The 117,103-nt window shown below is 30.2% G+C and overlaps 18 protein-coding genes across 22 annotated transcripts; 5 read left to right on the top strand and 13 right to left on the bottom strand.

The window, feature by feature from the left end:
• The first annotated feature begins 295 nt into the window (after positions 1 to 295).
• LOC113369997 (peroxisomal membrane protein PEX13) lies at positions 296 to 1,868 on the top strand. The gene is made up of 4 exons (XM_026610632.1): positions 296 to 816; positions 905 to 1,135; positions 1,196 to 1,395; positions 1,466 to 1,868. Exons 1-4 carry the CDS (start codon positions 500 to 502, stop codon positions 1,732 to 1,734), a joined length of 1,017 nt encoding a protein of 338 aa, XP_026466417.1. The 5' UTR covers positions 296 to 499; the 3' UTR covers positions 1,735 to 1,868.
• A 3,441-nt stretch (positions 1,869 to 5,309) lies between these two features.
• On the bottom strand, positions 5,310 to 36,656 carry LOC113371610. The gene is given in 14 exon segments (XM_026612254.1): positions 5,310 to 6,448; positions 9,495 to 9,642; positions 9,744 to 10,138; positions 10,380 to 10,470; positions 10,678 to 10,801; positions 10,881 to 11,050; positions 11,144 to 13,169; positions 13,258 to 13,428; positions 13,820 to 13,936; positions 22,991 to 23,076; positions 23,874 to 25,247; positions 25,249 to 25,893; positions 31,210 to 31,905; positions 35,953 to 36,656. Coding segments are annotated over 13 exon segments (6,552 nt in total). The 5' UTR covers positions 31,512 to 31,905; positions 35,953 to 36,656; the 3' UTR covers positions 5,310 to 5,545.
• A 1,918-nt stretch (positions 36,657 to 38,574) lies between these two features.
• LOC113370111 (EKC/KEOPS complex subunit Tprkb-like) lies at positions 38,575 to 39,269 on the top strand. The gene has a single exon (XM_026610781.1). It carries the CDS (start codon positions 38,699 to 38,701, stop codon positions 39,236 to 39,238), a length of 540 nt encoding a protein of 179 aa, XP_026466566.1. The 5' UTR covers positions 38,575 to 38,698; the 3' UTR covers positions 39,239 to 39,269.
• A 289-nt stretch (positions 39,270 to 39,558) lies between these two features.
• LOC113370771 (nucleosome assembly protein 1-like 1) lies at positions 39,559 to 40,786 on the top strand. The gene is made up of 3 exons (XM_026611461.1): positions 39,559 to 39,959; positions 40,017 to 40,593; positions 40,656 to 40,786. Exons 1-3 carry the CDS (start codon positions 39,588 to 39,590, stop codon positions 40,784 to 40,786), a joined length of 1,080 nt encoding a protein of 359 aa, XP_026467246.1. The 5' UTR covers positions 39,559 to 39,587.
• An 80-nt stretch (positions 40,787 to 40,866) lies between these two features.
• Positions 40,867 to 43,543, bottom strand: LOC113370490 (BRCA1-associated RING domain protein 1-like). Its single transcript, XM_026611160.1, has 9 exons — positions 43,362 to 43,543; positions 43,089 to 43,286; positions 42,866 to 43,023; positions 42,730 to 42,792; positions 42,559 to 42,671; positions 42,301 to 42,497; positions 41,900 to 42,231; positions 41,665 to 41,768; positions 40,867 to 41,237 (listed from the first exon to the last, which is right to left on the bottom strand). Exons 1-9 carry the CDS (start codon positions 43,421 to 43,423, stop codon positions 40,890 to 40,892), a joined length of 1,575 nt encoding a protein of 524 aa, XP_026466945.1. The 5' UTR covers positions 43,424 to 43,543; the 3' UTR covers positions 40,867 to 40,889.
• Positions 43,544 to 44,351: 808 nt separating this feature from the next.
• Positions 44,352 to 46,125, bottom strand: LOC113369831 (40S ribosomal protein S7). Its single transcript, XM_026610430.1, has 5 exons — positions 46,045 to 46,125; positions 45,519 to 45,683; positions 45,100 to 45,284; positions 44,654 to 44,801; positions 44,352 to 44,459 (listed from the first exon to the last, which is right to left on the bottom strand). The coding sequence occupies exons 2-5, from the start codon at positions 45,681 to 45,683 to the stop codon at positions 44,382 to 44,384; spliced, it is 576 nt and encodes a 191-aa protein (XP_026466215.1). The 5' UTR covers positions 46,045 to 46,125; the 3' UTR covers positions 44,352 to 44,381.
• A 193-nt stretch (positions 46,126 to 46,318) lies between these two features.
• Positions 46,319 to 54,681, top strand: LOC113371643 (low molecular weight phosphotyrosine protein phosphatase 1-like). Its single transcript, XM_026612289.1, has 5 exons — positions 46,319 to 46,343; positions 53,765 to 53,773; positions 54,075 to 54,262; positions 54,332 to 54,493; positions 54,564 to 54,681. The coding sequence occupies exons 1-5, from the start codon at positions 46,319 to 46,321 to the stop codon at positions 54,648 to 54,650; spliced, it is 471 nt and encodes a 156-aa protein (XP_026468074.1). The 3' UTR covers positions 54,651 to 54,681.
• LOC113371641 (stromal membrane-associated protein 1) lies at positions 46,607 to 48,505 on the top strand. Its single transcript, XM_026612286.1, has 3 exons — positions 46,607 to 46,881; positions 47,076 to 47,206; positions 47,283 to 48,505. The coding sequence occupies exons 1-3, from the start codon at positions 46,764 to 46,766 to the stop codon at positions 48,342 to 48,344; spliced, it is 1,311 nt and encodes a 436-aa protein (XP_026468071.1). The 5' UTR covers positions 46,607 to 46,763; the 3' UTR covers positions 48,345 to 48,505.
• On the bottom strand, positions 48,934 to 49,624 carry LOC113371644 (putative odorant-binding protein A5). The gene is made up of 2 exons (XM_026612290.1): positions 49,453 to 49,624; positions 48,934 to 49,245 (listed from the first exon to the last, which is right to left on the bottom strand). The coding sequence occupies exons 1-2, from the start codon at positions 49,607 to 49,609 to the stop codon at positions 49,031 to 49,033; spliced, it is 372 nt and encodes a 123-aa protein (XP_026468075.1). The 5' UTR covers positions 49,610 to 49,624; the 3' UTR covers positions 48,934 to 49,030.
• Positions 54,656 to 56,285, bottom strand: LOC113371642 (protein D2-like). 2 transcript variants are annotated; one of them, XM_026612287.1, is made up of 4 exons: positions 56,173 to 56,285; positions 55,469 to 55,710; positions 55,274 to 55,411; positions 54,656 to 54,940 (listed from the first exon to the last, which is right to left on the bottom strand). In XM_026612287.1, the coding sequence occupies exons 2-4, from the start codon at positions 55,701 to 55,703 to the stop codon at positions 54,726 to 54,728; spliced, it is 588 nt and encodes a 195-aa protein (XP_026468072.1). In that variant the 5' UTR covers positions 55,704 to 55,710; positions 56,173 to 56,285; the 3' UTR covers positions 54,656 to 54,725. The 2 variants fall into 2 exon arrangements, with proteins under 2 accessions (XP_026468072.1, XP_026468073.1); XM_026612288.1 differs by lacking the exon at positions 56,173 to 56,285 and adding an exon at positions 55,848 to 56,109.
• A 486-nt stretch (positions 56,286 to 56,771) lies between these two features.
• On the bottom strand, positions 56,772 to 61,242 carry LOC113371640 (zinc transporter ZIP6-like). The gene is made up of 5 exons (XM_026612285.1): positions 60,866 to 61,242; positions 59,062 to 59,351; positions 58,265 to 58,424; positions 57,820 to 58,131; positions 56,772 to 57,744 (listed from the first exon to the last, which is right to left on the bottom strand). The coding sequence occupies exons 1-5, from the start codon at positions 60,909 to 60,911 to the stop codon at positions 56,843 to 56,845; spliced, it is 1,710 nt and encodes a 569-aa protein (XP_026468070.1). The 5' UTR covers positions 60,912 to 61,242; the 3' UTR covers positions 56,772 to 56,842.
• Positions 61,243 to 62,428: 1,186 nt separating this feature from the next.
• On the bottom strand, positions 62,429 to 66,427 carry LOC113369925 (ATP-dependent RNA helicase Ddx1). The gene is made up of 17 exons (XM_026610547.1): positions 66,223 to 66,427; positions 66,096 to 66,147; positions 65,716 to 65,798; positions 65,510 to 65,608; positions 65,247 to 65,446; positions 64,964 to 65,115; positions 64,783 to 64,873; positions 64,531 to 64,707; positions 64,279 to 64,468; positions 64,123 to 64,210; positions 63,948 to 64,047; positions 63,724 to 63,830; positions 63,496 to 63,651; positions 63,198 to 63,415; positions 63,009 to 63,124; positions 62,770 to 62,871; positions 62,429 to 62,695 (listed from the first exon to the last, which is right to left on the bottom strand). The coding sequence occupies exons 1-17, from the start codon at positions 66,236 to 66,238 to the stop codon at positions 62,453 to 62,455; spliced, it is 2,190 nt and encodes a 729-aa protein (XP_026466332.1). The 5' UTR covers positions 66,239 to 66,427; the 3' UTR covers positions 62,429 to 62,452.
• A 661-nt stretch (positions 66,428 to 67,088) lies between these two features.
• On the bottom strand, positions 67,089 to 69,828 carry LOC113370024 (rhomboid-related protein 2-like). Of its 2 annotated transcripts, none has more exons than XM_026610669.1 (6): positions 69,100 to 69,828; positions 68,736 to 69,036; positions 68,176 to 68,386; positions 67,622 to 67,835; positions 67,401 to 67,551; positions 67,089 to 67,328 (listed from the first exon to the last, which is right to left on the bottom strand). In XM_026610669.1, exons 1-6 carry the CDS (start codon positions 69,190 to 69,192, stop codon positions 67,177 to 67,179), a joined length of 1,122 nt encoding a protein of 373 aa, XP_026466454.1. In that variant the 5' UTR covers positions 69,193 to 69,828; the 3' UTR covers positions 67,089 to 67,176. The 2 variants fall into 2 exon arrangements, with proteins under 2 accessions (XP_026466454.1, XP_026466455.1); XM_026610670.1 differs by having other exon boundaries at positions 68,766 to 69,036.
• A 347-nt stretch (positions 69,829 to 70,175) lies between these two features.
• LOC113370770 (hydroxylysine kinase-like) lies at positions 70,176 to 73,374 on the bottom strand. Its single transcript, XM_026611460.1, has 6 exons — positions 73,050 to 73,374; positions 71,747 to 71,868; positions 71,599 to 71,679; positions 71,352 to 71,526; positions 70,515 to 70,759; positions 70,176 to 70,376 (listed from the first exon to the last, which is right to left on the bottom strand). Exons 1-6 carry the CDS (start codon positions 73,372 to 73,374, stop codon positions 70,176 to 70,178), a joined length of 1,149 nt encoding a protein of 382 aa, XP_026467245.1.
• Positions 73,375 to 80,560: 7,186 nt separating this feature from the next.
• Positions 80,561 to 104,928, bottom strand: LOC113370150 (sodium-dependent neutral amino acid transporter B(0)AT3-like). Of its 3 annotated transcripts, XM_026610816.1 has the most exons (14): positions 98,234 to 99,264; positions 91,130 to 91,256; positions 90,478 to 90,583; positions 88,807 to 89,028; positions 88,627 to 88,737; positions 88,019 to 88,260; positions 86,088 to 86,241; positions 85,743 to 85,944; positions 85,451 to 85,610; positions 85,072 to 85,234; positions 84,360 to 84,560; positions 83,696 to 83,761; positions 83,098 to 83,155; positions 81,714 to 81,849 (listed from the first exon to the last, which is right to left on the bottom strand). In XM_026610816.1, the coding sequence occupies exons 1-13, from the start codon at positions 98,541 to 98,543 to the stop codon at positions 83,117 to 83,119; spliced, it is 2,103 nt and encodes a 700-aa protein (XP_026466601.1). In that variant the 5' UTR covers positions 98,544 to 99,264; the 3' UTR covers positions 81,714 to 81,849; positions 83,098 to 83,116. The 3 variants fall into 3 exon arrangements, with proteins under 3 accessions (XP_026466602.1, XP_026466600.1, XP_026466601.1); XM_026610817.1 differs by lacking the exons at positions 83,098 to 83,155; positions 83,696 to 83,761; positions 98,234 to 99,264 and adding an exon at positions 104,588 to 104,928 and having other exon boundaries at positions 80,561 to 81,849; XM_026610815.1 differs by lacking the exons at positions 83,098 to 83,155; positions 83,696 to 83,761 and having other exon boundaries at positions 80,561 to 81,849.
• Positions 99,810 to 101,153, bottom strand: LOC113370769 (ADP-ribosylation factor-like protein 6). Its single transcript, XM_026611459.1, has 4 exons — positions 100,976 to 101,153; positions 100,704 to 100,832; positions 100,016 to 100,144; positions 99,810 to 99,940 (listed from the first exon to the last, which is right to left on the bottom strand). Exons 1-4 carry the CDS (start codon positions 101,151 to 101,153, stop codon positions 99,810 to 99,812), a joined length of 567 nt encoding a protein of 188 aa, XP_026467244.1.
• Positions 104,929 to 108,984: 4,056 nt separating the features above from the next.
• On the bottom strand, positions 108,985 to 112,109 carry LOC113370281 (probable Ufm1-specific protease 2). The gene is made up of 11 exons (XM_026610953.1): positions 111,975 to 112,109; positions 111,681 to 111,905; positions 111,223 to 111,447; positions 110,966 to 111,148; positions 110,652 to 110,748; positions 110,325 to 110,585; positions 110,055 to 110,195; positions 109,825 to 109,951; positions 109,643 to 109,763; positions 109,397 to 109,529; positions 108,985 to 109,196 (listed from the first exon to the last, which is right to left on the bottom strand). The coding sequence occupies exons 1-11, from the start codon at positions 112,011 to 112,013 to the stop codon at positions 108,985 to 108,987; spliced, it is 1,764 nt and encodes a 587-aa protein (XP_026466738.1). The 5' UTR covers positions 112,014 to 112,109.
• A 450-nt stretch (positions 112,110 to 112,559) lies between these two features.
• LOC113370768 (UDP-glucose 4-epimerase) lies at positions 112,560 to 114,813 on the bottom strand. Its single transcript, XM_026611458.1, has 7 exons — positions 114,678 to 114,813; positions 114,346 to 114,593; positions 114,160 to 114,273; positions 113,900 to 114,079; positions 113,682 to 113,795; positions 112,873 to 113,044; positions 112,560 to 112,798 (listed from the first exon to the last, which is right to left on the bottom strand). Exons 2-7 carry the CDS (start codon positions 114,589 to 114,591, stop codon positions 112,560 to 112,562), a joined length of 1,065 nt encoding a protein of 354 aa, XP_026467243.1. The 5' UTR covers positions 114,592 to 114,593; positions 114,678 to 114,813.
• Positions 114,814 to 117,103: the final 2,290 nt, after the last annotated feature.

Here is a 117,103-nt window from a genome sequence, read left to right as displayed (position 1 = left end):
TAATAAATTTTAAATGCTCCAATGGCGAATAATGTTCAGAAATGAAAGTTTGTTTTAAAATTAGTCTAGATATAAACCATATGAACTTGGTTTACATAGTCGTCCGACAGAAGTCTAAGAAAGATAAGATAGAACTATCTATAGATATTAATTTTTGACGTTTCTAAGTATATTTTAAACATGTTATTGTTTAATTTATTTTTGCCGTCTTCTTAAAATATGATACATATGAAATAATAAATTTATTTGATGGAACACTACATTTATCCGAACAAAACTGAAAAATAGCATTATCAACAAAAAATATTATGTAGACTTTGAACATCTACCTGAAGTCATAATCAGTGATCAAAACGATTAAACTATGTGATATTCATCTTTTCATTAATTAAACATATTAATTTTAAATGCAACTTTCATAAAGTTCAAAGTATAGGTAATGCAAATTATTTGTGAGATTAGCATATAGCTTATCCGAAAACGAAAAACATTGCGCAAAATGTCAAATTTTCAAATGTCTAATGTGGCAGAACCTTCAGTGTATAGTCCAAGCAATCAAAATGCTGCTAATTTAGGTATGGGAAGTACTGCAATAAATATGCCGCCAGCATTACCACCCAGGCCTTATCAAACCCAAAGGTACGGAGGTTGGCCTAGTGGAAGCACATACGGAAGTGGATTTGGAGGCTATGGATATTCTGGCTATAATGGTTTCGGAAGCTACAGCAATTTTGGGAGTTTTGGGCAAGGTATAGGTTATGGCGGAATGTACGGAGGATACAATAGAATGTATGGACCTAATGATATGGGAAATAGGTAAGATTTTGTCAAATAGAACATCAGATATTATGAAAATCTTATTTTAATTGTTTACTTGAGTCTAATTCTTATATTGTATGTTTAGATTCATACAATATGCCGAGGAGTCTTCGAGACCGGCTTTCCAGTCCATCGAGTCTGTAGTTTATGCCTTCAGTGGTATAGCTCAGATGCTTGATTCCACATATATGGCAATGACTACTACATTCCGCGCAATTTTAAGTGTAGCAGATAATTTTGGAAGACTACATTCATTATTTGCTCGATTTTGGTCTACATTTGCATTATTTAGATCTATTAATTGGTTCTATAGAAAGTAGGTGTATCACTATTTAAATACACTTTTAAATACTACATTATCATATTATCATTCTAGACTTTTATCAATGCTTGGATTATCAAAACACGACCCACAAAAAATCAAAGCCTGGGCAGAAGCTTTGAATGGCAATAAGCAAGATGGAGATAAAAATACTTCAAGTTGGCCTATTTTAGTATTTCTAGGTTTTATTACATCTGCGCCTTATATTATGTACAAAATATTTGAAGGATGGAATAAATCAGTTGTGGAGAAAAGTAATTACCATGAATTCCTTTTATCAAATTCAATATATACTTAAGCACTAAATAAAATTTTTGTTTGTAGCGTCAGATCCTTCTACTTGGGATAAGCCTTTACTCGCTTCGGCTTTGTATGACTTATCAAGTTCTAACCCTAACGAATTATCTTTACGTACTATGCAAAGTGTTAAAGTTGCACCACTTGAAATTCAAAATGAAATGAAATTAATGAATACGGGATGGCTTCTTGCCTCTACTGACAACAAAACATCTGGTTTAGTACCTGCTAATTATATACAAATTATCAAAGGCAATGTTAATGCTAATACAACTGATAAAGTTGAGACAAAATAAAGGAAGATTCAGATAAAAATGTAAATATTAATATTAGGCATTTATAACAAATCATGTGCTTTTCCTTGCTCACTAAGATCTTGCTATTATGTTATGGTTGATACTAGACAACTGTATATTAAGTAATTATAAGTACTGCTTTATAAGCAGAAGATATTACTTAAAAGCATTTGTAGCAAAACAAATTGGTTAATTATAAGGAAAGGGTATGGTGAATTTTACAATAATAATGACTGTACTTGTGAAACAAATTTGATAAAAATAAATTGAATAATATATGAAAGTTGCAAAGACGTTTTGATTTTGTTACCTATGAAGTGTTTTGAATTTTAAAGAATCAAATTTAAAACATTTTGCATTTATAAATTTACTATATGTATTTGATCAAAAGGCAGCAGTTTTTGTTTTTGCAAATGTTTTAACATATAATCTTATGTCATCTGCAGAGGTAATTACAATTTGACAGAAATGAAAACAAAATATATCTAAACTAAATATTGCAATAGAATGGCATGATGATTAAAACGAATATAAAATTCATATTAAAGTGTAAAAAAAACTTACCTTCAACTGTATTAAACCTGATTAATTTGTAACATATTCACAACTAGCACAACTTCACTAAATCCACTACGTTACGAAATCATAACAAACGACAAGTTAACAAGTGACAAAGAAACAAAAATTGCAAATACGGGAAGGATGCATTAGATCACATTGATACCAACAGTGAAGATAAAAAAAAATAATGAAAAGAAAAAACTTCGTTTGGCTTATCTTATAAAATAAATTTAAAGTCAGTTGCGCCAATTGTGACTATGTTACAAATTTATTAGATTTATGGTCGCTCCACTCGCGCCACTGGCTCCACTCTAAGATAAATAAGGGGGCGTCTATCAATCACGAGAGGTTTTAAGAGGGAGGGGGGCGGTTTTACAAAAAATCACGAAATATCACGTGGGGGAGCGAGGCGTAAAGCAAGATATTACGTGTATTTATTTTCTACCAGCTTTTTTATAAAAATACATTTGAAAATCTTTTTTATAAAAATTACAGTTCTTTTTCGTAACTAAAAATAAACGTGATGTTTGGTAGGGGAGCGGGAATAATTTTGAATATCACCACGTATCACCAAGAGGGGAGGAGAGATCCAAAAATCCTCAAAAAAACGATCAGAGATCGTCCATTATCACGTGATCTACTTTGAAAAGATTTTTCGACTGTTTATATTTAAAAAAAAAATCAGGTAGAAAATAAATACATATGATATCTTACTTTACCCCTCCCTTCCCCAAATGATATTTCGTGACTTTTTTGTTAAACTCCCCCTCCCAATACCAATAAATAGTACCAGAGATTTTTGCCAAAAATATGAGACAAAATCCTACACAATCAATAATAATTGACCACAAATAACTATTATGCAAATTAACAATTACTAATGAATTAATTGTTATTAACCAATCTTTAAAGATTCTACACCAACTTATTCTCCCATTTGCGAAAATATATTTAAATAGTTAATGTTATTAATTTCTTTTTTGAATTTATTTTTTTATTTCTTTTTGAATTTTATATGTTAATTTATATAAATATGCATATGTTAAAATCTTAGACATGTAGAATAATTCATGTAGTATAATCATAGACTGAAATCATATTTCAGAAAACTAACGATCATTGATCATTGATTGATCTTAACAAAATATATTTATTACAAAGAACACAATTATTTAACTATTGATCATAATCAAACCTTTGCAAACATCCATCCACACACAAATAACATTAAATTGTGATGTAAAATTCTAATGATGTACAATTTAATACAAGAGTTAACATTTATTGAGGTATGATTTTAAGCAGAAAAAATTTAATACCCACATGAAGTAAATAATGAACATTAAGTAGTATTTTGAATATATATATTCTATTACAACATAGCTTGAAATTACGAATAGTCATTAATTTCTTTCATTTAGTTATTACAAAAACAAATCAAATTCTGTAAAAAGCAATTATATGATGCATTTAGTTTGTAAAATCATCACAAGAGAATGAATATTGTTTTTAAAAATTTGTTAATTAATAAAGAATTGGATAAACTAATTATGAAACATGTTATTTTCATAATTTCATATATTATACATGGTTCATTATATAATTTTGAATCAATTTACATTTCAACTTTTTAAATATTGCCTCATAAATTAATACATTTTTTATGAAAATGTATTCACAATACTTCACAAAACCTAAAATTATTTATACATACATATATACTTATGTTATGAAAAATGCACTTACAGTATTATATAATTACTTACAATTAATACGATTTCATCACTTTTATTACTTTATAATATACATTAAACTACCCACAAATGAAAGAACATATTAAATCAAGAAACATGTTTTTGCATTGCATAATAACTTAGATTTTGTAAAAAAAAATCATTTGAATATATCATAGTATCTTTTTTGTTCAATACATTGTATATGATCAAACTAAATTTTAAATTATTTAATTTTTATCTAAAGCCATTCAATAGATTATCACGTTTTATTAAATTAACATATTAATCCTCTCATTTTTTTAATGTGAAATTTGGACATTTCAAAATGAGTTTGTTGAATGTGCTCATACGGAAGGCATTCACAACACAAGCATTTCAATTTTACTCTGTTTTAATTCTGCATAGTTATGATAAAGCTTTTAAAAGGCAAAACTTTGCCCTCTTCAATATATCTACATATATTACACAAATATTTGTTATATAACTGAAAAATATATAACTAATATTAATAATAGTTTATAATATATTATCTAATTATATATATAAATTTGTTAAGCGCTCAAGAAATCACAAATTATTTGTATCATTATATCAATTTACAGTTAGGAAATATGCCAGTCGAAGAAAAACTTATCCATGAATTTATATTATATATATATATATATATATATATATAAATATATATATATATATATATATATATACATATATATATATATAAATATATATATATATATATATATATATATATATTTAAATATCATGATCAATACCTTGTACTACATACATAATTAGCTGCTGCTTATAAGAAACTAGAGTTGTTTTCATAAGATTTTAACATGATTAAAGCAATCAATAACAAAATAAATGGAAACTGTTCATGGCTTAAACAACTAATAATTATTTTAATAAAACAACATATTTCTCTGATCACAAATGATATTTTTTATTTTTACTAATTTATTTTATATACACAAATAAATTAAAAATATGTAAAACATATGCTTCCGTCATAATTAAAATATGTTCGTACTATTACTGAGAATCATTAATAACCATTTCATATATGAGAGAAGAAAAAATAAATCAACCACATTTTCACTAGTAAGTATCAATTTAACTGGAGCTCCTATATTCAACATATCAATCACAATTTAATGCGTTTGATTAAAGTAACACTTTGTCAATAAAAAGTTTTCTCATATGAATGGTTAAATTATGGAACTTTATACAGTTAAGTTGTTTTTTATTATTTAATTATGGTTCGTATCTAAAATGTATTCATAATATAATAAGATCAAATTATCAATATGCAAATGAACACAAATAATCATACTTGATTTAAGTCAATTGAATGTCTACTGTTACTTAAATTGTATTATAATATAAATTTTAATATTATATACATACATGTGCATGTATATAATATAAATGCACATAAAAAATATATGCATAAAATATGTTTAAAGCATTCATAAAGCAGCAGCATTATTATTACAATATAGTTGGAATAATTAGTCTTCATCACTTAGGGGCTCATATTGAGCAGACATCAGAGGTTTTGGCTGTGCATTATCGACATTCACAGATATTGAAACTTGCTGAGTCACTTGATCGGACACATTAAGCGCACTATATGGATAATTATAGGCAGTGGATGGGTATGTTGTGATGACTTGAACTGACGCTTGACTGGTACTAATTGTATCCATCTTTGCTAATGAATCAGTAGTTTCATCAATTACCATTTCTCCAGGTGAACAACTGCGATCGTTCTCTTTCATTTCACTTTTGTCGCCCTCGTGGTGCTCAGCTGTGGATTCTTCAATATTAGACCTCTTGTTATCATCTTCCGTTCTCATCACTTCTACAATGCGATTTGTTACATAATCGAAAGCTGAAAGATGTTTGGCAGGTTGCTTAAATTTTGAAGAAGGAATAGGCGACCTATCAACATAAAATCTATCATTGCTATGCATATTTATTGGTTCGTGAAATCCAGGTCCAGATACATGTTGGTTTTGTTTAGTACTTCTAGGGCTTGGAGGTTTAGCAATTCGGATAATTTGCCGTTCATCGGAAACATTACTTCTTGAACCTCTATCGCGATCTGCAATATCCTTCGGATGAATCGACCTCCTATACTTCCATTGATCGGAACTGGCAACGGCGTCTTGATTGTGTGCTAAACCATAACTAGATCTCATTGAGATAGAATGACCGTATCCAGGATTGTTAAAATCACTCGTTATAATTGAATCGGTTAGATCACCCAAAGTCATATTTTTTTGTGATAAATTTGAGTTAGGCCTGTTTTGATGTTGTTGATGATCAATATTATCAATTTCAACATTTAAAACATTTGGTGAATGTGATTTTCCATTATTTTCAACTTGAGGATGCTCTCGATGAAAAGCCTAAAACAAAGTAATATGCATGCTTAACCTAACAAATATATTGCACCGCATAGTTTTATATACACAATGTATATCATACGTATATATATATATATATATATATATATATATACATATATATATATAATAAATATCTATATATATAAAGAGAGAGAGAGAGAGAGCTCTCAGTTTAGAAAGAATCCTTGGATGATTATAAAATAAAATAAACACTATATCAATTGAGTTTTCGAGATGCAGAAGTGTTTGGTTATATATTACGATAAATTAATTTAAAAATACATTTCAACGCATGATTAAAAATACATTTCAAATAAAATCATACCTAATAATTTTTGTAATATATTTTGATAGTATTTTACGTTTAAAATTTTAACTTTGTCAAGTATATTAGTTGAACTCAACAATTTTGATCACATTTACTAAATTTTGCTTTTTTTGTCCATATATATATAGATGGGCTTGATTCGAGTTGATTGGAATCCTGAATCAAGTAGGCACATCACTAGGCACATATATACACATATATACATATTCAATAGATAAGTCCTGGATTTTTTCAATATATTAATTGTTTCTTTTCCGAACAGTAAATCCAATAATAAAAAACCATTTGTTTTTTGAAGATGTTTAATAACGACGTTTCGGAACTAGATACGTTCCAACATCAGGTTTATTCTGTCAAAGACAATGTTTTTTTTTTAAAACTATTGACTAACATTAATTAATGATGGTTATTACAGATTATTTAGAAAAATTATAATGAAAAAAGGTTTAATATAAAATTGAGAAAAAAAAATTATTTACCTTTAATAACTTCCATATCACTAATATTTTTATTATAAACACTTTGACTTCACAAGACTTTGTAACACACTGTGATGAAGTTCTGTCGGCCAGATATAAGGAATATATACGGACTTAGGCAAAAATAACTTTTTATGTCTCTTGTATTGGTAATTTACGAAAAATGGGAATGTATTGCCTTAGCAAATGCTGAGATTATGTATAATATTATGTATGTATGTATGTATGTATGTATGTATGAATATTATTATGTATATATACATGCACATACATATACACACCTACATACAAATACATACATATGCATATATCCATATATTCATGTACATACAATTATATATACGAACATATACGCAAGTACATGTATATAGTGTATATACAAAAACATACATATAAGCACATATATGGATGTGCGTATATTACTACATATATATACACACAAAATTATTAAATCATTAATCGTTTTTAATTAGGTTTAAAAAATTTAGATATGAATCATGAATGATATTATGATCTGATCTTTTATTAACACAATTTGACGAATTCAAAAAGATTAAACTGCTTTCAGAAAAAAGTCTTTGAGATTGAATAAACTATGTTAGTATTAAATTTAGGAGGGGTGGTGGATTTAATTTTTGAAAACATTTCTTTAAAAGAATATAAAGCTGTTCCTGAAATAAAAATATTTTTTTCTTTGAGTAATTTGGCAAAATAATCAAATAAGCCTTCAATGTAAGGCATGCTGTGAAAAGTAGGTTTGCAGGACAGCAATATTAAACTTACTTTTCACAGCATGCCTTACATTGAAGGCTTATTTGGTTATTAAACATCTTCAAAAAAACAAAGTGTTTTTTATTATTGGATTTACTGTTCGGAAAAGAAACAATCAATATATATACATATATACAAATATAAACATATATATATATATATATATATATATATATATATAATTAGTGTCACAGCGGTCGTCCGCGATGAATGCCTAAAATACTAAACCGATTTAAAATTTGTTTTGCTCACCGTGTGCATATAGATCCCATTTAAGACATAGGGTATATTAAAAGTTTCAATTTATAGCCGAAATATTATATTTTTGGTAATTTGAATATTTGACCAGTGAATCGTAGAATCAGTTTGATCTTATCTAGACCACCATCGACTTACGAACAATTTGAGCGACCCTGTTCTGAGTCGTACGCCATAGATAAAAGAGTATATATATATATATATATATATATATATATATATATATATGCATATATAAGGCGTACGCAATAGAATTTGTTTATATTGTAAAATTTGAATGCATCGGTTTATACCGCGTTTCTATGTGAGTCCACTCGAAGATTATATATTATTATCTGCTAAATAAATTAATAAATATTATGTAACTTTATGTTGCCAATTTTGAATTGATGGAAAGTTATTGGTAGAGAGTTTAGAAAGCAATATATATTTGTGAGATTCTTACAATTAATTTTTATTAAATATTAATAGTATTGTTTATGAAATTAAATGTGTTTGACTGAATCTCAATTTAAAAAATATATGTTTCATAATCAGGGGCAGTAGCGATAATTAAAATATAAAATTAGTTGGATCTGTCAAAATGAAATGAAACAATATTTAAAATATATATTATTACTGATAAGAAATATAGGACGAAATAAAATATCAATGAATAAAAGTTATATTAATTGCATACTATAGGTATGTGTAAATATATATACATTATAAAAAATATACTATAAATAAGAATTTAAAGCATAAATATTAGTTAATTCGCTGGGCATGCCACATAACAACATAATTTAGAAATGAATTATCGAATTTTACTTCGTAAACCAAAATTTAATGAATTAATCAAAAGCGCGGTAATTATATATCAAAATCTTGAAACTATAAATGCGCTAATTGATATAAATAAAATCAGCTTCAGATTAAATTGGTTCTTGCAAAGACTATTAATATTATCCCCTTTCACTGCCCTTTTCACTTACATACCAATTTGAAATCAATTAGTTATTTTCATACTAGACATATTTTTCATGGCAAAACAACGTTTGCCGGGTCAGCTAGTATATATAGGCACATATATACATATATATATATATGAAGAGAGAGAGATAAAGGAATAATAAAAAGATGAACACCGCCGCATAAAACAATCAAATAATTTAAATTTATTATGTACATTGAACAAAAATGTTTTAAAGATAAAAATAAATAAACTCACATTGATGAAATTTGGCCTTCCATCCCTTGTTGGTGGTGCGGGGCTATCATCTGAGGTCTGATTAATTTGGTGAGTTATAATAGCATCAATTAATTTTGCAGCAGTCAATTGCTCTGGCGACGATGATCTCTGAGCGGGCAGTTGTCCTCTAGAAAGACAAAACAGAATTAGGTTCCAAATAAATACATATCATAAAACTCTTTAGTTCCTAAATTTATAAATTTACTATTGAAAATAGAGAATACTGACCTGTCAGCAGCAACTTGTCGCTCCTTACGATCATGTAACCTCGCATTTGGCGTATCTCTAGGTATACAGCCAACTAATAACCTGGTAGTTTCACGTTCTCTGCGCAATCGCTCCTCTCGATCTAAATCTCGACTTCGCTCGTTCTCCATAATCTTCTCAATGTTTCCACGCTCAATTTCCTTCTCGTTATGAATCTGCTGCTGCCTCAATCTTTCACTTTCAAGTTGCTGCTGTCGTTCCAAATTACTTCTGTGGATATAGTACTGCTCGCGCTCATGCTGCTGTTGCTGCTGCGGGCTACGATAATTGTGCTGTTGTGAAATAGATGTTTGTTGCTGCTGTTGTTGGTGTTGTTGGCGACGATGCATATCCAACTCTACTAATCGTACAGTGTGCTGAGAAAAAATAATCTTGTTAATTATTTTTGCTACTCATTTTTTATAATGAAACAAAATTTATCCAATAGGCAATATTTAGAATTTTTTCAAATAATGTTAAAGATTTACAAAACCAAACACTAGGTAGATAAAGTATTAAGTCAAAAATCTTTAATGCCATTCATCAGTATATAGATAAAATTTGATGGACAATAAAATGTTTATTTGTTATTGTATAATATGTGTATTTTAAATACACCTGTTGGCGTTGCAATTGCTGCTGCTGCTGAAACTGTTGCATATGAAGATGCTGCAAATCTCGATCCCTAGCAATTCTATCCTGCTGATATCTTTAAAAAAAGGAGAGGAATTAATAATAATCAACAAGGAGTAGTATTTTCACCTTAACTTAATAATATTATTTGTATAACTTGTAAATAGTTCAAGAGTCAAAATTTAACATATTTAAGGTTCATTATTATCGTAATATCATTAGATTCAAAAGAAATAATAGTTTATTAATGAAAATCAATGCATCAATATCAATATGAATATACCGAATATCATGATGACTTGAAGTAGGTGGTGTTAGAATTTCAGATCTTTTTTCATCTTTGTGTGGAACTGGTAATGAAGGTTGTTGAACAGCTACATCAACCAAGGATGAAAATGCTTCATGACCTAAGCATTTCACAATATATTAATTAATGGAGATATTGGTTTTATTTAGTACAACTAATTAACATAGATGAAGTGATACCTGGTGGCGGATACTGATGCATCGGTGTGGTCATGTGGTGTAATTTATTAGAAGCTGCAGGGCTGGTAGGTTTGCTGCTATTGTGAGGTTGGCCAGTGTGAGCGTTATGCCGCTGTATCACGCCCTGCCGTTGAGGTGGAGGCGGAGGAGTGTGGTGCGGACTCGGAGCACTATCATAAACAATATAATTAGCCATTCGAGATCATACTGTTATGCGATTCAATAATACAATATTATACTATCTTATCATAAAAACTTATTACCTATTGACTATTTCCGCAGGCGAGGCCCGACTGAGATATTCTTGCCTTGTATTACGATCTTTATCGCCGTAATACATTGAGGCCGGCGAGCTCATTATGGGACCGCGGCTCACGGGCTCTTTTTCTATTGTCCTTCGGCCTTGTCCATGCATTTGTTGCGAAGTAATATAATCCGTTATAATTATTTGTCGTGAACTCAATTGTTGTTCTATATTATACGTAGGCGGTCTAGTGAATGATGAGGTAAAACCTGATGGTACATTATTATTACTTTGAATGGCATAAGGAGGAAAATTACTTGGACTTTGACTTGAGATTTGTAAATTGCCTGGTATTGATAATTGTGCTGGACTTTGCCTTTTATTGTAATAATCGTACATACGCTTCTCTTGCAAATGATGTGGAGGAAGATGCACAGGAGTCCCTTGCGTGATGGAACCAACGCTCTTGGTACTATCAATTTGAGTCTGACGTTGCAAGTTATCATAACGCGGACTCGCCGGAGTATTCACAACGACGGATCCTTGCATTGGATTCATCGGCGTACCATGTGTTATGGAGCCTGGTTTCGTTTGACTATGCGGTACTTTCGTACAAGGCTTCATTGCATTATGCTTGATGGAAATTTTTGAACCAGATTGAGATGTCGATATACTCGGGCGCTGTACCACCAACCCATGCGGCTGTGGTGCCGCCGATACAAAAACTGAGGGTGATTTAGATATTCTACCGGATTCATGGTGATAACCAGCGTATGCCGATTCCCCACTGGGCCTATAGGTTATGCTCGCAGAACTTATCGAAAGTCCAGTCGAACTGTTATGTATGCTAGTTTTGCTATGAGCAGGCGGTGGCAGACTCTGATGTAAAAAATTCGAATTGTCACGACTTTTTTTAATGCTCAAATCTAATGTTTCTGGTTCAGGTTCACTTCTTAAAACAACAAGCACTTCCTTTGATAGTTCTGTTTTAGGCACGCTCGCAGATGCGGACTGAACTGGAGTAATGGTAGCAGCAATTTGGGGTGAAGACAAAATTTGCTGAGCTGGAAGCCTATGCAGAGTGCGCCCATGTGAGTTAACTACAGAAAGTGTTGCTAGCGAGTTTTGTGGTATATTATTATTGCAACTGACGGGTATATTAACGGTGGATTCTCCCATCCGATAATCTCGAATGCACGGATTATCGGTATTTGCTTTTGTTATGAGAGCGGCGCTGCCAGTTTTTTGAGTAGCCGATCCATTGTTTTTCACCATTTGCTCTATAACGTTTAACATAACGTCCCCCATCGAGTCCAGTCGCGATGGCTGATTTATAACAGGAGGGCCGTTCTGGTTTGTCACTACAGTTATTGTTGCTTGTTGTGCTGTCGGTTGACCAGTTTGATATGCCGGCTGAAGTAATGCTTTGGGACTATTTCTTGTAGTGGGCGATTCATTCTCTTCATCGGCTGTTTCCGTTGCCGAACTATCATATTCGTCCTTACTTGTGATTTTAGCAACAGGAACCGTCGGTGTCGGCATTCCAGAAGCAGTGGGAATCGAGGATATTAAAGACTTATCATCACTTTGACTTCTAGGCCTTGAAATCAATTCTTCGCCATCTCTAAGACCTATCAAAGACGTATTACAATGAGGACTGGCTGCTGATGCTGTGTCACTAGCTGCATTATCTTTTTCATCACAAGAAGATGTCGTGCTACCGCTTTCTTCTTCATCTGTGAGCACAGGTTTTATATCTATGCCATTTTTTCTATTGTACTCTGTTATTAGCTCCTCCAGACCATGTTTTTTTCGATAGTTGAAATAAAAATTCTTAATTTGATAGATTGTTTTCGATAACGCTTCTGCGATGGTTTGCCATTGACAGCCATGTTCGCTTAGTAATCTTTTGAAACAAGCTATTTCTTCGTCAGTCAGTCGTTGAGATGGATCTGAAATATCCTCTTGTAAATGCAGACCAAGAACACGCCTTGTTATCCGATTGTAGCACGCAGAACAGCATTTCGTATTCGCCGATGGAATTTCTATTGGAAATAAGGTATAATAGAAAGTTTATAAACCTTAATAATAATATTTAATTATATTATTATATTAGTATCATATTTAACATACTAAATTCTTTCATTATCGGTTCTCGCAAGTCTTGCGTCAGCTCCATCCATCGCTTCGGAAGGCTTCGTAAACGCTTGACGCGGTCCTTGCTGTTCGGACAAGTCGGCAAGGGGCACACAGTGGACCGCGATCTGACGTATTTACACCGGCAAGTATTGCACACACGCGCACCTGAAAATAATACGATAAAAACATATTGTATCTATAGGAAAAACATTCGAAATAGAATCATATCTAATTATTCTTACAAGACCAAGGGCGTAATAGACAGATTATCGGCAGGCAGAGGCAAACGGAAATGTTTTGAATTACTAGTCTAGTACAATATTTAATCAACAATAAACATAAAAAGCACAACTACTATTTTAAAATCAAATTATTTTCATAATTTGATAGCTATTTTTACATACAACAAACAAATTTTTGTAATTTAGATTTATTAAATTATGGCACATATTATGTGTCGAAACATATAAATAAAAAAGTGAAATTTATTTTACAATTTTCCTCAATTATAAATTAATACATATCAAAATCAAAATCAAACTAAACTAAATCGTACCCTGGGGCACCATATCTTCGGTGAGACCATACTGTTGCGCATGAGACTTGGCCAGTGTGCGCGCCTGATTTGAATCCATTTTGCAGATGAAACAAGTCTCTACATTACCTGTTCCCGCTGTAATTAGAAATTATTTCACAGTTAGTTTTATCATACTTAAACCGGATATAAGTAAATTAAAAGAAATTGGATGGTCGAATTTTCGTATAAAAATAACTGATCATTGAATAAATTAAAGGCTTATACAGTCGGTCAAGTAAGAGCGTGGCCGACTTTAACGACAGTTAATGAAAAATTTCGGTCGAATTCTTTCGTGAGCCGATAAAGTGAAGCTTTGTCCTTGATGCATCGTCAACAAAGGTTTAGTTGCCGATGATCTTATGAGAAAAAATCACGTTAAACGCCATGAGTGCTAAGTTACGCGTCGCGCTACGAGGCTGCGCCCTTTTGCATCCACCCAAAAGGTCTCCAATTGTCGCAATCAGCTGCTGCTAAACATATGAGAAAGTTGAAGGCATTTGTACAGAATAAGATACACCTATATAAAGTTGCTAAAAAATGTCGCTGATTCATCAGAACGTGGTTCAAATAAAAAAGAAGAAAAAAGAACAGTGAATGTGTTTTTGCGGAATCCTGCTTTAATACTGCAGCAAAGACGAGCAAAAGTAATGGCAAAATGTTCAGAAATATCTACAAAAATATCTACAAAACTATCTGAACCTTTCTTCGTATTCATAATCTGAAATGGCGCAACACAATGCGGAAACCCCTGGCGACTGAAAAACATGTGCTTCTTTTTCCGCTTGGGCATATGAAAATATTGATACAGATTTTAAAAACGTCATTTTTATTGATAAATGTTCTATATGAGTACGTACTGCCTACATCAAGCTATTAAATTAAAAGACGAGCCCTCAGAGTAAAATAATCCGTTAAATTAGTAAAAAGCAGGCGTCGGAGATGCCAGCCAATTGTCGACTCCGGTGGTGACTGGACACATATTGACCAAATTACATCATTGTTTGTAACGTATACAATGCATATATAAATATTAAAATTTCATAAAATAATTATTTTTATGAATTAACACGGCCACGCTCCTACTTGACCGACTGTAAATTAAAGAATCTTTTTATATCAAATTGTTAGTGCAAAAAAAAACAACTTTTTAATCCAATGATAGCCGAAATTCAATAGCAGAAAAAAACAAATCACATAAATAAAAGCACGTAAAAGATCTAACAGTTCATCCAATCAGATGATGGATATTCGCATCCATATTGAAATCAGCGTTGTCGTAATATAATGTGTATGGCTGTTGGCCTGCGTGACAAATCAATCCCGTAGAACGGTATCACAATTAAATATTAACAGATTTTAGTTACTCTGCCAAATGAAAACCGATCATAACAAAGCTTACTGTAATGCAATACGTACATTGTCACGGAAATCTACTGGCAATATTAATTAACAGACATGCAAAGCACCACTACATAAAATGTTTCAAGAGCAAAACTGCAGCCAGTCACTCAAAATATAATATTTTTGAACAGTTGCATGCGATAATTCGATTAAAATGGAAGGCTCTAAACATACTCGGGCAAAGGCTTTTTTTATAAAAAAAAGACATTCAGTTTTTTTATTCATATAATATGAAACAGAAATAAGTTAGTATTTATTCTCACAACATAATGTTAATTTTTTATCTTGTATTATAGTATCATATAGATGCCGTTTTAATGGATACACTATCCTTTATGTATATTGATGTTTAATAAATATTCTAATAATCTGAATAAATGTAATAATAAATCTACATAAACTGTAGTTCATATTAGTTTAATTAATATTTTGAATAAGTGTATATATATACATATATATTAATTTAGAAATATGAACAGACAACACTTTTTTGCACTAATTTATTAAATAATAATTTCACAAACGTTTCGATACTAGGTTTGTCTCATCATCAGTGTGTTATAAATTTAAAATTTAAAATATGGAAACCTATATAAGCCTTATGTGTTATCCGTTACACGTCATTCACAGTACTGTGAATTCATTTGTTCATATTTCAAATTATATTTTAATATTATAAATATATATATATATATATAAATAAAGTTAACAAAGTTTAATGAAATATGCTTAAACAATATGATGAATTTGCTCTCGCCGTGTTCCTATGTTATAGTCTATAGTGGTTATATTGCTCGGCGAATATCATCTCGTTTCGTTTCGATTGCTGGTGGTTTGGGGATAAAATGATTACTCGCTTCTAGCAGAGAGTTGTTTAATCGCGGGCTAATGAGCGAATTATTACGCTGACTCGGCTTAATTAAATGAACTGTTTGTATTGGTTTAATTAATATATATATATATATATATATATATATATATAGGAGTAAGTGTGGGTATATATTATAAACGCGAATGCATTCATAACACAGTGCTTTTGCTCAGTTTCTTGGCCGCAAATTTTATGTTTCATTTTTAATTATTCATGTATCATTAATTTCTCTTAACATATACCTATTAAATATATATATATATATATATATATATATATATGAACGGGTCGATTTAAAGAACACTTAGGCACATATGATTTTCGGATACTAGGGATCAAAATAGATACTTTGCTGAAGAAACCATACCTCTGAAATGAATTCTGGTGTCCCGTGCGTTGGCCCAAAAATAAGGGTTGAATGTTAAACAACCGCTCCGGGGATGAACCACGGGCATGGGTGAATCGGCTTTCCAAAGTTAGTGGAGCATCGGTCATACATTTGAACGCGGGGCACTCTAAATGGGTCAAAATGGAATTTTTCAAATTTATACCCTTATTTTTGGGTCATTGCACGGAACATCAGAATTCATTTTAAAGGTATAGTTTCTTCAGCAAAGTATCTTATTTTGATCCCTAGTATCCGAAAAAATCATGTGTGCCTAAGCGACTTTTTTTTTGACCCATACAAATCGACCGACCCGCTCCAATATATATATGGTTGTTTATAATACTGCAGATTTCTCAAGTACCAATTAGGCGAGACGTATTAGTCGACTAATTAGTATTGGTCTAATTATAATTGTGTGATTTCAAATAATCACTTAATTTGGTTTGGCAGAATGTTTTTGACTCATTAGTTATTTTCAACATAAATGAACTGTTACACTACGTCTGGAGATTACCTAGCAAAAGAAACTTCACTGTCGGTCACGGCATTCAGAATTGGCACCGGCCATCATAGTCAGTCGGTCCCAATCTACTTGCTTGACGATCATGACAAGTTTCTTTATTGAAACCATTGGATTTATCTGTCATGAATTTTAAAAATAAAGCATTGAAAATGTCGACCAAATCGTAATTTTGCAAAAACTTGTGACTGTTCCTACATTTTCAGCCACCGATTTGGCGTGTTTGAATAGTACCCGATGCCATTTCAAATTTTAAAATCAACTATCCAGCTATTAAAACTAGTGGCCTATAAAGTCTACATCAATTTCGAGCATTCTCGTATATTATAGGTACTTCAAGGCGGTTTTAGAGTTTGTTTGAAGTCGCCCAATATTTCAATTTCTTTAAATTCAAATCTATTCTTTGAAATAATACGTAACGTACAAGCTGGTAGGTGAAGCACAGCAGACCACTGAGCTTGTGATTTTTTTATCGAAAAACATCAATATCTCAATTTTTTAAGGGACAGTGCCTTTTTGCTCTGGAATATTAAACATGATGGCAAATCGTACCAAGTTTTAAAAATGTATAAAGATACGATTCTACGGTATATACCATATACATATATAAATAGCATACAAATTATATGGAAAGCAAGAATAACAAAATAAGCATTATTACATAACGCTGCGAATTTATTTAAATACACACACGGTCTCGGGTCTCGGGTCTCCGGTCTGTGGGGTGCATACATGTCATCCGCACAATCAGTTGTGCAAACAACGGTAGACAAGCGAGAGTGCGGATACATGGCGGATACGGTTTAATCATATTAGACTTGACAATTCTCAAAGGTATTGCACCAGTGTACACTCTTTACATTCGCATATCGTTATATTTTCATATTACTACCGGCCTCAATTACATATGGACGTGCACTTCATTATTTTCATTTCAAGATGCACGATTCTATAATATTAAAATGGAAATAGATTCAAACTAACCTAACACACACCTTGCACGATCAAAACTCTTGAAGAGCTAACACTGTAACTTCCCAAATAATCGGGTTTTTTCGATTTTTTTCGTGCGGAAGAAAAAGTGATAAAATCATAATATTGGGCGAAGTTTGTTTAGCGTATATCTGAACAACAATATATAAAATTATTATAAAAAACATTCACCATTGACACCATTGCCATTTTGGCGAAGCACGCAGAATTTGAAGCGCTCTGCGTGCAAAATTGGATAAAAAACGCTTATTGAACATGCTTATGCGGCCTAACTCTGGAGAAATTAGTAGATTTACAATTGTTTGAATTAATTCGTTTAATATAAAAAAACTATTAGTTTAACTAATAGTTAATAGGTAGTGATATTTAATAAATAAAAATGATAAATTGACATGTCGAAATTCCTTCATTTTAATCTTAAAAATCTCATTTTAAAGATATTGCAACAAATTGCAATTGAAATGAAAGAAAAAAAATAGAGTTATGCTGTGCACCTTTTGAAAAATCACTTTTCGAAATGCATCTAAAGTTTAGAAATGCAATATAAACAATGACAGTGTTTGGGGAAAGGATCAATATTACAAGAAAAACATATTTTGAAGTATGAAATATTTTTATAAAAGGATCAATTAATTTTTCAAACCAAAATGTACAATTCCTTGATAAAATTACAGTGGTTTATCACTGCTGAAGTGAGTATATATATTTGGTTCGAAATCGATATCAAAACATTGCTCAACAACGACGACGTCATCCATATTTCGATAATTTTGATAAGTATTGCCCATCTCTGATCCCCTCATATATACGAAACGAAGTCAAATAAGAGAAGCTTTTGCACATGGAACATGACTAAAATAAATATTTACTCTGCCGAAGCCTGCCATCAATTACTGCGTTTGTATATATACCCCGCACGAAGAAACTCAAAAATACACACACGCGCGCTGTGTCACATATTTCATGTTACGTACATGTATGTATACAACAAATTATAGATTTATGTATATGTACATAGAAATAATTTTATATTATTATAGCATATATTTTATTCGCATCGACGTTTCGACAGATCCGTTCGGTTGTTACAAATACAGTATGTGGTCAAAAAAAAAACACACACATTTATAGAAGAACAGATTTTCCATTAGTGAATGAGTGTGTATAATCAAAATTTTATCGTTTATATAGTAATGAGAATATAAGAATAATCATGAACAAGATACTGTGCGAAGAAATAACATTTCCATCTCTCATTTGGATAAGGAAAAATAAGGTTCTGCTAAAACAAATAGAATGATTTTAAAAGCACTCTGAATATTTAAAAGACAAACATATCCCGGCTTGATGCGGGGAATGTTTCATGATTTGAAAATATAGTATGCAGGATGAGAATTCTAATTTAGTAATGAACTGCAGATGAAATATAAAAGAGAGTACGTAGAGCATGCTAAATATTTTGTATAAATGAGTAATTGGAAAATATAGAAAAGGATATTTTTGAATTGAATTCTTTTTTTGGTAGGGTACAAAAATTTTAAGATTTTATTTTATTTAAATATCACATAATATTAGTACATAGTATTAAATAATTACTCTTTCTTTCTTTTTTTCGGTATAATATTTTCTACCGGTTTATATAAATATATAATGCGTCCTTAACTTTTGTTGTTTAAATATTAATTATGAATAACTAATTAATTTTTGCAATTTAATCGAAAACGATTTTATTTTTGTAAAATTGGTAAATGAACAACAATGAAGCATTTAATGATAAATGTTGATAAAGACTAGTTTTGTTATTACTTGTATTCAAAATGAACCAACACTTTCTAATGCAAAAATATTTAAATTATGGGAAATAAAAAAATAACCTTAATCATTCGTCATTTATCAAATGCTCTTCAAAATAGCCATCCTAGATTCTAAATCTTGCCTATTTTGCAAAGTGCATGGGTTTTCGGATACTGTTTATTAAAATACTGTTTTAGAAATCACTTTAAAATAAAACTTACGAAAAAACAAAGTTGATAATCATGAGGGTGATTTTCAGAAATAATTAGGTAATCTATCTATCAGATTTATCCTAATCTGTATAAGCAGAAAAAGATATATAGGACATCACAAGAAAGCGAGTTGATTCAGTGGAGATGCAATTAATATTGCAACCTTTACACGACACATTTATTTATTAATGAATTTATTCACTTGTTCATGAGTAGATAAATAAATAAATAACATGTTTGAAGGTGGTTGATGTGCATATGACCCTTTGCGTACTGTACTTTGATGGTATTGATATAATCTGATATAGTTATTATTTAACAAAAATTCAAATGGTCTACGATGAGAATTTCTGTTAAGTAGGTACTCGTAACTATTCCATAATATGCTCCAATAGTATTTTCTAAATTTGATGCAGCAATAGTTACGAATCATAACGTATCAGCAGCAAACTAAAATCAGGTAGTCGAGTGGCCAATAAACGGCAAGGTACGTTCGTGTAGAGATGGATACATAGATTCTGTAAAATCATCTAAGCCCCACCCCCAGTTTAAAACGGTTATAAAGCGGGTCGCGTGATAGCAACGGCCAGTCATAAATCATCCCCCATTCTGTTTTTAATAATTATTGATTTCTTTAACAAACGTGCGATTACATGTGATGAACATTTATAGTTTTAACTATTTTCGTGTGGGTCCAATTTCAGTAGTGGACATAATTGCTATAAAAGTGATAATTTTAATAATTGTTCAGAACGGTAATCATCAAAAACGTTTATATTATGTGAAAACTAACAATAAATTTAGGTTCAGCTAAATTTCAATATAACAAAGTTTGAAACACGTAGTGTATTGAATTCTATATTTAGTGTATTATTTATATGCAGTTTAAAGTCGGATTGCGAAAATTGTTATGATCAAGCCATCTGTTATGTATTCGCTGTACCAATCGTGGGGTATGCAGGTGCAGCCAGACGCGAACGTGCCACCTGATCTTCTATTAGATGTGGGAGAAACACGTTTTGCGGCGCACAGCATGCTTTTGGCCGCACACAGTGGTTACATAAGAGCGGCCCTGTACGCTCGTCAATCGATCGAAGCGATAAATCCTTCGATTACCACACCCCTTGTCATATCAAATATATCGCCTGAACAATTCGCACCTTTACTGGCATATATGTATTCCGGTCATTTGGAACTGACAATTGACAACGTATTCATAATTCTATTGGCTACGCACATACTGCAAATGCCCCGGGCATTAGAATTGTGCAGAGAGTTTTTAGCAGTGCATCAATTAGTACCAAAAATACCAAATTTTGGCAGCAATAATCAAGACCAAGGTGTGATAAAACCTATACCAAACCGACATACTTCAATGTGCGCAATGACATCGGCCATACCTCCAATCAATCAAGGAATATTCAATATATCACGGACTACACATTTTCGTCCTCCCGATCGAGTAAAAAATAAAGAAGTCACACCGCTGCCAGAAAAATCTCATTCAACCGGCGAGTGCACTATCGATCCTCTCAATGGCCCACAAACGACGCAAAAATTAAATACATGTAGAGGAAAATCAACCAGCACTTCAATTTTGAAATCAAATTCTCAATCCAATCAACAAGTTAACTCGCAGAAAGAAGCAATAACCGGCAAAATAGTAATAGATATTGCATCCTGCGACGGTCCGGTTCGTTTCTCGAGGGTTCTCAACCATGCCTACAACAGCGGAGCTGCGAACGAGGCCGGCGGTCCCGAGACTAATACATCAGCTATCAGAGAAACTTACCACGACATTGCCGATGCGAGTTTCAACACGCAAATGGCGAAAAATATACGAGAATGCAACCCCGGCAATGACAACCCGGAAACCGCGAACAGCAGCGACAGCGAAGAAATCAACATCGAGGATGTGAACCCATCGGAAAATTCAATCAACCTGCACGATAACAATTTTGCAAATGGTCAATCGATTTACATGTGCATGCACTGCAATCACACATTCAAATCGCAGTACTGCTATCAAAAACATGCCAGAAGACATTTGCATCCAGTGGAGTCGAATCATCTAATAGAAGTAAAAATCGGCCAAGGTGCGCCTGATAGCACGAAGCTCAAAATAACGCATTTGGATATGAACGTTCAATATTATCCTTGCAAAACTTGCGGATCGAAATTTCCCAGTTATTATTTTGTGCACAAACATCGAAAATCGTGCCATGCAGAAGAAAACAACTGAATTAATTTAAATGCTCACAATCTTTTAAATATATTGAAAAAATTATATAAAAACATAATATATTCATTTAAATTGAATACATAAAACATTGTATTATAAATTTAAAAACAATTATTCAATATGTATGACACAATATGTATATGCAATTAAATATTAAATAAATTACGCTGTTTAATTAGTTAATATTTGAGTATTCAAATTTTTTTCAATTTAAGCATGATCAGTTTCCGTTCCCATCGGATACTTGTTATAATATGAACGCAATTTTCATCATGACATTTAAAAGTAAAGTATGTTTATATATATCAACAAAGCGTTAGAAAGCGCTTGTAAATGTTAAAGCAGATGCCTAACAGTTTTAAGTTTAACAAATCACAGATTAAAAATCTATTCTAGGATAAAAACATCTGTATCAATATAACTTTTGCACAACCCAACAGTAAATGTAAAAACAATACATAATATTAAACAATATATAATATAACCTACGCCAACATGAAAAGTCCATATTATTTAATAGTACTTATTTTTGTACGCAATAAAGAATATAGTTTTAATATTCAAAAATAGTCAACACCGTCAATCTGTTATTATGGTAGACGAAAAATACTATATCATGTTTCCCTAGATTGAACTCGATTGAATGGTAAATAAAAAATTAACCAAAATATGGCGTATAATATATCACTTGACATGTATCATAATAAAATGTTTTAAAAATCAACTCACCCTTATCCTGGTGCTCATCATCTGAAGTTGCTGCTGCATCTTTTTGCTTTAGCTTCTTATCGTTTAACACCGACGTATCAGTTGTACTGAAATTGACACACAAATTCATTTATATATATATATATATATATATATATATACATATACATACACATACACACTTGTAAATGTATATGCATGTATGAATATATACACAAGTGGTGCGCAGGTCCGTGAGTTACAATGGTTAATTTTTATTTTTTTCATAAATTAAGTCAAATTCTCGAAAGCGTTACTCGACTAACACAAATTAAATAAATGATTTTAATAAATGTTTCAAAAATGACTTATTTACAATATCGTAAGAAGTAGAATTATTTCTGTAAATGAAATTATCCATGCATTACAGCCTCACAGTGCTGATGACTGAACATAATTAATTATATTGAATTAATTAAAACATGTGACTAAGAAGTGATATGCTTGTTCGGTATTAAAGTACAAAATAAAAAGATAAATTTATTTAAAAATCAAAATAATAATATCTTACTGCATTAACGCTTATAATAAACAAAACTATCATTGTTAAGTAATTAATGTGAATAATTTTGATTCATACTTATTCTAAAAAAAGAAAAGTATGAAAGTTTATGAATAATTACGAACAAGTAGTTTAATTGTAAAGAAGAATCGTTGAAAATTACACGCTTACATATAAGAGTTCATAGAAGATTAAAATTCATTAAAGAAGATAATAATGATGTTAATGTAAAATTTTGAATATAACTTTGAGCACATGAATATTGTGTCTCTAAAAACAGTAAGATCATTTAAAAATAGTGTTTGAAATGAGGCAATTGATATTATACCATAGCCTATGGAGTCCTATGGTAACTTCACTCACCAGTTTTGTTCATCGGTGCCAATAGGCAATATAGACTTCGCAGTAGTTTCTTTATCTGTGTCTGCTGTCGCAGCAGCAGAAGCAGCAGCAGCAGCAGCAGCAGCAGGAAGTGGTTCCGTTGGCGCCTCTGGAGTCGCTATCGGTACCGATTGTGTCACTGAATCCGTCACGACCGGCACGTCAGTCATTAATACAATGTTTTCTGATATCACTTCACTAGTCACTCCACCTGAAGCACCTGATGCACCACTATTATTCTCGCCAGTAGTATGTAACGTTGACGATTCCACAACCGGTGCACTATTATTAACCACATCATTGTTACTGTTACTGTTATTGTTGAAAATGTTATTGCTAGTGTCACTACAATTATTATATTCAACGGCAGGTGCTTCTTCTTTCGGTATTGAAGTGGCGGCCAATGCCGAACTAGAGCCAACATTATTGTCTTTCAGTCCTGTCTTCTGTTGTTCGCGTTGCAAACGCGTTGTTACGCCAGAGGTAAGAAGATCCGCAATGTTTGTCGCTACTTGACCCGCTGTTTGACCGCGATTAACGTTTGATCTAGAACTTCTCGTCCTTTGTCGCGATTTTCTTAAAAGCTGTTTATAATTTTCAGTCTTTTTATTTAAGTAATAATACCTAACACAGTCCTGTGCACTTTTACGTTCAAGACAAGCCGATATTGCTCCAAAATTTTTCGGATGCTGCAAATATTTCTCACGGAACATCTCGCGTTCTCCTGCTGTCCAAACATTCAAATTTTTCCTTTCCTTGTAATCGCGTTCCATGTCGTCGCAGGCGCCATTGTCATTAGTGTAGGTCAGTTTGCGTCGCCTAGCATCGTACGGCAATGGTGGAATGACGGCATATGAACGCATCTTCTTGTCCTCCATCGCTTGCTCCTGCAAACCATCCATTATTTCCTCCAAGTCCGCTTCCGACTTAATACGAGCGCCAACTCGGTTGAAGCGTTCTTTATCTTCGCGTTGTTTCCTAAGTTCTGGAAAGACTTTTTCGAAGAATTCACGATTTTTCGCATCCTTTGCACGTCTTTTCGCTGAACTTTCGGCTCGATCTACTCTCCTCTGCCACTCCTGCGCGAGTTGAGAATATCTCTCGGCTAATTGCGTTTCGCGTTCTAGCCGCTCCGCTTTTAATTTTCGGAAATGCAATAATAGCCGCGGCCTGAGCTCCGAATATTGTGCTTTAGTATCGCGCCATGCTGCCGCATCCCGTGGCTGCTGATATAAAGGTAATAACGATGAAGGACCTAGAACAGATAACACAGCATGAGCTTGTGTTGCCCGTTTTCGATTATCGGCGTAAATTTTTTGCGCTAAACTGCGATGCTTTGGCTCCTTTTTCTGATTCAGTTTCGGAGCCCGTGCTGGGTTTTATAGCAGCTTCTTGCAATCTATCTTCCTCCTTTTTCAATTGAAATATTTGAATTTCGGCTTTAGCTATCTCTCGATCAACTTTAGAAATCGAAGCTAATAATTCATCTTTAGTACTTTTCAGTTGATCTTCATAATGATCCGGAGGTAAAGTTGGAGAAATTGCTTCTACTTGAGGATGATAAGCGCCAGCAGGTGGCTCCCTCGTATCTATTTTTAATGGTGGCGGTATAGAGGCCGGTGCTGAAGGTTCACCGGTGTTCAAACGAACTTTTTTATACAATGGCTGACCACCTGCATCAGGAGGTGTGAGCAACGGTCTCAAGTATTCTGTACTGCATGTAGGTGCTAACAACGAAATTCTAGGTCGAGTGGAACTATCGGGCGTATGATTTCTCATATAATCCATATTAGGTATTCTTGCATATGGATTTTCGCGGTAAGGTACCGCGGCTCCGTATGGAGAAGGCTGCAAATATCGCATAGGCGCTTCTCTAGCCGATGCTACAGTGAACGTTGGATACGCTCCAGATCCTGGCCGCGGAGGTGACAATGGACTTGCAGCAGCACTACGTGATATCGCCTGCTGCTGTGGTTTGCCGTAGCCTTGTGGCTCACCAGCCCTTTAATTATAAATTATAAATTATAAATTCAAATATTATATCAGTATAAGTAGAAAAAAATACATTTTCAATATTCGATTGCAAAATAAACATGAAATATATTAATATTAGCGCACATTAATAAATTGAGCAAACTACTATTCGGTATTCAAATTTTAACATAACTTTTCATACAAAAAAATAAAACTTTATTAAATTAGTTTAAATATTTTTTACCAAAGCAAACTAGAGTCTTTCGTTCGGTGATGTCATTTCAATGCAGCAAAACATTGTAACTCGTTTAGATAGAAATAAAGGTCGACTTGTTGTCGTTATAGAACACTATTTTGAGCCAGAATATTTTTCTTCGTGCTATTTGGTTTTCCACAAAATCTATTCACGTTAATATACTACAATAATATGCAATACATTTTTTTTGAAAAGTCACTGCACTGCATTTTCCTAGTCAATTTGTATTTTATTAATTTTCCCGACTGACTGAATAGATGTAAATATGCAATACATAGCACACGGGGTATATAGTTTAATCAAAAATAAATGCGAATCTCCAAAGCTATTCCTTAGATAACGTCCATTTTTAAAAGATTTGTTCTACGATTTCTGTTTATACTGATATTATATGCTAGTAGTGCTTGTGCGAGTACGAATGTATAAATGCATACATTTTTGCTGATTTGTTAATTGATCATTATAGATATATACATACATACATGCATACTCTTATTCGAAAAATACTTTGACGCAGGTGCTTTAATGCAGTCGCAGTGCTCGACCCCTCAACAATACGTTAGCCATTTATTACTTATGAAAGTACAACTACTTGTCAACGATTGTAATCATATCGACACAGATTGTTTCTATTGCGTCCATTATAATTAAAAATCAATTTACTTGCTGAGTATTTTAAAAGAAGAGAAAAAAATGAGGTGTTGATTTATGAGGCTAATTAAAATGAAGTCAAAAAAGATTTCAGTCCGGAATGTCTGCGTAAATCATGAATTTATTCCCTACTCTTCGCCACAAATATTTGCATCCGCGCAAAGTAAAAGCGCCCGCGTAACTTGATTAAGTTCTTATGAATACTCGCAGGCGCATGCGCCGTCCCTTGTCATTCAATTCATCTGGCATGGACGACAATATCCGAAACGATGCAGAAGCACGCCCCCACATCTAATATTCAGATTTAAAATTATTAAACTAAAAATAGTTCATATTTCTCCGGCTTTTAAATAGTACAAAAGCAAACTAGACTATGTAGATCATAGAGACCGACACACCCGAAACTAAAACAAGGGATGATTCAGAAATACTAAAATGCTTTTTAACCAACAAATTAAAAAATGTTTATCTGTAACTTCTTTGTATTATTAAACTAATCCATTTAGAACTAGATTCTAAGCAAATAGTAGAAACACGACACACCCTAAACGCAATAGAGAATTATTCAGAAATACTATAATATTTCGTAGCCGACAAATTATGAAAAATCGATTTTCTCTAGCTTAAATGAAATTAATCCAAAAATGAAAATAAATCTATTCATTTAAGCCAGATTATGTGCAGATCAATTTTTTATTAATTTGCAAATAATTTAGGAACCATCCACAATGTGATAAATGAGGATTTAAATTTAAAAATATTGCAAAAATTCTGGCTTAATGATGATCTTTTGTAAACAGCTTTATTATTATAATATTTATTAATAAAGTTAAAGTTAAGGCAAGTCTACTCAAAATAGCATATTCAAACGTTGAAAAGTATAAAATTCAAATTTCAGCATGGTATTGAGTGAATACAAATAAATGGTATTAAATAACAATCAATGGAATCAAGTATGCAGTTCGGATTAAATAGAGCAACAGATTTAATTTTGGACTTAACTCGGTGATAGCCTGACTTTCTTATGCTAGTAGAAACACGAATTTAGCTATTTTTGGAAATAGATACTTCGAAAACTGTCTACTTTTATTTCGAAACAGCCATAATAGATTTTAACTTATAAATATTATATTCTCCACAAGAATATACATCTATAAAAAAATTTACTAAAATAAAACTAAAGAAAGTCGTTCTCACAAATTTTCGTAGAAAGTGACAATGATAGAAAAATACATTAAATAAAAATTAAATGAAGTTTGGAACATGAGTTTTTCTTTTTTATTATACTATGATTTTTAGAACTAACCTAGAAGAACAATAAATACAGTTTTAGGACTGAAATTAAGTTGTAAAAACACAAAATAATTTGACTATTGGCAGTGATTTTCAGAATGACAGAGATTGATGTAGAATAAACTTTCTTTTCAATCTGACCCTGGTATTGTTTTGGCCGAGTTTTCGGGTAAATTTCATTAAATACATTAAACAATGTTATTTTATTTATCCATTAATCATTACTAATTACTGGTGCACTATATCCCTACGAAAAGATCTACGAATGGTCTGAGATATTCGGATAATCGTCACAGTAGTCATGCGCAAAAACTTATGCGTCGGAAACGCAATCGATCTGTAATCGAAGATAAAACAAAATCATATATGAACAAGTAAAAAACTCAACATTTTGCAATTAATTTACTTAGAAATTCTCATTAACTATTGTATTCATTTTGAGGCGGTGACTCAAACCATCGGTTTGAATGACATTTTTCAGTATACCATACTTGAACTAATATACAACTAGCTGTAAGTGGAATTCTGTCTTGAGGCAATTATGGCATCGTGCTAGAACTTTCCGTACCGTAACAAAATGTTCGAATGTTTTCAAATAGATTATTATAAATATTGTAACATTGTCTAATATTTATAAGAATTATATAAACTGAATTGCAAAGTTGAAATTATTTGTAAAGTATATTAGAACTATAGTCAGAATTAAATATAAAATCTGAATTATTTTCGATATACAAAAAAAAAAAAAAAAAAAAAAAAAGGAAAATTTTTTTTTTCCAAAATCAATTATTTTGATAAGACAAGCTGAAAGTTCTTTGAATTATTTAAATCGGACGCTTAGTTCTCTCAAAAACTGCCATTTTTTACATATTTAGCTCCGTATCTTCGAAATGGCTGGGCCTGCCTTTGCCAAAAACTAATAAACACTTCTCCCAATCATTACTAATTGAATGTTTTTTAGATTATTCAAATCGGATACTCCGTTCTCTCAAAAAGTAGATTTCTATTTTCTGCATTCTTTGCTCCGTATTTCCGAAACGGCTGGACCTGCCTTTGCCAAAAACTAATCAGCTCTTTTCCCTATGAATAGGAATCGAATGTTTTTTAAACCATTCAAATCGGTTGATCCGTACGCCCGAAAACGTGGGCGAAAATTTGTATCCATACATACATACATACACACACACACATCCATTTTTTCTGAAGTATGCCAAAACGTTCATAAACCTTCAAAACGTCGAGAAATGTAAAAATTTTCAATTCCGATTTTCGGCCCATTACAATAACTTACCCTACGGGAAGTTAATAAAACCATATAATTTATACAAATCTTTAATGGGCCATTTATTGTAAACGATTCTAAAATAATTTATTGTGAACCCTATTCAGAACCCTAATTATTTGTCTTGTTTTGATTTTAGATAAAATTGTACGTGAATTAGTAGTAGTAGTATTTTTGTTCCATTTCTAATATTTTAATTATTATTTTTTAATATAATGCTTAGGTTTTTTACATAAAGCATTCCTTTACAATTGTACCTGCCAAATTATTCATCAATGTAGCGGCGAAGCTACAAATTTTGTTTATAACAGAATGATGTTGGAACGTATCTAATTCCAAAACATCGTAATTAAACATCCACAAACAATATATATATTATATATATATATATAATATATATATATATATATATATATATATATATAAATATATATATATTATTTGTGTATATACATTTGTAATATTTTTGCAGCCCAATCGTCGAATTAAAAAAAGATTAAATAACAAAATTATTTATTCCATTAAACGTTTCGACACTTGATGTGTGTCATCATTCAGTAATCAAACCAGGAAAAACAACAGAAAAAACTAATTATTATGTAAAATTGATTGAACACTAAATTTGACACTGATGAGTGTCCATAATGCACCGCTATCAATAACATAAAATATAGCAGGGCAATATGTGCTCCTTCAATTTCTCGTTTGTTAATATAATAGTATTTTATTATTTTTTACACAAATTTAGTGTTCAATCAATATTACATCATAATTAATTTTTTCTGTTGTTTTTTCTGGTATGATTACTGAATGATGACACACATCAAGTGTCGAAAAGTTTAATGGAATAAATAATTTTGTTATTTAATCTTTAATTCGACGATTGGCCTGCAAAAATATTACAAATAAGTATCAACGTCGACAAAACTATCATCATACATACATACATATATATATATATATATATATATATATATATATATATATTGTATGATTCTGAATTTGATGTTGACATATGTATTATCAAAGTCTAGTAATCGAGCATAACATCAATAAAACATGAATTTCTTTCAAAAATTTATTTTAAATCCATACGTTTCGGCTATAATCCTAGCCTTCATTCAGTGGAAAAATTAGTTGATCTTAGTGTTAAATTGGAAAATTTTAATAATTTGAAAGAAATTCATGTTTTTTATTGATGTTATGTCCGATTATTAGACTTTGTTAATATATATATATATAAATATATATATATATATAAATCAATTATTAACTAATTTTGAATGATTTAATGTATTCATTTTAAAGACAATTTCCGATAGATCAAAATTAGCTAATAATATGAACGTTCTCATGAATTTGAGAACCAGCTATCGTTCAACGATCCTAGATTCTCTTCACAAACTCAAATCATTTTAAGGTATCTTATTCCTGTTTAAATTCTTTTATAGTAACTGAATTAATAAAGATACATATATCCATAATACATCACTGCAACATAGTTAATGTACGAGTTAATTCTTATAATTTTTCAATTAGGTTTCATTTTTATTTTATTTAATTTAGTATTAGTTTTCACACAGAATTTTATATTATATATTATTATATATAATATAAAATATATTTAAGTCTATGTAGGATATGTAGCAAAATAGAATAAATAAATAAAAATTTAAATATCAAAAACCTAATAGAAGTATTTCGAAATTGATGAAAGAACTGCCTCGCATTTTTTGTAAAACTAAATTTGCGGCGATCCGTATTGATTTTCTCAAATTCATTTCCCAGAGGTTTTATATTCTTATTGTTAGTATAGACAGACAATGTTGTAAGATGATTACAGATTGTGAATAATGATATACCTGTGCATTACGATGGGCGCCATTGTCGAATGTCGCTGCTGTGATTGTATGTAGAGCTGTTGTTGTTGATTTTGGGCCTGGTGGTGATGCAGGTGTGCAACGGTGTTGTCGTTATTGTGCTGCTGCTGCTGGTGCTGCTGCTGCTGGTGTTGCTGGTGCTGCTGGTGCTGCTGGTGTTGCTGTTGCTGCGTTTGTTGATGTGTCGTCGCAATGATCGGTTGCTGTTGCGCAGTCGGTGGACCGGGCCCACCCGACGAGCCGACGACTACCGCGCGAATTGCTGGTGCTGCAGCTGCCTCCATTGGGATGACAGATTTGCTGCTGGGGCGACTCGTCTGCTGCGAACACTGTCATCACTACTGCACGATTTTAGACGTATGCCGGTCGCGTGAAGCGGGCACTGCGTAATGGCATACGTATTTCATTCGTACAACAAACAATACGCACTTTCAACCGTTCTAAAGCGATCAAATTGACTTTAGGCACAACACAGACGACATTTTTCAAGCAGTTCAAACTTCAAATCAGAACAAACGAATTAAATCGAACAGTATGAAAGTAAACATTCACCAATCCTTGAACATCACATGATTGTCCGAGCATATATCACATAACAATATTCGAATTCGTTAACACTTTAAATTATGGACTGCACGTTCAAAATGACAGGATTTTAATTCAAACATTTTTTCGAATCTAAAACAAAATCATATATATATATATATATATATATATATATATATATATATATATACAAGTAAAGAGAAAATAAACATGAGTGTATTTTATAGAAAATATTGATAGTAAAATCTACGATAATAATTTAATCACTTAGTCATTACTTAGTCATTGATATTTGACTTTAGTTAAAAAAATCAAGTAAAATAAATTCTCTAGTTCGAAACTTTCAAATTGATTCCGTTATTTATCTATTTAAGATAAAAGGTTCTGTACAAAACTCGGAAAATGTTTAATATTAATTTATAGAGAAGTTGGGGAAGGGGGGAGTAACGAATGTGGCATCATATTCAATTTATTTAAAAAAATAATCTAGTATTTGTATATATATAAGCTAACATATAAAATGTCCATATTCTTAACGCTCCCATATAAAATGCATAAATTCTGGAAAAACTAATTATAATTTACCACATAGACAACGATAAAATTGATTATATCTATTGAAAATAGACTTAAATTAGATAAATTACATACACACAATCAGTGTAAGAATTTGATATCAGTTTTAAATAGCAAATGATTATAGATTTCATATAAAAAATATTTGTATTTGTATTTGTAAATATTTGTAAAAAATTAAATTTAATGAGTGAAAAGAAGTCACTTAAATTTTGATCAGAATTAAAAAAACTGTTTGTTTAAAAGAGAAGAGATTTTAACCTATTCATAACATAACATCGCTGTAAATTTTTCAGTAATTAAATATTCGCTAATAAACGTTACATTTTTTGTTTCAAAAAAAATATTTGTAGCAGCTCAGGCTCAAATTACACGTGCCTCGCGAAAATGGTGTGGTGCCATCATTTTTTAATAATTTTGTATTTTGCTACTGAAATATGCGCTAAATAACTTCCTCTAATTTAATAGCTTGTCCTCTATCAAAAAAATAACAAGGAAGTATGTTTTTAGACAGTTACAGTGGTGTTAACCCAAGCATGACAAAATGGAACTTCCTTCTAAATTCCTCGTGAAATAACAATTTCGTATAGATAAAATCGTAGAAGAAGTTTTTAGTTAATGCCATAAGATTTTTGCTGCTTCACATAGAATATAATATATCTAAAATGGTTCTATCTCCGGCAAATTAGAAAAAGAGAAATTGTGCGGTTTTCTTCTTCACATACAGGCTGTCGACGCGCGCACCACGATATACTGTAGTGGTTTTGAAGAGTAGAAATAAAAAGATATCTATGCAGCTAAAATGTGAAACAATGAGATGAGATGTCAAGTTTATTTTCAGAATAACAACAATTTTTAGCAATTAATACAAATAATATATCTGACTCGTCATTCAATATATGTACAATCTATTTAAAACACTATCTTTAAATAATATGCATCTGATAAAAAAAAACACCTTCAACCGAAAAAATCAGTTTAGGACGCGGAAAATCATTTTAAACTAATTGACAATTGTTCTGAAACATTCAATTGCGGTGAAAAAATAATCAATATTGATTGAAGCTCAAATATAATACGGTACTTTTCGTTGTAGATTCGTAATTATTATTTTTCGTATTAATTATTAGAGGGCTCCCGCGGTTTAGTGGTAAGAGCTGTGGACTTGAATCAAATGTTCCACTAAAACGCACATAGAACATTGTTGTATTGGATTATCAAATAATTTCAGTTGAATTATTAACATAAAAATATATGTTCATAATCCATGTCTTTAAAAATGTGTAGTTTTTTATTGAAGAATTTTGAAACTAATTCATGTGCATGATCACATATCTGAATTGGTAAGTTTTTAATGAAAAATGCTGCAGTTTTTATATGTCCATGACCACATTTTTACAAAGCTTACAAATATTGTTAGAAAAGATAAACAATCGACGTATGCGATTAGCTTAAAATTACCGAATACTCTTTGAACGAATTGGAATTGATCATCTTCGAAGGAAAATTATAATAAAGAATCTTGTCTCATAATTATAAGAATTATATAAGCTAAATTGCAAAATTAAAATTATTTTGTATCCACACATACATACTGAGGTATTCCAAAATGTTCAATAATCTGTTAAATGTAAATATAACATGATATCGATATTTCTATGAAATTAATTCATCTTTAAGGCGAATCTGTCTTTAAGGCCTGTCTGAATGCCTGTATTCGTACGATGAAACTACGATAGGTTTGTACATCGAAATCTGACAACAACGATGGCAACTACATGTTCTCACACGATTACAATTGCGTTGTTGCCAGACTTCGCCTGACGAATTATTACCTGTGTTTTATGAACACATAAGTTAAAACGTTCTTGAGCCTGTAACACATTTGGCACAATGAAGAAATAACAAAATATAGGCAAAACAGTACTATCTGGTTAAACAATTCATTAAGCCATTAAAATACTGCAATTATAGGAATTGGAAAACATTTAATTTTTAAAATCGAAATTGTAATCATTCAAAAGGTCATGATACATTCAATGTCAAAGCCAAAATATTTCACATAACTAATTGTTCAAGTTTAGTGTTAAATATGACAAACTAATAACGCGTCAAAATATGTCTTTAATTCACAAGCTATATTACAATAGTAATTAATATTTATGTAATGTAAATAGTGGCATTTCAAAAATATATTAAATTTTTGCTTATTTTGAATATAGACTCCCGTTTCATGGAATCGTTTTTAAACACTATTGCAATTTCATGTCAGAGTTTCAACTAAATTTTCTACTTTTTTTGAATGTTTTTGAATGAATATTATATATTTTAAACTCTGTTGTAATTTTATATGATGATGATGTCAAACTTACAAATAAGAAATATAGAAAAAAGCAATGCAATTATTCGTGAAATTCTTTAGTAGTGTTGTTATTCTTAATCTTTATTTTTACATCACCGATTAGTTTTGATTCCATTAACACATTTCTAAACTTACTAATTTTGAAGCATTTGAAATAATGCGAAAGTAATTCATCAAACGATTCAAACGCCATTTTGTAGTCAATTAGTACGAATTAGTCTTTGTATTTGTGCGAAAAATTCCAATGGTACTTGAAAATAAGGCAATTTTGGTAAACAATCGAGATAAGAGAAATATCTTATTCAAAAGCAGGTTATTACGAGTTTTTAATATAGAGCAGTAAAACATTTTGTAACGGTACAAGCAAATATCATGCGAATATAAATTCAATTTAAAATACATTGATCGCACAGTCAATATTAATTTTTAATTTTCTGACAAAATTAATGAACTTATCCGAACATAATTATCAATATGCATCAAAGAAACTTGTTCAAAATTTTTAGACATTGCTTAGAGTTTTGGGCGTGGGTTACTGGTCTTACAGCATGGAAAAAGAACAAAATCTTGTACTTAGCAGAATGAAATGAAATTTTGTACAACATCAAATGAATTAAGTTATTCAAATTTACGAGTTGGTAATTAATGGGCAATTTTCATCAATTCTTTTAAATGTAATATGCAATGAGTTTTGTGCACTGAACGAGTAGGTATGAAAAACACTACCGAAAAAAACAATTTTTTTTAAGTCCAGATGTATTAATATCATCTTGAATGGCGTATTGAAAATAGTATAATTACTATAAAGATTTGAAATTGCATTTATTAATGAACTCTTTTTAACAATAAATTTTAGTGACCCAGTTCATTTGCAATAAAATCAACCAACTTAGGATAATGTAAAGAATATTATTAATGAAGATATTGCAATAAAAACAAGATGACACCTCTAAAGATCGACAACCTTATTATAATTAATTAAAATAGAATATTACAGAACTATTGAACTATTTAAATGTAAGCAAAATTTGTTTATTTCGACAAAAAAATCAAATCAAAATATGAATATATGAAGTTACGAATAAAAAAGTACGCGTGTCTGCACATAAAAAAATATTTGCAAGTATAAACTATATCGCCATTTGATGATTTGGCATTTGATGAAGTCACATTCCCAATTATACTGAGATTTGTCTGAATGCGATATTAAGATTGTAATATTATTATAGAACGCAATATACCCGATAAAATTTAAATCGTATATAATGCACAGTCTGACTTTTCTTTGATATTGGCGCCATTTTAACATAAATTCACATCAAATCACATTTGGTCTTGAGTCCATTTGCACAATATTATTTTAAATACTAAATTCATATCACAAATATTATGTACAGTCATGTAGAATTCACATTACACTCATTAAAACACGTAATACTTGTTAAAACACAAACATAACTTTGTAACACTTTACGGAAGAACTGTTTATCTCAATAACGCAATATGATATTCCCGAAATGCACTAAAGGGGACAAGCGCATAAACTTTATTATTGATAATAGCACATTTTTTATTATTATTGAATGTCATTGAACTACAGAACTTTGAAAATTTACGTGGAAAATACAACCCGGGCTCAAAAGTACGCACATATTCAACAATATACGGACCGCGCCAGGGACCGGGGGTCGGGTGGGCGATTCCACTTGACGAGGGGAAGCCGCTTCGAATGCCTCGCTCATGCATACACGACGATGCCTTCCAATTCAAATTTATGTCGATCGCTAATATGCGTTCATCAATTGATAATGAAGCATATCAGAACTAAAAACCGTTCACAATTAAACACAATAATAATTATTTTATTAACTCCAGATGTTAGGCCGATTCTCAACAGCCGGACGATAGTTTTATATTCTACAGACGGCGTGTATCTATAGTACCTTTTTAAAATGGCGGCCGCGTGAAACGAACGTAATCCAACATCATCAGCTTGTTCCACACAAAATTAATATACGACATACGTAGCAGCAAACGCTAACGGCAACCATCATTTTATATCGGTTGAACTTTGTAGATGACGTATGATATTTATAAAACTCTACAATGTTGATGAGATATGTAAAAGAAAGTAAAATAAATAATGGGAATTATTTTGTATCGAAATTTTAGTTTACTTTAAAAAGCTAATGCTATTTAATCAATTGCAAATGCTTTAATTTCTTCTAACATATATACATCACCATTTTCCATTAAATCTACCTTAATTAATTTAACACGTTCTTTATGCATAATACCTTTATTAATATATTTACATTGTTAAGTCTAATTAAAATCCATACTTTTTGGCTACAGCTGTAACCCTTATTTAAAGGAGAAATCTGAATAAAATTTTTTAGTCCATAGGTATAAAAATGTGCCCCATTCTAAAATAGTATCTGAATACACAACTTTTTTATTTTAAAAATAGGAAAGTCTGTCTATCTATCTATCCATCTAACCATTCCTTTATTGTTTCTGTAAGTTACATTATCTCTGTTTTTTGTCATTTATGCAACCAAATATTCAGAACGATTGATGACCAAATCTTGGCCAACTGTACTCAAATTTCGAAAATTAGACAATAAAAAATTCCATGCAATCTTAGTTGAACTTTTTAATTTGATTTAGCATCGATGATGACGAATCATATAACTTAAGTTATAGAAATATTATAAATGAATCGTGACTCACAATTGTGAGAAGATTTTGCTAATTGAACAACTACATTCTATCCTTTTCTTCAGTTATTCATAAACATTTCTTATTTTGTTTATATGATATCGATGCTTGATTAAGCAATTTTATGATTAGAAGAAGATTAGACTTCACAAATGGACAAGCCATCAATGACAAATGTAATATTATTTATTTTCATTTTCAAGTATAATATTTTTGTACATCTCAGCCAGAATGAATTGTCCTGGTTTGGATATGAGAGAACATAAAAAATATCCTATATTTTCATATAGGATACAAAACCAAAACACATAGTTCATATGCGCATGTCGGTGTGAGCACATGCGTATTAATATTATATGCATGTATACATATGTACTAAGTTGTGTACACTTCTTTTATCTATGTGTATATGCATAAGTAGTATGGCCATTGAAAAATTTCAAACGTCATACGTAAAACAAAAATCGAAGATAAAAATATATTTATTGAAGAAGTTATTAATAAAATAAGATTTAGTAGTATAGTCCATTTCATTCGCACCGCAGACAAGAGTGGGGTCGGGCGCCGACGCCATGGTTTAATTGACTCGATTTCGATTCTCTCAAACTGTTTACAGGCAGTTCAGTTGCGTTTGGTTGCGTTGTCTAGGACTTGGGGCCTTCAATGGTCGTATCTTGAGGAAAATTACTAATATTCAACTATTTAGGGTTTAAAAAGATACAATAAAAATGTGACGCTACTACCCATAGCTGAAAAACTATGAGAAAATTATTTCTTTACAATCATTTTAAATAGCAATCGGAACTTCCGTCCTACGAGCTGTTGTGCTCGACCTACTCCTCTTACGCTTTTTTTAGGCGGCAACCCATTGGTTATTCCACAATATTTGATTATTTTAGAATTACATTTGATCTAATGCAATTATTAGTAGCAGCCATGTAGCGGCAATACCGGGAACGTCGATTTTCACTTTGAAACGGTTTATTTGCGGTTTGGTTATGAACTTACCGACATCAAATATCACAACCTTAAATCTTGAAGTCTACAAATAATTTAGTAGATGGTACTACTGCTTCATTGACTACGTTTAATTTTTCGCATGTTGGTTGCCCTTTGAACAATAATGATTATGAATATATCATATTGGTCTAATATTGTCTAGGAATATATTTATTATTAATCTATAATATATACCTTTATTTTTTATTCATTAATTCCAATTAATTAGAATATATCCTATTCTAATATCGTCCAGGATTAATTCCCATGATGGCATCAGAAGGTTATGTTTGTTCCTTAGATTCATCAACAAAATTAAAAGTGACGATATTTTTATATCGTGATGTTCAGAATATATCAGATATTAAACAAAAGTTGTTTAGTGGCGAAATACAATGTTGTATTATGAAGGCAAATTTGATATGCTCACCTAATATTGTAGTCTCCGCTGCAAATAAATCTGCGATGATGGATTCTCAAAACACCCTTACAACGAAATCAATTTATACAGAAATTCTTTACAACTTGTCACCTTCGAGGAATATCACAGACAGTTTGATGAAGTTTGGTATTGACGAAAAGCACAAACATATAGTTGTAGCATTTATAAATAATGTAGAAGACGCTGCCCCATTTGATAATGTTTTGAATGCTATAAATGGAGAACAAATACATATAAACAAATTACATGAATATAGTGATTTAACATTAATTAAAAAAGTTTATAAATTGTCTGAAACAGAATTGCTTGTATCTAGTTTAGAAGATAGTGTTTTAAGTAAATTAAGTATTAAGGATTTTTCTTAAAAATTATTATGTTATTTATATCTTTATGTAAGGCAACAAAATATATTGTGTATTATTAAAAAAAAGTACATTCTTTAACTTATCAATGATCTTGTCTATCAACTTAATTTTTGCCAACAATTGGCATGTTTTATATTTCTTGCTAGTTATCCATAATCAATTAACATAACAAATTAATATTAGAATATTAGAATTCAAACAACTCTTACAGTATGTCTTATTGACAAACTTTAAATGACTATATATTGTTTTATTATAGTAGGCTTATTGGATATATATTTGTGATTTGTTTTTGCTATCCATTAGATTTTTTTGTGGTCTTTTGTGTAGAAATGAATCATGTAATATAATGTCTAACAATGCAATAATTGAAAATAATGAACTTGCGCAGGATGATGCACATGTAAACTCTATAGCTAAAGATGAGAATAAAGAATCTCAATCATCGGTAAGAAAAACATACATTAACGATGCAGTGCAGAAACTGCCTAGTCCAGTTAAAAATCGCATAAAAGCATTAAAAGTAATACAGCAATCATGCACCTTTCTTGAAACACAATTTTATAAAGAAGTTCATGAGTTGGAAAATAAATATCATGAATTATATAAACCTCATTTTGAAAAGCGATGCATGATTATAGAAGGCACATATACACCTACAGAAGACGAATGTGCTTGGGATTTGGACAAATCGTTGGAAGTGACTGATGCAGATATAAAGGTAATAAACACATCATTTAGAATTGTTTGTTTAAACTAAATGTGGAAACATTTTCAGAAGGAGGCAGGAGAAATGCCTCCAGAAGCATACAGTGCTTACCTCGGTGTTCCTGACTTCTGGTTAACTATATTCCAAAATGTTTCTCTCCTATCTGATTATCTTCAAGAATATGATGAGCCAATTTTGAAATTTTTGCAGGATATTAAATTGAGTCATGATATTGAACCAATGGGTTTCACATTATTCTTTCATTTTGCACCAAATCCTTATTTTACTAATAACATTTTGACAAAGAGGTATTACTTAAAATGTGAACTAGATGAAGAAGATCCATTTAAATTTGAAGGTCCTGAAATTTTTAAATGTGAAGGCTGTAAAATTGATTGGAATCAAGAAAAAAATGTAACCGTGAAGCTAGTGAAGAAAAAACAGCGGCATAAATCAAAGGGATTGATCAGAACAGTTATGAGGGAAGTTCCAAATGATTCATTTTTCAATTTTTTTAGTCCACCAAACATTCCAGATACTTTAGATGAGATTGATGAAGAAACACGTACTGCTTTATCAAGCGATTTTGAAATTGGCCACTATCTACGAGAACGTATTATTCCAAGAGCAGTACTATATTATACAGGTAAATATAATTATTTCATAATCATAACATATTTCTTATAAATTCATGTGCTTTTGTATCAGGTGAATTATTACAAGATGAAGATGATGAAGAGTATGATGAAGACGATGAAAATAGTGCTGAGGATGATATTGAAGATGAAGAAGATAAGACAGAGGAAATAGAATACCAGAAAATGAATTGCAAAGATTAAAAAGATTAAAAACCATTTGGGAAATTTATATAAAAATCATATATTGTTCAAATAATAATTGTATCATTTATTATGTGCTTCAGAAATTAAATTAAATCTTGTCCTACCATGGTTCAATGAGTTTATAATTTGCAATGCAATCAATCATCCATTGTAAGGGTAATGATTTCACATGCGGCATATTGTACTTCAATATTGGCTCTGGAATATCAGATCTGTATATAATATAATGCGAGCACTTTTCAAGACAGCTTTTAGAATTAATATGATATGGTCTAGTATTTTCGGCAGGTGTTATCACTTCCGGATTTGGTTCACGTTTCAATAAAACTCCTTCACCATATTCAACAAAGAGGTTGAGTAGATATCTTGATAATGTCATTGAACCAAATTTTGCATCGGTTAATGGTCCCCAGAAATATATATGGCAACCACTAAACAGTCCAGGGAGCTATATTAATACACACATGAAATTTTTATAACATAAATATATCATATATAAATAAATAAATAATACATATATATATATATATATATATATATATATATATATATATATGTCTAACATCAATAAAATTGATTTCAAATACATATTTGGCTGCTCACCCTCATTCAACAGAAAATTACTAAAATTGATTGCATAATTAAAAATGATGAAATGATGATGAAGTATAAGAATATTCTCTAATGAACCGTTTTGTAATAATGAATTTATTATTTATATATATATATATATATATATATATATATATATATAAAGCGAGAGGTTTTTCTTCAGATGGTGAAATAATATGATAAAATTGTTAAATATATATATATATATATATATATATATATATATATATATATATAGTTTTAAATAATGTATAATTACTAACTTGATTCATGTGACTAATTCTAGATCGTTTTGCAGCTTGCGTTTGGGGAAATGATAATAAACCTTGGACTTCAAATTCTTCCATATCGCCTTCTTCATCTATCCCTAATAATACAAAAAAATTATATAATTATTAATACAAAATGTATCAATACTAAGCATATTTCTAAACAAATACTTTTTTTGACTATGAACAAATAATGCATTATAAACCTAGATTATAGATCAATATTTACATTTATCACTAATAATCCATTTTCCAGAAAGCAGGGCTAGAAGTACTGCAATGTTTAGATCACATAATAGATCATCATTCGTCTTAACAATGACATGTGTTACTAATTTATCAAATTTAAAACTTCTCGTCATGCCAGCAGATGATGAATTTATAATCCTCATAAGCTTTTCAATTTTAGAGTTTTGTAAATCTGGACAGTAAAGTACTATTTTTGAAAATTTCTTTTTTGGCACAACCATATATTGAGACAAACTAAAATCATTATTTAATATTTCAGGATCTGGCTCAATGTTTAATATTTCTTGCATACTTTCCGTTTTAGCCAATACCCTAAATAATTAGATGACATAACTTTGATTGCAATAGAAGTAATATATCTGATAGTAATAAAGTACATACTTAGGAGTAATGTTGTATATATTCTTTGCATCCACATTACTGCCATAATCTATCAACAATTTTGATATAATTAGATGATTATTAACGACAGCCATGTGCAATGCAGTGGAGTTCTCATATCCTGGTATATTAGGATTGGCACCATTCTCTAGTAAAAGTTTCACTATTTTTTCTAAACCCCTGTCTGAGGCTTCTTGCTTTTATAAATAAATTAAAACTGTAAAAAATGGTAATTTTTATTAATTCTTGAAAACATACCAAGGGTGTCCATCCAGCATTGTCTTTTGTATTTGGTGTGGCACCAAGGTTTAATAATGCCTGTACTTGTTCAAAATTACCCTTCACACACGCCTCATGTAAACGGGTTTCTCCTAAGAAATGTAAATGTGCAACAATTTCAGCTAAAACAACTTTGATTTATCATCTTACCTTTGCTATTACGCTTCTCAATATTTTTTTCATTTATTGTTGTAGATTTAGAGGCTTTTTGAACTACAATTATATATTGTATATTATAATAATTTATCAAAATGCAATCAATATGTAAACATGTATGCATACATACCACTTGTTTCTAGCTTTGATATAGAAATATCCAATGTTTTTTTTCTTTTATTCTGTTCTCGATCAGATGCTACTTGCCTAAAGTGTTTCCTTTTCACAGTCAAATCTTTAATTCCCTCACTTAATTTAGTAAAATCTTTCATTTTATCAATAATGTCACTAAAATTAAAGTAGATATTACTGAACTATTGTTTCATCAACAATGAACTTGCACAGATATTTACTTTTCCATTTTACGCTTTGAACATGTGAAGTACCAAAACTGGATGAACTTATTTAAAATTTCATCTTCAACAATAGACTTATCACTGTTTAATCCGCATTGAGGACATAATTTGTTGTCAGCTATGTTACTCAAACACTTCTTACAGAATGAATGCTGGCAATTCTGATATTTAATAGGCTTTACTAATATAGAATTACTAAAATGTAAGAAATCATAATAAGTTGTTAAGGTTATTCATGAACAATTATAATATACATAAGAGGATACTTACCAAAGATGACAAGTCATATGTTTTTTAAATGATTCAATCATATTTTGAAGTTTATTGTCCATTATTATAATAAATGTATAATCGTCGAATATCAATTATACTGTGTCTCTAATAACTATTATTATTATATTGTCTAAGGTGATAACTATCTCCAATAAAGTAATGGAGGTTCCTGATATAATCCGTTCATCTCGCTGTCATTTTGAATTTTTACTTTAGTGTCCCGCCAACCAAAGAATATGAACAAAAAAAACGAATAGATATTCATTTATATCACTACTTCTAGATAGATGTCTTTAAATGAATGTCAACTCCATAGATAAATAAACAATATATGATGTAATTAAGAAAGAATTAATTAATTATGAAGAAGCAGAAGGATATTAGATGTATTCATTTATTGGCGCCAACTCTTTCGTATTTAAGAATCACTTTCCAACGTATTAACAAGATTATTTTCAAAATGAATTTATATCCGTAATTATGTTAATCAAGTTTGTTAATACAAGATTCGTTCAAGTTGTTACCCAAGACAATGTAATTTTTACAATAATAAACTTTCCAAATTATTTTTCACCCTATAAACCTTATAATGAATCAGTTCAAATGTTTTATGTTTGTATGGAAACAAGTTTAATCATAGATTAAACAAGTATGAAGTTCAGTATCAAATTGTAAAACATTTACATGAAAAATAATTTTTTATTTCATACTTGATTTTTTTTATTGTCAATAACAATTATTTAATTTAAAGTTTATTTTCCTGTAATTATAATTATGTTACATATGCTTTTAGCTATTTTGATGTATTTCTTGCATTTTATTCCACAAAAATTTGCAAGTTAAAAATATGATTCAGATTTATTTTGATATGTAACAATAGACATTACACCTCAAAAAAAAAATGAAAATATTGTGAAAAAAAATTTAATCCTGAAATAGATTAAAAAGAAGCAGGTGGACCCACGATGAAGCAAATCAAAGTCATCATTTAGTTTAATGTTTATTTTAAATCATAATTTACAAATATGATTCAGGAAATTCAAATGTTACCTCACGTCCTGTCAACTTTTTGTAAACGGAAGTGAACGTATCAACCTGTAAGAATACAAAAAATTATATTGCAAAATAAAAAGCCAGAACAGAGAATGTATCATCTATGAAGCCATTTCTAACAATAATTAGAAATATCCTGTTCACTATTGATGTTAATGTGTGCCTCACTAGACACCTAATATCTAATGTCCGATAGTAGGTAACACTGAGGCAAATGTATCTTTAAATTAACTTACTTTATGTTCAATTGTAGTTTGTTGACTTTTGTCCAAATGAACTTTAATGAGCTGGGATCCATCTAGCTTGACACGGATACGTTTACCAACAATTTCAGCTGGGAATACTAAGTCTTCTAAAATAGCATCATACACAGATGTCAAAGTTCTGTAAAACAATTTTGATAAGGTTAATAATATAATCAATAAACTAGAAATAAATCATTCAAACCAGATAAAATTATAAAATGGCAAATAATATTGGTGAATAATTACTAAAAATAATGTTATGAGGTCTACTTTCAAACTCCACTCATCGAGCTCTAACTCTTGTGGTGTCAGCGAATCCTCATATTTCTTTATGCACTTGCTCATGTAAACGAATAATCCTTATTCATTCAACATAAAGAATGCAGTGCAGAAGTAACATATTTTTACTATTAACTAATAATTGAAATAATATTTACCTGCTACGTGGACGCTTCTGCTTATTCTTAGTGCGAGTTTTACGTGTTGGTTTTGGAAGGATTTTACGCTCTCCAACAAATACAACATGATTGCCAGAAAATTTCTTCTCCAATTCTCGTACAAGGCGAGTCTGTACTTTTTGAAATGCTTTAAGTTTTGGCATAGGTACATAGATGATGATTGACTGCAAAATCAAAATTCACAATGGTTAGGTATATATAATAGTTTGTGTGTGATTATATTGCAAGCTATTTTTGAAAAGTAATGTCATAATTTTGTGTATTTAAAGAAATCTGTGAACTATAACATAGCTCTTAAAAAGTTTCTTTAAATTTACTGTAAGCCCCATAAGACACCAAGAATGCAAGTGCAAGCAATCCTAGTAACACTGGGGCTAAATGCTACCTTTACAACTTACTTTTTTATTATTCAGCTCAATTTCTCTAGCACGAGTTATATGTAAATCCCTCAATTGTGCCTTCAAATCGGAGTTCATTTCCAGCTCCAATAGAGCCTGGGAAATGGAACTCTCGAATGCATCGGGCTCCGAGCCACCGGCTTTGACAATTTTTGTACTGAACATCTGAAACAAAATACTATAAGATTTGCACCCAAGCATTCATGTATAGAGTGATATTTAAAGAGAACGCAGACAAATCACAAAATAAACTTAATTTTGAATTATCAAAATGATAACACTGCGGTATTAAAAACAACAATAATTATATTGAGGTTATTTTGTCACATGTACAAGTTAGAATTCTAAAACATTGACTTTCATCTTCAATCATCGAGAGCACCACTAAACAAATCATGTTCACAAAAGAATTCTTGAACATAAAAAAATTCAAGCGTTTCGTTACATATATTATTTCAACTGACCGCTTTAACTACAATAAATTAATCAGGAAATTATATAGTAGCGTAATACAACGTTAACATACCTCGCTGCCAAAACGAGAAAAGGAATGAGAAAGCAATGTAAAATATTAAAATCTTGATATTCTACATACTTCATGTTGTACACGAATGGCAATATGCAGTGCTGCAAACATAAAACGAATATAGACAACATGCCAAAAACAACTAAGATGTTTGAAATGATGTTCGATAAGAATGCGTTTATTATATAAAATTAATCCACATTACTTAGAGTGACTGTATACTTATAAACAATTTATACTTGTTGTTTATATGTTATATTATACATGATTCAATATGGAAAACAAGAAAGTATTAATGGACATGATTTAGAAATGTGTCATAAAACAATATTAGATAAAGATATTATTGCTAATCTTAAAGATATTGATATGTAATGTCTCAAATGATTTTAAATGATTTATCAGTGATCATATGCGCTTCCTTAGAGTTGAATTCAATTGCAAATATGATTATTTTGAAAAAATGTATTTGTTTCAGATGTTTCAGCATATCAATGTAGCCACAACTGCAATTTTTGATAACCAAGTTCAGAGATATGTTAAAACTCAAACTGGTAATGTATTGACTTGTATGCTTGTTCGTCACAGTTCCCTACTGTGACGTGAAAATTATTTTTTTAGACCTTTGTATAAATGAGATGTTAATAATAACAAAAATTTTCTGTCGTAATGATAACTAAAATTTATTAAGCCAATTGTGATTTCTGAAAATAATAAAAATGTCATCCAAAAGTGAAAAAGACCGAGCAAAACAAATACAAGACAAATGTCAATCTCTGTTGACGACTATGCTGCGAGATGAAGATAATAAGTATTGTGTCGATTGTGATTCAAAAGGTTTCTAAATATTTTTATTTAAAATAAAATGTCCAATACTACTTAATAAGTTTTATGCTTTTTAGATTTTAACAATATACAGTTAGTAGTTACTAGTTTTTTCTTATTAGACTACTAACATGTATGATGGACTTTTACACAAATTGTTTATTATCTTAATATACCATTGTATATATCTTTGTTAATTATTTTAGGACCAAGATGGGCATCATGGAATCTTGGTGTATTTTTATGTATTCGATGTGCTGGAATTCATCGAAATTTAGGGGTACATATATCCCGAGTAAAAAGTGTAACATTGGATACTTGGACACCAGAGCAAGTTGTAAGATATTACAATTATTTATACACATTTAAAATTATAAAAATGTAATGACGAAAGTTTTAAAATTATCACTTAGGTATCATTACAACAAATGGGTAACTCAAGAGCTAGAGCAGTTTATGAGGCCTTGCTGCCAGATGGTTTTCGTAGACCACAAACAGACAGTTCCTTGGAAGCTTTTGTACGAGCAAAATATGAACAAAAGAAATATTTAGCCAGGGAATGGGTGCAGCCTCCAACACCAAAAGTTGACTGGGATAAAGAAATAGACGAGGAACTGGAGAAACAAAAAAAGAAAAAGAAAACAAACACAAATAAAATTCCAACAGTTGTTGCTAATCCAAAACCAGAAACAATACCACAATTGTTACCTAAGCCCAATGCTAAGTTAAGTTCCAGCCCTGTATCTACTAGAACATCTGATCGAACCAAATCAGTAAATGCTGATTTATTGGGTCTTGATACAAAATGTGCTTTTTCAGAAGATTTTAGTGGGTTTCTGTCTGCTGAACCTAATAAGATAGATCCAAAACCCATTGAGAAAACTGACACTTTAAAAGCTGAAGAAGATAATTTTTTCAATCAACCTGTTCCATCAGAGAAAGAGAAAGCAAAACTAACAAAGGATAGTATTCTAGCATTATATGACACAGCTCCTATCAATAATGCTCAACTTCTTCCAAATTCAATGACATTCAATAATTATTCAGTTCCTGTTGGAGCATCTAAAAATTCTTTTCAACAGTATCAAAATCAGCATCAGTTACCTCCACAACAACCGTTTAATGCATTCCAGCAAGTAATGCCTACGCATACACAACTCCATAATACTGTGCCCCTTGTTCAAAATACAAATATGTCATATGCACAATTTAATCCAGTGAATTCACAGCAAAGTAGTAGTAATTTTGGAAATAATCAATTTTTACAAAACAATTCAGGTCTAGTACAAGGTTTTTCTCAGAATAATGGAATGCATTTAAATAATGGCATCCACAGCAGTGTTGGTAATGGTTTTGTTAAACCCGATCAAAGTTTTGGACAGACCAATCAGTATTTGGGTCTGACACAGCAATTTGGAAATATGGGGATGGATTCACAAAATCAATTTAATAGTACTAGCAATATATGGCAATAGCTGCTTAATGTTTGACTGATTTTGAATTTATCTCAATTCAACAAATAATGAAAATATTTTATTCACTATTCATTTTTCAGAGAAATTTACTGTAATACAATTGGAAATTATTCAGATATGATTTCAATTATTCTTATTTACCAGCTCAGTTAAAAACTAGTGGTCGTCATAATGTGCAATTAGTATTATATTAAAATGATTTCAGCAGTGCTGATTTTATAATAAATCTGTTAAAACACATTTAATGTTTATAAATATTGTATTTGTGTAGTTTGGGTTAATATAAATATTAAATAAGGACTTTTTCAAAATGCTTTATCCCATGTCATACTTTGATATTTTATGAAGTCTATTTAGGAAATAAATATTATGTAGCATCAATTTATGTAGTTTTGAAAATTTGAAAATATAAAACGGCAAAAACTTTATGTAAAAAACCATGGAGAAAATTTTTAGTTCTTTTTGATTGATTATTATGTTGATATTGAACATTTATAATAATCTGTCTATTAAAGTATTGAATCAATTAATTATTCTTGTCCATGAAATTGTGTATATCAAAAAATGATTTAAACCAGTTTAATGGGTGCTTTATTGATTCATCATTTTTGCTGTAGTAATTACAATATAAAAAGTGGTATAAAATTAATCGGTTTTAAAGAAATCGGCGTATTAAAAAATAATATTTATAAACCAAGACGTTTGCGAGTTTGGTTAACAGAGCAATCCCATTTGGCAAAGAAAAAGTTGCCAGCGATGGGGTTGCCCATCTTGTATTTGCAAGCGAAATCAGCAATACTAAAGCAGCTTCTGCCATCGGCACAGCTGCTCTTAATTCTAGTTTCATCGAACTTTGTCTTGCAACGCTGTTTGTACAACAGGAACACGTAACGATGCTTTCCTGTTGGTTGTTATAGCAATTATTAATATACGATAATAAAAATTCAAGTACTAAAAGTAGATTCAACAGTACTACGTCGTACTATAATAGCGCAAACACGTTCATTGAAAACACTTCAATTTACTACAACGTACTCCGACTAATCGTTCAAATACTTTCAACTCATTAATTAAGAAATTTAAAACTATTATCGTTTTCAAAGCATACCTGTACCCTTGCATGGAATAGGTCCCAAATAGCCAGTTAGTGTTTCTCCTTTGCATAAAACTGTACCGGGGATGTTCACAACTAACCAGTGTTGCCATTCGCGCTGTTTCGGCTTCTTACGGCTCGGTACATCAGGGTCTATATAAAAAAAAAACATATAAAAATATTATCTTATAATATAATGCTTTCGAATACTTACCGACCAACGCCAAAGTGTAGAAGCACTTCTTTTTTCCTTGCCATTTAACGGTGCAGGGTTGCTTTTTGGCATCATTCGGCGTCAGTTCGTTACCTTTGTTGACCTTGCCGCAAGCATATTTAACCTGATAATAAAAAATGAGGTTCAATAAAATAATAATAAACCAGTTGTGTATGGAATTGCCACCGAATGCAAACTACCGAATAAATTGTCTAAATTCTGTTAAACAAATTTCGAAATTTAAAATTTAGTTTTATAAACAATTGTTTATATTAACTTAAGCATCAGACAAACGTTAGTACTTGGTAAAAAAAAGTTTTGAACCAATATTTTGAAAGTATTTCTTAAATTGTACTTTTTTCATATATTTGAACAACTATAAACAACTTGTGATGATTTGCGATAATGGATCGCGTTTTTATAGCGCATCTAATTAATAATAACTCATTGTCAGTAATTTGAAATAGTTCTGGATTATATTTGTTTTGCATAGAAGTATAATTTAAATTATTGAACTTGAATTTAAAATAACGAAAAATCTGAAGATATTGCAAATTGTATGAAAATATATTATGTTATGACATGGTTATGACTAAAAATTTTGTATATTGATATCATACAAGTTGTTTAAAAATATTGTAAATTGTCCGAAAATGTAGTAAATGTTCTAAAAATGCTGTGTATTGTTTAATATGTTGTAAATTGTCTAAAAATACATTAAATTGTCTGAAAATATTGTAAATTGCCTCAAAATGTAGAAGATGTTTGTAGAATGCTGTTTCAAAATGTTGTAAATTGTCTCGAAAAGTCGTAAATTGTCTGAAAATGTAGTATATATGATTAAAAAATGCTGTATTTTGTCTTAAAATGTTGTAAATTATTTAAAAATATAGTAAAAATGTTGTAAATGGTCTAGAAATGTAAATTGTTTAAAAATATGTATAGCAGATTTGAAAGAGTTGTGAATTGCCGAAAATATTGTAGATTGTTCGAAAATGTTGTAAATTATTTGAAAATATTAAAGATTATCTGAAAATGTAAATTTCAATGTTCTAAATTGTTTCAAAATTTTGTAGCGATTGTCTCTGAAAGTGTTATAAATTGTCTGAATATGTTGTAGATTGTCTGAAAATGTTAGAAATTGTATAAAAATATTGTAAAATGCATGAAAAACTCATGTTGTAAGAAACTAGTGTAATGTGTCTAATAATGGTGTAAATCGTAGGAAATATTATGAATTATACGAAAATAAAAATTATATAAAAATGTTATAAATAAATAATTAATAAATTAAATTCTTTAAATAAAACCTCGGGCTTTCAACTGACGAAAAAATGTTTTCTTAAAGTTCATTTTGAAGATTAGATAATTCCAAGGATTATTGTATAAAATAATTAATTTATGACAATCGTTTAAATAACGTTCAATATGTATATGAGGAATATAGTTTTATATATGACGGTATATTACCATGAGGGGGCACTTGGGTGGCCGCTTGATGACGTCGGGGCAGATTTTGTGTTTTTTCATCGCCTTATGAATCTGCCTGACTCCGGTTGTGCAGACGCTCGGCGACGATAGGAAACCAGACGAGATGACGGCCATCGTCATCGCCGACGACGGCTGAATGATGAGCAACGACGATATCATGATTTTTGAAATTTATCAAATTTAGAAAAATTAACGAATCCAATAAATAACTTGCGGCGAGTATTGTACTGTAATTTGGAAGAACGCGTTGTATTTTTTTCGGTTTTTAAACTTTTTACGGACTTTTTAAATTTGGAATAAAAGTATCATACTGAAAATTTTGGAGTTGGTTCGCGATTTGAATAAATGAATTTGAGTTAGATCGTCATTTAAATTCTGAACAAAATCATTGCACTTGAGTAGGCGAAATAACGCCATCGCAGAAGGTAATTTTGTGATAATCTAAGCCACCCCCTAAATATAATAAACAACACTTAAATTAATTTTCATGTTGGCTTTGACTAAAATGTCAATTTTGAACATCATTAAATTTTATATGAGCATGAGTATGTGTGAGTTAATTTTTGAAATGTTGCCGACATTTTATCAAACCGGCTTAACCAATTTCAAAAATTTAAAAGCCATTCGATAAAATTCGAGCGTTGGTTAATTTTTCCAGAATATCGGCCAAGCAATTTCTTTAGAATTAGCAAAAAGCAAAGATAATTCAAAAACTATTAAAAAGATATTACTCAGAAATCGTGCTGATTAGTTGTTAACAGAGATCGGTTAGGTAGTTGGGTAGTTCCTTCGTAAATGAGCGTTAAAATATTGCGATTTCAATAAAACTTTCTATGACGTTAGAGTTCCTAGTTTTAATGATTATACTAGATGGGGGTTTTATAAAAATTAATTGAAGGTTGAAATAATCATTCGCGCTTCTAGAAAATATTTCATGTTTGTATAATCTATTATTTACACATAACGGGAGGTTTCAGCACGTTGCCTTAAGGCAAAATGCCACTTAAATTCAGTTTCATTTTTTAATTTTGCCACATGCATAGTCCACATATACAAATAATTTTTATATTTTCTTCGCTAAATTACAACCTGTTCTTACAAAACATTCAGTAATTTTGACGATAAAATATAAATAAGGATAATTTCAAAATGTTATACTCAGTATAGAAAGCATGTTTGCTATTAAATTACTTAAAATATTATGAATAAATATATTATGAGCGACCGTTTAGTTTTGTTTTCCGCAAAATTTCAGTGAGCGTATTTGGCTCACTTGTTTTATTTTCAAACAGTCAAAATCAAATCATATGTTCAAACACCCCGCAATAATTTCAAATATTTTCACCGAATGTCCTAGTTATTTCAAAATTTTGAGTGAGCCAGCCTCGTAAAATATAAATAATATAAAATGTCGCTAAAAATGGCGTTGGGCAGCATGCTGCTCAGTCACGTGCATCAGCCGCTTATGAGGCACTCCAAACGCACCATGATGACAAATATCGGAACGACAATGGAGTGCCACCAAGTCATTCCGGATGTTATTTGTAAAGCTCCGCCTTGTAAATTGGAGGTAATACTATCTTATTCGATATAATAATATAATAAAATTAGCAAAGAATATTACATTTTTCATATATTAAAATTAAAATTCCAATCGTCAGGTGTGGTGGCCCCGTGTAAACGTGCAGAGTGGCTTCGAGTTAGCACCTTGCTGGATAAAGACTCATCCTTGCATCGGGTTTCAAACCAAGCACGGTGCATATTACACTGTATGCATGGTTGGTGCGTATTATAAGAGAACTTTTACGCATTATTGCGTAAACTTTATTGAATTTATTTCGATATTATTAATTAATGTAAACTTTATTTTTATCTTTGAATCTATCTTCTAAAAAAAGATTGCAATTATCACAGACCCAGATTATCCGTGCAGAAAAAGGCCAAAATTGCGTGAGTTCACACACTGGCTCGTTGGAAATGTACCAGGAACAAGAGTAGAAAATGGTGATCAATTGGCTGAATACGTACCGCCTGTCCCGGATAAAAACACAGGCATAACAATCATAACTAAAATTATAAATAATAGTGATAATTTATTTTTGAAATTGAATTCCATTCTGTCAGGTCTTCATCGGTATGTCCTGCTGGTGTATAAGCAGCCGTGCTTTACGAATTTCACGGAGTGTAAGATATCGAAATGCACGGCGGACGGCCGGGAAAATTTCTGCATAGAATCTTTTGTTAAGAAGTACGATTTCGGTTCACCAATTGCTGGCAATTTCTTTTTGGCCTGCTGGGATATCTCTGTCGAAAGGACCAAAGCAAGAATGGGGCTCAAGTGAAATAAAGCGAATATCAAAGAATAGTTGACAATTGTTGCATCTATTGTATAAGCTTATTTAATGGAATAATTGGAATAACGACATTTATATTAATTGTAATAGTCCGCTGAATTATTAATCACTATTGTATACATATTTCATCACTCTGCTCATATCATGTTACCATTCGTAAATAGAATCTGTTAAATTGGATATTTGAAACAAAATACAATAATTTGTAGAGAAAAAGAAAACGTTTAATATTTATTTAAAATAGAAAATGTTTATGAATATTTCTTCATATGCTTAGGTACAACTTAGATTCAACCTTATCTGTGTGCTCATCTTCATTATTGCTTTAACGAAATTTAATGCATTTTTGCATACATTATTAAAGATAATTACGTTTTGTCTGCTTTATTTAGAGATATTTTTAATAGGTTCGGAAGCATCATATTTCTCTTCAGTATAAAGTTTAATAATTATGAATTAACTAATAGATAAGCCTAGCTTTAAGTAATGATCACATCATAATTATTGTCCCACAATCAATTAGTGAAAGGAAACTTATTTTTACTAAACTAAATGATATTCAATTCGGTTTTCTCAAGGAAACATTTGTAGATCTCCTATTGCTGAAGCAGTATTTCTTCAGACTATAAAAGATGAAGAAATTGAGCATCAATGGGATGTCGAAAGTGCTGCGTTAGGGTCATGGCATGTTGGTAACTGTCCTGACGATAGGGCTATGGCTACATTGAAAAAGCATAATATTTCATATTGTCACAAAGCACGCCAAGTATGATTACAATGTTTATTTTAAGGATTTCATTGCATAACTACCCCATTGTTTACCCCATTTTATTAGGTTACGGAAGAAGACTTTACTAAATTTGACTTTATTTTTGGTATGGATGAACAAAACATAAGGGATTTGAATCGCAGGGCTCCAAAAAATGCAACAGCAAAAGTAATGTTGCTAGGATCATTTGATCCAGAGGGTGATAAAATAATTAGAGATCCTTATTATGTACGTATGAATTTTTTTTTTATTGTACTTTAATTTGAAGTAACTATGTATAAAATAATATACTTTACAGGATAGTGGCTTGGAAGGATTTGAAAAATGTTATCAGCAATGTGTTCGATCATGTAAAGCATTTTTAACATCACTAAATAAAAACTAGGATCATATCAACAAATAATAGTTTTATTAAAATTCAAACATTGTTCATATTATTATTGAACTATATTTTAGCCAGCTAAGCTCCCAACTGTTTATAGAGTTCTGGAACATAATCATCCCATTGAGCTTGGTATAAATTTCCAGCAATAGGTTGACCTAAATTATATTTCATGGCAAATTTTGCAATACTGAACTGCCCACGATTATCGCCACTTCTGTTAGTCAGTCTCAATTCATCAAATTTTATTTTATCCGGTTGCTTGTAGAGCAGAAAAACGTATCTATGTAATCCTATGGAATACATGGCTGTGTAAGTTATATAAATATATTTGTCAGACGATTTATGAATGTGAAATTATATTCTATGCGATTGATTTAATCTTTTATATAAATATATTTGTCAGACGATTTATGAATGTGAAATTATATTCTATGCGATTGATTTAATCTTTAAAATTGACCACTCAGGATCATTTGATGTCACATGCACATGTTTGCCCTAGGAGCAGCAATATGTCACTAATGTTTTGCACGTAATTGAATTTTCAAGATAAAATACTTCACGTTATACCATATTGCCTTAATTTAAACTATAGACATAAAAGCAATTCAGATGTAAAATACCTGTGCCCTGTGGTGGTCCACTACCAATATATTCAGACAAAGTTTCCCCTTTAGACACATCACATCCAGGAATATTTCCAACCAACCAATGATGCCATTCACGAAATTTGGGATCAGCTCGACTTGGGGCATCTGGATCTAAATATGATGATAATTAGACAAACAAAAACTTTCTTAGTATGTATTAATTTATACCTGTCATGCAAAGAGTATAGAAAGTTGCTGGATCAGCTTCCCATTTGACTGTTGGAATATCTTTGACTTGTGTTGGAGTCAACTCATTACCTCCATCCACTTTTACTCCACTGGGATAACATACCTCTAATACAGAATTTGGAGGTTTTGGAATAACATCAGGAATTACACAATGTTTTTCCATCGCTGTAGACATTAATCGTATAGCAGATGTTAAAATTGGCCGAAAAGACATAAATGTGCTGAAAATTAATACACTTATTATGGTATTTGTTAAAATCATATTGAAATAAAGAATGATTTTTAACCAGATTTGAATACAACAAAAATAAAGATAATGATTTTTAGATTATGCTAATACAACTAAAATATTATTAACCTGATATGAAAACCGGTATAACTATTAAAAATTCATCATAACAGGTTGCACACAGTATGATTTTAACATCGTTAAGCAATACAAATTGCATATTTAGAACATGCAGACTAAAATTGAAATGCATGCATTTATTAATGTGTCATGAAACCGGTAATAACTATGATTAATGTATCAGAAATTGCGCACAATCGGTTTTGATTAACTTCGGTCACGCGATATCAGCATCAAATTAAAAATGACATTGACAGAACAAGCGCGATAAACAACCGGACAATTACTAATAATCAATATATTTAGTATGTTATTATTATTTTGATTTACTTGCCTTTGATTAATGGTTGCTTCTTGCTTCCACTAATTAACGATAGCGACGAACGATTACGACTACTGGTGGTGCCTAATGATATCAAAAGTTATTGAAGTATGGTCTGAAGTTCTCTTAGCAATAAATAATCTGTCAACTTTCGTACCAACGTATAAAAGAAAAACAACCTACCAATCGCTAAAAATAAAAGAAAAATTGAATATCTTTTGAAATATTTTTAAAAATATCGTTTGAATTAAAGAAAGAGTATTTATACATATATAAATAAGCATGCATGATTACTTATTTTGTTAAAAAGCTTACATAAAAAATGTTTTTCTATTTGATCTTTTGTTTGCTAACTTTTTTACATTCATGTAATTTAAAAATTTAATTGATTCTTGCAATTTTGCTTAACATTTTTTAAATTTGATATTTAAAAATTTATCTAAAGTTATGTTGTATATTCATGCAAAAGAAAAAACATTACAAATTGTATATACTTATTGTCAATATGATACAAAATCTTTAACAATCGTCCTTGATATCAAAATAATATATATTTATATTCTATGTAAATCTATATTAATTTTGCATATGTATTTTATTTAGATGACTAATCAAATTATAATAATCAAAAACATTATGTATAAAAATATTCTAACATACTTTTGGGTTATAATTTTCAATATTACAAAAATAATAGTCTTAAAGAATCTTCATTTAAAGCAATTAGTAGCATTATAGCTCCCCCTAATGATATGCCACAAATTTGTGTCAAAGTACTACTTAAAATATTCTTATTTCCTTCGGCCATTTCTGGAACTAAATCAGCCAAAGCTATATATAAAAATGATCCAGCAGTTGCTGCATAAATCCATTGTGATGCAGCGGCGTGCCCACTAGTTACTAATAAACCAATAGCCATACCAATAAAACTTAAAATTGATGACATTACATTGAAATATAATACTCTCTTTACACTATATCCTACTCTTAATAACACAGCAAAATCACCAAACTCATGTGGAAGTTCATGACACAAAACTGCAATTGAAGTCGCTATTCCAGTAACTGAATCATTGCTAAAAGCAGCACCTATAGCTAACCCATCAGTCAAATTATGCAATGAATCACCAAGTATGATCATTAATGCTATCGGACTGAATTCTTTTTTAGTATTGTTTTCCACAGTTGTTAACATACTGCCAAGCTCTGGCTTTAATTCATGTGCATGTCCATGTCCATTTCCATGTCCATGGTTATGCAAATTAAGTCCATTATTGAAGATGGGTAAAAGTGCTTCTAGCGCATAGAATAATAAAATAGTTAAAAATGTTAAACCACATTTATACATAGGAGTATGGTGGTCCTCAGGTGATGATGACGAAGTGCCATGGCTGTGATCATGTGGCATTAAAGCGTGTGGTAATAAATGCATTAAGGCATCTCCACAAAGAGTTCCCACAGCTAAAGCTACAAGAAATCTCAGCAATTGAGGATAAGCAGGACTTCTTGAGAAAGGTACGATTGCTACTCCAAGCAAACCACTTGCAGATATAATTATAATACTGATGCTGGCATACAACCAAGCTGGAAGTAAAATATGCACATTGACATAACAAATCTTTAGAAAATTGAAATTTGCATTGATAAATTTAAACTCACCTAGATGCAGTTTTGGTGCAAATGAATCATTTGATTTCATATTGTATGCATCATGGACTTGATTATGTAGACTAATATTATTATCATATAACATGTGTTTATTTGTGATGCTAGTCAAATCACTGTAACATGATTTTCTGTCCATTTCATAAATTAAAGCAAAACATAAATATTCAAACACTGTTAAGGAAATTTTATTGTTGGAATCAAAGTCTTTTGTCAAATCTACATTAAAACTTGTTTTGAACTTTTCATTGTGGTTTTTCACAATTTTTTCTATTTCATATGTATTGAGGCACCTATTAGCACTTTCTAAAATGTAAATACGGTAATCAAAATCCTACGCATTCAATATCCTACATGATGACTATAAGAGCACAATATTGGACAAATATTCATTATCTAAATCATAAAGCTAAATGAAATAATAAAATTTTCTACCAACCAAAATCTTGCTGTTGTATGACATCGTGCCATAAATCTTTCTGGTGGGCGGTATTATTATTATTTTTATCACTATTGGCATGTATATTTATTTCATTCTGGTGTTGAGATGCATTTACATGTTTTAACAAGCCAAGGTTTGACACAAGCATTTCAAATTCCTAAAATATAATTTAATAATAAGTCAAAACTGTAAAGAATAAAATTAGAATCCTTACTTAAGGACCTTAATGAGAATTAAAAATAAAAGCGTAATATGCAAGATGACAAAAACATCTACTACTTATTATTTTGAATTATGTTCTATTAATTATGTTGTAAATGTAGGTAAACAACTGGCAACTGAAGTGAATTGAATTTGATTTGTCATTTGTGAATTTTATCAAACTATCAAAATCTATCACAATATCAATTTATTTAAATAAGTAAACTTGAACAATTTTTTAATTATATGTTTTTAATAATTACATTTATAAATCTCAAATACTTATGTTATTTAAAATATTGAAACAAATAGAGTGATCAATGAAGTGAATAATATTCGCAATAAAATAGCAATGTTTCTCATTTTAAAAAAGAAACTAGCATTCAATATAACTTTAAATAAATATAGTTTTAAGTAAAGAAACTAACATATAATGAGACTGAATATTTGTGTTATTTAAGTAGTTCAAGTTCCAAATATAATGTAAATACAAATGAACAAAATTTAAGTAATTGCAAATATAATAATAATAAAACAACATTGACGCTCATTTCGAATTTAGTATCAATTACCATATACCAATGTCTTAATACCTGTATGGTCATAAATCCGTTAACACCGCCATATTTCCGAAATAATGAATCGGAAAAGGAGTCCGCATCCCTGCTGTAGGAAATCGGCGAGGCGGAAACGTCGTTAACGTTTTCCGACGGGGCCGACGTTGACGCCGAACAGCAGCAGATGCAGGCACAGCACATGACCAGAACTAATTTCCGCTTCGCAGACACCATATTGACGCACATCAGACTCGGCCGGCGATGGCAACAATCGCTGTTCAACATTAATGAACGTCCAGAACCAAATGATGAAGATTTCTGAAAATCTGCGCGCGTAAAACAAATAACTAAGGTAATTGTTTATACCATTTTGAATGAAAATTAAGATTATATATATATATATATATATATATATATATAAAGATAATAATAATTATTTAAATCTTTATCACAAAGTATACATTTGCACAGCAACTGTATCTTGAACATGTACAATTATATGAGTGATTTAATTCTCATGTTTGAACAGGCTATCTTGAAAACGCGATTGATACTGACTGACAAGTCAATTAAGAGATGAAAGTATGTCTATGTATACTTAAGTGGTTGTTTTGATTTTAATAAAAGCATAATAATTGCTATTTATTAAAAATACAATCAATGCTCATTGTATATTAAACTTCTTAGATAATAATAAGTTTTGTATAAAAATAAATATTTGTTGATATTGTTGTTATATGAAAAACACTATTATTATTATTATTAAATGAATTTTAAATTGAAGTCATTTATTGTTTTTGAACAACGTTTTTGATGTATGATGGATGTCTATGTATACTTAAGTGGTTGTTTTGAGTTTAATAAAAGCATAATAATTGCTATTTATTAAAAATACAATCAATGCTCATTGTATATTAAACTTCTTAGATAATAATAAGTTTTGTATAAAAAATAAATATTTGTTGATATTGTTGTTATATGAAAAACACTATTATTATTATTATTAAATGAATTTTAAATTGAAGTCATTTATTGTTTTTGAACAACGTTTTTGATGTATGATGGAATTAATTTAATTAAAATCAACAGTGATATGGGATTTTTATTATATTTATTTATAAAAAAATGCATTCAAAGAGAACAGTTGATATTCATTCTTACATACAATATAAGAAAATATAGTAATCTGTGCTTTTGTGATTTCATTTGCCTGAAAACATTTTGAACTATTATATTATACATACATACTGAGATAAAAATGTTATCTCCGTTTTAAGATGCTTGTTATAAAATTCTTGAAGTAGTCGTACGGATTTTATTGAATATTGAAAGCAAAATGTTTTTGCAGTTCATAATTATTAATTAAAATAGTTTAGTTATAAATTTCACATAATAAATTCGCAAGTCTAAGAATAAATAAAGAAATTGATGTATTTGAAACGATTAATTAAAATTCCGAAATAATATTTTTCAATTTCTTTGCTATGACATTTATTGAATTAATTGGCTATGAGGCAAGATGATTCGAATTAAATATAATGTTTGATATAATTGCATAAATGCAAGTCGGTATAGCAGATAAGAAAAGTGTGAATAGAAGTTCCCATATGTGTTTTATTTCTGTCATGTCCAAACTTATGCCAGAGGTATCGATTTACAAGATGGCCTTCGTCGTAGTAAATGTATTATTGTAAATCCAAAACCAACAAATTTATCAGAGCAGAATATAAAAGCTTATCAATCAAATAACCCAATATTGCATACACTTCGTATATAACTATTGAAGATATATTATAGCAATCATTCATCTCTTATCTCAAAGTCAAACATTATTACTCACCTGAATTAGAATTTTTAAATAGCACATTAAATAAATTTATCGTCATACTAATCCAATCTATTTGACGGACAAAATTTGATTTCGGTCGTCACATAATTCACTGAACGTAAAAATAACTTATTATAATCTTTATGTCATGTTGAATTTCCGCTCTTATATCATAAGAATTTTATTGCACGCATTCTTTATGATTGATGCTGTCAAAAAATATTACGCACATTAAACGAGTTAAATCACGAGAAGAGCGACATTTTTACTTCAGCTCACTTGTGGATTATAGGTTAGACATGGAAATTGTGAAGTATGTCACAGGCACGCCGCACGGGACACCTCACATTCAGCCATTCAGGGATCATACAAGTGGCGACCGTGCGAAGCGCGAGCCCTGCGCGAACCCGCAATCCTTTCAAAACATTAAAAAATACTTTCCGCCATAATATAGGTTTCAGTTTAAATTTACAGTATCATTTCAAATTTAACTTTTAGAACAGAACAATGTTCAAATACTATATCTGAGTATTATCTGACCAATACTGCTAGATCTATTACACTTATGCAGTCATCAATTAGTACATAAAAGAAAATAATATAAGAAAAAAAATATTATTTTCTTCATTCAAAAGAAGCTATGTAAATATTAATATAGCATAAATAGAAAGATTCACATAATTCACATATTTCTTTTTCTAATACACACATATGCACATATTATACATCTGAATTTGCATATTTAAATAAAAATATATAGAAATATAAATTATTTGAGAGCATGACGTTAAGTAAAAAATGACTGATGAAAAACACTAATTGTCAGCAACTATTTTTAAATAATATTTCAAAGAATAGTAGAAGACGCTTACAAAATAAATTTTGACTCTGATACAAGCTTTACAATCTCTTTTTTTAAATTTATGTTATCCCCTCCAACAATTTATTCAGTATATATATATATATATATATATATATATATATATATATATATATACATTCAAAAAATAAATTCATTTATATGAATAATTATTTTGATTATATATATATAATCTGCTTATATATATATATATTTTAGGGTGGTCCTTAAAATGGTCATTTTCAAATTTCCTTGCTCCCAGGGGCTCAAATGGTTCCAAATAGATAAAAAACAATTCTCTGAAAGTTTTAGCTCTTAATATTAACGTTTAGATAGAGCGCAATTCAATCAAAGTTTTGTATGGAAATAGCATGAAAAATTTTTCAAAAAGTTTAAAAATGTTTTTTAGATGTAATTTAGCGAACAAATGAATGAATAAAACTCATTCATTTGTCGCTAAGTTACGCCTAAAACACGTTTTTTTAATTTTCAAATTTTTTTCCATGCTCTTTCCATACAAACTTTGATTGAATTGCGCTCTATCTAAACGTTAATATTAAGAGCTAAAACTTTCAGAGAATTGTTTTTTATCTATTTGGAACCATTTGAGCCCCTGGGAGCAAAGAAATTCGAAAATGACCATTTTAAAGACCACCCTAATATATATATATATATATATATATATATATATATAATATATATATATATATGTTAGTCCATCACTATATTTATATGTATATCTATTTTTTCCTTTCTCCATCTGACATGTGTTTTAAATAAAGCAATTGCGCTTTACTTTCAAGTATTCCAAGTTGCTTCACTATAGGTGCCATTTGACCCACGTGATCTTTGTAACCAGTACCCATATTTAACTTCTTCTCTCCATATGTAACTTTTCCATCAAATTCATTACAAGGAATTTTCATATCTTTCTCTACTTGCTGTATTGTCACATTAAGATGTTCTTCAATTTCAGCAAGATACTGCAAAAAAAAACATTACATATATAAATATCTAATTAATATCATTAATACACATGCTAATATTCTTTTTATACCTGTGGCTCATTGTACCACATGCAGCATCCCCTATTTTCAGTTAAGTTAGTATTATAACAGTTTCTGCCTCTGGATGAGCACCAGCTCCCGTGGTACCATACCTAGGATTATTTATATAAATATCAAATCAATCTTCACCACGAATGTATAGAATGTTCAGATTATATTTCATTAACTGCCTATGTTATGATGCTAGTCTTTTTGAAGGGATTATTACCAAACATAGTATTATGCTTACTTTTTCAGGAACACTTGACACTAAACTTATAGCTAAACCCATACGCTCAGCTCTTCCAACACGTCCAATTCTATGCACATAATTTGACTTTTCATCAGGCAATGTTATATTAATCACTATAAAATGATAATAACTGTAATCTGCAGTGATTATAAGAAAGATAATGATAATACATTTTAAATAGCTTACTAAATGGCAATCCAGTAATATCAAGTCCTCTTGCAGCAACGTCTGTGCATATTAAAAACTTAACTAACTGCTGTTTAAACTTTTCAAGGTTGCTTTTGCGCTCTTGAGGTTTGCGATCACCATGCAAACACACACAAGAAAATTCTCTAGAATTTATTTGCTTAAGATAATTTTCTAGATTATCACAATCTATCTTGGTACGACAAAAAATAATAGCTCTGAAAGAAAAGAAATAGATGTTATTTTAAAAAGGATGTCATAATTGTACAACAATATCAATTTCTTTTTGATTTAATACCTATCCATTTTATGTTCCTTTATAGCACGAACACAATATTCCCCTTTTAATATTTTTACAGCTTCAGAAAGTGTTTCAGCAGTGTTGTTACCAGGGCGAACATTATCTTTAGAGTGAACACCATCAGTTTGTATATGTCTGCCCATTGAGTGCCAACTGAAGTACAACAATTTCATATAATTATTAATAAATTATTATAATATTAGATTTCAATTTTTTAATAAATACCTTTTATCACTCTGAGGATCAACCATCACAACAACATGATGAACAGTTTCAGGAACTGCATCCTCACCTTTTAAATCGACCCATGTAGGAAAATGCATGAGCTTTTCCTGAGGGAAAAAGGATAATTATAGTACTTATAATAAATAATAATTAATATATATATATATATATATAATATATATATATATATAAATATACAATATCAGAATATATCACCAACTTACTGCCATTTTTTTAACTTCAAATGCATGAAGTGTTGCACTGCAAACTATCATTTGCAAACGTCTGCCATCTGATGTTATTTTAGGTATTTGCTTATGTAATCTATTATTGAATATAATTTAAACATTACCAATGAAATGATTATGAAAAATGATTTTAGATAAATTAGTGAATTACCTTTCTATTAATTCAGTATATCCCTGCTTCAATAAACCATCTGCCTCATCTAATACAAAAAATCGGCAATGAGTTAAAGCTAAATATCCTGTAAAATATAAATCTTTGAATACATATTCAAATAATGCTAAATATCAATCAGTATCTCTGAAATACCTCCTTGAATGAGATCTTCTAAACGACCAGGTGTGCCGACTACAATATCAACACCTTTTTGCAAAACAAACATTTGATCTTTAACACTTACACCTCCAATGACAAGAAGTTCTCGAACTTCAGGAGCTCCTAGATATTTTTTAAACTTGATTATTTGATTAAATGTCTGCTCAGCTAATTCTCTGGAAGGCTGAAAAAATTAAAATATTTTAAGTTTAGAAACATTACAGCTGCAACTATAATAAATATTACCTCCACAATAATTGCTTTAGGAGCATCAGGTATTCTAGTTGAGTTATCACCCGATGAAACTGATGTTTGACCTACGCAATTGGTTTTAGTATTTTTAGCATTCGCTATCGGAATAGCACCTTGTGGAAAACTGTATTTGAAAGGAGTAGCCCCAAAATTAAATGACATTTCAGCATTCTACATAAATGAACACAAAAAATAAACACATTAAGTTTGAAACATTTACAAGTTCACAATTATACAATTTATTACCTTTAGTACGACTGATGGAAAAAAGGATTCACTTTTTAAATTCTTTGGAAGAACAAAAGCTGTTCCTAAATCTTTACCATTTTTATAAAATCTGTAATTATTCATATATATATATATATATATATATATATATATATATATATGTATATATTAATCAATATCGTTTCATTGCTTGTCTTACCTAATTTCGCCTTTATCAAAATCAATTAGTGATCCAATGACATCATGCATTCCAAAAGATTCACCATAATTATCAAACTGCTTTGAATTAGATTTTTTGCCAGTGCCTCCAAAGCCAAAGCTAAATTTATCAGTGCCTAAATCTAAAGTGGCCTAAAATAAACATCTAAACTCTAAACACTTATATGTATTTAAGTAAATCATTAAATATATACATACATATTATATACACATAAAATACATATGTATACAATCAAATTATACTTATATTTGAACATGATTACTTGCTGTGTAGACCAGCCTATTCGGCAAAGACCCTCGTCAGCTACAGAAGCTTCGTAACAATAAACACCAGGTCCAAAAACTCCCTTTGTAGCTCTACCACCATGCCATTCTTTAAATTCTCGAGATTGGCACCGTAAACCATCAGGAGTAACAGCCAAGGCATCACCACGATCAAAGAAACTTAGCAGGCAGTGTGGTGCTGTAAGATTTAAAAAAATATATTCAATAAAGGTAACTTTCATAATAATTTGGTTGTACTTACAGCTTTGATTCACCATTTTATTTCCCTTTCCTTCTGATATGTCCTTCAAGGTTTCATACACAATTTGTATTATTGGTAAACAAAATGCCCCAGTTTTACCTATGTTGTAAATTATATGCATTATTATCATAAAAAGATAATTGTATGTAGAAAAACAATAACATATTGTCTTTTTAAATGTTTTTTAATGATAAATTCCAACTTACCACTACCCGTTTCAGCTGCCATAAGCACATCACCACCGCCCAATATTAGAGGAATAGCTTCAGCTTGCACATCAGTAGGCAGCCTATTAATAAATGTTTCAAATATAGAAGATAATATTTCATCAGATATTAAAAATAAGTCAAAAATCATATCATTTCAAACTTGAAGAAATGTTATCATGATTCACATTTCTATATGTTTACAAATCCAAATAAATAATATCATCCTAACGAATGCTATGTCAGGTTACCAGAAATATCAATACGATACATGAATTAAATAATGTGCATATAGCTAAGATTTGTCACGTCCAATATCATCAATTATACAGAAGTTTATGTATTTTACTAAAAATAATGAAGATCCAATTAGTTCTTACGTCCACTCCATTTCTTCAACCGCTTTTCCGATTTCAGGTAGAACACCGAACTCTGCAAAATTTAGGAGTATTAATACATATTTTATAAAATATCATACATACATATGGGAAAAAATTAGATTGATACCTTCAAACGCAGTCATTTTTAATTATTAAAATACACTTGCTCAAAAACAGCAGGGAAACTAATATCAATTACGTATTAAAGCTTTTATAAAAATCTTCAATTTTATTTGTTTACAACAGTTTTGTTTCGCTAATCATTCGTGAAGTTTAATTTATAATAATTGTTGCCGGTAACCATCAATAACCACGGATGATCATTTATGACAGTAGCAAACTTGCTGTAAATATCGAATTACAGGTAGATGGCGTTCATGCTTGCGCGATTGCGCAATTCTGAAAATGATCATTTTTTATTATATAAATAAAACATTCAACGATGATTTACACAAAATCAAGGTTCCAATAAATAACATACATACAATATAATTTCTCTTTTTCATAATTAAAAGAATAGTATACACGGAGTTACAAATGGTTACAAAATGGATAAAAATATAAACAATGGCGCGCTAAACCGTTATTATGTTGATATGAAACTATTATTGGTCCACTGTTCGACGAATCAGAAAGTTCTAATTGGAGACCGAAAGCGCGTTGTTTTTAAAAATGTCAATTTTGTTTGTGTATAATAACATTGTATTGTTATTATATTTTCTAGGTAGATAATCCTAGGTAGGTATAGTAGTGTCCGCCCACTATCTAAATATATTTATAAGTAAACCATAGTTAAAAGAAGAGCATTAAGTAAACCTTAAACAATTATAATAAATGTTAATTAGGTGTTATCAGAACTCTAGTGTATTAGTTTCTTTGTTGCCAAATTATGGTTGGGTGGCTTTTAAGAGATATGGTTATTTGTAACGAACCACAATTTAAAAATATCTTAAAACTTGAATGAAATATCCAGCATGTTTATTTACTTTCCATGTAATACCTTCATAAAATTAACAAAAATATTTAGTTCATTTACAAAAATAGGATACACACTTTTATAATAAATATGCTGCCTAATTATTTATTTAGTTAAAAAATAAGAACTATTAAATATATTAAACAATATGGCAGTCAACATAAGAATACTATATAATACTATAGCAGCCCACCATAACTTTTTCTCCCAAGGACGGACATCAAGATTCCTTAAAACGCCGATTCCTACAAGAAGCCCTAGAAACATGAACAGAACTAGAATAAATATCATAGGTACATAGTTTTTTTTACAATATTTTTATATATCACCTGCAATTGCTCCAGATAAATGAGCCATGTAACCAATTGTTTTATCCACATTAGCAGTAAAGTACGAGTACACAATACTGCCGACATCAACAAGTATTATGACCAAAAACACACAAAGCTGCAGAAAGGCAAATTCCATTTCCTTCCAGTTCTGTGATTAGATATTTTTAGGTGCAAATATAAAACCAGTGAGACATAAATCAGATTAATCAGTTATATACCATAACTATTGTGGCAACATGCGCTGTTATCAGTGCATACACACCTCCAGAAGCTCCAGCCAGATAGACACTTGGATCAGTAATTGATGTACCTAGAGAACCGGCAACTACTCCACTCAAATAGATTATCACAACACGCCACCAATGATGAACACACTCCAATGCCACACCTAGTAAAATCTGAACTAGCAGATTTACAATTAAATGTATGTACCTGACAAAAAGGCTTATTATTATCAAGTGTACTGAAAAATATTACAAATCAGTAAGATCAGAAAATCAATATACATAATATTTATGTACAATTGTAAAAAGCAAGGGTATCACGTATATTTGTAAGCAATTAGATGGACTTTAGTGTTTTTCAAAATTCTTTTCTGTTCCATGGAAAAACAAAAGCAATGTCTTTGAAATTAAAACATAATTTGTATCAATTTATTCTTTTTCACAATATCAAAAATCACATTGTATTCATACATTTGTTAATTATCATAAAGTCTAATTTCCTGAATATTAATCTATTACTTTATTTAATATTTTTTATATTTACATACCCGGCATGAACAAACATGTAAGTTGCAAATCTCCATGCTTCATATCTTCGAAATGGATTGTATATAAACAAAGTTGCTAATGGTCCTCGAGTAGTGACTTGCCCTTGCTGGTCAATAATATCACAAAGAAAAAATACTATTTCTATAATTGAAAACAGTATCATTGAAAATGGGGGTGGACAGCATGAATATTGGTCCTCATAATCTCCATCTGAAATTTTTTTTGATAAAACACACACACACATAATATATATATATATATATATATATATATATATATATATAGATATATATATATTATATATAGATATATATGAATATGAACGGGTATAGGGTTAAATACATAACAAAACTTCGAAATAATAAGCATGATTAGTGTAAAGTGAAATTATTATATAAAATAATTCTATGTTATAAGAATATACTCTCATACATTTTGTCATGTATTTATATGATCTGACTCAAATTATGGATGAATATGCTAACACATAAACATGAAAAGATTATACATTTACAGACGTCACTTTTAGCAAATTTAACTATGTTAATTGCTTACTGACCTCTGCGAGCTAAATTGGATCTCGTATTACCTACAGTGTCACCATGTCTTCGGGGCACCACTCTTAGAACATATTTTTCCATCAAGAAGCGATGAATCAAGTAACCAAAAATTGGCCTGGCTTTCGGATGTCTGATTAATTTATGAAATTCATCAAAGTTCAAATATCCTGATTGATCTGTATCTCCCAAAGTCATTAGATTTCGAGCTGTGTGTGGGGGTAAATCATTCTCATATTCTCGGCTGGTGATAATAGCCTGCAATTCCTCAATTGATATTTTTCCATCGCCATCAGTATCATACTACAATGAAAAAGTTTAATATGTAATAAATTGAAACAATACGTTATTTGAATGTAAATTTACCTTGTTAAAAAGCTGGCGAACGTATGCCTCAGTTTCCGATAAAGGAATTGCATCCCCACGCTCCCCCAATGATATTTGATGCTGAAGGGACATCGCAGCCAGAATCGAAAAATAGTGAAATATTTATTTCTACTAAAACATGTTCAAGAATGAACGAGTGCGCCGATATTAATAATAACTTGTCTAATCATATAAATATGCCGAAAACGATAATCAATAGATAATGTTATCATAGTCTGAATCATCAATCAGGGAGCGGCAGTTGTATTAAAAAAATTTCTTAGTGGCGCGATGTAGAGCAGAATGAAAACATTCAAGTGGCACAAAATATTATTTACTTTGTTTAATATAGTGTGCATTGTTTAATATACCAAATAATGTAAACATAAACGGTAGGTGTTAATTAGGCGAACTGTTTATCGATATGCAACGTAAGTAGAAAATCGGCTCAGGTAGAACAGAATCAAGAATCAACTGGCCTCAGTGGCTTCTCGGAACGTCGCAACGTCGCAACGTCAGAAATATCAGAAATACCGCGATCGCAAACCTAAAACATGCAAGGAACGAACGCGACCGAACAGCAGACACGCAACAGCTTCAATACAAGTGCCGATGCCGAATTGCCGAATTGCCGAGTTACTATGGAATTGTTTATTCGTAAACAGAACTGTAATACGAATACGACTACATCCAACTACTAACCATTGTTTACATGTTTACATTGTACATTACAATACGAGCGAGAATACGAGGCTGGGAGTGGTACAGTGGTGGTATTGGTGGCCACTGATCACACTTAATGGTTCGGACTTTGGGAGCCAGGGAAGCTAACCATTTCAACATGTGGTTTGAGTCTGAGCGCACACACGACACATCCGACACCGACACCGACACCTATGTCTTTCTCACACATTGTGAGTCTAGCCGTTAAAATTTTAAATACTTTTATACTTGGACTAGTTTTTATTGTACTTTCTATATAATTTATATGGTATAAGAACATTCTACTTATTTTATATAATTTATATAATACATTAATATACATTATCATTCTTTCGAAACGTCAAATTTTAAAGTCAGTGAGTGCTTGACTTAAGATATTCATCGGAAACTGTGCGCCATTGCTTTTCTACAGCTTCATCAGACAAATTCCAAATCTGTTCCAGTAAATCCCAGCCAACTTTTTGCGTTATTAATACATAATCGTTGCTGGGGTCCTGCGTATGAGAATAAGCCCCCAATACCAGTGACTGGCAAAGCCTTGCCGCTACGCACGTCTGAGAAAATAGGTTAATAAATATATTATTTTTAATTTACTGAAACACAGCTCTAATTCTTATTGATAATAAGATGAATAAATCTTAGAACTATTTCATCTATATCATTGACAATGATTCATTGTTACTGTTTTGTACCTTTAACATTTGGAATTCAATTAGTGGTATCTGCCTGACAGTAGAATATCCTGCAATGACAAGACCTCCCGTCGCCAAATCCTTTGTTTGTAGCATCATATAAGTCATCGTAATAGCCAATTCAAATACATAATATGACAACTGTGAATCACCGAAATCTAGGACTCCGCTGACGCGAAATTCGCCCTCCTTATTTCCGCGATTTACAAGAATATTTTGCTCATTGAAATCACCGTGGATTAAACCTGAAACGTATTATTATTATCAAATTTTTCACTTAAATGTATTTAATATAGTTCTAACATAGATTTTAAATGTCATATCATTGAACTAACTACATTGAATAGCATACAAACTATTAAAAATCTGATTAATAATAATACATAAATTTCAACTACAGTAGAACTCCAATTATCCGAACTCCGACTATCCGAATCGCCGATTATCCGAATCACTTTCAGAAAAAAAATTGTCCAAAAAAAGTGTAAGTGCGCTATCATGCTTCCACCCGCGAAGCAAATGTAGGCACATTGTTTGTTTTGACATTACTTACATTGACGGAGATGTTTAAAAAACAATGATTTTTATTTCTAAACTTGTACATAAGTACATTTCATCTATATTTAAAACATGTGAAAATGTCATGTTTCTTTCATTTAATTCAATAAAAAAATAGTGCAATATCAAAACGTAACTTTTTTCTCTCCAATGGCAATTTTAAAAAAAACTCCGATTATCCGAATGGGTCCCGGTCCCCATTAATTCGGATAATTGGAGATCTACTGTAATTAGAAACAATATTTTACTTGATTGTACAGTACGTTAATAACGATTTACCTTTTTGTAATTCGTTAGATTTGCTCAAAACATTTTTTTTGAAAGATTCTAGCACCTGCTCGATTAATTCCTTTTTTGAAGTATCTTTAATAACGTAGAGAAATTCATCTAAGTTTGGTGTACTTTCCAGCATCCACATTGTGCGATGGCTTTCATAAGCTTTATGGCTGAATTTCTAATAAAATATGATAATATGAAATATGATAGTAATAATAATTGATCAGTTATAAAATCAATATAAAAATACCTGAAGCAGCCTATCCAAATTTGCTACATATTCACCGACTTGGTAAAATAAATAATCCGAAGGCGGCACTTCGTATAGCATCTAAAATAAAAATATGTGTTACTTTTCCAACATAAGTCTAAATTTAGTCACAAATTATGTATTAAACCTTTCCAGGTTGATATTCCAGTAACCTGATAACATTCTTCTCTGTTTCGGAAAGCGATTCTTCAGTAAAATATTTTCCATAAACGTTTTTAACAGGTTTTGGACATTTGATTCCTTGATTATCTGAAAGTAAAAATACTTGAATATACAATGATATATTAATCAACTTGCGAAGATATTCATAATTAATTCAAAAAACAAAGTTTATAATATGCGGTAAATTGAATATTTTTCAATCAAAATCGATGTTGTTCCTTTAACTTTCGAATTAAGTTTTTGAATAAAAAATAATAGCATTAATCAAGAATGCTTATAATTACGTTACCCGATCATAACTGTTTTATCATTGAAATCGATTAAAGATAAATAAATAAACCCATTAAAATAACGCTAATAAAAAAAAAACATTATTATACCATCATATTGTTAATCTGAAATTAATCAATTTACACATATTTATTTTAATAATATACATAATTTTTTTATTCGCTATGCTAAATGAAGAAAATATGTATGAATTTGCATATAAAAGCTTGTATTGGTATTCATATATAAATAGCAAATGATATTTTGAATCATTTTTTCACTTTCATTTAAGCTCATGAAAAATTCACATATAATATAATAAAATAATTTTAAATTTGTTTTGAATTCTTTTACTTTCATGCGTGTTTAACAGATCTTTTTACTATTCAATAAATCAAATATAAAAATGAGAGCAAAGCAGTATTTTGTTGATATACATATTTACTAAGATTTTAAGAGAAATTTCAGATATTTGTTATAGAAATGTATTTGTAAATATATATTCACGATTTAAGTTTCGAACTAATACAACTATAACCGATGAACAGAAAGATGACAAGAAAACGTAAACTAACTTTATTATTGAATTTTTTATATGCACCTCAATTTACACACACACACACACATATATATATATATATATATATATATATATATATTGGTATATTGGTGTATTTATATATAAATAAAATGAAATATAAAATCCGAACCCGTTTCTTCATAGTCTAGCTCAAATTATTCATACATACATGCAAAATAATATAAAATACTGCAGTGGTGTTTGCTAATTTTTTGTGTGCTTTTCTCAACTTCTAATTTCCTATTTTATAGAAATATATAGTGCATTGTTAACATACTAAAACACAAGTACTAACTAGGGAATTTAAAAAAAAATCATTTTTTAACTTGTTATCCTAATGGCATAAATATTCGATTTTAAGCCACCTAACATACTTTATGTTTTTTTAATAGATTAATTTTAATAGACATGTACTTACGGAGAAATATCATCATTTCAGTTTGTCCTTCCAAAAATGATATTTTCTTGGAATCCAATGCGTTCAAAACTTTCATAACATATCCGTGGCTCCAGTTGCTGGACAATATAGGATTGCGTACGTTCGGATCGGATTCGATGAGAAAGTTTCGATCATCGTATGCGTTTAATTCGGTAACTCCTAAGCACGATATGCCGTACAGTCGTTCGGCCAGCCTCCTGACCTGGTCCTCCTGGACGTCAGGCCTGATGCGCACGCCGGGCCTAAGGAGCTTACCGTCGTTGGCGACATCCTCCTTGGACCGTTCGCTGTTCGATTCAGTCATTTCGTGGTGCCGTCGACGATGAATACGATGAATACTGACAAAGGCAAATAAAATCAACACGATAAGTGTCCAATGATAACAACTCCCCCCATCCTATCCTATCTCGGCAGCTGTCACGCTTTCCGTACTATTTGTTCAGATCAGTTCAGTTCTACGTAACCCATTTCATTTTTCTATAGCTACGCATCTTACGATCATTTTTATATAGAGTCTTTAATATTAATACACTACGTATACGATAATATTCAGTTACACGGCTATAATTATAAAATCAGGATCATTGCAACATCCTCTTTCAGATATCATATACATATTGGATACATAATGGATTGACCTGATTTAGACTTTTAGTTCTAATAACAAATTTGAAAAATATTCTCTATAATATATAAATATTTGAAAAAAATTCTCGCTTCATACAAGAAACATAAAGCCTTATAAAGAAGCAACATGTGCTGCAATAAAAATATATTCGATGATTCATAAAAGAACAAAACCAATTAGGCATGGGTAAAATCAAATCAATCAAGAGTCAAAGATCATTCAGTCATATTATTCAAATTAATAGGTTTTGTTTACAGTTTTTGGTTGTATTTTAACTAATTAGTACTACATAGAATACAATTTTAATATTTTCTTATGAAAGACATTTAATTAATTTTGAAATTTCAATAATTTCATCTAGATTTACATCTTAAATATAGAAAATACTTGTGCAACAACTTGACCTTTAAACTGTGATTGAAAACACTCAACATTAATATCATCACATTTTAATAGTTTTGTATTTCTTTTTTAGAAAATTTTGGAATTTGGACGCAAGGCAGTTTAATTAATCAATAAAATTAATTATTTTGTGTAAAATCACAAATTTCAGTTGATATATACGAAATAAAATTCTCAAACTTCATCATCACAAATCACTTCTTAACTCGTACAAGTATTTTTCAAAGTTCAATCACTGGATTTTATTATATTAAGTGGATTACAAAGAGTGATTAAAATTATATATTCTTTAGAAACAGAACTTCATAAATACAAAAGAGTAGATAATCACAGTTCCAATTCAAATTCTTCAAAAAGATTATTCAAAGTTTAAGGAATAGATTAATATACTAGTTGTTTCTCAAATTGGCCGTTTAAATTGCAAAATTTCAAATATAGAAATGTTGAGTACGACTGGCCTATTTAATATGTTAAAAATATCACATCCAATTTGAATGTGTTAGTATATTCATATAAACGAGTATTGACATTATAGTAATGATACTAGTGAATAATTGATAAAGTACAAGATGTACTCGTGCTTTAATTCAATATTAACAATAAATTATGGTAACATGTGCAAAAGCAGATATACGCAAAAATACAATCAGGCACAGGTACACACACACACACACACACACACACATATATATATATATATATATATATATATAAGAAGACGGACAGCATGCGTAATTTTAGGCGTCAACATGCTATATGTAACCCCTCCCCTTCTTTGCAATTATTTTTTACCTTTGAGCTGAATATGTTAGAAAAGAGAAAAATCTGAAACAATGTATTCCATTAATGTATTTTCATCAAAATTTCCCTTACATTAGAAAATTTCCATGCATCATTTCGAATCGATTTTATGGGAGACAACTTTTTGACTGTTATTTAATTTTATCCCATAATTGTTGTTTGCATAGCATACACCGTAGAAAGGCTCTAACTAAAAAAGTAAATGATATTTTGTGTGATTTTTGTTTAACACTGTTTTTCTATTGTTTTTACAAGTCGCTATTTTGTAAATAAAGAATTATATAATGAACAAACTCTGTATGATGAATATTCCACAATATTTCAGAATAACAATATGAGTTTTTGCATACGACTTCGCCTGAATTTAATTATCGTGCAATTTTTTGGTAGCTAATTGCCTACATCACCGATAGAAAGAAGTTGCACATAAATTAAAGCTAAAATACATAATGCATATTATGAATTTTCGAATTTAATTTATCATAAATAAATTTGGTTTGAGATAATATACGACATTGATTATATATCTTGTTTCTTCTTATCTTTTTTAAACGATTTAATATACATATCTTTGTTTGTGATGCACAGAATTTGGGAAAGTTTATTTGTTATACAAGTCTCTCTTTACAAATCAACGATAATTCTGTGTCATACGTGTCAAAACAATAGGAAAATAATATAAATAGAAAATCAAACAAAATTTAGTTTATTTTTATCATTAGGACTTTCTACCGTATATACCTACATCATGCTTAAATTACGAAAAACGTTAGTTTCAAAGTTGACTCTCACGAATCTTTAACAATCGTCTAAAGAAGGCTAAAATCATTGTATAAAAAATATAATATTGAATGTTATAGAAAGATATGTTAAAATACTCAATGAAGGTTTACTCGAGGGTAATTTATTTATTAAACCGACATTATGAATTTTATACATTATTGTAGGATTTTAAAAATCCTTTTACTGTTACGCAAAAACGACGACGGTCAAAGACAATTATAATTGTAATAATATTAAACAAGCTAATCAAAATGTTCAATGGGTTCAAATTCTTTCACAAATGCTAGAATATCTTCAAATTTTTCATATACCCTGTTATCAGTGATTATATATATATATATATGGAGGCTTAGTCCATATTAATACCAATTGTAGTCATAATAAATTTCATAAAATATTATTTATATTTCGTTTATTTTATATATGATTAATATCCACGACACTATGTGTTGTCATACTGATCATTAATAAAACGTTATTGGTATTTTCTTATTTATAATAGAAAAGAAAGGTTTCAAGAATTATACATTTTTTTGGCAAAAACTACTAGAGAGAAACAAAAGCCGTGTCCGATCTGACACTTGAATTTATTTTTGTTTTTTTTCTGTGCTGTCAATATATGGGCCAATCTGTCCAGTAACATGTGATGCGTGTTGACAAGCCGCGATGCGTGTTGGCAACCCGCTACATCACTCCGCCCTAATGAAAAAGATTGTTTCGCATCTCTGACTGCCATTCTTGAACTTCCTTGTAAATTTCTTTTGGTTGAGATTGTGTGATAAATTGCCGTGTTGGCTTGTTGAGTTTGTTGATTGCTTACGTGGCCCTTCGCTGGTGAGTTAGCGGTTGAGTACATGTGGCCCTTCGCTGGTGAGTTAGCGGCTGAGTATATTTGACACTTCGCTGGTGAGTTAGCGGTTGATTGTATGTGGCCCTTCGCTGGTGAGTTAGCGGTTGATTGTATGTGGCCCTTCGCTGGTGAGTTAGCGGTTGATTGTATGTGGCCCTTCGCTGGTGAGTTAGCGGTTGAGTGTATGTGGCCCTTCGCTGGTGAGTTAGCGGTTGAGTGTATGTGGCGGTTGCCAAATTGTTTGCTCCCTGTCTGTTGCCATGGTGCTTATTATCGACTTATTTACCATGATAATAAGTGATTTATTGAGCACGTGTTATTGTTGATCTTGAAGTGCGTGGTCGGGGTCTCAGTTGTAGGATTAGAATGTTCTTCTAGTTATGGCGGTTGTGAGCCATTTATAATAATTATTTATATTTTTAAAAATTCTTTTCTTAGTAATTCTTGAGACTTCAATTTATTTTTTTTGTGCTACTTCAAAATATGTCTTGATCTTCTTACCTTCTTGTATGTGTGTTACTAGTTCACTCTCGGGGTCACCAAAATATGGAGGTGTAGTAGTCCTCCATATTAATACCAATATTGTGCAAATTGTAGTAATAATAAATTCCATAAAATATTATTTATATTTCGTTTATTTTATATATGATTAATATCCACGACACTATGTGTTGTCATACTGATCGTTAATAAAACGTTATTGGTATTTTCTTATTTATAATTGAAAAGAAAGGTTTCAAGAATTATACATTTTGGCAAAAACTAATAGGGAGAAACAAAAACCGTGTCCGATCTGACACTTGAATTTATTTTTGTTTTTTTTCTGTGCTGTCAATATATGGGCCAATCTGTCCAGTAACATGTGATGCGTGTTGACAAGCCGCTATGCGTGTTGGCAACCCGCTACATATATATATATATATATATATTATAAATTTAATAAATATCTAATACTATATACAATATGTTGATAAATATAAAATACGCCTGAAAAAACGACTAACAGAAACTTATTTGCATCACAGATTTTTAGTGAGCAATGAACATAAAATGAAAAGATTATCGCGTTACTATTTTTTGAGTTTGATTCTTATTTTTAATATGAGTTGTTTTTATAGTTTAATCTCTAGTTTATTAATTGAGCAAGCAACAAACGACATTAAGCTAATAACTTAAATATACAGCTGCGGGCGGTCATCTAATTTTAAGGGGGAACAGATCGAGGTGTTGCGCAAAAAAGAAAAGTTCTGAAAAGTCGAGGAGGCGTTGAAGGAGAAATTTTAAAAATAGAATATATATATATATATATATATATATATATATATATAATAGTCTACAAAAAGTAAGGAAAAGCATTTTGGCAAACCACTAATAATGATAAAATATTTGCAAACCATGTCATCGTGTAGCATTTGGATATTTTCATTTGCCGAGCGGATGGAGCGATTAAAGCATTCGTTCGAATGGCATATCTAATTTACGGACATAAAACCTATGTTCACACACACACAGACGTTTATATATATATATATATATATATATTTTATTTGTACTTATTTCTGCTAAAAACGCATTCACAAAAAGCATGCGAACTTTGCAATTGTATTCGTTGTAATTTGTAAAAACACATTTCATAGCCGTTTTCCTTCGGGATGTTAAAGGTATAATCATTTACTTTTAGTGAAAATGAAAAACATACCTAAAATTTTTTTCATTTTTTTTAATATTTTTACTTACATAAATATGTATCTGAATTATTTACAATAATTTTACAGTTTACTATATCGCTCCTACCAACGTAGATTTTTCTTACTTTATTAAATAAGTACTCGCCAAATTGTTATACAAATTGCTTCTATAAAATCATATTCAGTTCTAATCTGTACTTGAATTTTAATATGTTTGATACATAATTAAGTAGACACAGCTTCATAAGCTTAGCATTAAGAGTCTATATTATTGTTTTTCAGTCGACATGACATCTTTTATAGTCACATGTCAACAATTACATATTGCAAGGGCTTCCAACACATTTTATATTATTTCGATTTCCTGTAAGAACTAGAGCTTTCTTTTATAGAAAAGGAAAGTGAGTGTAGAAAAGGCCATTAGCTTTAACGAAGACTTCTTTTAAAAACACCTCCGAGCAATTCTATTGAACAAATTTGCATAAAATATGAGGTTTAAATTAATTATATTAAATAATACTCTTGCTCTTACATGAAGAAATAATATTTTTGTATTATTTTGTACAGCAAACTACGGTAAACGTAAGGTTCAATTATTTATTGTCTGCATAAATAATATAATTTTACTTATTTAGTAGTACAATATTACCATTGTTCCTAGCTAGATGTTTAAATCAAAATGAAATTTATATATATGTATATATATATACGTATATATATAATATACATAAATCTTATATTTTTCACAAGAATATCTTGAAACCCAATACCTAATTTAATTACTTTTATTAAAAATAATTTAATACTCAGCCGGGCGCTACTTTTAACAATTACACCATCAAACGCTCTATGTCTTGTTAGATTAGAAAATATTTAACCATCATTATTAATAACTTTCTATTTTCAACAGATTTATTCTAATTAATTAAGAAGATTAAATTAAAGTCTAATCTTCTCAATTGTGTGTATATTTTAAGCTAAATTGAATTAATTTGAGTTACTCAGGCTTCTTTCTGATTTTGAAATTATTTTTGCCCGACGGAGCTACATAAATAATTTATTTCAGTTCACATTTAAAGAAAAGCTAAATAATTGTAAAATAATTAACCGTAGGCCGGCTCATACCACATACATTATCGCAATATTCGATTACAAACTTTATAAGAATATATAAAAGAATATGCTTTCAAAAATATTGATATTATGTGTAATAAAATTCTCATGAGTTACGTTAAATTTTCTTCGATTTGGATATTATCCTATATATTCATTTAAGTTTTACCATGTGTTAAAAACGATCGATGTATGAAATAACGGTATTTTGTGCAACATGTATGTGCAAATATATATAACTTGTAAACTTAAATCATTTTGTAAATTGCAGACTAAATGAAACTGTTTTGTTAAAATGTAATATAAAAGACAATCCGAAGCGTCCATTTCTCCATTTCCCATATAGTTTTATAAGCTATATGTTACATAGAAAGATTTATGTACTTATTTAAAATTAAAAAAAATAATTTAATTAAATTGCGCTATATTGTGTAAAATCGAAATTTAATAAAAACAAACACTGAATATCATTCAGATAACGACAGAATTTTAATTGAAATATTACAATATTATTGATCTTTATTTTTTCTATATTTCCGAACTATTACTATATTAGAATTCAGCCCTCTTCCTGGTCTAACCAGTGCAGGTTCAATGACAAAATAAAAATAGAGCAACAAACACAACGCTATCTTTATATTTATTATGATATTTGACAAAAAAAAGTATTGTTCAAATCTAATTATAAGTCTGACCAGCAGCTAGTTCTTACTAAGAGCACGATGAATATATAACAAATGTTAACTATAAATTAGACAGATAAAATAAAAATTATCAATTACTACGTTTAAAATTATTTAATGGTTTATTAACAGTATGATAAATAACATATATAAAATAGAATAATAATCACAGCACTAGAGTTAATACTTTTTAATGAATAGTGAACGCTTCGAAATGCACTTTACACAATTTTTATCATTCAAATTATATTTTGTATAACAACTATGCTATATAAATCTTCAAACTAATACAATGCGAATTGACAATATAAATTATTAAAGTTTAATTTTAAATTACTATTTGTATTGTGTTTGTATATTAGAAAAATATACATATAGTGCGATGTAGTTAATTGATCAAGGTAATGCTAATTAGATACAAAATTAATCATTTTATCGGCAAAATAATCAATTATTTTATATAATAATTAGTTTGGTTTCATAATTATCACAATCGGATGTTTATTAACAAAATATTACGATTAAATATTATTCAAATAAGATTAAATTTATTCAGTTTCTAGGAATTGTTAAGTATTCATGGTATATTGACTGTGTAATCTTCAAAGGATTAAATTTCAAACAAGACGGCGTGCACAGATAGTTATCTAAATTTTATTTAATTACTAAGCAATTCCTAAATCAGATCTATGTTTTCATTTATTATGTCATCGACAAACCGCTAAATCATTAACAACTAAATATTCCAGATTAAAATAATAGCGGTAAAATACATATATTATCATATCACAACTTTATTAGTTAATAAATACCTACGCTATGTTGGAAATGGTAAAGATATACGAGATGTTAATGAGAATTTATCAAGTATCTAATCGACTATAAAGACCGGAGAACAAAATCAGCGATAACGTTTAATAGCGACTAAGTGCAAGTAAATAAAACTATCACTATATAAATTACGTCAATTATCATATTATCTCTTGCTTTTACATGCAAATCATAATTTTTGCTTTTTCGACATCGACGGCCACAACATCAGTCGTAAACAATGAATATCATGTAATTGTGCTTTTATTGAACATCACCATATTATAACCGAAAATATCTCAGACATTTGTCATAATAACTAACTAATTAACTAATTACAATATAAACAATTAATTCTTTGTACTATTTTACATCTATTCGCATACCTTTCCCACTCTGCTAAGTTAAGCGCGCTTTGCACGGAACATGAGGTACTATTTTATTCGGCTCAAACGCATTCGCATGCATAAACTTACTAAACTTAAACTTAAACTTAAACCATTCACACGTTCACCATGTAGGTATATGCAATGTAAATATACGTACACACATATTTATCATACATATATACAAACATACACGCATGCACATACCTATACATGTGCAAAACATGTATATATGCCCAGGTGTATGTATACACATATTTATATATGCATACCGGCTATACATACATTCACACGCACACACACATATATACATACATATATATATATACACGTATATATATACACGTATATATTACATGTACAAATATAATATCAAGGTATACTTCTCAATAATGACTAAACAACATTCGACTCGAGAATGAGACTGATTGAACTCGGCGAGGATCTCGAAGGTGTTCTTCGAGTCTTCTTCAGAAATCCATGACTTCCATGCGAAAGCGCTTCGCGTCGGCGGGCGATAGGCGCGCGATCGAGTTGCGGTTCAGCATCGTAGGCGGCTCGTCGTCGTCGCTGTCCTGGCCGACGGGGCCGTCGGGCTGCGGCCGAGAAAAGTCATTCTCGTCATCGTCCTCTTCCTGCGAACCGATAGAATAGACAGAATTCGACGAAATTATTAGATACTCATTGTACAGACGTAACTGATTTTAGATTCGGATTTATATACAGGTAGCCCACAGGTAGTACTAGGACTAATCGTACTAGTACGACAAGGTTACGTTCAAAAAAATTAAATAAAACATGCCAGATATTATAGTTACTTAATAAAAATTTATATATTAATCATATTATATATAATAAGTTAATTAAATGATATTTTATCGAATGAAAAATGTCAAATACCTTTGTACCTTTGTACTGTTTGAAGTTTATTGAACTTTTTGTTTGTAGAATTCACTAATTTTAAATTAGATAAAGTTTGCTTTCATTAAATTTTACTAAATATATTATCTTTTTAGATTTTTGCTCAAATTCGAAGTGAAGTACTGTGTTATACGGGGGTTACCTGCATATTTATATATATTATTGAATCTGATATATTTTGCCGGACGATAAACTGATCCTGAGTTATAATGTATGAAATTGTTTTAAGAAAAACTGAATATGTATTGCAAAGTTATGATGTTAGTATTATACTGTCTTCAATAAGAATTCTCATTATACTATAAATATAAATACATTCATATATAAAAAAAATTACTGTACGCATGCATTAAGATTTATAAAAAAAATAATTAGGTACTATACATATGAGCTTGAATTAATAGTCTTATTTTATAGTAATTGTAGTGATATTAAAAGTGAAAATAAAAAATATAAAAATATAAATTAAAATTCTCATGATAGTAACGACAGAAAAAATTGCGTATTCAGTAATTTTCATGCATTCATAGCTCAAGAAAGTAGTCACTGCATTAATAAAAATGAATTAAACATTTTTCATTGTTAAAAAAAATTTGGTGTAATATAGTTCATTCATTGATTTTGATTTAATTTACAAATATGCGAATTGAATCCACCAATTTTAATTCGTACCAGTAAGAAACTAGAGTTCACAGAGAGCATGCTTTTAAAATCTCATTATTTGATAGAATTATAGAATTAAATAAATACAACACATACAACTATTATTCGACATGCAAAAAATTATAGGCGTTGCGAGTTGCACTAAAATTGAAATGAATCAAAATTAATAAAATCGCATGTGAAAGCATTCCAATTACACATACAAGGTTTCGCTATTCGTAAAAAAATAATCTGAATAAATGAGAAAAAACTAAAGAAGTACCATTATCAATTGACCGCAATCAAAAAATGTTATTTACCGTTGATATGATGTTAGTATTAGTGATTTCTCCTCCCCGACGAAGTAACTCCTTGGGCCTACAACTTCAACATGTGTAGTATTACGTCAATTCTCAGGATAATTTATTTTACACAAGATAAACCCCACAAAACAAATTAAATTTAGGAAAACTGAAAAGTCGTATTCAGTAAAGTTTATAGGAAATCAATAAATATTATATTTACATTTAGAATACAAGCAAGAATTACACGGTTTGGAAAAGATTATTCGATTGAACTATCAATGCTTTCTAATTATTCGCTGTAGTTAATGTAATCTATGACAATGTGCAAATTACGAATTATTAAACATATAAGTTCAATTAATCAATTCACCTAACATTAAATAGTATGAAAAAAAATTCCAAAAAATTGAAATAAACTTTTGTTTAAATATGTTAGTTTCTACATTTATTATTAGTAGTATTATTCCAATTTATGTTTTGTTCAATATCTACTTAATACAATGCGATATTTATTATATAGGTCAAAAATTGTATAATAATAACTCAATATTTTGTGTTTTTCAAATGGGGTTTATCTTTTGGCTTCGTTATTAACTTTTTCCAATTAACTTACATCAAAATCGCCTATAGTGAACCGTGTAATGTTCATATCCTGAGGTGTTAAATCTGGGCTTATAACCTTCAGAGCAGCATTGGAAAAATAACACATTACATGAAAATATTTGAATATAAAACATGTATAAAAATATTTTATGCTATGGATTTCTAATTGGTCATCCTTGTTTGTATAAAAAATGCGAAAAATGATCTATTTCTTTGGCGATATCTTTACGTTATGTCAATAAATTCGCGGAGAATTTGAATATTGCAAAAAGCAGTTACTTAGAAAACTAATTGTAAGTAACTATAAAAAATATTAGTTTTACAGTTGTGATTTATTGTTAGTCGGGTGGCAGGTTAGCAGGGACAAAACATGCGGGATTAAAATGAAATGTTAACAGCAAGTAAACAAATTGTCAGAAAATATTAAAAAGCCATAGAAATAGAAACAGTTATTTAAAAAGTAACATAGATGTGCTATGCTAACAGAACAGAATTGTAAGATATATTCGTATGATAACATTTCGGATTTGATAACATTTTGGCATTTAAACGCCTGTGCTCTGCTTCAAAAATTAAATAAACAACTTATAAGGTCTATCAATGACCATATAGTGCACATCAGTAACCCGGGACTAAGACATTTTAATTTCAAATATCAATCTCTTTAAACTTACATCATCTTCGTCGATCATCTCCTTCGTGGAGGCTGTTGTCTCGATCCTCCTGATCGATCCTTGATGGATGTCGACATCCAGTTTGAGACATTGACAACGTCGCATGAAGAAGACGACCGGCATCGGCAGGACACCAGCGCATATCATGCAGACAGCTATCGACATCACCCAGCCAGGATACGAAGTCGGAACCACCGCACCCTGGGAAAAATTAGGCCAAAATTAATATTCAGGAACTGAATTTATGGTAATTCAATAGTAATAAAAATATATGTACGATACATGATATAATCAACGACTAACTAATAAAATATCTCAAGAAAGCGCAACAATAATTTGCACTAAAAATAAATTATCGGATTGTGATTGCACGATTTAAGCTTTGCTTACAAAAGACATGGTATATTGATTATTTATTTATCGCTATAAATACTAAAAGCACGTCAAGTTTATCTCTGTTAGATTTCAATCATATGATTTTATGTGAACCATCGAGAACATTAGTTTAAATACTAGTGCCACAGGATATTTGGCAAACTGTGGATCGTCTAAATATTTGAAAGACATGAGTTTTGACAGGTGTTACTTGTTTATGGAAGCTATAGAACTTCAAACCAGAATATATACTTCTGATTAAAATACATCATTTACCGCTGAACTGAAATGTTTCAATATATCGTAAAATTATTTATATATTTATATTGATATTTACCAGTTCCGCGCTCCATGCTTGATACTTTGGATTTTCGATAATCATAAAGACTATACTCGATACCAAGATGACCGTCATTATAACCGGACCAATATATCGCCAAGTGATTTGCCAATACATTCCAGGCCGATACCCTGTCATTTCATATATATCATTTGTGAACCTAGAAATAATATTACGATAGTGACATCAATAAAATTTTAAACTTTATCACACTATGTAAATATAAATCAATTATTGCAAAATTTATTTAAATCGATATTTTTGAGAAGTAATATCTTTTAAATAAGCTATAGTCGAAGAATACTTTTGTTTTACTGTAGTAGCTGGTTTATGATATTAATATATTGTAATATATTTTAATTTTATCTATGCTTACTTCTCATGGCCGTATACATATATGACAGAAATCATTTCCAACAAAGCCACCACGACAAGTCCTATAGTTCCCGCAAAAGAATCGAACATTTTCAGCCAATATTCACCTGCGCCGGTCGTAAATATTAAACCGACCAGAAAGCAGAAAACGCAAACCACACCTGTTGAATAATAATAATCATTAAATTGCTACAATATAATAATAAATAATCTAATAAACAAATTAACAATCGATTTGAAATAATTACTTAGACTATTGATTAATGTAAATTTTTTAATAAAAAAAATTATACCTGTTACATAAGGTTTTCGTATCCTCTTGAAAATTTCGATATCGAAAATTGTACAAAGCATTCCTTCTAAAATACCAATTTGTGAACCCAATCCCAAAGATAACAACATCATGAAAAAAATCACAGCCCAGAATGGCGCTCCGGGTAATTCGACAATTGCTTGAGTGAAGACTATGAACGCCAGGCCCGTGCCTTCTGCAGCCTGAAAAATAAGAGATTAATTCAAATTAGGATTGATGGTTAAGGGTTTCAAGCTGAACAGAGATTTATTGAACAGTAAGTGTTTCCTTTAATACATTCGATTTTGTTTATCTGATTTTCTATCTGAAATTTAAAATTACATACATTGTCCAGCTGAGTGGCGAGACTGCATTCTTCCAAGTCCCAAGCCTTCGTTTCATTGCCTCGCGCCAGTGCGTTTGCCATTCCCGCCTCATATTCGGCCTGACTGACATTTCGAGACGGGAGGATATCATGGGCAAAAAGAATGCCCTTATTTCTAAAATCAACAAATCATTATAAACAAAATTTTACTTTCTCATTACAAGCATCATTTATTTTCATTTTGACTAAGACCATGCGCATTCAGATTGATAAAGTATAGATTATCGTTTTTCTCCTGCATCTTGTATTTTTTTGTTTTTTATTATGAATATGTTATGTAACACAATTTTGACTGAAAAAACTCTCGAAGTCGCCGAGAAATCATGTTTAATTTTTTTATTCCACTCGTTGCGCAATACATACACATCTCGCCAAGTTTTGAGTTATATTATGAAATATATGCCTTTAAAAATAGATTGTCCTATGGTATGAAAAGATTGATTACATATGATTGTAGAAGAATATTACTCAGCTAAGAAAATTTAAATTTAATAAAATGTGTAAATTTGTTTATTTAAAGAAAATAAGTTTTTTAACTTCCCGTAGGGTAAGTTATAGTAATCGCAAAAAAATCAAAAATGAAAATTTTTATATATCTTTACGTTTCAGAGGTTTCTGAATATTTTGGCATACCTTAGAAAAAATGGATGTATGTGTGTGTGTGTGTGTGTGTGTGTATGAATGTATGTATGTATGTATGTATGTATGTATGTATGTATGTATGTATGTATGTATGTACGTGTGTGTATGTATGTGCGGATACAAATTTTCGTCGACGATTTCGCGAACACGGATCAACCGATTTGAATAATTCAAAAAACATTCGATCCGTATTGATAAGGAGACGTGCTGATTAGTTTTTGGCGAAGGCAGGTCTAGCCGTTCCGAAGATACGGGGCAAAAAGTGCCGAAAACGGTAACTCAGTTTTTAAGAGAACGGAGCGTTCGATTTGAATAATTCAAAAAACATTTCACTTGTATTGACAAGATGAAGAATCGATAAAATTTTCATAAAGGTAGGTCTAGCGGTTTCGGAGATATGGAGGAAAAAGTAAAAAAATGAGTCATTTGGCGGTCAAAAATGATCATTAGACATATGCACATCAAATTATCAGATATTTTATAGAGATTTTAACAATAAGTATAAATTTTGTTTGCATTCCTATGGGTTCCGTACCAATATTTATTCGTTAGACGGCGACGCGGCGCTTACGCGCTTTGACATTTTGTCTTTATGCAGTTAAAGCAGTACGATTGCTTTGAAAAAAGATCTTCCAAAATATGCCAAAATAAAGAGAATATTATTTTTTCCAAAAAAAAATTAAAAAAAAAAAAAAGAATTAGATTTAATTAATTTTGATTTAAGTAATTTTTTGTTTAATTTATAGTTTCTCAAAAATCTTATTTTTTTGAAGTAAATTTGTTTTAAAAATGTCAATCGTTTTTAAAAAAATAGTAATTTTTGGTACGGGAAGTTCCAGCAATTTGCCTTAAGGCACGATGCCTTAATTGCCTTAAGACAGAATTCCACTTACAGCTAGTTGATTTTAAAATGTGGTGCAGGACAGTAAAAAAGATAAGAGTAAGGCTAAGGCAGAAATCAAATAGCACTTCATCATTCTTTTGAGACAGATCATTTAATTAATTATTATAATTTCAAGTTCGGTCTATAATTATATTGATATGGCGTTGCTTGCTGAATTTTGTGTGTTTTATTCAAAATTAGACCGTAATAATATTAGATGTAATACCTCTTGTTCTAGTAATTGATTAAAGAATACTGCATCATATTTAAAATTCTATATTTCACTAAATTAAGATGACCTACTATTTAAATGTGCGTGCCAGCATTGTATTATATCTTATGTCCTATCAATAGAATCAATACTCACACATCGATACACCTGTCGACATTCGTCATCGCTTTGAAACCGAGGATGGCGAAAATGACGAGGCTGGCGTAGATCGCCGTCAGAGCGTTGCAGACGGAAACCAATATGACGTCCCGCACGCAATTGTTCTTCGGCGTGTTGTAGCTGCCGAAGGCGATCAGCGAACCGAAAGCAAGGCCGAACGAATAGAACACTTGCGTGGCAGCATCCAGCCACACGGTGGGATCCAACAACTTTTCCACCTTAAACGAACATCATACTCAATTATGTATATAATAAAAATACATGCATTTTCAATTGCATGTTTAATTTAAATTCAATCATTCAATCAATTTCAAAATGGTAATAAACATTTTAATACTGGCCAATTTTTATCTTTCACTATACTTATATTATATTAGCTAAGAATATCTGAATAACATAAGAATACAAATAATATTACAAGTATAATGAGATTAGAGTTCATCAAGAAATGCATTAAAATCTGCTTCACTAACTTAAACAATGAACTGTTGAAAATGGCATTAAATTGAACAAGATGCCAATAAATAAAAACATAAATCATAAAACTAATAAACATAACATTAAGTAACACATTAACACCTTACCTTAGGTGTATACATGTGTATAAGACCAGCACTAGCTCCTTTTAGAGTAACTGCGCGTATGAAGAAAATTGTTAACACTACATATGGAAACAATGAAGTAAAATACACCACCTGAAAAAAAAAACAAAAATAAATATTTAAATAAATCATCAATAGATTTTCAAAAATGATTCCGCTTACCTTTCCAGAGCTCTGTATACCCTTCATGACGATGAAGAAGACCACCGTCCATGAAAGCAGCAAGCATAGAACGATCCACCACTTGATGCCGCCGCTGTCGTCCATGGAGGGCGCGGCGTCCAGCGTCGTCCGGTACCAGAAGTACGCAGTTTCCGAAGATCGCGCGCACTCCGCGACGTCCGTGCCGTTTATTTGCGGACACGACGACCACGGCAATGGAGACTGGCAACGGAAACAAATACATATTCATCATACAAAACACATTTGAAAAATAATAGCAAATTTAAAATTTATCGAGCCGGAGAAATAATCTCACTAAATGAAAATTGAAAAGTCAATTGCAAATAAACAATTAAATTTCAATATTAAATTATATATAAGGTCCGCCAAATTACTTTGTTCTTAGGTTAGATTAAGCAGCCCTTCTGTGTACTCTGCAATCTTTGCATTTCACTTTCAAATAAAATAAGTGAAAATATTTAGTGATTTTTTAATAGAATTTTCAAACAAAAAGAAAATTGGCAAAATATTCAGTAGATTTTTAAAGGAATTTTTCAAAAAAAGCTAGTTGGCGGACCCTATATATATATATATATATATATATATATATATATGTATACATTCCTGCTCCCTACGTAATATTTCGTTGTGTATATTCTACATACTATAATAAACTTATAGAAAAGGCTTTGAACTATTTCCAATTGGCTGCAGAAATCGTAGACGTCGATACACTATTAATATTACCGTTAAAAATAAATCACTTTATTACATTTATCACTATCAAGCAGTAAATTAATAATCTAAATAATTAATAATCTAAATAGTCTATTTAAGTAATTAATAGTCTAAATTTCTGAACTAATGTGATTGACAAAGGTCGTAAATTTTTCGCTTCAATATTTTCAATATTTCTGATAAATATGAATGATATAAAAGCTAAAAATCTGTATATTAAATTGTTTATTTATAACACTTTATGAATAAAAGTGTAATTAAGTGATTGACGTATAAAAATTATAAGTTGGTACAGCTTATTGATTTTCTGGTGGTTTTATTGCTGCTGTGATATTAATTGACTCTGACAAAGACCACTCTCGCAATAATATTAGATGGTATATTAGCACTTTGCTTGATTTTTATTATCTTGATTATTATTATATTAAAGACTATGCACACACACGCACACATTTAGACCTAAATTTGGTTTAAAAGATGATCAATTAGTACTTTAGTAGTTTGTTTTTCCCTATTTCATCATTAAATTTTACAAAATAAGATACATACTAATTAGCATTACCTACAGTATAAAATGTATTAACATTTATATAACTGTCACAAAGGGTTACTGAATTAATTAAAATTATTCTATTCTATAATAAAATAATAATTTTTTTTTGACAGAAACGCCACAACATTGTAACTAAAATTTGTGATTAACGTTTAATTTGTCTTTTATCGGTATATGTAATAATTATCCAAATATAGTTTTTCTGCGTATTTTTATTACAAAGGTTGAAAGAATGATTGCACATAAGGCCGCAGAGGCGTAAATTTGTAAGCAAACACGTAAACGATTATCGGGGTCTTAATTATCGTCTTAAAATAGAAGTATTAGACTAATGGAAAAGTATTCTGTTTAAAATAAGTCTATTAAGAATTTAAACTCACCTGAAAACTATTAAACAAATAGTAAAAGCACCATGTTATGATAACGTTGTAGTACAATGCAACGAACAATGTAACAATACAGCTGGCAATGCCGATTCCACCCAACCTAGATTACAAAAAATCGTAATGGTAATTATAACGATAAAATAACCATAATATTATTCAATGCTAAATATGAATTAATCATTAAAACAATAATAAATCTATTTATAAGCACTCAAGGTTAATTTGCTATTTGGTAAATATTAGGCAATTATTTTCACTGCATCATATATACAATATTTTTTTATATAATTTACATGTTATTTTAATTAAACTTGATATTTTTTATAATTAGCACTAAGAAATGTGTTTGCAATAAAATCATGCGTCAAGTCAAGACAATTTTTGTTTAACCTTATTATTAGTAGTGAACGGGCTGTCTAATATTCAGAAATACTACAATTTGAGCAGAAATCCTCAATAGTTATTTTAGTTACTTATTAATCTAGTTCATAAGATAGATTCGGACCCGAAAATCAGCGAAATTAAATTTCGTATGTTGTTAAATTATTCAAGCTTCTATAAAATTATTTACAAATTCTTGTATTTTATGCAATATAACAAGATATTCTATATGCATGTTGCTAGACATTTTATTCCTTCAACTTACCAGGGGTGTATTGTATTCCAGACTCCGAGAGACCCCAGCCTCATTTTCTGGCCTATGCCCAGTTCTATTAAAAATAGAGGAATGCCCTCTAATATTAACATTATCATAAAGGGTATGAGAAACGCACCTGAAAAAAAAAATAATGATTTTCAATTTAACATAAATATGATTTTTTTAGCCTATGTTAAGTGAAAGTGTCATATGCACAAATAAAACATTCTGATATTTTTAAAATACCTAAATCATTATTCATGAATTTATGTCTTTGAGTCTATTTTTGAATCTGGAAGTTTGCCAATAAGCAAAAAAATAAATTTTCCTAGAGATGGACATGCTCGAGGCGAAATGCCGAATGTTGTTTGAATGGAATAGATATCGACCAGGATATGTTACAATGTTGATGATTGATTATTTTTATTTTGACAAATTATTTCAAACTAGAAGCAAGTATTATAAAAGCCCAAGAACGATATTAACTTCTTGCTTTAGTCATCTATAAACAGTGAAAATATACAGAAAATGTAGAAAAGATGTTAAAAAAGACAATATTTTGCAGAAACTCGAGTTTTAACATCATTAGACAAAATAATTATTTAAATGAAACTAAGAAAATATATGAAAATACAAAGCTTTATTGAAGCATCATTGAACAGCTTTTATTCTAATCATAAAACTAAAAATACTTTAAGGAACCATCAAATTTTATTGCAACTAATAAACACGAAGATGATTCATATATCATATTAGTAATGAGAAATCTAAAATAAATTACGTCACCAATTCAAATCTGCCCTACTGCCCTAAGGTCAAATAGCGTAATTGACCCATGAAATAATAAAAACCAATTACATTTTTATTCTACTATTATTATTTCTATCAAAATTTGTTTCTTCAAATACAAGATTTAATTAACGTCTGTATTTATTATATAAGCATTTATTATTTCACTAATTAGAATTATTTTAATATTGCAGAATTTTAATTAGTAGTCGCATGTTGAAAAAGAGTTTAAATTAATAATTCACGCTTCAGCTCCACCCAAGATTATATAGCTAACGTTAAATTATTTGATTATTATAATTCGCTTGTATTAATTTATATATATATATATATATGTATATATATATATATATATATATATATCAGGGATAGGAATTTACTCGAATTCTGTATGAAAATATTTTACTCGAAATATTATAAATTTGAAATTCACCATTACGAAACGTCTGGCAAATCACATCAAGTATTTGATTTCAGATTATTTACTATTTCCAAATTCACATTATTAGCAATTTAATTTAACAATAAAACTACCATCTCTAGAGTATGGAATGGTAAAGAAATTCATTGTCGTTTCAAGACAATTTGTTAGACTCATTTCTACGTCGGAATACTGTAGGGTTGTTTTATATATGTTTGTAAAAGTAATAAGGGAACAACCAGTACTGCTGAATTAACCAGCAAGAGAGTAAATTCTCATAAATAGAGAATATACACATAGGATATATACACGAATTTACTTGTTCGATGTTGAAAAGTTCTACGAATACTAAGGGAAAGTCTTGAGCACACTAAAATGGGTGTCATGGTTAAATTTCATGTTGGAGATTTTTTTTGTTCTTAGAACAAGGTACTTAAACACTTTTAAGTACATAAACAACGAAAACCTGCAAGAAGAACCTAATAAGCGTTTATAGTCCTAATGTTCTGCATTGCTAATAAATTACATGTACTTATTACTTTATGTATACTTGAATAATCATAAAATAAAATATAAATTATGTTTTAATGTGAGATAGCTAAAATTATTGCACATTCTTATGATTTTTAAATTATATACAACATATATACAGTATTTAAAATTCAGTTTATAAAAAATATAGTTCTCCATAAAAATAGGTTCAGAGACAGTTCGATCTATAAATTTTATATAACATAAATAAATATATATTCCGGCATACTTGTAAGAAAATGTTAGTAGAACTCGACAACTTTATCTTGCAAATTAATGAAACCTACAATAATAAGACGACCTTAAACTTCAACCGAGTAAAATATTGCAGTAGGCAAATATTTGACCTCGTCAAGCTGGACAATTATAAGTGAGTTTATTAAGATTTTAGACCAGAGATCTACATCATCATATGATGTTGGCGTTGCCAAGCAAATTCACAACATTTTGCCTTCTTTGTATAAACGATTTAGTTGGTTTTCAGTTAATTGTGGTAGTATAGCAACTATTACAATTACGATAAAGAAAAATAAGAAAATAGTATTTATAAGAAAGTCCGCTTACTAATGATTGTTCAGACTACTCTGCAATATATATATTTTTTATTTATAGTACTTTTCAATACATGTTTCAACACATTTAAGGATGAATTACGAATGCCCGAAAATATTCATTATTCATAAAGCTATAAATTTTAACAAAACGTAACGCCATATGTATCCAAAATTGATATGCATTTAAGCTTTTATCTACACAATTATTTCGCATTATTTAAAAATGTTTTCCATTTTAACGATTAGATTATTTATTAGAAGATAATCCATATTATATCGTTGATAAATAATGGTAATACAAAATAAATTAATTTTGATAAATAATTTTTATTAAAGAAACAGATATTGCTATTATTATATTCATCATCTAGCACTGAACTAATATGATGAAAAATTTACTGAATTTGCATTTCAACTTCAAATATTTCTGGAGACCGGTTTGAAAACAATTTTTATGGAAACCTTAAACTTATATGAAAGGGTTGTCAACGAACCCTTTCTGTATTTGTTGATTGTTCCGGTTTGCGAAAATAATCCTCTGTAAAAATTGCTTTAGTGCACACACACACACATATATATATATATATATATATATATATATGTATAAGTATATATAATACACGTATGTGTTTATATTAGTATTTTATTTATATATCTACCAACGAATCGTTAAATCTTTCATTAGGATGTTTGGAAAGTTGTGAGTAAATTTTACTTGAATTGGTTACATTTATCATACCAATTAGTTATTTTAAGTAATTTTACTTAAGATGGCCTATGCAGTCTGTTCTGATATTTACTATTATTTATTTCAATATGAATTTCCAGTTGGATGTTGAAAGTTGAATTTTTTGTTGTCAACTTCTATCTAAATCAAATAATTTTAATAAATAATACAACAATGAGAGCATCTCGAATTTACTTCTGTTCTCTGAACTGCCTTGCATCATTAATAAAGTTATGATTTTCGTCTATATATAAATCACATGACCTCGGTAAATGTCAATTGCATATGAGTGCACCTCAATAAAACTAGTAGATATAAATATTTTTGAATGAAAAACCCTATAATTAACCCTGCTAAGATGTATCCCATCAATTATTCACAAAAATCGATTATACACAATTAATTCTTGGGGTAGTATTAAAAAATACCAAAAATATTTTATATTTGTTTATTCATTATTATATTTTAATAAAAACGATGCTGATGAGATAAAGAATATTTTTTACAATTTGACTTCAAACAGTAATCACTTTGGAATTGATTATTTTTTTACTATAGTTAGAAGAAATTTACTAGTCCAATTAAATAGAAGTTTATGCATTTATAACTTGAAGACGGTTGTTCAGGTATTTCCTATTTGAACAAATCTTATGTGTAAAATATTAAAAATAAATTAAAAATATTTGAAATGTTTTAAATCATACAGTGCTACCGATAGAATTGACTAGTATGTGATGTAATACTATAATAAATAAATATATATTATTTATAGCTCTAATATAATAATAATTAACTTCCCGTAGGGTAAGTTATAGTAATCGCAAAAAAATCGAAAATGAAAATTTTTATATATCTTTACGTTTCAGAGGTTTCTGAACATTTTGGCATACCTTAGAAAAAATGGAGTGTGTGTGTGTGTGTGTGTGTGTGTGTGTGTGCGTGTGTGTATGTATGTGCGGATACAAATTTTCGTCGACGATTTCGGGAACACGGATCAACCGATTTGAATAATTCAAAAAACATTCGATTCGTATTGATAAGGAGACGTGCTGATTAGTTTTTGGCAAAGGCAGGTCTAGCCGTTCCGGAGATACGGAGCAAAAAGTGCCGAAAACGATAACTCAGTTTTTAAGAGAACGGAGCGTCCGATTTTAATAATTGGTAAGGTATTGTAATAAGGTAAAGAATTGATCAAATTTTCATAAAGGCAGGTCTAGCGGTTTCAAAGATCTAACGAAAAAAGTAGAAAAAAATGCCATTTGGCGGTCAAAAATGATCATTAGACATATGCACATCAAATTTTCAGATATTTTATAGAGATTTTAACAATAAGTATAAATTTTGTTTATTTTCCTATGGGTTCCGTATCAATGTTTACCCGTTAGACAGCGACGCCGCGCTTACGCGCTTTATATTTTGTCTCTATACAGTTAAAGCAGCACGATTGCTTTGAAAAACAAGTTCAGATCTTCCAGAATATGTCAAAATAAAGAAAAAATTTTTTTTGTCAAAAAAAAAAATTAAAAAAAAATTTTTTTTTTTTTTTTTAAATTTAAAAAAAATTTTTTTTTCAAAGAAAAGTAATTTTTTGTCCAATTTATAGTTTCTCAAAAATTTTATTTTTTCGAAGTAAATTTTTTCAAAAATGTTAATCGTTTTAAAAAAAATAATAATTTTTGGTACGGGAAGTTCCAGCAATTTGCCTTAAGGCACGATGCCCTAATTGCCTTAAGACAGAATTCCACTTACAGCTAGTTATATTTCCATCAATAAATAATAATATATATATATATATATATATATATATATATTTTTTATCACTTCAGATATTCTTCAAGGGCATCTACAGCAATGTATGATAAAAAAGTTTAGTTTTTGTTTTTAAATTTTTTGTTATTTCATTTATATTTTTTTTACTTACTTTATTCTGATTGTTACATATAAATTTAATAAAAAAAATATATAATTTTTATATTCTGGTCAATTATGAAAATGTTTCGAAAAATCTATGTCAACTGTGAAATCAACTTATATTTAATTTCTAACTAGTAAATTTCCAAGCATTTTGAAAATACTACTCACAACTATTTAAAACTAGATGCTTTACATTGTGCTCTGTTTATAACTTTTGAAGCCAAATTAAAAAATGTGAAATAAAAAAAATTGCTTATGATTAAATATACCGATGAAATAGTGAACTTAAGGTTTCGAGAAAAATAGATTTACATACTTTGGGCATGTAACATTCGAGAACTAATCATTAAACTCTCATCAATAAAATGAGAACTCTCATTATCCCAAAAAATTATTTATATATGGTTTATTTATTAATATTTGATATATTCTCTCATTCAATGACCGCATTATATCTTCTTCGTTGCCAAAAGTTGCGTTAGGAAGAAAATGATGAAACTTTATCGATTTCTGTCTGGAGACACGGTATAAACTCATGTTATATTAAAACTATCTTGTTCTGAAACAACATAAGAAACAACCTAGAATCGGATTAGAATCGTGTATCCTTTCGGTTTGGGGATTCAAATTATAATACTTTAAGATATATATATATATATATATATATATATATATATATATATATATATATATATTGATAGTCAAGGATTCAATCAGGCATAAAACTGCATACTATTAAAAGAAAAAAAGAAATATGAAATGATACTGCTGACGTCTTTTGAGAATTCAAATCAATAAAATGACAAAAGTACAAGCATTACGTAATCCTTCTGAAAGAGTATTGTTATATACAAAGATTTCAGTTATGATAAATAAAATTAAAAATATTGCATAATTAAGTTCATCACGCCAGTTTTTCGCAAAAAAAATATGTTTATAAAAATGCACAGTCGAAATTGTGTTTCATTAAGATGAGAAAAAAAGTTTATAGCTTTTGAATTCAATTGTTATAATTTCGTTTATTATACAGATCTTTTGCAGGAAATAAGACACCAAAACAATTCTCCATTCAGTTCGATTCAAATTGTAACAAACACGATTTTCATAATGCAAGATCAAAATGTTGTTGCTTTTTTTTGGAAGGAAATCATATTTTTTAGTAAATTGACACTTTGAAACAAATGTTTAAAATTTTTGATACGAATTTAGGCCAAAATTACTTTAGTTATAAAATATGTAAATATTTGTAAATGAATAAATTTCATGGATACAATACAGATATGTGCACAATATTATTTTATATATATCAAAATCCTTCTAAGAGTACTTCCCCACTATTTTAAAACCAGTTGCTTTTCAATATCGTCGCAATCTCAAGGGCAAACCTGAATTGAATAGGCCGAATTATGAAATTATGAATTTGTTTACATCATCAATCGGACCCATTAAATTTCACACGGGGCACATTTCTTGGATATCGACTGTTGAGATGTGCATTTGCAAAACAACAATGAACAATCATTACAAACGATAATTGAATTTTTAACACCTGGATATGGAAATTTAAAATTCTCTTTGAAAGAGAGGCAGCATTGTTTCAAAAGATAAATAATCGCAAAACAATACTAGACGAAAAATAGCAGACATGTTAGTTGATGTTTTTTTTTATTATTTATTGTTATAACATGAATGAAATCGTTTCATTATCGTCTTACTACACATTCGGAGCAAAAAAAAAACTGGCTGCGAATAATTTCATATAGAAACATAATGTGAATATAAGATAGTATTGATGTATCAACACTTACTATGGTTCAATAATATCTAATATTTATAGTCATTAGTAAACAGTTTAAAGTTGTTGGTATTATATATAGAGATATAACTAACAAACAGTAAGATAAACGATTGTCTAAAATTGGAGTAACTAACAACTAGAAATAACGACAATCCAATCGAGGAAATAACTGAAGAATGATTCTTATGACGTATCTAGTTCTGATTCAAAAATTTCCTCTGTATACATGAATATTTTTAGTACTGTGCATACATATGTACATATATAAACAGATGTACCGACTTGAGGAATTGTACCAATACAAAGGAAGGACGTGTAGCGCACGCGCTTTTCCGCCAGCCGATGGATAACATATGTGGTCGTGTCGTGTCGTACTCACCACCTCCGTTTTGTTGACACAAATAGGGAAATCTCCAAATGTTGCCCAAGCCGACCGAGTAACCGATAATGGATAGAAAAAATTGCAATTTTCCACTCCATGCCGCTCGGTCGGGATCGCCGCCGGGCAGATCTTGAACTTCGCCGACGGAACCGCCTCGCACGGGACTAAGGACGATCGTCACCCCATGCGAACCGTCGCCTCGTGCACGCGTGTTCAGCGGCGCCAATTCGTGCACGGAACCCTGCACCTTCGAACCACCATCGATTTTCAACGTTATATCGCCCGGTATGTAACGTTCCTGTTGCATTATTTCTTCGTCGATTTATAAACTATCAAACACGAACAACAGCAATTCAAAATCATTCACTTCGAATAGATATAGACTGAACAATAAAATGATTCGAACGATCGAATAATATTCGATTGGATTGAATTCACCACATTCGACAATACAATATTACAATATTACAATAACGATACACTCAATACGATAAAACGCACTTAATTTTATGTCACCTGAATCAAAAATTAATAATTTCAATAAATAATAACAATCACAAATACGAATTACACATTTATATATGTTATCAATCTTATACAGTTCTTATTAGAATCTGTCAATAATTGAAACCGTATCGGGTATTAGAATTAACAATTGCTTAATAGGAAGTTATATTATCGCCGTATTGGTGCGAGCACGTCCATTGAATATCTGCCGTGTTCTGGGCGCGTACTATAACATTTGGCTACGTTATGTAAGTTTTATTGATTTCTGTACTTCTTGTCGGATGACGCGCGGATCGTACTATATACATTTGCGATAGACACAACACTGCGCTCTCCTGCGTTCGGTTGGCACAGGCGCTAGGACTGACAACGACAACGACAACGACACCGAACACTTCGGAATCGGAAGACTGCCATCGGAACGTTCAATGATTCAACCACCCGATTCAGTAAACCATTCGAACGGCAACGACTGAAACAATCCACCTATGATGACTATTTGACCAAACGATGAAACTATTTTCATTTGGGTCTGACGATGTCCGTTGCCGTACGCATTTTACGTTACGACATCAAGTTATTTTGGAAACGTGCAGATGACGCATTACATTGATATGTATCATGTAAACTCCTGACCACTGTAATTGCTTCGAATTCATTTCTAGAAAACGTTTCTGTCAATTGTAAATCAATGCGTGAGCAAAATTTAAAATGAGCGATCAAGTTTAAAATAATCGTTTAGCAAAATAAATCACTATCCTACCCATTTTTCTTCCATTTAAATCCTTCTCTAGATGGAAGCACTAATTTACGCCTGCAGGAGTGTACATATATATATATATATATATATATATATAAATGATGTATATCATTAGCCTGGTTATTATATTGACGATTATTTAATTAATAGTTTTTATTACAGAATACAAATATATTATATAATCATTATCCTTTATTATTCTTAAGTTATATATACATAAATGAAGCGCATCATTATCTATGTTTATGTATTTTAGAATAAAAATGTAATTGAGCTGGTTTCTACAGTTTATACAAGTATTATTGTTTATTGTTTGGGCAAACAATCACTAATTTGTTGAGTTAACCATTCAACTCCATTTTGGAGACCTTCGCCTGTTAATGCGTTTGATGAACTAATATGCCATGGCTTGTCTTTTATAGCCTCCAATCCTAAACCTGTACAATAATCAATTATTAATATTTGTTATATACACTTTTTTGTTTATTTTACACATAAAACTATTAATTTACCTGAAGCTATTTTTACGCTCGATAAAGCATCGGCGTAATCCATTTTATTCGCAAAAAACAATATTGGTAATTTTCTATTACATATATCCGGATGTTGTAGAAGCAAATCTAACTCATCTTTAACGACAACTGTAACATATATGTATTGTCTGATATTATTCATATTTAAAATTAAATTTTCTATTTATATATAGATTTCTAATGGAAGAACTTATTAGTGCAAATCGAACACACACTGATAATTGGACATGATATTACTTATCTATACAATTTCCGCTTCAAAGGGCTTTTCAATAATAGTAATTTATCGCAGTCAACGCAGAAATAAATTGGTCTTCCCTAAATTAGTAAAATAATTAATTATATGTAATATCATTTGAAACTAGGTGTAAGTGGCTTTTTGTTATAAAGCGACTTAAACAATAACAATTGAGATTTAACAACTTTTCAAATTGATTACCGCGTTGATTGATTATATCAATTTTTATCCCGTAGACACACACATACATAATTTTTCCAATTCGGTGTCAAACGTTTCGGAATGACATGAAACGACGAGAAATCATAAAGTAAGCAAATTTTGCGGCAGAAGCTTCATTTTCTTAGGGTAAGTGATTACTTTAACCAATTTCGAAAAGTTTGAATTTCAATAAATATGTAAAAATATTTTATAAACTACAGATTTTACCTAAACGTAGTATATCGCTAGAATCTACAACAAATATAATTCCTTGGCACTTTTTGTAGTAATGTTCCCACAATGATCGGTATCTACCTTGTCCAGACATATCAAAAGCGGTGAACTCCACATTGTTAGCTAAAAATTTAAATAATTAATGCATATAATTGTTATTATAGTATAAAACTTAATATCACTTGTTCATTATCTTCCAATTCCAGAAACAAAAATTAGATCAAATAATCTTATGGACTTCTAATGTAGTATCTTTAAATATTTACTTTGAAATTTCTCCACACTAAATCCGACAGTAGGCACAACGTTCATGGTGCGCTGCTCCTGCGTTTTGAATTTATTAATTAGAGTACTTTTTCCGCTATTATTAAGTCCTATAACTAAAACAGTAACTTCCGATTTGCGCAAACCTAAAATGTCAGCAAGCCGATCAAATAGACCCATGTTGCAGATTCGATAGTGCAACTATTCAAAACCTGGAAAAAAATACTTTGAAATTTATTGTAACTTCAAATCATTATGTCGTATCAACAATCTTAAGTGCTGCAATATGCTTATTCTTACCTATTCCATAGCATCAAAACTATATGGCACAAATATTGAATTGTTGAAGCACATTTTCTTTTCAAGTAAATTCATTGTTTTCATGCTCATGTTATAAAAAATATGAGGTTGTGATTTGTTGTGAAAAATGAGCTTTGACTAATCAATATGGTTGTCAAGCACATTACGCAGCAAACTTATATATAAACCACTAATAGCGACATTGAAATTAAATGAATTTAAGAAAATGCTAAAATACATTTAATTCAATAATTTTGATTCACAAAAACTTAATTTATAACAGTTACAGGTACAAATTAAAAATATAGAAAATGTAGTACGTTAATATATATAATTAGCTGTATTTTTATAAGATTTTGAATTATCTGTACCTACCAACATAAGAAAAAACATATATAATACAAAAATATTAATTATAATCAATATATATATATATATATATTATTTTTTCATCTATTACATAGATAGCATATAATAAACACAGTAATAAAGACAGTGCCATATAATAAACACTTTTCAAAGAGTATTGTGAGTGTAAACATGTATTAGAATATAAAGTTAAATATACAAGTTACAATGTAAAACCCAAGATATATATATATATATATATATATATATATATATATGTATATGTGTGTGTGTGTGTGTGTGAATTTATAACAGAAATACATACCGTAATCTTTCATGTTTTGTCCTCATTTATGTAAGTTGTTTCATAAATTTCATATTTATGAGTGCTAAAATTGATATTAATACTAATTATAAATTGGCTAAGAAAATCGAAATTACCAGCAGTTTCAGATAATATTGAAATTATTATTAAGAATAGAAAGTATCTGAAAAGAATTTGTCCAAAAACATATTGTCAATATTATTTGGTTTGTTCTTGATCAACAAGTTACGAAAATTTTGTTTAGCTCGTTTGCGAAATTATTAATATAGCAGTAAAAAATATCTAGATACATCAAACGTATATATTTTATATTTCGGCCTTGGCATAAAATAAATAATCTCTATATCAATGATAAATTAGAGCTGCATTTGTCATGAAATATATAAAAAAAAAATCAAAAAATTATAATGATAAGTTTTCAATTAAAGTTCTGACGCAAATTTTCATTAAATTATACTAATAGCAAATAAGACAGGAAATAATAATAAAACGATCTATTCCTGATGAATCTTCATTCTGTTAATTTATATGTACTGCAAAAGTGAACAATTTATAAGCTCCCAGGCACACATTGATTCGAGCACCGACTCGGTCTGGGCCAGAATTGATTGCGATGATCACAAGAAAGCGAATCAGGTATTATAACTGACATCGATGCAGAAGGATTTCTCATTTTTAACTCACTCTAATTATGTATAAGTGGCCTTTTGCCCTATATGTAATATTAATAATCGACATAATTAATCAATATGAATTAAGATTTAGCTGTTTAAATAAAATTTGCAATTGTTTATTTCGAAAATTGCATTAATACGCGTTTGAATGAATTTTCCCTCCAAACTTCAATGAATTTTTATAACTCAGCAATTTTTCATAGGCCTATATTTTTATATAATTAACAATATTTTAAGACAATCTACAACGTTTTTAGATATTCTAGAACATTTACAGGCAATCTACAACATTTTCAAAAAATCTACCGCCTTTCCAAGAGCGTTATTAATTTAATTTAACACTACAATGCTGCAATCAATACATCAATAAAGATCTTTACAAATACAATATTGCAGAATGTAATGAATTTATTATGTCTATAACAAATATGTGATATTTAAAATTTCAATTATTTTTATCATTTTTTACTTTTTAAAAATTAATCAGGAGTTATGGCGACGTATTTACCAAATACAGCGAAGATATGCAAAACTGGGATGGCGATGTACATGTAGCGGAATGTACCATGACACAGAAGCTCATTCTGCACAATGTAGTATTTGGCAAAGGTCAGTTAATCATTTTTAACTTGATGTTGTGTTGAAACAATCTAGCACTTTTCTACTTATTGTAAAGAAATGGGTTCGCCGATCGTCGCGCAAACCTAATCAACTCTTGTATTCGCTCGAGTTTCCCTTTTGAAGAAAACATCGACAAAAAGTCAAATTTTAGCTCACATATACACACGCTTGCGCACACAAATGCATTTTCTAAATTTGGTCACAAACGATTTAAAATGACTTGAAAACATCGAGAAACCCTAAAATTAGCAAGTTTTAGAAGTTACTTTAAGTTACTTACTTGTACCTATATAATATTAAAATATTATTTAGGTAAATACTTCATGAGTGTTAAGTTTGTCAGATTAATATTAAAAAACTTTAAGACTATTAAAATACATAATTGATAATGATGGTACATAGCAAGGAAGCCCCAGAATTCGAGAATGGTCTACCAAGTTATCTCGAAACCGAAACCAGTTGCTCTGCTCGTACGACAAACTCATGGGACGAATGCAGCAAGAATTATCAGGACGACCTGATCGAACCATGGCTGGCACCAATCGAGTACTATTTTCAAACGCTCAGCAAACAAGAATCGGCCGATTTTTCGGGAATCTCATCGTTAGTATATAAACTTTCTAGCTGATTTTAATTTAAATCCTTATTCGATAACTCTAAAGTAATCTAAATGTCTAGTTCAATTTAACCCTTTCTCTACGAGAAAGTTTCTGTGTGTACGTGTGTCGCCTAAAGACAACACTGAACGTGACGACTTCTGCTTCAAGATTTATCACTGCGTTAACTCGCAATTCTTGCAAATTCTAATTTGTTGTTGCGGATTTTGGTTCATTGCGTTTTCATTGAAAAATCTTGATATATATATATATATATATATATATATATATATATAAGAAATACTTAGGCCGTTTGCTGGCTTGTACATCAGTGTCACTGCTGCGATAAACATTTTCGTACCGAAAGGGTTAACTACTCGACAAATAAGTAATAAAAATTGAATACTAAATTACTATTGTTAAATTTTTCAACCTATGTGTGCAGTTTGTCAGGAGTTCCTTTTGCTTAGTTATTCAGATATGCTGCAAAAACTTAACGATGATCCACTTCAAATGCTTAATATCCTATTGACGAAAAGCAACCGCCACTGGCTTGGAAATAGTAATTGGTTTGAAAGCATCAAAAATTCTTATCCTGCGTTAAAAATCGATAACTACTTGGAAAATAAAACAAATGATAAAAATCAACATGCGACTTATTACGAAAATAACGGTATGTATATTTTTTCTAAATCTTATCTTGTAAAGGAAACCTACGTTTTTTATACCAGATTTCGCTAATCTACCTACTTCAAGAGTGAAAGAACCGAAGAACTTTCGGTGTCAGCATCTAAATGCGGAAGTTCCGGAATTTCATCCCAAAGTAAGTGGTGCTACTACAGCAAGTGCAACGACAATATTTCTCAGAGCTCAACGCATGCTTGTAAACAAATCGCTGCTACTAGTTCTTTATTGAATCTCTCCGAAAATAGATCACAACTCAATTCAAATCATAAGACTGTGCCTGTGCAGTCCATCGTGAGAGATTCGAAATATCCTTCTGAATTATTTTCTTATCGAGTTTTGTCTAATTCGAGATCAGATCGGCAACTATCGTCATTAGGAACCCGAAAATTCAACGAGGTACGAGAAACTGAACAACTGTTTATTCAAAATAATAACTGTTCTTATAAATTTTCATCGACCGGCTTACCGAATAGAAATTTTGCATTTGGCCGACCACAACCGTATATACAAAAAAACGTTTGTACATCGTACGAGAAAGAAGACGCTCTGAATCGTTATGAAAGTGATCAATGCGGCTTAGTAAATCGCTCCTTGAATAAGAGCAAAAGCGCTAGAAAAGAAAACCAAAAAACTCTCACTAATTCTCACGTGGTTCATGATAAAATTGACTTATTATATCCGTTTGATTTCGATACACATGTCGCGATAGCACAATGGATTCGTACAGGATATTCGACAAGAGCGAATGATTTCAATTACGTTTCGGCGCTGATGAGCGACACGGCAATAATACCGATTTTGAAAGATAAAATACAAAGCATTGCAAGCAGTACTATAACTAATAATATTTGTGTTCAGGCAGAGTCTAAAGTTAAGAGTCAAAAGCCTGTAATCACAGAAATATTTCCAGATTTAGTAGCAGCAAAATCCGATAGTAAGAAAAAAAATACCAAAAAGGTAAATAAAAAAAAAGTCGAAGTTCAGGAAATTTTGGAGCCCAAAAAACGATTGTACAGCGCTGTCCTATGCAATTCTAGTCAAGCTAGTGAATTTGTTTCTCCTTTGGTCGAATTACCGATTACTGAAATAAATAGGGTATCATTGCCGAGCGATACAACTGATGTGGATACAAATTGCGTAACACTGTGCTTGCGTAATATTTCGGGTAAAGAGGAATACTCCGATCATTCTACACCAGACATTTCGAAGAAGACCGCAAGTACTGGAAGTATGGAAAAATGCTATGAAGAACTCGAAAGGCAGGCCATCGAACAATATAAAGAATCAGATGAAAGTTTAGACAGTAAGTACTACCAAGAGCTCGAGAGGCAAGCCGTAGAACAATATAGCGCATCGAGCCAAAGTAATATCGACAATCAGCCTCAGGCAACAGCATCAATGGACTCCAGTCAATTGTCCACCGATACAAACGCCCCTTTAAAGGTCGATGTTATTAATTTTATAAAATTAGGCAAGGCGACACCAAAACAAAAGAAAAAAGGAAAGAAACGAAAGTCAAAGCGGACCAATTTAAAAAACCTTAACAGCCCCCACACGGGGGCGGATTTAAAATCGAATGTTGCTATCAACAAAGATTTAAATTCGGTAGAAAGCAGAATGGGAAAAACATTCGACTACTTTATTATTCAATATACCTATAAATGCAAAACAATCAATTTGAAATTACTTGTGCGCAATGAAGAATTGGCTAAGCATATGAAGAATATTGCACAGGAACTAAAATCAGGGGTAATATGTAGGCAGTGTAAATTTTTTTCATTGATGTCTTCAGTAGAAGAACTTTATAGCGGCAAAGGAATCCATTATTTTCCTATCGAAGAATGTACGTTCACAGATCTCAACCATTTCTCACAAGTAGATGATGAATCGTGCGTAATGACAACTAAAGTATTTTTTGAAGGCAAAGAGATTGAAGTGTACAGGGAAATGTCTAATATGCTGTTTTGCAATGCAAATCTACGGTTAATGGTTCCCAGCCGAACTTATTTAGAGAACTTTAAGAAACATCTACCAAAATCAGCGATTGAAAAGAAAATTATAAAACACACAGCAAATTCTCATGACACTACACGTCATTTTCTTCAAATGGGTGTGAGGGCTATACACAACTGTAATATTTTTTGTCATTTCATTTATTATTCTTGTCGTCATGAGCTCAACGACTATTCGAATATAAAACTAATGGGCTATGAAAGAGTGCGAAGGCTCATAGACCACGTCCGAAGTGTATGGCGTGCCGCAAAAGGTTACTATGCATCTGGAATATTTTTCGATGGATATCCTCCTAACATGACCGTGAAATTGTGGTCTCCATTTAAATATCTTTTGCGCGCGAAGCGATTCAATAAAGAGCCGGAGCGTGATAAAAGTTCCGAAGGCATGATCAAGTATCGTTGCAATTCCAAAAATTATAATTTCATGTCGAAAACAGGATCTCTGAAATCGCTACACACCTTTATTGATCAATTTGAAATAAAACATATGATCGAATCGGAATATATATACACTATGCTTAATCTACAGAAGCATTTTAGCGGCATGGTCCATTACAAATATTATGCAAAACCAAACGATACGGATGAAATTTCGAACAGCATTAAATTTGATTGCGAATTCATAAGAAACGTATCCGGAATTTTAAGAAACGTCAATCCAAGGATAAGTGAATATACTAATAATCGTGTCGGGTTTTTCGGAAAATCTGTCGAACCAATTTGTTCTAATACTTCGATATATCATATAACTGCTGATATTTTAGAAAAGCATTGGCTATTTATGTGGGGATTCGTAGCAGTCGATTTAAACATATGCGATCCATGGAATTATGACAATGATGACCACTTAAATGACGAATATCCGATATATTATCCAAAATTCATTGTCAAAAAGCCAATCATCGATTCAATTCCAGTCAAACCGATTTATCAAAATCCGCATATATGCTCTTGCAAAAATAACCATATTTCAGAATACTTACAATTGACCACAGTGAAAAATAAGAAAAAATATTTACAGCTATCCGAACAGCAAAAAGGTGATTTAAAATCTTTAATAGCTCTAACTTTGAATAGAGAAATTAAATCTAAAGAAGATGTTCAAAAGATTTCTGTAACTATGTCAAAGTTAATTAAAAATGAAATCATTGATAAATTAGAACAAATGTCCATCAATAAAAAACTAAATACGGAGAGAGCAATGATCATAAAATCTGCTGAAAAAATTCATCGAAAGATAATAAATTCAACGCTCACAGAAATTGTTCTAGAATTATGTAGAGGCAGAAAGATGAAAGACAGTGATTTAGAACGCAAAGAACAGATATTTGCGGCAATGATAGAAAACTTGAAGCAGCTCTATAATGTAAGAAATGAAGCGCAGGAGAGAAATACTATTCAAGTCGCTAATATTTTGCACAGCAATGGCACTCACAAAAGTAATAATATTTCAATGAATGATGACATACTCACTGCTGATCAACGCACGAACGCAAATAAAAAAAACATGGAAGTCGATATGCAAACAGCCAACTCAAGTAAACAACGAAATGCCTGTGTGGAAGTTAACTCCATCGAAGTACAGACCACCAAAACAAACCGGCCTTGTACTCCAATAGTATGTACAAGTCGTAACATACGATTAAGCAGTGGTGATAAAAATAAAAGCAAACCTTTAACAGAGACAGCATCTTATGACATCATTCACAAAATCACCCGATACAGTCCCCGGCCTAATCGTAAAAATAAATCCCCGTCCCTATTGGAAGCGATTTCACAAACATCAAGCACACCACAAATGGTTCTGGGGGAAGAGGAAGAAGAACTATCAGAAGATAACACAAATTATAGTGAAGCGGCTGACAAAAAACCTGACACTTCTTGCGGTGTTATGTAAACAAATCCATCAATAGCTTTAACTAACCCATTTGATTTGATCACAATGAATTTGAGCAATTCATTCCTGTAATTAATTGGCTACTTTATCTTTTAGTTATTAATTTTGGATAAATCGTGATTCACATTAGAAGCAATCATCTAATGACGGCATATAATGATACTCCGTCTATTGAAAATGGTACCTTGTACTCGTACAAATTGTGGTTTAGAGATAAGAGATATCTTCAAAACATATCATAATATGAGGATTCAGTTCAGTCATACATCATAAAGAACAAAAATATAGATAAAAAAGAATATAATTTAAAAGAATCATGTACTTATATTGTCAACTAATAAAAATAGTTCAATCAATATTCTTTATTATTAACATTTATGAAAAGTAATAATCACTTTCTTTGTTCTAAACGCACGCAACAAGAATACTTATATAAAATAAGTGTTTAAAAAATTATTTAATTAAAACTAATTTAAATAAATAATTAATTATAACCTTCAAAAATAATTTTATGTCAATTGAAACAATTATATTATTAACTCATTAAGTCATATGCACCTTGGTCTTTGAGGGAGACACATATTGTAATAAGCTGTCTTGCGCCAAAAACTAGCATCTTTCCAAGAACACCAGCCTTTTGATTGAATTGTAATTAAATCATCAGGACCAACATAATGCGGATCTAGTATTAAGAATTTAATATCACCAGTTTCTGCATTGTAATCGACCCCCAAAATTGTATGGGCCAAAACACCCCCACCTTTGTAAATAGATTAAAAAAAGACATTGTTTATAATAGACTAGCTCAAATTAAGTATCTATTACAACCAATTACTATATCTATTACATCTATTACATATGTTAGTAAAGAGAATTTAAATCTGTTCTTCGGGTGATTAAATTTATATTATCTTATTTATTGGCATTAATTAATATGGATACTTAAATTTATGCTCTCACCTATCATAATCGGAGTGCCATTAGTTTCAAAATGCATGGAAAGATCTGGCCCCATAGTTTTCATTTCTTCACCATTATTAACAAAAATTATTCTGGATGTGACGCCCAGCATTGATTCTAAGCAAAATGAAACCTGAAATAATTAATATGAAGAATTGATCAAATATATACAAATTATTGTCCTTATCACAACCATTCAGAAAAAGAAAACAACCAAAGTTTCATAAGTATGATTTTTTTAAATACCTCAGTAGAACCTATCCATTGCTTAGAACCAATGAAAGATTGTTGTTTGTCTCCAAGATCAACAAGACATTTTTGTATTTCTGTGTGAGTAGGTATTGGATGATCTGTATATCCTTGAAGTCTGTAAAATTTGATTAGTTAGTCTGTAGAATTTAAAATAATTTTATGTTGTGTTATGTTACCTAAACCACGAAATCAATGTCTGCAAAGATCTATAAGCACATCCCCATCCATCATCATTAAATTTATCTTGCATGTAATGATGATAAGCATATTTTCCATAAACTATACTCATAGTCCCACCTTTCACTAAAGTACAAATAGGAATTTAAATAACATGATAAAACAGATTGCTTAATTATTAATTTTATGTAATATATACAAATTATAATTAATTATGAAACATAATCACCTTGTGAGCTAATCCCCTCATGTACATTCAATAGAGGTCCTTTATTTAAATCATCAATAAATATATATGAATTTGCTCGTCTAAACTGCGGTCTATCCATAGGTAATGAAAGTTGTTGATGTAACATTTTTCTTATTTCCGCTGAAAATGAAATAATGATAACTTCACTTTGTTTAAATTATAACAGTGGTTAATTAGTACTTTCATTCCAAATCGATTAAATGAAGTTGAAACTTTTCAAAAAATTTCAAATATATTTGCAAAAATTACCATATTTCTTTTCTTGTATATTCTTGGGATAATAATATGTAAAGAAGTGTCCACAGTTAGTTGGTAGATAATGATATGGGATTGGTTGAGCAAGTTCCATATCAGAGCATGTAATTTGATTTATGATATTACTTTCCATTAATCGCAACGAACTACATGTGCTTTCAACAAGCATGTCATACAGCTGCGTAATCTTCGTGTTCCGATGAATCATAGAAAGTGCATCCACAATTAATGGCAGCTGTATATAGGAATCAGTTGCTAAAATATATAAGAAGAATATTCTAAATACATAAAATTAAAGAAGATATTTTTATTAAGTATTACCCCCAGTAATCAAAGACATTTTCACTGCAGTTTTGTTCAGTGTTTCAGCACTGAATTCTTTTGTTGCCTTCATGACAAGTCCCGCATTCATTACATTCTTAAAGAAAAAATTTAATATAAAATCATTTACAACTATATATTATTATATGCTTAACTTAAAAAGACTGAAGTAAGCACAAGCTTTTTTTGTTAACTAAATTACTAAATTCTAATTGAATAATAATTATTATTCAATTACACTTGACTACTACATTCTTGATCACAGTATAGAAAGTCTAATTCACATATCTAATATTTACTTAATTACATCTCACTATTTCAAACAAGTTTTTCTTCTTCTTGCTTTTCAATTTATCTTCTTCATATGAGCTATATAATTTAAACAAATCCTCCACGCTTGACTCTTTTGTAAGATTTTTAAGGCAACTATCTGTACCTGCACCCATTAGGAAAACCTGAGTTTTAGGAAAGTTGAAAGAAACTACTCCAGAAACCATCTAAATAAATAAACAAATATAATATTAAATTTTCCCAAATATAAAGATTTAATGAACGGAAGACCTATATTCACCTTTTTCCTTAATTGTGTCATAGAATCTGCGACGCTAGTTGCTGTATTTTCACATACTAAACGCAAAATTGCTTGTAATCTAATGTATATAAACTCATTAAATAAATAACTTTCCTCAACCACTTCATATTTTGCTTCTTCTAATTTGCCATGAACAAAAAATGAAGCCTTCATGCCTAAACTAGTGCAGTTTAACACAACAGGGTTATCTGTAACATCAACATCCTAAAAACAATGAAATAATTTAATACATTGTTTTATGTTAATACATAATTATTGTGAATTGGGATTCTTATCAGAATTATGTTTTTAAGGAAAAATAGCAATTAGCAGATCACAATAAGAAAAACGATCCTAGGTTGCTTTTTGATATCATTTGTAAGCAAGTAAATAATAAGAGTAAGGGCAATTATTGGATTGGCGTTAACTAGCGTTTAAAAAAAACACAGAACAATTACCAATAAAATTTCTTTGAGATGAGCTTGTGTGTCCGAGCAATCCCCAAACTTGACTAAACCACATAGATATACTTCGGTTGGAAAATTATTTTGTATTTGACTATAATTCGACTTATAATCAGAGCCTTGAAAGGTTTCAAGATTGAAGCCAACCACCAATAACGTGCCGTCATACATCGTGCCATAAAGGCAACCACTGTATTGTGCACTAACAGAACTTAATCTCTGAAATAAGAAGAATATTTTATTGTCCATATAATGTATTCGACAAACAAACTCAATTATTTTGCATACATTTATAACATAAGTAGAAATTTTTAAATTTGGTGACATTTCAGTTTAATTATTGTAAATTATCTTCAGTTTGCATATGTTAATACACGTTGTCATTTGTAACATCAACAGGCAGTTTTTTCATCTAGAAACGTCAATCGAATTCCCCGTGTCATAGACATCAATATCTTTTAGATGTGACACCTTAAAGCAATTCATTTAATCAATAAAAAAAGCGCCAGATTTGAATTCGAAAATTCATATCCATATCAGCACAAGCAAATTACGGTTCATAATATTTATTAGGTATGTAGTTACATGTGGTTTAGTCCATAAATAAATAAGTATAAAAGGTTTAGTCAGTGAACTATTTACATTGTCAATATATAAATATGTATATATGTATAAAAATTATATAATCTATAAAAACAAAATTCTTAAAAAAAAATCATTCAAATTATGCCAAATTATTATTACTATAAGGCCAATAAACTGTTTACCAATATATTACATTGTTGTAATAGCCAAATAACTGTAAGAAACTATTTTGATAATAAAGAATTTTAAAAGTTGTGTCAACTTTATATATACGAGCATATTAACATGCTAGTTTACTGGCTTGTAACCTTCTGGATTCATTTTTTGCCATCTCCATGTATCATCACACATGTCTTGTAAAGTTTTCGTAGCCCTCCAATGCAACTCATTTTGTGCGAGTGTTGGATCTGCATAACAGGATGCTACATCACCAAGCCTTCGATCCCCAATTTTGTATTTTACTTCATGGCCACACGATTTTGAAAATGCCCTAATAACTTCTAAGACCGAATATCCTTGACCAGTACCTTTAAGAAGTATATTCTTAAAGTATTTTAAAAAAATCATCAATTCTGCAATAAGATTTCTAGTCATAGCTTACCCAAATTATATGCTTTCCATCCTTTGAACATTGGATGCATCAGCATCTCCAATGCTTTTACATGACCTAAAGATAAATCAGAAATATGAATATAATCCCTTACACCTGTACCATCTTTTGTGTCATAATTGGAGCCATACACGGTTACTAAATCCCTTTTACCTACTGCCACCTGTTTAATGTTAAATATTCTTAGAGTTAGTAGGTACACCATAACCATAAATAAGTTAATATCACATCACTAAAAGGAATCAGATATTTATTGTGCTATATTTCACATGTTCTTAAAGTTAGAAAGAGAAATGTTTTAAATATGCCTATATCCGACACCAAAAAACATATATTGAAAGAAACTAGTGCGTATTTCAAATACTCATATGTTACTATATAACAAACTAAACTAAAATAGTGAATAAAAAAGAATAGAATTTAACCATGCTCATTCATATATATATATATATATATATATATATATATATATATATATATATATCTTCAAAGAAGATTTTATATTTACGTTCTGTTTTTATTTTTTCGACTTGTGGCTGAAAACCTTATCACAATATGTTTCAAAGTCGAAATAAACAATATATATATATATATATATATATATATATATATATATATATATATATATAATAATATATAAATAATTATAAAGGAAAAAATTAAAGATTAACTTCTAAATCTTTGCCTTTTATTTGATGTATTGCCCTTGAAGAACTTACTCATATTTCTCAACATCAAAACTAACTTCTTATATATATATATATATATATATATATATATATATATATATATATACATACCTGAGCAATATATGGCATCAAATTATTTGGTATTCCATTTGGATCCTCTCCAATTTTACCAGATTCGTGTGCTCCTACAGGATTGAAGTACCTCAAACAAATCACTGCAAATTTCTATAAATTATGACAAGAAAGAGAACATGATTATTTCATTAACGACTTTTAAAAATGCAAGAATGTAAATAACTCATGCAATGTATCTAAATAAATTATCTTACTTCATCTGATGTACATAAATCCTTAAGTATTTCTTCAACAAAATATTTTGATTTTCCATATGGGTTTGTGCATCCAGAGCCTGTAGGATGGGATTCGGGAATTGGTAAGCATTGGGGTGTTCCATAGACAGTTGCAGAACTAGAGTAAAGGAAATGAAAAACTCCGTTTTGGGCCATTACCTATCATATAAAAAATACAAGCATATACATATAGATAGATAGATAGATAAATGAAATAATGATGTAACTAAATGTAATACTTCTAGTAACACATTGGTTCCTGTGATATTATTTTGGTAATAAAGCAATGGTTTAATACAGGACTCTCCAACGGCTTTTAGGGCAGCGAAGTGACCCACACAATCAATTTTATGCTGTAAATGAAAAAAAAATATCTCTAAATAGTAGGATTGTTAATAAAATAACATGATAAACACAAATCTTACATTTTTGAATACAGTGACTAAATCATCTTTGTTCCTTATATCTACATCATAAAATACCACAGATCTTCCTGTAATTTCCTGAGCTCGTTTTAAAGATTCGGGCAGAGCTTCCCCTTTGGCACAGTATGTATTACATAAATTATCTACAACCACCACCTCATGACCATTTTTGAGTAGATCAATGACTGTATGAGAGCCAACATATCCTGCACCTCCAGTTATCAAAATACAAAATTTAGTACTCATTTCTAAAAAATAGAAATCTTTATTAAGAAATGCAAGAAACTATAAGTATATAGAGTATAGCTATAAGTTATAAGTAACTTGTGTACTTTAAGATTACACTGTAGAGCAAGTATGTTTATCTGCAAATCATATTGATAACATGATGGGGCGTTCATTTTGTCATAACGTTATCGTAAACGTCAACATACAACATAAAAATGCTACGTGGAATTCCTATTGTAAATGAATTTGCATGCGTCCGATATGTAAACATATTTGCCAAGAGTAAATATGTGGTTGTGGCGGCTGCGGCGGCTGTCAGTTGACACTGTTGACAGATTCAAAATCTATAGATTGCACGAGGACATTTTGTCAAGAAGCAAGGATCTTCTCAAAGACCATACAACAACCCCTCTTTAGGGGTTGCGGGATGAGGGATGAGGGCTGATGTCACCTAGACAATATTAGAATATTAGAATTCAATATAACCATACTCCTAGATTCATATTCATGCCTCTTTTTGGACAAGAATTTTACAAAATATCAGATATAAATTCCCATTTCTTATAAGTATAATTTATGTTGAGTCTTTAATTAAGTCCAAAACGACTTCTAGTCTTACAAATACAAAATATTGTTTTTATAATTCATCCTTATTCTTATGTTTCTTATTTTAGTTCAATAAAATATATTTATAACAAAAGTTTCATTCTGTATTCATAGGACCCATAGGACATTCAAATCTTATTTCACAGTCTCTAAGTAAGTTGTCTTCAAAATGTGCATTTTCAACATGTTTAATAATAATTTTATTTCTTTTTTTGCTTTTATGACATTTGCAATGAAGTTAAACAATTATAAAAATGGTAGATGATGATGAAAACCTGCATAAAAAAGAAATATGTAAAAAAACTGATGTTGAGCCTAGAAAAATAAATAAACATTACAGATTCAGAGCGCAATCAGATCATATTAGAAAGCACCAGCAAAAAAGGAAACATCAATCTCCACTGTTAGATGTATCAGCAGGTACATTTAAATGTGTGAAGTTAATTTTACATTAAATAATATTATTAGTGAAATCTATAAAAAAAATTCTACAGTGGCATCACAAATACGGACTGCTCCAAATGATGGTACTGAATTTCAATGTATGCAGGCTCGCCAAGGACAACACTTGGCTGTCAAAGATAGAATACCTGGCCATTATTTGATGTCCAGAAGTTACTGTAGAAACCCTCCTAGTGTACAGTGTATTTCCTGTACACCAGTAGAACCATGTGATAGGTGGTGAAAGCATTAATAAGCAATATGCTACTTATAGAAATGAATTCTCAACAAAATTTATAATTGAATTTTGTTTGTTACAGAACAATTCACACATTCGGATCAACAAATTTGACGCCTTTGAATCTATCTTTATTGATTCAAAATTTCTTGATACGGTTAGGTCTCTCCTGTCATGGTGTTCTAGCTGGAGTATCTCTGTGTCATATCGTTCTAACGTTCTCTATGAATTCTGATTCTCAATGCTATTTTTTGGCTTACGGACAATTTTTCTCACCATATACTGCAATGTTTCATCTTCTATGTGTTATAAGTTTGATATCAGCTTTTGATCGGTATGAAATAATAAAAATATTGTACTAATAATTAAAATATATTAAAAATTGTAACACTTAAGAATTATGTATTTGAACCTAAATTATATTGCAGGTATGATATATTGCATTTGGACATAAATCATTTATCAGATTTATTGAATTATCGGAAATCTGCAATAATTATACCCATATATTTAGTAACTATGCTTTTGTCACTGTATTGCTCACATATGGATAATTCATTATATCTCCAGTTATATGCAGATCCTAAAGCAGTAAGTGTGTTACTTTTACATTTTAAACACCATTGATTGAATAAATCTTTACATAACGAGATCTCTTTTTTGCAGACTATTCCTGAGACTTTTTCAAATAACTGGCAAGCCTGTTCCATTTATCGAAGTTCAGGTGCAATACTGGCTTGGATAATTATCGTAATTTCTGACAATTTGCATGACAATATGTTTTACACCCACTTGATCAATTTAAATAAATATCAGAGATAATTGAAAAAAATGTTACAATTTTTTTTTATCAACAATTAAAATTAAGATATCTACAACTCAGATATGTAAATTGCAAAGGTACAAATTTTTTATATAATATTTTTTAACTGCTAAGAAAAATCTTATTCCTTAGTGATATTGCACAAATAATCATTAGACTCTGATCATGTTTATGCATCAATTTGTTTCTGTTTAAGCCAAAGAAATTTTTCATTGCAATTCTACAAAGCAATGCCAATATTTTTAATTAGGTACCTATTATTTACTTATATTTTCAACTGATATCACAGCACAATATCAGGTTATTTGAATCGCTCTTGTTACTAAATACTCTTACTACTGATTTCCAGATGAATATAAAATTTAAAAAAGTGATTAAATATAAATTCTAGAATACTTATGGTACAATAACAATAACTTCTT

Source organism: Ctenocephalides felis, unplaced genomic scaffold (assembly GCF_003426905.1).
Source record: "Ctenocephalides felis isolate EL2017-DRISC unplaced genomic scaffold, ASM342690v1 CF-g0.4_SCAFFOLD_01492, whole genome shotgun sequence".
NCBI lineage: Eukaryota > Metazoa > Arthropoda > Insecta > Siphonaptera > Pulicidae > Ctenocephalides > Ctenocephalides felis.
Note: the sequence above shows the minus strand (reverse complement) of the source record. Positions and strands in the feature narration are given on the sequence as shown.

Coding starts and splice junctions, on each gene's coding strand:
- LOC113371644 (XM_026612290.1), bottom strand. CDS start 49,609: ATGTTTTTTTTTTATATAGACCCTGATGTACCGAGCCGTAAGAAGCCG. Junction 49,246..49,452: donor TATTCCATGCAAGGGTACAG/GTATGCTTTGAA, acceptor AACAACCAACAG/GAAAGCATCGTTACGTGTTC.
- LOC113370768 (XM_026611458.1), bottom strand. CDS start 114,591: ATGAGTACTAAATTTTGTATTTTGATAACTGGAGGTGCAGGATATGTT. Junction 114,080..114,159: donor GAACCAATGTGTTACTAGAA/GTATTACATTTA, acceptor TTTATATGATAG/GTAATGGCCCAAAACGGAGT. Junction 112,799..112,872: donor ATGGAAAGCATATAATTTGG/GTAAGCTATGAC, acceptor TACTTCTTAAAG/GTACTGGTCAAGGATATTCG.
- LOC113369831 (XM_026610430.1), bottom strand. CDS start 45,683: ATGTTCAGTACAAAAATTGTCAAAGCCGGTGGCTCGGAGCCCGATGCA. Junction 44,802..45,099: donor CAGAAGCGTCCACGTAGCAG/GTAAATATTATT, acceptor ATTGTTTTACAG/AACTTTGACATCTGTGTATG. Junction 44,460..44,653: donor AAACTACAATTGAACATAAA/GTAAGTTAATTT, acceptor GTATTCTTACAG/GTTGATACGTTCACTTCCGT.
- LOC113370771 (XM_026611461.1), top strand. CDS start 39,588: ATGTCTAACAATGCAATAATTGAAAATAATGAACTTGCGCAGGATGAT. Junction 39,960..40,016: donor TGACTGATGCAGATATAAAG/GTAATAAACACA, acceptor AAACATTTTCAG/AAGGAGGCAGGAGAAATGCC. Junction 40,594..40,655: donor AGCAGTACTATATTATACAG/GTAAATATAATT, acceptor CTTTTGTATCAG/GTGAATTATTACAAGATGAA.
- LOC113370490 (XM_026611160.1), bottom strand. CDS start 43,423: ATGGACAATAAACTTCAAAATATGATTGAATCATTTAAAAAACATATG. Junction 43,024..43,088: donor TCAAAGCGTAAAATGGAAAA/GTAAATATCTGT, acceptor CTTTAATTTTAG/TGACATTATTGATAAAATGA. Junction 41,769..41,899: donor ATGGATTATTAGTGATAAAT/GTAAATATTGAT, acceptor TTGTATTATTAG/GGATAGATGAAGAAGGCGAT.
- LOC113369925 (XM_026610547.1), bottom strand. Junction 63,831..63,947: donor TTGAAGTTAAAAAAATGGCA/GTAAGTTGGTGA, acceptor TTTTTCCCTCAG/GAAAAGCTCATGCATTTTCC. Junction 63,125..63,197: donor TATTACTGGATTGCCATTTA/GTAAGCTATTTA, acceptor ATCATTTTATAG/TGATTAATATAACATTGCCT.
- LOC113370769 (XM_026611459.1), bottom strand. CDS start 101,153: ATGGGTCTATTTGATCGGCTTGCTGACATTTTAGGTTTGCGCAAATCG. Junction 100,145..100,703: donor TAGCGATATACTACGTTTAG/GTAAAATCTGTA, acceptor TATATGTTACAG/TTGTCGTTAAAGATGAGTTA. Junction 99,941..100,015: donor GAGCGTAAAAATAGCTTCAG/GTAAATTAATAG, acceptor ATTATTGTACAG/GTTTAGGATTGGAGGCTATA.
- LOC113370150 (XM_026610815.1), bottom strand. CDS start 98,543: ATGCAACAGGAACGTTACATACCGGGCGATATAACGTTGAAAATCGAT. Junction 84,561..85,071: donor AAGCATGGAGCGCGGAACTG/GTAAATATCAAT, acceptor AATTTTTCCCAG/GGTGCGGTGGTTCCGACTTC. Junction 81,850..84,359: donor AGATGATCGACGAAGATGAT/GTAAGTTTAAAG, acceptor ATCGGTTCGCAG/GAAGAGGACGATGACGAGAA.
- LOC113371640 (XM_026612285.1), bottom strand. CDS start 60,911: ATGACGATAAATTTATTTAATGTGCTATTTAAAAATTCTAATTCAG. Junction 59,352..60,865: donor ATTTAAAAATTCTAATTCAG/GTGAGTAATAAT, acceptor TTACGCGCGCAG/ATTTTCAGAAATCTTCATCA. Junction 58,425..59,061: donor ACGGATTTATGACCATACAG/GTATTAAGACAT, acceptor ATTATATTTTAG/GAATTTGAAATGCTTGTGTC.
- LOC113371641 (XM_026612286.1), top strand. CDS start 46,764: ATGTCATCCAAAAGTGAAAAAGACCGAGCAAAACAAATACAAGACAAA. Junction 46,882..47,075: donor TGTCGATTGTGATTCAAAAG/GTTTCTAAATAT, acceptor TAATTATTTTAG/GACCAAGATGGGCATCATGG. Junction 47,207..47,282: donor CTTGGACACCAGAGCAAGTT/GTAAGATATTAC, acceptor ATTATCACTTAG/GTATCATTACAACAAATGGG.
- LOC113370024 (XM_026610669.1), bottom strand. CDS start 69,192: ATGTCCCTTCAGCATCAAATATCATTGGGGGAGCGTGGGGATGCAATT. Junction 68,387..68,735: donor ATCCAATTTAGCTCGCAGAG/GTCAGTAAGCAA, acceptor AAAAAATTTCAG/ATGGAGATTATGAGGACCAA. Junction 67,329..67,400: donor TTTATCTGGAGCAATTGCAG/GTGATATATAAA, acceptor TCATGTTTCTAG/GGCTTCTTGTAGGAATCGGC.
- LOC113370770 (XM_026611460.1), bottom strand. CDS start 73,374: ATGACTGAATCGAACAGCGAACGGTCCAAGGAGGATGTCGCCAACGAC. Junction 71,680..71,746: donor TGGAATATCAACCTGGAAAG/GTTTAATACATA, acceptor TTTTTATTTTAG/ATGCTATACGAAGTGCCGCC. Junction 70,760..71,351: donor ATCTAACGAATTACAAAAAG/GTAAATCGTTAT, acceptor AATACGTTTCAG/GTTTAATCCACGGTGATTTC.
- LOC113369997 (XM_026610632.1), top strand. CDS start 500: ATGTCAAATTTTCAAATGTCTAATGTGGCAGAACCTTCAGTGTATAGT. Junction 1,136..1,195: donor ATTAATTGGTTCTATAGAAA/GTAGGTGTATCA, acceptor TTATCATTCTAG/ACTTTTATCAATGCTTGGAT. Junction 1,396..1,465: donor TAAATCAGTTGTGGAGAAAA/GTAATTACCATG, acceptor TTTTGTTTGTAG/CGTCAGATCCTTCTACTTGG.
- LOC113371643 (XM_026612289.1), top strand. CDS start 46,319: ATGGAAAACAAGAAAGTATTAATGG. Junction 54,263..54,331: donor ATTGTCACAAAGCACGCCAA/GTATGATTACAA, acceptor CCATTTTATTAG/GTTACGGAAGAAGACTTTAC. Junction 54,494..54,563: donor TAATTAGAGATCCTTATTAT/GTACGTATGAAT, acceptor TATACTTTACAG/GATAGTGGCTTGGAAGGATT.
- LOC113370111 (XM_026610781.1), top strand. CDS start 38,699: ATGATGGCATCAGAAGGTTATGTTTGTTCCTTAGATTCATCAACAAAA.
- LOC113371642 (XM_026612287.1), bottom strand. CDS start 55,703: ATGTCTTTTCGGCCAATTTTAACATCTGCTATACGATTAATGTCTACA. Junction 55,412..55,468: donor CTATACTCTTTGCATGACAG/GTATAAATTAAT, acceptor CATCATATTTAG/ATCCAGATGCCCCAAGTCGA. Junction 54,941..55,273: donor TGGACCACCACAGGGCACAG/GTATTTTACATC, acceptor TGTATTCCATAG/GATTACATAGATACGTTTTT.
- LOC113370281 (XM_026610953.1), bottom strand. CDS start 112,013: ATGTCACCAAATTTAAAAATTTCTACTTATGTTATAAAT. Junction 110,196..110,324: donor TATACAAGAAAAGAAATATG/GTAATTTTTGCA, acceptor TTTCATTTTCAG/CGGAAATAAGAAAAATGTTA. Junction 109,197..109,396: donor TGGCACTCCGATTATGATAG/GTGAGAGCATAA, acceptor CTATTTACAAAG/GTGGGGGTGTTTTGGCCCAT.